Consider the following 126,976-nt stretch of genomic DNA (forward strand, 5'->3'; position numbering starts at 1 on the left):
CGCCTGAGACGGGCAAGGGCACCTAAGCAGGCACAAGGCTCTTGCTGCCGGCGGTGCTGCGAGTCACAATGCCCTTGGTCTCCGGTCCGGGGATCGCGTGTCTTCCATGTCCTCGAGGCAGTAAGCGGCTGACTTAGCAGCAGCTGATGGTGGGCGGGTGGCTCCCAGCCCTGACCCCCACCCCTGCCCTTCACAGCACAACGTGGGCTGTACACGCGCTGCTCCACACCTTGCTTCTGTCACATAACGATATCCCTTAGAAATCTTTCTATTCCTCCAGAGAACTTGTCTACAGGGGCCCAGTATACAGATGAACGTACTCCGCTCTAAGCAGTCCCCTACCGGTGGGTCAGTATTGGGTCACTCATATTATTTCACTTGCAAACATTGCGGTAGTAAATCACTTCTACATACATCACTTTCACACAACGTGCAGAGATACGACAGCCACACCAAACAGAAGGCCAGTTGCTTCGTTCTCACCACGAACCCGTGAGCTTTGCTAGGAAGCAGCTGTGCGCGGCCCTCGAAGGGACCAGAGGGGGACGCGGGGCCATGGCCCCTCCTATGCCCCCCATGGGGTCATAAGGATCTCAGGACGGAACTTGCTGGATGGAAGGGAGGCTGTATTGCCGCTACCTACCTCCCATCTGCCCTGCTGTTCTTTAGGGAAAATGGAGAGCCTGGGCCGTCAAATCAGAAAGCTCAGCACCCCCTCCCCGCTGCTGCCGCTGTTCTCAGGTGTGAGCTTGTTTCGGGAGCTCCTGAAATGCGGCCCCAGAAGCGAGGCCGGGGTCCCAGGCGGCTCCTGCTCTGCGTGGGGCCCAGGGAGGGGCCGCCCCACCAGGACGCCCGCACCTCCTGTGAGAGGCGGTTCCAGAGAGGGACGCGCTGGCCCGGGCATCCTGCTGTCTCTTCTGGCCTCTTGTGGGCGTCGAGAGTGGCCCTCGGCCCAGGCTGCACTTTCACAGGAGCCTCAGGGCCCAGATTGCCTGGTGCCCAGACCTCCTGCTGCTCCAGGGCTGGGCCTTGAGTCCAGACGCAGAGACATGCCCCAGCTTCAGGGCAAAGCCGCCGAGATGAGCGGAGCAGAGAAGCAAGTGTCCCTTCGTGCAGGAATCCGGGGTTCTGAGGGGCGCTGACTCCACGCAGGGAAGGTGGCCAATGGTCCTGAGTTTGCCTCAGAGGCATAGGCGGGCGGGCGGGGACTGGCCTGCGGTCTGTCTTCACAGACATCCTTCCGTCCTGAGCATAAGGCCCTCCCGTCAGAGAATCTTCCAATTAAGGGACGAATCTTCCTCAACCACAGGCCTGCGTCCCGCCCTGTCTGGGTCACACACGTGGGGAGACACGGCCCTCAGGTCCTTCAGGCCAGGAATCGGGGTTCACACACTCGGATCCCCACTGGGCTGGGATTGGGGAGTGAACGGAGTTCTGGGCGTGACTCCGGCCTCACAACTGAGCCAGGTGTGCACACGCCGCCCCCCGCCCCAGTACCTTTTGTCCCACTGGCTGGCTATTTACAGGTGAACTTGAGGCTTGGATGCAAGGGGGCGGGGGCGGCGGTGCCAGGTGAGGTGGAGAGCAGACCCACTGCCCCACGGGGAGGGCAGTGGCCGCAGGGCTCTGACGCCTCCTCTGTCCACCAGGCCTGGACGTCAGGCAAGCCCAGGTCATCGTCCTGTCCTCGGGGACCAAGTGCATCAGCGGCGAGTACATCAATGACCAGGGGCTGGTGGTCAACGACTGCCATGCGGAGATCGTGGCCAGGAGGGCGCTGATCCACTTCCTGTATGCACAGCTGGAGCTGCACCTGAGGTGAGCGGGGATCCCGGGCGGCCATGCAGCCCCCGTGCCTGGTGTCCCTCTATCCCAGCCGACCCTCAACGTGCCAACGGCTATGCCCCGAAAGCACACCAGCCCTTCCCAGACTCCAGGTCGAGTCTGTTTCCCTCCCCAGGCCTCGTCCTGGGGCCCCCAGGCTCAACTGCCCGGACGAGCCCAGCCAGCAGCTCTGAGCCCTGTCCTGCTGTGTGGGGCGGGCTCTCCCTACACCCTGCCCCGCAGCGGAAACCCTTCCTGCACCTGGTCCCCAGGCACCACGACGGAGGCGGCCAGTGATGGGCTCTGTCGCCCTGTTTCTGGCCTCCTCCTCCTCCCTGCATGTTTGCATCTTAAAGGGAGGGGTTCTGTAATGAAGACCCTGAGCAACGTGCCCAGATGTGGGATGCCTAGTGCTGTTGGGCAGCCATCAGGAAGCAGCAGGCTGTCCCCTGGGGGGCATCTCCCTCTACGACCCCCTGAGCAGTAGCAGAATCACGGGTGGCTGTAGGCACAGCGTGTGTCTCTGCCAGAACCGCTGTCCTTCCACACCCTCCAGAGCAGCGTTCCTCAAACCCGCTAGCAACAGGGGCCTGGGGGCTTCAGGCGGTGACTCCCGCCTGCCCATGGCCTGTGCAGGGGCCACACAAAGGGAAGGCGGGTGCAGAGGTGCTGAGTAGACTCAGGAAAGCAATGCCTTCATACACTCAGTTAATTTCTGTCCGAGACCCTGATTTGCAGCTTCCCCCTGGTTCCAGGCTGGCGGATGGGGCGGCCAGGGTTGAATGTGGGGAAGGGAGTTGGAAATCTCTCCAAATGTGGGAAGGGTTTCTCTCCTGAATATCCAACTGCCAGGTCAGAAATGTTTCCAAACACCCCTAACTCTGGATGTGTCAACGTGGCCCCAGGCTGACGTTTAGGGCTGGCTGTGTGCTGGCACCAAGCTGCCAGGCCAGGGGCACCCAGGCCCCTGCCCTCAGGGGATCGGGGTTAGGGGACGGAGACCAGCAACGGCTGCAGAAAACCAGGGCCAGGCGTTTGCTCTGAGGTTTTGGGGAGGGCCTGGGGGGGCTGGCAGCAGAAGGAGCACAGTCAGGGAAGCAGAAAGGCTGGTGGGATGCCTCAAGGGTTCCCGGGGAGAAAATGTCTGTTCTGCTGCCTACGTGCTCTCAGAATCCATCACCAATGGGGCAGAACGTGTAAAAACAGCAAGACCGGCGGGAAGGAGCCGCCCGTGACTGGTGAGAACGTGTCTGGGAGGGGCCACAGCTAGGCCCGCTCTGTGCAGAGGGTGCTCCTCACCGCCACTGAGGAGGGGGGCAAAGGGGGTGTCGTGTGGGGAGGACGGCCCTGGGGCACGGCCGAGGCAGAAGAAGAGGGGTCCCCGCGCAGGATTCCTCACTGGGCTGCGGCCGAGCCCTGCCTCTCTATCCCTGTTCTCCGTCTAACAGAACCATCTGCCCACGGCGGCCGTGTAGAGCGCAGCGTCCTGCGGGCACACAGGGAGCACCGTGACCCACAGGATGGCTGTGTCACAGACACTCACATTCGGGGTCATGTGTACCGAGGACGCTGGGCTTGTGAAGGGTGGGCTTGACCGTGGGCGGCGGGGAGGCCGAGGATGCAGCCTCTGTGGGCCGGTTGCTTTCACCCAGCTGCTCCGCAGCTGGTCCAGAAGGTTTCATGCAGGAAATGGACCGGGCGCCCCGGCCGGCCTCCCGTAGCTGACGGGGCCCCTCTCTGTCCCCAGCAAGCGGCGCGAGGACAGCGAGCGCTCCATCTTCGTGCGGCTGCAGGAGGGCGGCTACCGGCTGAGGGAGGATGTCCTGTTCCACCTCTATGTGAGCACATCCCCCTGCGGAGACGCGCGGCTCCACTCGCCCTACGAGCTCACCACGGACCGTAAGCGCCCAGCTTTCTGCCTTTGTGTTCGAACAGCCTGATACTCTCCTCCCTGGTTGGGGGGTCCCGCTGTCCACTCAGACACCGCCTGCTTGCCTGGGTGGCGCGGCCCTGAGGGGCAGGCGAGCACATCTGCAGCATCGGAATGGCATCCTCTAAAACCTCGGTCCAAGGGCCCTCATCTCTGGGGACAGCGTAGCTGGAGACGTGACAGAGGCTCTCTAATTGCTGGGGCCCGTCGCTGCAGCAGGTCAGGCAGCCTGTGGCCAGGACACAGAACACAGGCTGAAGCAGCACAGAGGCGGGCCACGTGGAGGTGGAGTTGACCCCAGGGCTGCGTCTGCCTCCATCTGCACAGAGGGGAGGATAAAGACGTCTCCCCGGGCACCTGGCCTCTCCCACAAAGGGTGTGAAAACCCTGGGCGGGACCTGCCCTCTCGGGTATTTTAGGAGAGCTGGTGACCACAGACACAGTCGCGTCCACCCAAGAGGTGACACCATGGTCCTGGGGGGAGGATACCGCAGTCTCCTCTGTGCGGGTCTCATGGGGTCAGTGTCTCCCCAGGTGCCATTAGGAAAGTCTGTTACTGACGCTACGTGTGTGTGTTACACATGCTCGTATACACACCACACACACACCCGCACACACACGCAGACACACGTGAACCCCTCCAGAAGCAGAATGAGGAGGGCGGGGAAGTGGAGTATGTGTGTGTGATGAGGGGTCAGCCCCTGCTTAAGATGGTGAGGTACCCACGGCCCGTTGTGCTCGGAGGGAACCTACAGCAGAAACAGACAACACAGTTACTGAAGGCGTGTTTGGGCCCTGACCCCCCACGGAAGGTCCACTCGTGTTCTAATTACCAAGGGAAGGAGCGATGAGCGCTTTCTGAATGCCGGCTGCATCCCGGCTTGCGGTGAGTGCCTCCACCTAAGATAAGGACGTGCAGGGAAATCGCTCTCTTTAAAACCCTGCATGAATTTAACCTATTTCTCTAATACTCAGATTGTATGTGGGTCCAAAAAAATGCCTTCTGCTTTTACCAGTGTTCCTCCAAGTCCATCGCTTTCCGCTCTGGGGAATGGTTGGACAGAGTCCCCTGTAATAGGGTACCGGTAACATTTTCATTGCTGTCTCAGCACGGGCTGCCCTCCTGAATAGCACAGGCTGGGTGGCTTATAAACTGCAGACATGGATTCCTCACGGTTCTGGGGGCTGGAAGTCCAAGATCAAGGTGCTGGTAGACTCGGTGTCTGGTGAGAACCCCTTTCCTTGTTCACAGACGGCGTCTTCTTGCTGTGTCATCACCTGGAGGGAGGAGCAGGGAGCTGTGTGGGGTCTCTTTATACGGACACTGATCCCATCATGGGGGCTCCACCCTCATGACCTCATCACTTCCTAGAGGACCCACCTCCTGACACCATCACCTTGGGGGTTAGGTGTCAACATACAGAATCTGGGGACACACACATTCAGACCATAACACCCACCTATGGAAAGTCAGTGGGAGAATCAAGTCAAACTGAGAGTCACGAAAGGGAACCTATTCAATGTCAGGGAACTTCCAGGGAGCTGCCCCAGGAGGAGAGCAGGCTGGGGGACCGGCAACGCGGGCAGTGGGCTTGGCCCCTCCAAAGGCCCCTGGGGTTATGCAGAGTGTTCCTTCTGACCGCGCAGCCTGAGAGAGAGACAGAGAAAAAAACATGAGAATTCATTTTCTCGGAGGCGCTCGTCAGGCTGGATCTACATGGTACCAATTCCCCACATGAAATTGTGAAATATGGTCCATTAGCTACTTGGAATTATCCTTCCATTTTCTCTCAGAAGACCTCGCATCGTGGAGACCCAGCCAGGAGCCCTCCGGTTCCAGGAGGAAAAGTCCCACAGAACTCTGGGGAGGCCCTGACGCACCAGCTTCCTGCCGGCCAGAGTCGGGGTGGCTGAGTGAGGAAGGGGAGCCCGTCCCGCCCCGCCCCCCCGAGACTGCGCTCTCTGCCAGAGACGGTTCCAGGTCATCAGCCTCCCCGGCCTTAATTCCAACTTGCAAAGCCGGTGGTTTAGAAGAACAAGCAGATTCGTTCTCAGTGCGCCCTGGGGTTCTCCTCCAGGCACAGATGTCTCTTACTTCGTGGTGTTTTAAGAAGTGGCAGGTGCAGGTAGAAGAGACAAAAAAAAGCATTTTCCTCACATTTTTGCTGCAGATGTGCCTACAGAAATTAGAAGCTGCTCCTAGGTTATTTCAGCTGGTGTTTCTCCCCAGGGTTCCCACAGGGGCCCCAAGCGGGCACCTGGTGGGTATGTCCCTCAGACGGCCAGCAAGTGTCCTGCATCACCTTCCTTACTCGTCGGCCAGGGCAAGAAACCCCGAATGTGTGCCGTCCCCCACGTGGAGGACCTTTACAGGTGGCTCAGCCTTCTCCATTTGCCGAGGCACAAACACCCCGGAATTGTTTTGTTTTAGAGAGAACTGGCTAATGTGGGGACGGGGTGACTGCTGGTGGCTCACTCTCAGGGTGCCTCCTTCGCTGGACCTCGGAGGAGGGGGTGTGGGTGATGGGGAACCTTAGGGGTCCCCTCCAGGGCAGAGGTGACAGTGACAGGCCCCCTGGAGGCAGGGCCTGCCCGAGGGGCGTTTAGCAGGGATGGGTGCTCCCGCCTCCTGCAAGCCACCCCTGCAGAAGCCCAGCCTCACTGCCCCACGGCCTCAGGGTCCACGCTCCTGAACAGGCCCAGGGCACCCGACCCTGAAGGTCACGGCAATGTCCTCGCGTCCACAGATGCAGAGCATGACATGCTCCATCCTCTCCCCAGAGGGGTCACAGCCGGGAGAAGCTCTGGCCCTGGACAATGAGGCCTCCAGCTTCTCACCCGCAGCTGCTCCAGGAGCCTCCCCTCCACCGACCAGCATGTCCCCTGCCGGTCCTGGTCACTTTGGCTGGTTTGATTGTCACCCCTTGCTTGGTCTGCAGGAGCCGCTGTACATCTTTCTGCACACCCCACAGCCATGGTGCCGGGGCTCACCCCTCCCTCTCTCACACACAAGTACACGGCACACACGCACAACAGATGCCTGATGTGGGGACCGCGGACACACCTGTTCAGTGACTAGGCCTAAGGGAAGTTCTCAGCAGACTTGCCCAGATGGCCCCCTGTCCTTCAAGAGGGAAGGAAGGCAGAGTGAACCCCAGCAGAGAACCAAGTCTGACCCACCTGTGGCAGAGCCCCCCGCTGTCCACCAGGGACTCTGGCCTAAGCTGTCGCCACAGCCCTAAAGGTTCCATGAGTTGCAGTAGCCCCAGACCCCTGAGGCCCAGTTCAGGGGCTCTGCAGCTAAGGGACAATACACAACCCCAGCCCCGGGGACGCCTGTGGCTCCAGAAATTGTAAAGTCCCTGGGGTATTTTCCCCTCAAAAACATTCACCTGGACAGATCGTAGGGTCTCCCTTCCTAGAGTCCTTAGAAATGGACTCAGTGTCCATTGGCCAAGATGTCTGGGGTGGCGTGCTGCCTGTGAGCAGGTGTGCACAGATTGGGTTGTTTCCAAACCCGACTTACCTACAACACTGCCAGGAAGTTTCTACAAATGCAGGTTCCTGTGCCCACTCTCCCAAGATTCTGGTGCCTTGGGATGCAGTGGGTTTGAGGGTCCGTACTTTTAAAACTTCCCCAGTGATTCTGAGGATCAGCCATGTTCTGAGACCCCGGGTTCAAAACCCCCTAACCTGTCTCCTGCCCAATTGGTTTCCTATCCTCTCCCACCGGAGGGCGGGCCTGCGTGCAGACAGGGGACTGGTGGAGCATCTGCAAGGCCTGCAGACGTGGGGGCAGTTCTGATCATAACCCAAATGAAGAGATTAATGAAAAGACCCGGCTGGTCACAGTGGCTGGGTGACCATTCTCCTTCCAACCCACCAACACTCTAATGCAAATTCCTCTTGCTTGGCAGGTTCTTTAAATAACCTAGAAAATTCAGTCCTTACTGCCATTTTAGAAGTGTTTAACAACTTAGTTCAAATCTCCGATCTATCTCCCACAAGAAGCCATGAGAAATAGCATGATTACATCACACAGCTATCTTACAAGTGTGAACTGAACGCCTGTACGTCTGAGCCAGTTCTATTCTTTGTACATGACGGCAGCTCAAGAGATTGCTCCAAAATCCCATAGGAAGTCAGGGGATCTAAAGTACACTTCCTGACGCCCCATCTTCTGATGTGACTACTGAGCTACAGAGCATGCAACACATGATAATATCCGTGCATTGTAGGGTTGATGGATTTAAATGGCTTCCTCACTCACATCGTCACTGTCACCATCCTCACCAGGTAGGACAAGAACACCCACGTGACCACATGACAAATATTGTAGATGTCATTATTACAATAAATAGTAGACCACATCATGGGTATACCTTCTGGGATATACCTTTTGAAGCTTATTTGGGGTTTAAAAATATTGTCTTCTTTCCTATACTTTTTTCCCATTTCTGGCTCTTTCTCTCCCCTGCACCATTGCAGCAACCATGCATCACATTTCAGATAGACCTTTGCTCCCTCGGTGGACTTCCTCCATCGCCATCCGATTCTCTCCTGAAAGTAGAATATTCACTTGAACAATTTTCTTAAACATATTACCAGCCGCACTTTATCTTGACATCAGGGTCCGAAAGTAAGGGTTTTAGATGAACAAACACTACACTGAAGAGTCTCATGAGATGGAGAATTCGCTGAGAACATCCTTATGGGTTTGGGAGCATTTATGTATCCATGCAGGCAGGGTCTTAATGCTCCACACTTCCACTGTCTAGGGCACACGACAAATCCACTGCAGATGATTTAAGGTCAGTTCCCTGCAGTTTCTGGTTGGATTGGCATTTCGTTCTGCTTGAAGTAGCATCTTCAACTCTCTCCTGCCTCTCGCAATTAGGCAAGAAAGAGCCAGGGTAAACGAGCTCTGCAAGATCGCGAGGCTCAGAGCCACTGGGACTGATCACACTGGTGGGGGAGCTGGAGGAGGCAGCCGAGACTCAACACCTCTGAAAATAAACACTTGTCAGGAGCATCTCATGCACCTGGCTCTTCAGGAAAAATTCATCTACCTGAAAACTTTAGGTTAACTCCTAGAAACCAGTTGTTACTCAAGCCAGGCCTCCGGGTTGTCATGGCCTTAACAGGCTACAAAGTCTGCTTCAGGGAAGGTTAGTTGCACAGAAGTACTGGGTAAGAATTCAGAAGAGCCTTACAATGTAATGGGTGACTTTCCAGGTCTGGAAAATGACACAATAGTTGAAACATTGAGAGAATGGTTGAATATAATTACCAGAAAGAGAGGGACAGCAAGTACCGTATTTCCTAAGAAAGTATTCCCACACAGAAGACTTTAGTTCCTAACATTGTGGTAAATTGTGGAAACTGTTAGCTACGCCGGCCCTCCTTTCCCTCAGTGCCACCTGCCACAGGAAGTTGATGTGATAAAGACCTCACCTGGACGGTGTAAAAAGTCAGGTCAAACCAAAGTTTTGCTCAAGTATTTTTGAGTCAGGTGAAATATTTTATGTTCAATTTATTATCACCACTATCGTCATCTTCGTCCTCATCATCATTGTCTCATCGTCATCACCATCATCACTGTCTCACCATCACCACCATTATCATCACCGTCACCATCACCATCACCATCGTCACCATCATCACCATCGTCACCATCATCACCATCGTCCCCATCGTCACCATCGTCACCATCGTCACCAGCAGCAGCAGCAGCATTGTCACCCGATTCCTCGTGCCACTTAAATCTGCAAAGAAGAGATTCAGGCTCTACCTAGGGGGAGGGCTGGGCATCCCTTGGCTGTGCCCCTCCCTCCCCCAGGCTCAGTCTCTCAGCTTGGTTCTTCCTTCCATAGGCAACTCATAGGCCAGTCCAAATTGGATCTCAACAAGGACCTGGTTAGTAGTATGGTCAATAAGCAATCTAAAACCTCTCAAAAGTTTACTTTCTCCACAGAGTACAGCAATTTTCTTCCCAAGAGATGGCCTCTAGGCAGTATGAATACATAGTAAAGGAACTTCAGTTCTTAGAAAGCATGAGAAAAGATACTGGAAATGACTTCAAGATCTGTAAGAGAAGGTGCCCATATAAACCCAAATGTTATTAATTATTTGGGTAATAATTTATATTAATAATTTACCCTCACTCCAGTGCAGATAAATGAAGGAGAAACACATTTTCACAAATTCTAAAACTTACATAGAAACCTTTTAAAGAAGGCATTTAGTGTTCATCCCACCATCGTGTGTGTCAACGTTGGTATCACTGTGGTAGTTCGTATATAATTTGTACACAAAGCAGTTAAGCATTTCTATAATACATTATAATCCTGACTAAATGTACAGAACCTTTTTTTAAAAAAGAAAAAAATAATAAATTTAATCTTCCTCTCGTTCAAGCTAGTTCTTCAAATAACTGGTGTATATGGGTGTGGAGGTGACTCTGGAAAGCAAACGCAGGAGAGCAGTAACAGGGCATCGAGGCGCCCCTACCATGGGCCGGTCTTTGGGTGTAGCAGACGCCCCCTCACCGGGACTCTCGGCAGCAGCTCTGGGATCCCAGGTCCCATCTCATTTAGTCCCTAAGCCTAGGAGGGAGGCACCACCACTACCCCATTTTCAGACGAGCTAACTGTATCACAGTAGTTTTAAGTAGCTTTTCCAAGGCTACGCAGCTAGGAAACCATAGAGCCAGGACTAAAATCTAGACGAGGTTTGCAGCCCAGCAATTGGGCTGGATCCCACCAGCCGCCTGAGAACTAAGCATGGTTTTTACATGTTTTAATGGCTGGAAAGGGTGAGAAGAGCATCTCCTGACACATGAAGGTGACGTGGAACCCAAAAGTCGGTGTCTGTAAATGCAGCTCCTTCCCTGGCCCATCTGTGCTGAGAGCTGGGCCGCAGGTCCAGTGGTCGGACCGAGACCAAACGGCTGCAGAGCCACCGATGGTCACTGTCCAGCCTTTTGCTGTGACGCCGGCTGAGCCTGGACCAGAGGGGTTGCTGTGCCCCAGCTCCTCCCGTGTCTGTACAAGTCCGTCTGCCCAGCACTTACCTCCAAAGCTGCTTCCTCATCCTGAACGCGGGCGGTGGCACCGGGGTCACTGGAGTTGCTTCCCAATGAGCTCCCCTCTTCATCCCCTCCCCTCGGAGCCCCCCCCGTGACCACCCTGTATCGCCCCCACCATGTCCCCAGCCCCCGTGTCTCACGCGGCTCTCGTCCCCTAGTGAGCCGCAGCAAGCACCTGGCTAGGAAGTTCCGGGGGCACCTGCGCACGAAGATCGAGTCCGGGGAGGGGACAGTGCCCGTACGTGGCCCAGGCACGGTGCAGACGTGGGACGGCGTCCTGCTGGGCGAGCAGCTGGTCACCATGTCCTGCACGGACAAGATCGCCAGGTAACGGCCCCTCTGTCCTCTGCACGAGTGCCGCCCGGGTGTGTGTTTGGCGGGGGGGAGGGACAGGGACTGTGGTCCCAGAGGGGGGCCTGGCCGGGTGCTGAGGTGCACTCCAAGGTCCCGGACTCTGCCCTGTCGGTCCTGAACTCCACACCCGCCACGGGACATGGCTGCCCGCTGCCCCACACACAGTTGTGCACCGGCCAGGCGCTTTCTGTACCATCACAGCCTCCCTGGAAAGCCAGACAGAGCCGTCAGAGAGGCAGGCGGGGCCGAGGAGAGGCAGACACCCAGGGACTCGGGAGCCAGGGCAGCGGGGACCCCAGCCCCGACCCCAACCCTGACCCGAGCCTGCATGTGGAGGGGCCGTGGCCCAGGTGCACTCGGTGCCTCTGTGAGGCTCCCTAGGCGACGGGGCAGGTAAAACCTCAGCCCTGGCGAACAGGGATCCGAAATCTCGAGGGAAATCACCAAACAGCTACAGGAGAAATAAGGCCTTTTACTCCCCTGGAGTGACTGCCCCCCGCCTGACTGCAATACAGCAAAGCACTGATTTCTGCATCTAAGAGAGCTGCCTGTAGTCGTCAACTAGCTCATCTCTCAGAAGGAAACGCAGCCTCCTTTGTACTGTTTTCATCTATTCATGAAGTGGGGAGAAGCAGCAGTTTCCACCTTAACGGAAATTCTCTTGCTCTCCCAGGATCGCGCTGGGTCTCTAAATTAATTCTGACTCCTTAGCAAATGAAGTGAATGAATGATACAGAAGTTAAGTTTCACTGTCTCTGGGATCTTAAATGTCAATTGACAGAGAATTAAACTCGCTACAAAGCCCGGGTGATGTGGGACGTCAACAGTCCTGATGCTGAAAGCGCGGCACCTCTGCACCGGTGCCGAATCGAATCTTGGAGACAGACTTTTAGGTGAAGTAGAAAAGGACAGCCTTATTGCTTTGCCAGGCAAAGACGGACACAGCAGGCTCCTGCCTCGAAAAACTATGTGTCCCCATAGTTTTGGGGGAGGATTTGATGAGGGGTTTATAACAAGCCTTCAAGGGGGTGTTGCTGATGAGATCAGGCCATGTGCAGGGTCTTAGGGGGTCGGGTTTCCTAACCTTGATGGGCTTCTCTGGCTCCTTTATCTCACCTCAGGTGGTTTCTTGGCTACTCCTCTCTTGATTAGCAACTGTTCGAATTGCCCTTTGGCACCCAGGGAAGGTCACGAGGCTGCAGTCTGTTCCCTAGAAACAAGAAATGGGGGACAGAAAGGCTTTCGTGCCCAGGAGCCCATAGGCCCCCTGGTTTCATTCCCACCAGTGATGCTCTGTTTAACAAAGTCTACTTAGAAAGCACAGTCCACATCACGTCCCTGGGCTGAGGAGGGTTCTAACTGCTTTTGAGGGGGGACATGCTGGGGACATTGTGATGCCTGTGGCTCTGGGCAGGCAGGGGGCCGCCCCACATTCATCCAGGGGTTGATGCATCTCATGGGTAGCCCTGCCAGTCACCTGTCTAGTCCCCAAATCTGGTGGCCAGGTGAGTGGTGCCCAGACGGTGGGGAACGCAATGGAGCAGGAGGGGCCTGGGGGGCATGGCACCAGGTCCCCTCCCCCCACTCAGTCCCCTGGGAGCCCAGCCCACCTTCCCAGGACTTTCCTCAGGTGTTCCCTGAACATTCTCCTCACTCTCCTCTGTCTCTGTCTCTCTCTCTGTCTCTGTCTCTCTGTCTCCCCTGCCCCACCTTCCTCCCTGAACAAGCCCACCATCTCTGCCTCTCTCCCTGCAACCCCCGGGATGCCCTCCCCCTCCTCGGCCTCCCCTCCCCCTGCACCCCTTGTCCTGCACTGGAATCCTGTCCACCCCCACCATCTGCTTCTGCGTCTAAGGTCTGACCCTCAGGGGATCGCTGGTGCTACCGTGAGGGGTGCGTGCGCAGGTTAGGGTCCCGTCTCTGCGGGTGGGCACCCATCCATCGCCCAACGGGAGGCGGGAGCAGAGACGTCCAGCTCTGCAGGGGGCCGAGCGAGGCTGGACTGGAGCGGAGATGGGGGCAGGGGTGGGGTTTCCTTCGTGATGACGGCCGTGCTCAGAAACACAGAGTCGGGGCGAGGCTTTCGTGGACGGGGCAGTGGAGGGGTGGCCCCCGACCATGCTGGACAGTGGGCAGGACTCACACAGGCTGAGCGGCTGGGTCAGACCTGGCCCAGGACCCAAGCATGTGGAAGGGGTCGACCCTATGGACGGAAGCTCTGTGCAACGTTCCCACGAGTCCAGTGGTCAGGGTGGCCTCCCAGGGAAAAGGGCTGCGTTATGTGAATGTCATTATCATCAAACTCACTCCAAAGATCGTGGGAACCAGGCCCAGGCTGCCCCCCTCCCTAAACCGGGCGCACAGCCGACAGAGTCTGCAAGCGCATGCAGGGCCCCAAGCTCCTGAGGGTACGCCATGCTCAGCATCGTGTGGAAGCACACCTGGGACGTCACCGGGAGGTTGGAGAGTCTGACGGACCAGCACCAAAGCCAGGATGCCCAGCACCACATACTGGATGCGGGCAGGACACCCCGGCAGCAGAGAGAGCTTTCTCCCCGTTCCATGGGAAAAAACACCCGAGGCTGGAAGTGGGGGTACACCAGCTACGTTTTTTCCCTTTAAAAATAATTTTGATGCTGACATAGCAGAAAACGAAATCTAATTTCTTCTCTTTGGAACAGAGTCATTGGAATTCCCAGGAAAATTCTTGGGCCTAGAAAGTCTTTTGAAAGTCAGATTTTTGGCCGAAAAGGAATTTTAGTTAAAGCCCTGGAGCAAAATACTATCTTGCAGATAAAAGCTGGTTCCAATGCTCGAGGGAGAGTGGATACCTCTCCCTTGGGTGAATGGCTTCCATCCAAAACAGAACCAAACCTAAGACTCTGTGGCCACAAGATCCTAAATGCACCTAAGGCCACACGTTCTCATGCCTCCAGATAAAGGGAAAGTGTGATGGGACCATCTAGTCACACCAACTGGTGGAAACAGCCCACAGTGAGCGGCATCACACATCTGAAGTTCCCCTCACCCCCCATTAAAACATAAGAGACAGTAAGAAACATTAGGAGACTTGAAAAGTAAAAAAGACGACCAGCCAGTATCCCAGCCGTCACCGAAAACAGCAGGCACCTTGGCTATAAACGCCTTAACCTTTTTCCTAAACACAGGCTTTTTCCTGTCATCAGGATTTTGCTGCTTCGGGCAGTTTGCTTACAGTCCATCACTGAACACTATGATCCTGGCTCCTTTCAAAGTCACGGGCATTGAATCTACGTGCAAGGCTGGGGGCACCTCCCTGCTGCTGGATCCCTGGGTGCTCACAAGTGGTTGCTCCATGCACCATGTTTCCAGAAATATCTCTGTGCCGAAGCGTTTTTCCAAATCTCCAAGTACAGACTTAGGACATACTCCCCAGAGTGGGGTTACGCAGCCCAGGGTATGGGGTAAACAGAAGCAATGGGATCTCCTAATGCCCCATAGCAGGTGGCATGGGCCCAACGGTGGCCCCAAAAGATATCCTTGTCCCCAGACCCTAAACCCGTGAGTGTGGCCTTTCCAGGCAGGATTAGGCCAAGGACGGTGAGAGAAGGTAGCCTCTAAATGCAGCTAGTGTATCCTCGTGAGTGAGGCGTTGGGGACCTGGGGACAGAGCAGGTGCACAGGGGAGGCCACAGAGACAGAGGCGGGGCCCAGAGGGACGCATCCACAAGCCTCTGAGCGCCAGGTGAGCGAGGCCTGGGGGTGGGGTCTCCCCGGTGCCCCCGGGCTGCCACACCCTCACCTAAGACCTCTGCCTCCAGGAGTAAATTTCCGATGTTTTAAGCCCTTCCCCACCCACCTCACCCCCTGCCCTGGGAAACCAATATAACCAGGTAGGAGACACCACTTCCACTCACTTGGCTCAACTCATGTGGTCTTTGCAAAATTACAGAACCAAAGTCATAGTGAAATCTATTCCTAAAATGCCACTGCCTATGCCAGGCTGGGGCAGACCCAGGGAAACTGCAGAATGTGGGTTGTTTCACCAGGTCCAGGAAACTCGACCTTCAACCCACGAGTTAAGGTTGGAGGCGCATCAAAGAGTTGGATTTTCCTGCAGCTCAGAGATAAAACAGACCAAGCCCTGCGCCTCTGTGAGCCCAGGACAGATGACAAGTGTCACCGTGAGGCCCATGTTCCCATGGACGTGGCCTGGCTTTCTGGACGTAAGAAGCCGATCTGAACGGTCACTAACAGGAAACACCGGCCACCTGAAAGGACAGGCGAACCAGGGAGGGGTTTTTGCTCTAAGCATGGAGAGGCAAGTAGCATATAGAAATCTAAATCTTCTGGAACTGATGTTCTTTTAGATATGGTTTCTCATTTTTAACACCAGAGCTTGATTATCGATTGCCATGTGTCTTTAAATGAACAGATTAAAACTTTCTCCGTAAAAATGAACTGTAAAGAATTACGGATGCTCTCTGGGAACCGAGGCCCCATCTGACTCCCCGCACTGAGATCTCAGGCTGCAAGACTCCCCGCTCTGAGAGTGGGGACCTGGCTCTGCGCCCAGCCCACCTGGCAGCCGGATGGTGTTACCTACAGCTCTGCTGAAATCAGGAGGGAATGTGTTCATGCTTCCCATCTCCAAATATGGGTCATTTTAAAACCACTGCTCTTACTAAACGCCCAGCCCCAAATGTTCCCAGCTTGGTGTAATAACCACGACTCTTCCTTTACAGAAGACCGTGGTCACCTTACCGCAGCCTTTAGGGGAGACTTCAGCCCATCTCCAGTGGTGAAGGTACAACCGTGTATCTCAGATTGGGACTCGAACCTCACCAAAACCCATAGTCTTTTAACCGAGATCACACACCTGGTTTCAGGATTTAACGAAGCTCAGGTTCTTGAAGTCTCATCACAGAAAGCATTCAGTGATAGACAAAGTGATAGGTAACAAGTGGATTTATTTAGAGAGAAACACACTCCACAGAGTGTGGGCCATCTCAGAAGGTGAGAAAGGCACCAGGGTATGGGGTTGTCAGTTTTTACAGGGGTGGGTAATTTCATAGGCTAATGAGTGGGAGGAGTATTCCAGCTATTTTGGAGAAGGGGTGGGGATTTCCCAAAATTGGGCCACCACCCACTTTTTGACCTTTATGGTCTGGCCTTGGAACTGTCCTGGCGCCTGTGGGTGTGTCATTTAGCTTGCTGATGTGTTACAGTGAGCATATACTGAGGCTCAAGGCCTAGAGGCAGTCGACTTGTCTGCCATCTTGGACCCATTTGGTTCTAATCAGTTTATGTCATGTCCTTGGGCTATGTCATTCTTTTAAAAGTTGTACCCTGCCCCTCTCCCTCCTGTTTCAAAGGTAGTGAGTGATATACTCAGGAATATTTGTCCAACATAAGCGCGGTAACAGTGATGACACTCCCGCATCTGCTGCCTCTGCTACTCCTGCAACAATGCTGAGACAGGGACACAGATCTGAGGCAGCAGCCATCCCTCGTCCAGCCCCCAGGACACTGCAAAGGGCTGAGAAGCTGCAAAACAAACTAGAAATTAGGTGACCAGGAGACACCATGAACATTGAGGGAAAGCAGAAGAGGGGCTAAGTGACAACAAAAGACACGGAGGTCACCTGGACCCGGTAGACTGACTCCCAAGTCCATGCTGCCTGCTTTGTGCATCACCCGGCTCCCAATGGAACTGCCTGGCACGCTGGGAATGCTGATGCCCGCTGCACCCAGACCAGTTCCATCCCGGCCTTGGGAGTCCTAGCAGCAGGACGCTCCAGACGAGCCCAGGGTGCATGGCGCTGTACTCACAGCTGCGCCTCAGCCTGAGTCACCCAGCTGCACCGTGACCTTTCTCAGTGGGTGTGACTGTGCCTCCAGGGCACAAGCAAACCTGCCCACGGACAAGGAGGGAAGTGAAGTAAGGATGGATTTGGTGATGTTCAGACCTCACTGTCATGGTGGACCCGCACCTCCTCCCAGTGGCCGTGCCTCGGGGGTGAAAACGGCAGACAGGGACCCCGACCACCCACAGTCCCTGCACCCATGCCCGCGGTTATCGGTCTCACGCCCTGGGCGCACAGGCCCGGCAGGTCTTGGGTGGGGCCCATCCTGGGACAGTCCCTGTCAGTCCTCGAGGTACAGAGATTGTCTCTCAGTTAAAGAAAACAGCCTTTTTCCAAGATCTCTCCCTCACTTATCTTTGGTATTTCAGAGATTGACAAACAGACAAAAATATATTTATTTAGGGATTATCTATATTGAAAACTAGACCTGGGACTTTTTTCTCTGTCAACACTGCAGTCATGTCAGCTGTTTGTATAAAAGGAGAGGCACTTTCCGTTCAATCCGGAATGCTGAAAACTCTCCAGTTTGTATTCAGGGCGACATTTGGTTTTATTGATGGTGTTGGCTGAATAAGTTAAACTCGTACAGCCAGGGAAGGAGAAGGCTGATTGTCTCTTTATTGTAAAGGTTATTAGGAGAAGACCAGATATAGAATTTGTTTGTCTTTAGACTTTCCTGCAGAGTCAGAGCCATTCAGATACATTCCAGAAGTTTTGTTCAAAGCCAGTCCATGGACAGCCTGAAGCACAGGAATGTCCCCTCTGTAATACTCATCTCATCATTAGAGAAAGGGCTTTGTTATCGATGGGGAATGTCCATTCCCCTGCTTCTCATGCCTCCAGAAATGTGCTCCCCTTCAACACTTTTGGACACTTACTCTTTGGGAAAATGACACATCAGATCCCAAGGGCAATTCTCCACTCCTTTCTGAGAGACAGGTTGTGACTTACAGAAATGACCACAATTATTTTTTTAAGTGAAGTTATGCAAATCTGATAGACTAAAGTAAACGTTTCATAAAACCAATGACTGTTTAAATTGTAGGACTAAACTGTTTGTATATAAATATTACCTTTTATATTCCACTTGAGTTTTATGTGGGTGAGCACATTACTTTAATGACCCACACTTAACGGAGGGGGAGCCGTTCCTCAATCCTCGCCAGCCAGATGGCTGCCTCTTCTTGCATGAGATTAGAAGATGTTTCTCACTCACCTCAATGCTTCTGAGGCAAATTAATATCGCCAGCTAAATTGCTTGTGTTTACGGAATAAAATTTAAAGGGAATTTTTTAAGACAATTGGTGTCACAGGTTCTCAGAGCAGACTGCTCTCTAGGTAGGCCTGCTGGTTTGAGCACTCGGTAATTAATGGAAAGAATTCTGTGTTAATTGACTGCTTCGGGAAAGGGAAATAGAATGACTCCTTATTAATCATGAAAGGAAATGTACGGCATGGAAGCACCACATTAATTGCTCTAACCGTGGAGAAATGTTAATTAATGAAAAGAATAATGATGTAAGAAATTAACTGCATAATGCTTGTGCTGGTGGAGGCTGGATTTGAAGCATGTGGAAACCACAAAATGTCGCCTTAAATAACAGATACACGGAAAGTTGTTCCACTCAAATTTACGGGGAAATGTCTGACAAGGCTCCTGTCACCTTTGCTGGCAGAAGCAAACACTCACCCAGAGCCTCATTTATGTCAAGGACCACGGCCTTGTCCTCTGATCGGGGCTCCTGAAGTCAAATCACCCCCAGAGCCAAACAAGGTCGTTCATGTCACCACAGTAGGTCCCGCCCGCTGCTGAGTTTGACAAAGGGGTGGGGAGGGAGAGTATTTTCCCCTAAACTGCAGTCAATTCAATTTCTGATATTTCCCAGGGAACATAAAGAAAAATTGCGATTCACTTTGGAGACAGAGGGTCTTTTTTATTTTTATTTTTTTTGCGGTACGTGGGCCTCTCACTGCCGTGGGCTCTCCCGTCGCGGAGCACAGGCTCCGGACGCGCAGGCCCAGCAGCCATGGCTCACGGGCCCAGCCGCTCCGCGGCACGCGGGATCCCCCCGGACCGGGGCACGAACCCTCATCCCCGGCATCGTCAGGCGGTCTCCCAACCACTGCGCCACCAGGGAAGCCCAGAGGGTCATTTTTTAAATCTGACTTTAAGACCCTGAGAGAATATGTAGCTTCCCCTTCACCCAACAACTCATTTTCCAGGAAAAGGATCCACGTTTATTCACACGCAGACCCACCGACACCAGTCCCCCCGACGGCAGAGAGGGGCTCGGGGTCACCAGGGGTCACGAGGCCAAAGCCATGCCCGGTCCAGGGTGCTGCGAGCCCCAGGCCAGCTCCCCCCACCCCCCACCGCTAGCTGCACGATGGGGACAGTGACGCCTCGGGGACAACGGGGCAGAAAGGCCCCCCGTCCTCCCCCAGGTGAGGCCAGTGAGCCAGGGCGCTGACGCCCCTCTCCCCCCCAGGTGGAACGTGCTGGGGCTGCAGGGTGCGCTGCTCTGCCACTTCATCGAGCCCGTGTACCTGCACAGCATCGTGGTGGGGAGCCTGCACCACACCGGCCACCTCTCCCGGGTCATGAGCCACAGAACCGAGGACATCGGCCAGCTGCCCGCCTCGTACCGGCACAACCGGCCCCTCCTCAGCGGTAAGAACAGGTCCTCAAACGCACACACCCCTCCGTCCACAGGCCCTGAGGCCCCCAGGGCAGGCTCTCCCAGTCTGGCCCGTGGCCATTTAAGACTCAGCGAGCAGAACGGCAGAGATCGGATACTTGAAAGGTCAGCCGGGTGCGGAGCATCTCCGGACGACATTCCAGAGTTAAGGTGTAACAGGATGAGCCCCTCAGACATCACAGTGTCACTTTCAGGGCAGTGTCTGCGGTGCCCAGAGAAATCCAGGCAATAAACACACGTGTCCAACAGGGCAGGGGGGATCCAGGGCCATAGGTCGCCCCCACCTGATCCAGCAGCAAATTCCTGAATGTTCCCCCAGCACCAAACCTGGGAGGGGGATGCTGCCCCCAGGCCGCCAGGGCCGGCCTGGGGTCGCGAGGACCAGAAGTCACACAGCCGTGAGCCCCTCTGGCGGCAGCTGACCTCTCAGCTCAGCGGGATGGGGCATTGGGGAGGTAGCCCCACCCGCTGTGACCCCCGTAATTAACCCGGTAATCCACCGCGGCTCCCTCCTGGGCGGTGCCTTGTCTCTGAAGGGGCTGCGAGCCGTGATCTGCGGTGGGGGGCCCTGGGTGGTGGGCATGTGTAGACCCATAGCAATTGGCCAGCCCGGGGCTTAGACCAGATCCCCCGGAAGAGGAGAGAGAAGGTCAAAGAGCCAGTCAACGGTTGTGGTAAGAGCCAAGCCTAAGGGTTACTCCCAGGACCCTAAGGTTGTTCTCAGAAAACCAGGGGCAACAGTGGTGCCCACGGGGTGGCGGGAACTCGCGGGGACAGCTCTCAGCCAGGCCAGCCCCCAAGAGAGCACACCTCCCCACTCCCTCAACCCTCCCACGAGAGTCACCAGCCAAGGGCAGCATCACGGACCCCAAAGCTCAGACAGGGCGGAAGAGGATGCTCCCAGTGGGGCTGGGACCACCCAGGGCTCAGTGGCTATGCCCCAGGTTTCTTTACACACCAGAACCTGTTCCTAAAATCTAAGGCCCTCTGCCAAATCCGGGGACCATGTCAGATTCCAGGGGCTCCCAGCGTCCAGGGAGGGGACTCAGCAAACTACAGCGAGGCCATGGGAGCAGGGGTCGTGTGCCCATCCAGGACCACTGCCCCACCTTCCCTTCCCGTGACTCGGGCCGACTTGTCGCGGAGGGGGCTGCCTCACCCCCGTCCTCGCCATGAACGGTGCCTTCGGATCTGACCCAAAGCTGTGCCCATGGCTGTGGCGCCCTACGGCCTGAGCCCGGCAGGTGATGGCCACATACAGCCTGTGGGTGGTTCTCCTGGGGGGTGGGTGCCCAGAGAGGCCTGATCTGCACAGTGCAGCTACTCACCCTCCATGAGTCCCCCCCAGAGAATGGCTCCACCATTCAGGGAAGGGACCTAAATAAACCCAGCAGCCACTCCCGTCAACGTCAAGATGAGGCATACACCCTGTCACACCAACCACGACAGCGGCTGTTACCTCCATTTATAAATGTGGAAATAGACTCACGGGAATTTAAGTGTGAAGATGCTCTATTTATCAACATGGAGCAAGGATTTGAACCCCGTTTAACCAGAAGGCCAAGTTCTCCCGACACACCCACTGTGACCCGTGGCAATGGCACAATTTCTTAACCACACAAGAATTAACAACACAAACAAGACCAGCTGAAGAGGTGGCGACATCCACCTCGTAGGAGCTGGGGGTGGGAGCCTGAGACCCACGCCCGTCTCCAAGGGGGTCAGTCCTGACTCACCATCGTCAGGTGAGGGATGGGAAGGCTTGCCTCAAATTCAACGTCTATGAAACCAGAGTCATTTTCTAAACGGTCAATAATTTCAGTAATTCTGATAAAATATCACTTTGGGCCCGGTTTCAATGTCTTTCTTTCACTTTCCCTTTTCGTCTTTCTCCTGTTCTTTCTTAAAATGTTGAAGATTAATGACTTCCTGTGGTTGGGCAGCAGAAACAGCTCTGCAGTGGCCCCCAAAGACCTAGAATTCCTGGTGTGGAGCTAAAAGCAAATGTTCAGGTCTTGGGTGTCTAAGTTAAATTTAATTTCCATCTATGTTGATGAGTCAGGTGACAACTTTTCCATGTGTCCAGCTCCTTGGGTTGCCACTTGCCTCCCAGCACCAGGCTCTGCTTCCCCGTGAGATGCTGCTGGGGCCCCTGGGCCCACCCACCCAGGGCCCTGAGAGGCCCCATGCAGCCGTCCAGTCTGTCCACTGGGGAACAGGAGGCTGGGAAGGGGCAGAGTGTGGATACGGGAGCAGCTGCTCAGGGGGCTGGATCCAGGGAAGGGATCAGGAGGGGCGGGGAGAGGGGGGTCCAGGCTGAACATCCTGCAGCACTGTGGCCGTGAACACACATGAGACCAAGGTCCTTCTCTGCGTGACCCCAGTGGGAGCCGGGGTTGGGGGTGGAGCCAGTCCGTCAGCTGCGCGGGGAGTCGGGGGGCATGGAGGGCATGTGGCCGAGGCCCCGGGGTCAGTGCCCCTCCTCCCAGGCCACCATCCTGCATGGTTTAGCATCCTCGGCGGCCCCAGGACTCAGAAAGACCCACTCCCGGTTTAACGCTCTGCGGTCCTGAAATTCAAACCAGGGCCCAGTTTCCAGTCCCCGCTGGGCTCCAGTCACCTTGCCGGGCCGGCGCCTTGCACTCTCAGAGCTCATTTGTTTTCACTCCATTTCATATCTCGTCAGCCGGACTGTGACCCTGGCGTCTGCTCTGTGGGGAGCGGGCAGGCAGCAGATGCCCCGTAAACGCATGCTCTCAGCTGGCCTTTATGCTGCCCCATCTGTTCACCAGTCCACGCGACGAACATCCAGAGAAAGGGGGAAACGTGGGCAGTGTTATTACAGGACAGCCTTGCATTTAAAACCCTTCGAATCCAAGCCCCAGCGATGGCACTCGGGCCGGCCGTCCACCCCGTCCCACCAGCGTGGGAGCCATTTCCCGCCCGCCCGGCCAGCAGCGCTCATGCCCGGTGCCCCGTCTCTCCCGGCAGGAGTGAGTCAGGCCGAGGCACGGCAGCCTGGGAAGTCGCCCCACTTCAGCGTGAACTGGGTGGTGGGCACGGCGGACGTGGAGGTCATCGACGCCACCACCGGGAAGCGGAGCTGCGGCCGCTCGTCCAGGCTCTGCAAGCACAGGCTCTCGGCCCGGTGGGCGCGGCTCTACGGCAAGGTCAGTGGGGCTGGACATGGGTGGGGCCCAGGGAGCGGCCGCTTGGGCAGAGCCAGGGTGACACGGGACACGCAAACCAGGCCCCGTGTCCCTGCCCGCCCCCCGCCAACTCCAGGTGTGGCCCCTCCTAGTGGAGCCCCTGACCCGCAGCAGGGTCTCATGCTATGGCCCCAGAAATAGGTGGAAAGGGGCTCACTGGTGAACAGCTGTGGCCAGTGCAGCCCATGAGAAAGTCCATAGAAACTTCGGAGTCCATGTCATTCCAGTCCAGAGAGAAGGAAATGGATGCCCAGAAAAGTTAGGTGTTCCCCCAATTACACGGTTGTGAGTGTCAGGGACGGACTGGCCGGCCAGTAGCCGGTGCCGCCCCCCACCGACCACTTGCCCCGCTCCCCACACCCCGACCCTGGTGCACGGGTGGTGAAGCCAGGCCGGGTCCTGCCCCACTGGACACGGGGGCCAGTCCCGGTCCTCCCGGCGGGCTAGCAGGTGACTCCGCCTGGGACGCTGCCTTCATTCCCACGGCCCCCTCGGCCTCACCACCCACGCCGATTTGAGCCCCTATTCCTCCTCGAAAAAGAAAAAAATTATGCACAGCTTGTGCTGTTAATAGCAGACAAGTTCCGTGTTTATTTGTTTCATTAATCACTCACACTTCTTGTGAAGCAAAGTCTCCCTAATTTCTACTGTTACTCTCTTTCTTTTCTTGGAATTTTAGATGAAATTTTATTTATCAATAGATCAAATTAGAGAGAATAGATATCTTTGTTACTGAGGCATAATTGACATACGAACAGTGTATATATTTAAGGGGCACCACTGGATATTTTGATACGTTGTGAAGTGACCCCAGAATTGGACTGATTGACTCACGCAGCCCCTCTCATCATCCGTGTGGTGAGAGGACTTAACCTGAGATCCACCCTCTTGGCAAACTCCAAGCCCACGTGATGATCTCGCCGCTTTTCTGTTTAAAGGAAGAGAGAAGGAAAAGTGACCGGCAGGCCAGTGCCTGCTTGCCTGGCTTGAGCGGTCCTGCTGGTCGGGGTCCGTTCCCGGCGAAGGCTCACCCGTCCTCTCTCGTTCTGCCCCACAGCTGAGCACACGGATCCCAAGCCACGGAGACACGCCGTCCATGTACTGTGAGGCCAAGCTGGGGGCACGCACCTACCAGGCTGTCAAACAGCAGCTGTTCAGAGCATTCCAGAAGGCCGGCCTGGGCACCTGGGTGAGGAAGCCACCGGAGCAAGACCAGTTCCTACTAATGCTATGAGGCCCTGGGCCGGCCCTGCGCAGCGGGCGAAGCCGTGTGTGGGTGTGGCGTGCCCTGACGGTGCTGATCTGTGCTGTGCATTCGTTTTCCTTTGGTGTTCAGAAACACACGTGTGTCTGAAGCTCAGACGAGCAACTAGCCTTGCGTTAGGGACATGCTGCTTCTCCGACGGCTGCTCCCAAGATGCCAGGACCGAGATCGCCCACCACACCTGCCTACGCACAAACAGTTCTCCCTCCTCCTTGTGTCCAAGGGAATTTCCATTTGGGCCAGAGGGTCTGAGTGGATGCCTTGAAAAGCAGTGCCGAGGCTTGGCCGGTGAGAACCAACCAGGCCCATCCCCGACGCTTCCCTCCCCGCCACGCACCTCCTGAGCGAGGGGTTCCCACGAGCACAGCGTGTGTGAGACTTCAGGATAAGCCACAAGTGAAGAGAAAAGCCATGGGCTCCTCCCCAAAGAAGCCAGTAAGGATGAGCTATCATGTTCATTACTATTTTTTTTCACTCCACCTCCTTTCAAAACGATTTCAGACACAGGATATTAAAGAACCCCTAAAAGAGCACCAGAGAGTGAGACCATTCTTGCAGAGAGCAAAGGAACAGTTTCCAAAGCACCCGGGGGCCAAGATTTAGGGCGTGAAGAAACCATCGCTACACGTCCTGGTGACGAGGGTCCCAGATGCGCAGCCCCGGGCCCCACGCCCATGGCTTGACGCAGCTGCTTCCCTGGCAGATGACGACCCGACCACATGGACAAGGTCTGAGCTGATAGGGTCCCCCCCAGGGAATCAATCAGGAAACCAAGTCCCAGACCAAGTCCTGCCTTTTTAACTGAGTTTTATCAGAAAGCAAGCACAGAAACTCACAGAACTGTCCCCTTAGGCCTGAGGGGCCTCCAGCTCTCTCATCTCGGTTCTCTGTTCTCCATCCTGAACAATAAAAAAATTCACTTAAAGCAGCTGCAAAAGTGCAAGAGGCAGAATTCTGCCCCCTTTAGGCTCCCCCGAGCACACGGGGCGTCCGGGGTTGAGTGAGGGGCGGGATCCTGACCCCCTGTCCACGCAGGAGGGTGGCACCCCTGTGACATCTCGAGTCCATCATATGCCTTGAATTGTTTCACCGCCGAGGACTCATTTCTGGCTCCATCATGCCGGTTAACCAGCCTCTCGTTCCTCCATCTAAAAGATCCGCATCTGAGATTCATCGTGCAGAACATAAATAGCAGAGCTCTGTAGCAGCCTGGGCACCTCACTTAACCCAAGAAAGGCAAATGCAGCATCACAAGCTCTCATAACAACGGGGCAAAAGCAAAACAAAGTGAGTTGTAGGTATTGTCACAAGAGAACAAGAAGTAGAGATACTAGTACGGAGAGAGAAACTTTTCCTGGGACTTAATATAAAGTCAAACTTACTCAAGTTCTTTTATAAGAGAAAATGGACCAGGTATTTGACAACTTCTCCAGCATAAAGTTCCAAGAGAGATGAAAATGGTTTTGCAAATAGATGACTCGTATTAATCTTTCATACAAATTGAGGAAATAAAATCTTAATTCAGTACGAAAGCTAGGATCAAAAGGCCAGTTTATGTTAGTGTCTGATCATTTGACGTGCCATCAGGACAAAGCTCAGAGAACCAGAGGCCTCAGGGCTGGTTGTGATCAGACACTCTGAGCCCCGTCTCTGGAGCCCTGCTCTGAAAGCGGGAGGCACAGTCCAGTCCTGGCTGGAATCTGTGACCAGAAGCTCAGCTCACAGCACTCTGAGCTGTTGCTTGGAGACGTGGTCCACGCTTTGTATGAACGAGCTCCTACTACAGGGAGCAGATGGCAGGGAAGATGTGGGGGAGCCGACCCACAAAGGGGCACAGAGGGCACTGCCCATGGGACCTGGTTCTAGGGGCTTGGAAGGCGCCCACCCACCCATGATGAGCACCCCACAGGGTCCGAGGCACTGACTCTCCAGAACCACACAAACTTCCTCATGTATAAACATCTGCTCCTGGAGAAAGCCACCCCTAGGGCCCTGTTAGCACCGGCGTGGGGACTTGTCTGTCGGGTCAGGAGGGCACTTCTCGGAGGGAGAGATGGATGAGAGAAGAGTCCCTAGGGCAGCAAGAAGTCCACTTCAGGGCCTGGAGCTTTGCCACGAGTGAGTGGGAAACAGAGAGGGAGCTAGGGACGAGGGACCCCGGGCTCCGGGCACAGGCGGGTGCGGATGGGACAGGAGGGCTGGGACGGCCAGAGGCCAGAGGAGAGGACCCCGGGCTCGAACCCAGCACCAGGGTAGCTGGAGGGCTTGGCTCAGGTCAGCCCGAAGCCCAGAGGTGCATCTCCCTTTGCTTCAGGCCCCCGGGAGCACCAGCACCACTTATGCAGGTCCACCTGCATCTTTCGATTAGAAAAATTAGGGGAATTCGAGTCCAGAGGAGCCCGCACACCTCCCCACCTGGGTCTCTGTGAGGAGAACAAACACTTAAGTCACCCTGAAATCAGGACGGAGCCAACAAAAGGGCCCCCCACCTGCCGAACCTGCCTCGACCACCATCCTGTGTCTCCGTGATTCACACTTGCCCTGTTCCGTGTTCGCATCCACCCTCCCACAATCTGCCCTCCCACTAACATCCAACTAAAGTCGGCAGCACCTCCATCTGCCTCCCAAGCCCACACCACTCCCCATCAGGGAGAAAAACATAAGCAACGTACAGTTCCCAGCCTGGTCCTCCTGGCAGGACCCAGCCCTAGAGGGTCAGGAGGTCGGTAGCTCCGCTTGTCCCCTCCCAGCACATGATCCCACAACGTGTGATAGCAAGTTACTGGATTTAGGATTATCTTTGGGTTTTGTTTTTGCTGAGCAAATGATTTGCGGGTCTATTTTGCAGATCTATAACTGTTGTTTCCTTTTTGTTCCTTTCTAAGTCTGTATGTACCCATCTGGCCACTACAGTGTCTGATGTCCGCTGTTCCTCAGAAATGTTGACTTGAGTTGCTTTTCAAGGAAACACAGCTCATATTTTTCCCACATAATTTTTTTCACAGAATTCTGTTCTTACCAATAAAGTTAAATGTTTTCTTTCTTTCTTTCTTTTTTTCTTTGGTATAGTGTTTATCACGTCTGGAGAGCCATAAATAGTAAATACACGGTGTACCAATGCCCAGAATATTTTGATGAAATCCTATTTTTAGATTAAAAATTTCAAGATGTGTCTATAGTATCTTGTTTAAAAAAATTTAAAAAGACATTTGAAACTTAAAGTAGACATTTTTAATTTACAGAAACTTCTATACCCATTTTTTAAGAAGCCATTCTAATGAAATCATCGAATTGGTCCAAAATACAATAAATAGCACTTTCTAATAAGACCAAAGGAAAGTTAGGAAAAATCTCTGTTTATGTACCACGATTCGATGGCTGTGACGTCTTTTGGCAGAAGCCTCGTTAACACCCAGCAAAGCCCGGTGAACTCTGTCTGGTTTCCCTACCGCCCTCCCCATCCAGGAGCAGGGACCCACCGCCCCGCGCATGTCAAAAGGCTGTCCCAGCTGAGTCCTTGCGGGCGTCAGGGGTGGAGTGAAATGCCGAAAGCTCTGTGATTCAGGAGGGACAGACCCGCGCTCCGAGGCCCCTCCGGGCACAGTGACGGGCACTCGCGGGGAGGGCGGTGGGGACGTCACGGCTGCCAGGTATCCACCGCTGTCCGCGGTGCTGACTCACCCCCAGCTGCAGCACGGCTGCTTCTGGGAACGCGGGGACACTGCCGGCTCCTGACAAGACTCCCCCCACAAATTCTGAATCAGATCAAGTAAAGGATGGGTGGGGGGTGAGGGGATGAGGAAGCGGAAACAAGAGACAGAGGAAGCAGCCATCGAGGGACGGCTCTGGAAAACCACAGCGATGGGGCCACCGCGACCACGGCCCCATCCTACCTCTTCTCCCTCTTCTTTCTCGCATTTCCTCTCCCTGCCCTTCCTCCTCCTTTTTTCTTGGCTGACTCCCCATCCTAAACCCCTGGCTCCTGGTACAACCGAGCGTTAAGTCTCAGGCCCGTGTCCACCCCTGAGCCCCACTTCACTGACCTGAGGTCAGGCCTTTGCTCAGGACGAAGAGGTCCTGGCGTGTTCCGGTGACTTCTTGTCCAGAGGGACCTACCAGTCCCTTCAGCCCCCTGGAGCCTGTCCACCAAAGGGGACACTGATGCCACAGCTCTAGAAATTTAGACCAAACAATATCACTCCTGCAGTGACATGCAGGCAGCATCAATCCCTGGGGAAGGAAATACCTAGTTCTCAACTCATTTCAGAATCAAAGCTGGAGAGATGAAACATCCTCTAAAGATAAAGACAAAGGATCTAGATTCTAGGGCCTCTTTTTACACAGGCACTAGATTTCTATCACTCTGCCATGTAAGTATCAGTAAAAAAGGGAGAAAAAAAACTTTCCCAGCAGTACCCAGTTAATTTTCAGCATTTTTTAAGCAAAATGAACTTAATAAATAGTACTTCTTAAGTGAAGGTATGTACATGAAAAGCATGATTGAATGGCAATATTGTACCAATCGATGTACATTTGTAATATTTGTAAAACAAAAATCCAAAACCTTAAAATATGAATTTACACATGTTAATTTACCTCTAAGTTCTGTAAACTGCACTTCAGTGAAATCTGAGAAGTGAATGTTTCTGTTAAGCGAATAAAAATATCAAGTACAATTGTGCTTTCCTGGGGTGCTGGGCCTTTTTCATCAAGCAGAGTTCTAGGGGTTCAGGGTCCACGGAGGGTCTGCCCGCCATAAGGAAATGACACAGTCCACTCCAAAACCTTTGTCTCCTTACAATGACTGTGCCTGTGCGCGGATGGCCCAGGTGCTGCCCTTATGGATTTACTGTCAGTGAACTACGGAGAGCATCCCAGGGCCCGGAGTGGAGGATGCCCCCATACCCCGACTCAGCGTCTCAGTCCCTGGGACCTTCCCTCCATTTTCTCACTGCCGCGTCCTCTTCCCACTGGTGCCCAGGGCCACCCCTGAGGGGAACCAGGGAAGTTGTAATATTTCAGTGCTTCCAAAAACACTGCACATACTTAAGGTGTTCTGAGCTCTCCCCCGAGATCTGCACATGAAGTGTAGGTATGGCCATCATTTTCCCGCAGAATACTAAGTCAGGTGGCTATCGGGGCATGGGAAACACCTAGAGCATCACCCAGCAGTGTTCACAGTCCCAGTTCTACAGGACTCAGCACAGGCTGGACATCCCAGAGTTCAACTGAGTGTCTCCCAACAACATTCTCTGCCCGTTCACGGGCTTGCGGAAGGGACTTCACTATTTTGCTTGTCACCCTAGGGCTGGAGCCAAACACGGGGCTGGTGAGTTGCAGTGTGATGGTCGCAGGTGAGCTTTTGTATCCAAAACAGTCTCATCCATCCAAGTCTGAAATCCTAACACACGTTCCTCCCGGGCAGGATGGGGATTTCTTAAAATGTTTTTCTGTCTATATTTATTTCCCATTAAGCACAGCAAGGGTGTGAGATCTCAGGGTGGAGGCGGAGGTGGGGGCAGAGGTAGGGGAGGACGGGGTGTTCTGAAGATTCCTTCATCCTCAGGTTGGGTGGGAGAAGGGCTGGGCAGCTCCTCACTTTTCAAGTCTTATGGTCAGTTGCCCAAATAGAGAGGACACTTAGGGCCACACCTACCAGCCAGGGGTCTCCAAAAAACAGACCCAATGGGACGTGAACATAGAAAGAGATTAACTTTAAGGAAGTGGCTCGTGAGATTGTGAGGGGAGACTCCCCCTATAATCAGGTCTCAAGCAGAGGTCTGGAGGCCCACTCAGTCTGGAGGAAAAACGAGCCAAAGGTGAGGAAGGACACGTACAGACTAAAGGGGATGACAAATGGCCCCCTGGTTGCCCAGGACTGGGAAGGAGAAAGGCTGGAGGATCGGGGAGGAAGGTGGGTGGGGCTCAGGCTGGAAGCAGAAGGTGACCATCATGGTATCTCAGGTGAGGCCACGAGAGCATCCACGGCAGGCAGGTGACAGCCTGTCCCTCTGTCCTCTGACACTCTGGGGCCTCACAGAAAAGTTGCCACAGGGGTGCAGATGGAGGCATTGCATGGACCACAGCGTGTGGGTCCTTCCCCCAAGGCTGCTGCAGCCGAAGCTGAGCTGGGTGATCACACCTGCCAGCACGAGACCAGGCGGCACCCAGAAGCAAGTGGATCAGGTCAGGGTCCTTCTTCCCGGAAAGGCGGCCTGATGAGAGCGTTTAGTCTGGACACTGGTGCCACCCAGGCACTGAGTGTCACGTCTCAGACCGAGGGACCCCCCTGATGTCACAGGAGGTAGGAGGGTGACTACGTGAACCACCACGGACCAGACCACGGAGTGGTGAGGTGGCCTGGAAGGGGCAGCAGCGGGAGGCACGCCCAGGTGGGATGCTATCATTCACGACGTAGTACCAACTGTAAACCAACGGAGCCGTGTCCCCATGGCGGGAAAATAGATTCTGGAAACCAAGGGGGAGGAAGTGGACCCACTTCCATGATTCCCTTGGGCACTCGGAGAATTCGCGTTTCTCAAACAGCCACTTGGGAGGATGCTTCAGCCAGGGCTCCCCATGCGGTGGACACACAGGAAGCGGGAAACCAACCCTTACTGTTGTGACTATGTGATGGGGCGGGAAGGAGGGCTGTCTGCCTCTTAGGTGTCTGCTGGGCGTGTCCTGGAGAACCGCCCCCGCCCTAGGGGCAGCCACAATGACAGGCGACAATGCAGAAGTCGGACCAAGGCTGACCCTCTGGCCTTGAGTCCCCGCAGGCTGGGGCTGAGCTGGACTCGCCCTTGTAGAGCGCACACACACACACACACACACACACACTCGGCCCGGCTTCCTCCGTGACCCAGGCACACAGCTCCTGGCCGCAAGCTCTGCTTCGGCACAGGACAGGGGGTGGGCTGTGCAGAGAAGTGGGTTCAGAAACTCGGTAGCCAAAATGAATAAAAATGTCCACTGCACTTGCTATTTACCTGTGGATAAATCTGAGGACTCGTTTGTTGACATTTGAAAAAGGAAACACTCTGCGTTTGGAATTCGTTCTGCATTTGGATTCTCAGCATAGCAGGAGTCACAGACTCACAGACGGATGAATGATCCATTTTGCTGGGACTCAGACACTCGTGTCTGGAAGAGGCCAAGCAGGGACCCTGGGGACTCTCCTTACCAAGCTTTGCCCCAAACTCTGCTTCGGGCTGAGGAACCGAGTGTCAGCTCCGTCCAGCATGACTTCTGACCTTTGCCCCCATCCCTGGGAGCTCCCAAGGGACAGAGGGGGAGGCAGAAGGGAACTGTAATTGCTATCTTCACTAAAAAGCCTTTGATTTACTCCCTGGGCTGAAGCAGTGAAGCTTTGACACCCGGACAACCAAGCCCGGGATGAAGGGGACACTCTTGAGGCCTCCTGGACATGGCCTGGACGTGGCGGAAGGACCACCTGAGGCAGCCAGCGATGAGCCTTCGCACCTTCACGGTGGAAGCAGCTGGGGGCTCTTGTGAATGTTTGCCTGGTGCACCGAGCAGCCTCCCCCCACCCCCAAGATGACTGTGAAGGGGCTGCATCTCCAGAATTAGCGGGGTGGAGCCGGAGCTGAGGACGAAAGCGCATGGTTGGGAATGAGGCTACGTTCCAGCTCCGGGATGTAGTGACCTCTGTCCACCTTGGCTGTAATGCCTGGTTTTCATCTCCTTTCCCACAACCATCCAAACTGCACGCTCTCTCTTTGAAGGAATGCGTCGGGCACCTCGTGCAGGGATTTAGTGCTGCCCTCGCCTGCCAGCCACTAAGCTTCTCCACATAAATCCAAAGACTCAAGTCTCAGAACTGCTGGCTCCTTAGCGAGGACTACTTTGCATTTCAAAGAGAAAAGTACTCTGGACACTGAAAGCTCACTGAAAACAAGGGCTGCTTTGCGGACAGCCTGCCCCTGAGGTCCTGCCGCTGACCCACCCAGCAGGGGACCCGGCTGCCCGCCCCGCTCCGGGCGCCGAGGACCCGAGAAGCTCTTTGCACTGATCTCAGCCCATCTGGGCACTTGGCTGAGTTGCTTTTCTTAGTGGGTGGAGGCTGTTTTCACAGAGATTTTGGCATCAGAAAGACCCACATTCACCCCACAGCTCTGAGCAAGGCAGCTTCTGCATTTGAACCCCAATCCCTCATCTTTCAACAGAATCATACCTGCAGTGAAGGACTGTGATGAGAATTCAATAAGTATGTAAAGGGGAAAGTGCTTACTTTTGGTAATAACTGGTCATAATGACGACAGTTATTCAAGTCAGGAAGGCTTTTCCATGCTTCCCACCATTACTGGGATTTCAGCCGCTCACTGAGAGGGAGTGTCAAAGTGATCACTCTCTCCAGGTTCTTCAATAAATAATATTTATTGAGACTTGTTATGAGCAAGTCATTGTGCTCTATCCACATACGTGCCACGATCTCTGGTCCCAAGGAGCTGACGTGCTAGTTGGTGGAACCGAACACAAAGCAATTTAAAAAGAAATTAAACGGTGTCAACAACAGTAAGAGTGGTCACCAGGTTGAACATAATTAGCAGCTGGACAGCAGTGCTTTCAATTGAAGCAAGGGGGCCGCAGAGTAGGGTGACCTGGCAAAGCCAGTGCCCGGGGGACTGAATAACCAGGGGGAGGTAAGGGCACCTGGCAGGGACGTGAGGATGGTGTAAAGTCAGAGGCCAAGATCATCCTGGGCAAGGGTCCATCAACAGGAAGGGTCAGGAGGTGAGACCACAGCATTTCTGCAGACAGAAAAGGGAAATGCAAGCCATCCTGCCTAAAGGAGAGATGTCAGAAACCCTGATTTATAAATGCTTGTAGTTTCAGAACAGGAGAACTATTTCAAGAGGCAACCACTGGGAGAAGTGCACAGAGGTTTGGAGAAAATGTCACGGACACTGTAAAGGAACTAGACCTGACACATTCACTGCCCTTCTCTCCTGTGTTGTGTACCTGCTGCGGGACCCTGGGACAGGGGTGTGCTGCACTGCTCCTGGACACCCCGGAGCTCAGGGGAGACGCCCACAGAACGGCTGTGCCCAGGCTGCAGGTTGGACCCAGAAATGACTGTAGGGAACAGCCCATGATGCTCAGGTGTGGTCCCCAGAGCTGGGGGAGGGACACTTCCCCAGTGAAATGTGAAAGTCCTTGGAAGCAAGAGAGAACTTCGAGGCGGGGAGGGCTTCTGTGTCTGGCAGCTTCGCGGGGGTACTGCGGGCAGCACAGAGCAGACAGGCTGAGGCAGGGGCAGGAGACATCCCATCTGAGGCAGACGCCACCCACCCTGTCCCCTGGGAGTGATACATGTGGACGTAGTCAGGGAGGAGCTCCGCAGAGCGGGGGCAGGGCTCCGAGCTCGTGCCCATCAGGACGGGTGCGGAGACCAGGGGCGGCCAGAGGCGCGGCTGCAGCCGGGGAGCCCCAGGGGCCAGGTGGGCAGAAACCCAACCCCAGTGTTGGGCTATTAGCGCCGTCAGCACCGACCCCAGAGCTGAACTGTTGCAGCCAGAACCTCATTCTTCCTCTTCCCATCTGCGGTGAGGCACTGGGAAAGGACCAACCCACCTATAAAACGTGTATGATAATCGCACTACTTCCCTGGTGGTCATGAGGCTCAATGAGCAGCTAATACACAAAGCACTCAGGACAGTGCCCGGGACAGGCTGTGCAGCCAATTCCTGCTTCTGCCTCGCAGACTGGGACGTTAATTGTTGACACCTCGAGCCACAATTTAAGAGGTTTGATTTCCCTGAGGCCATCGTGCTGTAAGACCAGTCCACGCAGGTATGCAGCTTCTGAGCTGAGCCAAACTTTTCTGTCAACCCAGCTCAGGTGCCAGACACACAAGAAGACACCTGCAGATAATTCCAGAGCTCAGTCTTCCAGATATTGCAGAGGAGAAAAAAGTCATCTTTGATACGCCCTTTCTGAACTCCAGACCACAGAATCTATGAGCATAATAAATGATTGTTTTGTACACACAATAACACACTAAATATTCATCTCCACTCTTTTCTTTCTTGGTTTCTGATGGAAAATCTGATGTTATTCTTATCACTGTTCTCTGTAGGTATGCTGTATTTTCTCTGCACCTTTCAAGATTTTGTCTTTGGTGTTCCACAGTTTGAATATGATGTGCTCGAGTGTTGATTTTCTGGCATTTGTGCACTTGGTATCCCCTCAGCTTCTTTGATTTGTGGTTTGCTTTCTGTCATTAACTTTGGAAAATTCTCAACTATTATTAAATCTTTTCCTTGCTCCTTTCTCTCTTCTCCTGGTGTTCCCATATGTAGATATCACACCTTTTGTAACTGTCCCACAACCCCTGGATATTGTTCTTTTTTTTCATTTTTTTTCTCTTTGCATTCCTGTTTGGGACATTTCTATTGACCCATACTGAAGCTTTCTCGAGGTCCAGTCTACTGAAAGACTCCTCAAAGGCATTTTTCATGTCTGTCCTGGCGGTTTTGATCCTTGGCGTTTCCGCATCTCTGCTTACACTCCCATCGCTTCTTGCACACTGTTCACCCTTAGCATGTTAATCACCCTTGTTTTAAAATCCTGGCAGGACAACTCCAGCACCTCTGCCATGTCCAAGTCCACTGCTATTTTACAGGAGCCGCTTATGTGGTGGTCAGGCCGGGAGATGCGAAGTGTTCTGAAGACCTGGGATTAGGCCCATCTTTCAGTGCGCCTGGGGCCTTGGGCTGTGACCTTCACAAGGGACAGGAGGGCTAGAGGGGGCTGGGGCCGAGTCATTCTTCCCCACGTCAGACACGGCTCTGGGGAAGCATCTCCCTTGGCGAGGAGGCGTCTGTGGTGGAGCTAGCTCTGGGCTTATGACCAAAGGTGAGGGAACTTTCCTCTGATATTCACGATGGGAACTTGGAGCTCCTGGAAACCTAACCGGTGAAGTGCGGTGGCCCCTGGGGTCTTTATCTCAAGCCAGCCCACGCTCAGCAGTTCATCAGGTTACCACTTAAGGGCCCAACTCATCCAGCTCCAGAAGCTTCTGCTTCTCGCAAGCTGTGAGTCTCTGAATCGCCCATCTGTCTTTCCAGTTTTTGGAGCAGTGGTTTTGCCCTCTGACCCTCAGTCCTCTACGAGACCTAAGAAATATCAATGATTTGTTTGTTCACCTTTCATCTTGCTATGTGGGAAGGAGAGACAATCGCCAAGCTCTTTACACGTCAGAGCAGAAACCAGAGTCTCCAGTACAACCACCTTGGAAAACTGCATGGGAGTTTTTTAAAAAGCTAAAAATATTCTAACCATATGGTCCAGCCATTACACTCCTAGGTATTTATTTACCCAAGAAAACTGAAAGTATATGTGAATACAAAGACTCTACCATAAATGTTCATACCAGCTTTATTTGTAACAGCCAGAAACTGAATGGATAAACAATGTGACACATTCATACGTGAAATACTACTCAGCAATAAAAAGGAATAAATTATTGATACAGGCAATAACACAAAATAATCTCAAAACAATTTTTCTGAATGAAAGGCAAAAACAAGTAAATAAGTACAGACCATATAACTGCATTTATATAAAATTCTGGGAAATGCAAACCAATCTTCCTTCCCTTCCCTTTCCTTTCCTTTCCTCCCTTCCTATTTATTTATGGCTGCATTAGGCCTTCACTGCTGCACACGGGCTTTCTCTCTAGCTGCGGTGAGCGGGGTCTACTCTTCTTTGCGGTGCACGGGCTTCTCATTGCGGTGACTTTTCTTTGCTGCAGAGCATGGGCTCTAGGTGTGCGGGCTTCAGTGGTCGTGGCACATGGGCTCAGTAGTTGTGGCGCATGGGCTTAGTTGCTCCGTGGCATGTGGGATCTTTTCCTGGACCAGGGCTCAAACCAGTGTTCCCTGCATTGGCAGGCGGATTCTTAACCACTGTGCCACCAGGGAAGTCCCGCAAACCAATATTTAGTGACAGGAAGAAGACCAGTGCCTACAGGGATGGGGGTATGGAGGCACAGGAGGCAGGGAATGCACAGGTATGAGTAAACCTTTTTGGGTTCTAACTGCACTACGTTGATTGTGGTGGTGATTTCGTGGGAGAATATGTCAAAATATGTTCAGTGTATTTTACACAGTTAGACCACAATAAAATCTTTTCTAAAAAAAGGAAAATCAGGTTCATATAATACCAGAGATGGATTAGTTATAGAATATATACAATTAATTTTATCACTGAAAAAGAAAATTAAAAGTTCACGAGTAGGGGGCTTCCCTGGTGGCGCAGTGGTTGAGAGTCCACCTGCCGATGCAGGGGACACGGGTTCGTGCCCCGGTCCGGGAGGATCCCACATGCCGCGGAGCGGCTGGGCCCGTGAGCCACGGCCGCTGAGCCTCCGCGTCCGAAGCCTGTGCTCCGCAGCAGGAGAGGCCGCAACAGTGAGGGGCCCGCGTACCGCAAAAAAAAAAAAGTTAACCAGTAGGACATTTTTATTTATTGAGAATCAATTCAGAGCTAGAAGATATTAGTAATGCATATACATTATATTTATAAACTGATTATATTTCAGCAAATATATCAGAACTTATCCACCTAGCCAAATAAATGCTTCTTTCCCCAAAACACAGACTGTGAGAATAAAAATTCTTATTCTGACACGTGGCACCTGCTCAACACAATTTTTGGACTGTCTCCTAGATTTGAAATTACCTTCAGTCCCCATTTTATGAGCAACATAAGAAAACTTTTATTGTTTTACGATCACACCTGGTAAATGAAATCCTTATTACATTTCCCACTTTAAAGCCAGGATTTCCAAAATGTATTTGACAACAACCCAATTTTGACAGCATAACACTCTGCCTTTTGACAATTTCCTTGGTGACGGTTGTTTTTCAAGAACATTATCTTGGAATAAAATTGGCTTTGCGTTTCCTCCCATGGAAGGTACACACTGACTTAAAATCAGACATTTTAGAATAAAACTACGTGTTTGTAAGCGAAAAAGAAAATAGGGTTATGCAATAAGCTTGAGACTGACATAGTCAAAAATATTACTCCAAATTTCCCCATTTTACCAGCATTCACTTGATCCATCTCTGGAATAGCACACACTTTCTCTTTAGAATTGTTTACATTACTCTTTTGATAATATGATATTAGATACACTAAAGGAATATTTGTAGAGATACTTGTTATAAAGTGTGAAAACTGGAACACACACTTGTGTGTCCACTGTCCAAATCAGGAACTGGACATTGCCAACTCTGGGCCCTTCCTGATCCCACCCTTTCCTCCTACCCCACCCCCTCTCCTGGCCCCGAGACGACCATTTGGAACACTGGGTTTTCATCACATGAAATACTTAGCCATCATCACACGCGTGTGGCTGGGCTGACTCGTGCCTCACAAGGTTTCATACATATCAACAGTTGCACGTAGCTGCATGTGGGTCACTCATCTTGCTGTGTAGACGTACCATGATTTGCTTGCCAGTCCCTGTTGATGTGTGTTGGGTTGTCCCGTGTTTGCTGCTACGACCTTGCATATGTCCCCTGGTGCACAAGTGCAAAAGGTTCTCCAGGACGGCAGCTCTCAAACTGCACAGGAGCTTAAACAAACGAAAGCCTGTGTAAAATGCAGCTTCTTAAATCCTAACCCAAGAGATTCTGAGTCAGTGGCTCTGGGGTTGGACCCAGGAATCTTCATTTCAATAGACAGGCAAGGACTCCCGACATGACACTTTAATAAACTGTGTCCCTACTACACACCGAGTGACTGCACAAGTCCAGACATACAAGAGAGTGCTTCTGATTTGCCATATCCTTTCATATCCAAACCAACAATATTTATGTTTTCTCTCTTGTGACGTACCTATTCACGTCTGCCACCCAGTTCCCCCATTCTCTCGGATTCTGTTGTGCGCTGTCTGGGATGCTAACCCTTTGTGAATTATATGTTGCAACCACTCTGTGGCCTACTGTTTCAGCCTTATAAGGAGTCCTTTAATACACAGATCTTTTCATTTTTCATGTAGTTGAATGTATCAATCTTTTCTGGTATTAATGCATTTTTAGGTAGTTGTTTAATAAACACAAAGTCATAAAAATATTCTTTTTTTTTTAATGTTAGTGTTTTGCCTTTAACATATAATGCTGGAATTGATTTTCTTTTGGTGTGAGGTAGGGATCCAAATTCCTTACCTTCTTCCACATGAATAACCAGTAGTACTAAAACCATTAATTAAATAGCCACTTTCTCCTCACTGATCTGTGATTATATGAGCTGAAATATTTCAGGTTTTCATATACGCATGAATCGATTTTGATTTCTTTCTGCTCTACTGGTCAATCCCCCATCCTTGTATGAACCCCTCCATGTATTTACTGTAGCCCTGCCAGGCTTGAGGTAATCTTTTTTTTTTTCCTTCTCCTTTCTCACCTCCTCTTTTCTCTTCTTGAGCATCTTAACTCTGGCCTTTGTTCTAATACATTTAGGAACCAGATTGTCCAATTCCTCAAAAAACCCTGGGGTGATTTGGATTGGAATTGCATTGAATCTACTTGCCAGTATGAGGAGAACTGACATTTTTACAATACTGACTCTTCCTATCAATGAACATGATGGTCTGTCACTGTATTTGTCTTTTTAAATGTCTATGTTAAAGCTTTAAAATATTCCCATGGATGATTTCAAGCCTCTTTTTATTTTTGTCACATTTTTCCCAATAGGTACCTTATGTTTTTGTTGCTAGCATAAAATGGGAACTTTTCAGATACTGGGTGATATATTTCAATGGTTCTGAAATTTTTAAAACTACAAAAAGAAATACGCTAAAAAGTCACTTTTGCCTAGTTCTTATTTACATTTCCCAGCCCCTTACAGTAACTTTTAATCATTTCTTTTTTACCTTTCTAAAGTGTTTTTTTTTTCTTTGTGGTTACCCTTGAAATGTCTCTATAAATATTTAATAACTTAAAGACTTAATCTTTCAAATCCCCAGCCAAACAAAAATGGACATTTAAACCACAAGCTCCAGTCAGGCGTAATTTGGCCCAGATGTCCGCCGGCGCACTGGCCCATTTTGAACCATTCCTTCATGACTTTTTCTTCTTACGGTTCCTCCTTGAGAAGTTCCCTTAGGGAAGGAGTACTGGTGAAATCTGCTTTTGTTTATTCCCCAAGCCATCATTGCACACACATTCCTCAAGGAAGTCTTGCCGAGCACAGAATTATAGTTATATTCCCTTCACACTCTGAAGCACTTGGCATTATTTTCACGAAGACGAACTACTGGAGAGAGACGGACTTTCTCAGTTCTAGTTCCAAAATTTCCCAGGAGGGATCCTGACGGCCCCGTTTGGGTTAGTGGAGCATAAAACGATGGCTCGCTTGGCACCCAGGTGGGAGGACACAGTTGTGGGGCGGTGGTGACAAGAGGCCCAGCAGTAGGGAGTAAAATACCTGAGTCTCTAAACTGTGGCTGAAATTTCCCAACACATTCCCATACCATTGTGGGGGGGGAGGATTCTTGTCACACACTTGAGCGTCCTTTAGGTACCGCGGGATGCCTGTGTGCTCGCAATGACGGGAGCCTGTGAATTGTCCTGACTGTGGGATAAAGAGCCCTGCCCTCCCCACCCTGCTGCCCCAGCTCACCCCTCAGCACAAATCCCATGGAACCAGACCCCCGCCCCATCATGCCAAAGTGCCTGGCGCATGTGGAGTAAACCCACTCTTCCCAAGGCCTGTTCAAGCACCTCCATCAGGGGCGCCCTCCCCCACTTATTCTCACCCCCCCTTTCATTTGCTGACACTTTCGTCAAACTTCAGGCTCCAGTTTGAATGTCATCTCTCTGGAAACGCCTCCTGGACCAAACTGACTGCAGCAGCCCCTTGTGACTCTGCCCCAGCCCACACGGCACACAGCCCTCAGGGTGCCAAAGGGCTGCTCAATCTACTTGCATTTTGACCAAAAGCTGCTTAAAGATCGTTTTAATAAATTTGATTTTAAACTCACAGCATTTTTATGATTTCCTTTTCAGCCTCTTCCCATGATATGGACTACATATCGTATGCTGCATATAAAACAGAGGTGCTCCCGATTTTTGGAATAACTTCCTTGACTTCTAACTTATTAAGGGAAAACAGAAAACCTATAGATGAGGGAGACACGTCTTAATGGCACTGTGATGAAATCAAAGCAAGTCTTGCCTTCTTAATTCTTTACACTAATATGCAAACTTTTAAATGTAACTGAAGATATAATTATGAAATCTAGACAATACTCACATGTTTTTGAAGAGTAAGGTGAGGGAGTAATCGTGGAGAATCTCTGCCCTCTGGGAACTGAACGTGCCCCTGAGGCCCATGCAAGGTGGGTGGCGAGGCCTCCTGGTTCGAGGCAGGGCTGGGGCAGGCAAGAAACGCCAGGCAGAGCCCTGCCACCTGCCGGGGCTCCCAGGACAGGTACAGCTCCATCCACATGGGTGAGAACAGAACGGTGAACAGGCGGCTGCAGCCAATCCTAATTTGCATTCTCCCATGGAAAACAGGCCTATGTTCTCTTACTGCAATTTTTTTTCAACTTTCCAACAAGCTTAACTGTAGTAAGAACAGGACAAGCATCTTATGAAACTCTGAGGAACTTTGGCAAATGCCTGTATTTTGTCAAATTGTTAACTCCCCTCAGAAATTTTGGGGTGGTGATGCAGGAATGGAGAAGTGTAATGTGGATCATTAAATTATAGCATAACAGATAGAAAATATAACACAATTGAGTTTTTAAGTCTAAAATTAAAATTTTTTAAGTGGGCAATACTATAATTTGTTTACCTTCTATATCATTGTGATGTTCAATAGTCATTAACAATGCTTTACCAAAGCAAAAACATGAAAAAAAGGCAAAATAATAAAAAAAAGAGACTCCTAATAACAACACTTTTACAACAGTAGTTACAGAACATGGATTTTTAATGAATTTCATACCGCATCGAAGACACTGAACACTTAAAAACAATTACATCAACACAATGAAAACAACTGCTTCTACACAACACTGATAAATGCACACCTTCTCCCCAAAAGAAACTTTTCACAGATTTAAGCAACAGATGACTTACATAGGATTCTTCAGATTCCAAAATAGGTACAGATTTTGGCTCTGCATAAGCTGATGTGCAGTGGTTGAGAAAGGGCGCCCCTTCATCCAACAACATACCTCTCATGAAATTCTCCATCAACACAGTTTTCAGTAACCACCCATCTCTTTGTTATTAAATGAAATTCTGGACATGTCGGCACATGGACAAAACCAATTCCACTTCCAAACACTATTTCAGATATGATCAAGGCAGCTGGTCACACAACTTCATTTCAGGCACACACATGCACAAACCTGCGGACATTCACACGTGCACACACACACACTCACTACCCCCATCTCCTTCACGATGCCTGAAGACATCCCTCTCAGCCATGGCAGCGGGTCCTGCTCCTGAGAAGGGCCGAGCCCTGGGCAGGAACGGGGAGGGGGCAAGGGAGACACGGCTGCAAGCGGAGCCTCGTCTGCACAGGCCACGTGGCCGCATACACATGTGTTTACACGCTCCCAATTTTTTAATCCAGCAGAGATCTGGTTCTTTCATCTGGCTTAGCGACCTGCAGACATTTCCCAACGTTTCCAAAAGTAATTCTAAGACACTCAGACGTGAGACTGAAGCAGAAGAGGAGCTGGCATGTGTGGACAGCCCTGCTGTGGAGACCCCAGAAGGGCAGGCGGCAGCCTGCACCGTCCTGACCCTGGCGTTGGGGAATGTCAGACTCTAATAACCAGCTCTTGAGCTGCTATTGTTATAAAGCTGCCCTAAAACTCTTGCTGTCTGTCCCTCGCTCTGGTTCTCCCCGGCCCCACCCTCCTGCCCAGCCAGGAGTCATCTCAGAACGAGACCCGACGACCCAGGGCAAGAGGCTTGAGATGGTCTACCGCAGGCCCTGAGGCAAAGGGAGCCATGGGCGAGTCACCATCTCTAGGGACGCTCTGCCCGCGACATCACAAAACGGAAGCGGTGACCAGGACTGGGCCATCATGATCATTTCCAATGTCACCCTCCAGTGCCTGTCCCAGCGCTGGCCTCCAAGGGTTACATATGTGACGGGGGGGGGGGGGCACTGAGATGTCTCGTTATCAGACTGTAACTCAACAAGAAACATGGCTCACGAACACCAGGTAGAAAGTCCCAAGAAGGAGAGACTGACAGACTCCCTGGCAGAGGGGGCACCGAGAGCCACCCGTCCCTGGGAGCTGGCAGCTAGTGAGGAAGGAGCCTTTCCTCTTCAGGTACGTGGGCTGCGCTGGCCTCTCCTGCCTTCTGAACGAACTCATGTTCCAGCTCTAGATCAAAAAGTGCATGAACCAGGTAACAGTGACACCCCAAGTTTTCCAAATACTTTGCTTTTGAGGTAGTACTCATTTATTTGCATTATTGGCTCTCAAATACCACCCAGAAAGTGAACCCACTTGGAAACATGCAAACCCAAGGTGTAGAAAATAAATAAGGTTTGTTTTCAGGCAGCAGGGCCTTCTAGAAAGGTCAAGTCACATTCAATGGATAAGTCATTTGAAACTTCTAAAAACTGTTTATAACCATAGCTATAAACTAAAGTGCTTTAAATTTTGCTTAATACCTGGAATCAGTGATTAGAATCATTAAATTTTAGAATTTGCTAGCATGAGACTTCAGGAGATTGAAATGATTTTCTATAAAAAGAGCAGAAACTCTTTCTTTTCAAAATAAACTATCCAAATGTTGCAAATTCAACATTCTATGCTTTTTTTAACTTCTAAAATCCAAGTTGATTTTACAGAACTGTAACAGAACACAGACGTGAAGCTGAGTTAACACACGCTGGAACCCCACACAGACCTGAGCATGAGGTCCCTGCTCGCTCCTGCCAGGATAAGGCAGAAGCAGATCATCGTTCCAGAAACGTGGAGACCACTGACACCTCCCAGTGAGAACAGGGTTCATGTTTCACTTGCGCAGACACCACGACCTCCTGTCACCCCAACACACCCAGGGACTCAACACCAACAGCCGCGGGAGGGGCTTCACCTCTACGGCCCGTGATGCCAACACACACAACACAGAAATAAACAACAGGGGCACACTCTGGACGCTTCATGCAGGCTGGGTACAGCTTGGAGAGAGCACACATCTCCTGCTCAGCATCCAGCACCCACAGCAACGGCTCCCCAGCGCCAGGCGAGCCGGCAGTCGCAGTCCCTGGCTGCCGAGGAGCCTCAGAACGGTGCCCTCACTTCTCCTGCAGCAGTGCAGGGATGTTGATGTTCCAGCCAATGGCCTGCCGGTCAAAGCCACAGGTGAACAGGTTGCACACGGGATGGTCCTCACTCCAGGCCGAGCCGCACACCATCCTCCTGTGGCCCTGCGACCAAGCACACAGCACAGTCAGAGCAGGGCTCCCCAAGCAGGACCAGATGAACCACACACGCCCAAACGACCCAACGGAAATGAGAGCCATGAACACAATTAGTCCAAGTGACACCTCCTGTGTTGGTGGTGGAGAAGCCTCCACGAAATGAGGGGTCAGAACACGGATGAACTCATTGAGGCTCACCAGCGCCTCAGGATTCTTTCTTCAAGAAAAGGAGTCAGGGCTCCCCTGGTGGCGCAGTGGTTAAGAATCTGCCTGCCAATGCAGGGGACACGGGTTCAAGCCCTGGTCCAGGAAGACCCCACATGCCGCGGAGCAACTAAGCCCATGCGCCACAACCACTGAGCCTGCACTCTGGAGCCCACGATCCACAACTCCTGAGCCCACATGCCACAACTACTGCGCACCTAGAGCCTGAGCTCCGCGACAAGAGAAGCCACTGCAATGAGAAGCCCGTGCACCGCAACGAAGAGTGGCCCCCGCTCGCCGCAACTAGAGAAGGCCACGTGCAGCAACAAATACCCAATGCAGCCAAAAATAAATAGATAAATAAATAAATTTATTTTTTAAAAAAAGCAGTCAGATCACAGTCAAAACAGGAAGAATACATAAATGGTCACTTTGGAAATTTTTAATGAATAAATGAGGCTGGGTGACGTGGGAAACAGTAAATAAAATTCACTCAAAGACCCCAAATACCACTTTAACAAATAATCGGCTCAGGTAATAAAGGAGCTAGAAATATACCTTTGGTGCCAAATAAAACAAGGATAAAATAGATGGCCTTTCAAGTAGATTCCCACCACCTTCAGGGATTCAGTTAAATATCAGAATGTTGGAAAAAATATTGCAGATTACTTGGAAAATTTATAGCAGATACATACACTAACATGTTACTATAATATTATACAACAGGTACAAGAGGTAGGATTCAGAAAAACTGACAGAAATTCTGTAAGTAAAAGAAACTCTCAGGACTTCCCTGGTGGCACAGTGGTTAAGAATCTGCCTGCTAATCCAGGGGACACAGGTTCGAGCCCTGGTCCGGGAAGATCCTACATGCCATGGAGCAACTAAGCCTGTAAGCCACAACTACTGAGCCCCCGTGCTGCAACTACTGAATCCCGGGCTCCACAACAAGAGAAACCACTGCAACGAGAAGCCCGTGCACCGCAACGAAGAGTAGCCCTCGCCTGCCACAACTAGAGAAAGCCCATGCGCAACAACAAAGACCCAATGCAGCCAAGAAAAAAAAGAAAGCAAAATAAATAAATCTATTTCACCTACCACTTTAGGAGGAAATTAATTCAAGCACAACAGAATTCTACAATTCCTACAAGGCTGAATGTTTACAGACAATTAAAAACAAAACTGTCTCCATGGAATTAGTACCACGAAGAACTGCTTGGAACTCCCTCTTTCTTGAGGGAGAAGATTCTCAAAGCCATGAAGGGACCTGGGCTCCTGGGTCAGAACGCAGACCTCACACGCTGTACAGCTGTTCTATTTAACACTCAGTCCCACCTAAGAGAGAGAATCCTATTCAGTTAAGGTGCAGCTTAGGTGCTGCGTCGGTGATACCCAGCAGTTCGCAAATGTGAAGTTGCCTGGACAAGCAATTCATGGCTTTGTTGGGGTGGTGAAGCTTTCCTGAGTTATTCTAATTTCGTGAGTAGTTTGTCTATGAAGTGCACTCAAAGAAAACAAAGCTCCACAACTAACTTGGGACGGTACACGTAAGAGCTGCAAAAGGGAAGACACGGCTTTGTCTGAAGGACAGAGGACCTCTGGGAAGCTGGTGCCACTTACAGCAGAGATGTCTTCCCTGTCTACCAATCTACCTGCCAGCCTGCCTCCAAAACCGCCCTGGGCCCACGGCTCAGCAACTGCTGCGAGGTTTTGCCCAGGACAAGGCGGAGGAGCAGCGGAGGAGACTGGGGGTGCAGACACACTCACTGACTGCAGAGTCAGGCACAGACCCTGTTGGAAACAACAAGGGACTGGCTGACCCACCACACAGCTTCCACTGTGAATGTAGAAAAGGCCGAAGGAAGCCAGGGAGAGAGTGGTGTGTGTGGGCTCCATGGAGCAGAGCCTGTGGGTGCTGCCCAAAAGCAGGGGCTTCGTCCACTATAGCTCCACCTGCTGCCCCCTGGCGCTGAGACTGGGCCCTGAACTTGGACTTGCCCAGGTTCCCAGATGCCCCCCCCACCCATATGCTGACTCAGCAGGTCTGAGCTGGTGCTGCGGAGCCCCAGGCTCCCCAGCGAGTCCGGCTCCTGCACTGCACCGTCCGAGATGAACCAGGAGCAACCCCTGCCTCACGAGAAAGTGCATCTAAATGGAGACATGACCGCCACGGAAAGGTGCCCCCAGGACCCACAACCACCGCCCCCACAGGACAACGACACACGCCTGCCCGGCGGTGAGTTCAGCTGCTGTGCCCAGGGAGTTCTGAAATGCAGCGGGGAGACCAGGAACTGAAAGCCTGATTATCTCAGTTTAAACTTAAAAGCTGCCGCTCAGCTCAGGTATCAGGCAACGTTTCCAGCTTTCAATTTTATGCACTCCAAATACAGACTAAGTACTTCCAATGGAAACCCAGCAACCAAAGACTTAGTAAGAAAATGGGTGTAAAAATCGTGAATATTTTTCTATTGACTATCTGTTGAAATTATGTTATTTCAGATGCATTTGGTTAAATAAAATACACTGTTAGAATTAATTTCTTTCTTTTTGTGAAGGGCTATTGGAGCACTGGACACGCCCAGACTGGCTGGGAGTTCCCATCCATCAGTGATGCTGGGCCCAGGACCCCAGGCTCCCTGTGAACAGGCTCGGCCCCAGCACGTACCTGCCGACTGCTGCGTGGGAGCCTCGCCAGCCGCACACCCGACATGTCAAACAGCCTCACCTGGCGGTTGTCGTGGGGGAGGGCAATGATTTTTTGGCCAACGCACACATTGATCCTTCAAAGAGATAAAATCAGGTTACATACAAAACAATGACAGCACAAGTTTCTGAGTTTATAGATTATGATGCAATAAGGGATTTCATACTATTCACACTTCAAGGCAAATCACACCAGCAAACCACAGGAATTATCTGCCTAGGGCATCAGGAAACAGGCCAAGTTACTTACATGTAACTTACACGTATGTACTACTCAGTAACCTTTGGCCATAAATGGCTCATTCTTATTCTTACAAAGCTCAATACACCAACATGATTTTACACCTAAGTTTCAGTATTTATAGAATACTGGATATGCATTAGAGAATCAATAAAAATACTTTCCCGGGAGTCTAAACCACTTTTCCCAGGGCTCTACCAAGTAAACACAAATTTACATGAAGCAGACACAAGCCACAAGGCCCCCTTCAAGCCACACTAAGGGTTCACATGAGGAGGACCACTGTCACCTGTTGATGGCAGAGTCCGTGCGGATGGTCGCGATGGGGGACCTCATGTTCTTCAAGTCCCAGACCTTCACGGTGCGGTCGTCGCTGCCGGAAACCACGTTATCTCCTACGGTGAACACGGCAGAGGTCACGGTGCTGCAAGTAAAGGACACAGGGTCAGAACCTCGTCAGGAAGTTCCCATCCACACTGCGTAACAGACACATGCTCTTGCTGCCAGAGGCCCGCTGGCAGGTGGGTGGAGATGCGGACGCTGTGAGTCGTGTACCCCGCTCACTGGCCCTCCCGCCTAAACCTCCACTGGGCATGCAACTGAGCGCAGCTGACCTCTCCTACTCAACCTCAACTTCTCCAGGCAACGGAGCAAGAAAAGGCTCCCAGAGGAGATGGACTAGATTAGACAGAACCTGCCAAAATCTCTATACAGCAGACGATTAAAAAAAAAAATCCATCCCAACTCCAACTTTCAATCAATTTAATCAGAACGCGGGAAAAAATATCATTCCAACAAGAACAAAAACCAGTTTAAAAAAAGATATGAACAAACTCTTCTCCAAGAAAGGTTTACAAATGGCCAATAGGCCCATGAAAATTTGCTCAACATCACTAATCATCAGGGAAATGCAAATCAAACCACAATAAGCTATCACCTCACACCTGTTACAATGGCTGTCATCAAAAAGACAAGAGAGAGGGAGAGGATGTGGAGAAAAGGGAACCCTTGCAGGAATGTAATTGGTAAAGCCACTATGGAAAACAGTGCGGAAGTTCCTCAAACAATTAAAGACAGAACTACCATGTGATCCAGCAATTTCACTCCTGGGTATTTATCTGAAAAAAAACAGAAACACTAATTCAAAAAGACACATGCATCCCAATGTTCATAGCAGCATAATTTACAATAGCCAGGACATGGAAGCAACCTAAGTGTCCATCAACAGATGAATGGATAAAGAGGACGTGGTATATATATATATATATATATATATATATATATATATATATACACACATACATACAATGGAATGTTACTCAGCCATGAAAAGGAATGAAATCCTGCCACTTCTGACAACGTGGATGGATGGAGGGCACTATGTTAAAATCAAAGACCACGTGTGCCACAGAGAGAAAGGCAGAAGTGAAGGTAAAAACGAACAGCAACCTGATGACCCACCCGAACTCCCTATCTGAAGAACAAGGACACCATAAGGGCTTGAGCCGAAACGAGGTGTTGCTGCCCCTTAGGGCCAAGGCACAGCACTGTCTGAGCAGCTCGGCCATTGGCCAGGCTCTGGGGGCAGATGCCTCTGCTGCCTGTGATTTCTCTGTGGACTCGAGGCCTCAGGAGGTTTGGCCAAGTTAAATTTCAGTTAACATTCTACTAAATTAGTGGGAAAAAGTCCCCACAAAAGCTCGTCTAACTCTATGTTAACGAAATGCTGAAAGACATCAGGTTTTCAATAAATCACGACCCTGACAGGTATTGTAGGGCATCAAACGGAGAAGCTGGTGAGGCCATCCTTCTAAAGGCCCCTCCGACGCAGGTCCCTCAGGGGCGGGTGGGAAGGCTCGGCTCCGCCAAGCTCCCACTGCCTCATTTATCTTGCTGCCGAGAGCAGCTGTGTGTGTGCCTCCAGCTGACGGTGCGGCACCTACTCACCACACACACTGCACAGCCTGGAACGTTCCGCTCCCTCCATGGGCCTCAATCAACAGAGCGTCCAGAGAGCTCGCGCTCCTCTTTAGGACTGACAGCTGTCCCCCCACCACACAGAGACATGGCTGCTTTGTGTAACACTCTGCTGAAATTTTCCGGCAAAGTAAGGAAATACATGATGTGGAAAATGCCAGCCTGGGAGACACGGAGGCAGCGAGCGACTCCTCTGGCTCCACGCTGGGCAACGTCTGCAGGGCTCCTATCTCTATTTCTTAGGACGTAGCTTCCGACGGAGCAAAGTGACACTTTCCCACCTGAAGTACAAGCCAGAGGAGCAAATGCTCCAGAAACAGGGACCCAGGCTGAACCTTTGTGGCTCTTCCACCTTTGGGGAGACCCCAGGAGGCATCGGGTGGCTCTCGCCTGCTTAGGATCGCGGCAGGGCACGTGAAGGGCAGTCCCACAGATGTGACATGACACATGGACCAGAAGGCCTTTCCGCACCCGCACACAGGAGACCTGTTGTGACTGGTGCTGCTTGCAGGGGCTCGGGCCACCGCCTTCCTTCCTGACCACTGGCTTCCAAGCTGTGTCTTCCAAGCTAAACGTCCCACAGAGTAACAAGTCTTCGGCAACACCCAGAATCTCAGAGAGCACTGCCCTTCCGATCAGGAGTGCTCTTCAGAAGTTAAGAGACTCATGTCTCCTGTTTCAAGATCTCTGATGCCTGAATGAGAAACAGAAAACTCATCTCCAAATGAAACACACTTCTGGAGAATCCTTGAGGGCCGGCTCCCAAAAGAGCAGACCCTGAGATAAAAAACATTCAAAGGAAAAGTCAGTTTTGCATCACACATAATTTTTCAGGACTTAAAGTCCAACTGCTCCTGGAAGAAAGCAGGTAGCGTACATAGCGTGCAGGGCCTCGGTCTCACTTGTTATTTTCTCTCCAGCCGCCCTCTCCAGGGTCAGTCGAGTTTCCCAACTCACCTCGCGACAGGCCTGAACCACAGAACTGCTTCCTCAACAGACTGCACACCTCTCGCGTGCCTGGTCCTGCTTCCCACAAGAGAACACGCAACAGAGGGGGCACGTGACAACGTCCCCACAGCCCGCGCTGGCGGAGGACACAGGTGCGCTGCAGGGCCGGGCTCTGTCCTAACACCAACACTCCCACCAACAGCACCCATGCCAGAGCTCTGGGGACGTGCCCGCCATGGCCACAGAGAGGGGCTCCAAGGGGTGAGTCAAAACAGCACTGCTCTTACTAGGCTAAATTCTCCTCAGCATTTTATTAACCAAATTAATAAGAACCTTCTCCACAGATTATTCAAAGATGACAGGTCCACACAACCTGATTTAAAATGATTACAGAGAAGTTAAAATCAGTAAGGTTGATATAATAACTTCACACTTGCAGTATCAAGGGTCACGACTCTGATTTCCTTTCTGTGAAACCTAGTCGTGATTTCATTCTTACCAAACAATGTAACAGTCAACCGTAAGTCAGATTTGAGTGCTGCAATTATATCAATAATTTAAAGAAATCTGAGAGGAACGTATTCCACTTAAATGAGGGGGGGGTGAGTGATCTCCCTCAAGTTTTTTAACGCTCCATCCCCTGATTTTCTGAGCCCAAGAGTTTATCTGCTTACATGCTCATCAATTAATAGCCAATGTCCCAGTATCAATGTGACATGATTCTGTGCATAAAAATTGGGAAGTAAAGAATTTCAAAGGTTTATTTTTTAAATCTTCCAAAAGGAAAACATCTGTTCATAAGTTTTGAAAGTAGTATGATATAAACAAGCCCTATTCATAAGATAAAAGTCAGAAATATATTAGGAACTACAAGATTTTTACTCTCAAATACGTTAGTAGATTGGCCCTAAATTGCAAAGTTGGAGCCAGAGGGCCCAGCCTGCGTCTGTGGGGATGGTCCGGGGCTGGGAAGGCACCTCTCCTTCGCTGGTAAAACGAGGAGTCCACCCGAAGCGACTCTCCCACCAGAGTGTGGGGTGACTCCCCTAACGCTGGACAACAGGTGCCAGAGGGTCCTGACAGCCCGAGGTCGTGTGCAAATGTGCCTCAGAACCGTGTGGAGTTCCCAACAGAAGTGACACAGGCTGCACGGAATATGACGTGTGTGCAGAAACATATACATGCACGTGTAAACGTGTCTGTCCAGAAGTGTTACAGGCTGCACAGACCGTGATATGTGTGTGTGTGTGTGTGTGTGTGTGTCTGTGTAACGTAAGCCAAGACTAACCTCCCGCCGTCACTACCACCTCCCAAAGCCAGGCTCTGCCCGGCAGCTGCCCCCTCCCCACTCTGCTCACTGCTCGCCGTCGCTCAGGGGGTCCTGCCAACACTTGTGTCAGGTCCAGACGTGCCTCGGGTAGGTCTCAGTGAGGCTGTAACAACGCAGTCGGGAAGGTGTCCATCTGTGTGAATAACCTGACGATGCTGCTCTGGGTCACCTCAACGAAAAGTGAAGCAATCAGCTCATAACAAAGAGGCATTTAAATGCACTAATTTCCTTAAGTCCTTATTTTTATTAGTTACTAATCAGCCCTTCTTCAATGAGGAATTTAAAAAGGATAAATGGAGAAATATGAAATCTCCTCTTACTTTTCAAAACTATCTCTTGAATTTCAAACAACTTTTAAATGTATCACCAGGGATCAGTAACTAAATTACTGTATATCCACTACCTACCTCTAAAGCCAAGGTGAGCGGGCAAGAAGGAGATGGCTCCTCAGCCGCTGACAGAGACACTCCCAAGATCTTTCCACACAGTGCCCACGTGTGCAAGGTGCACACGCCCACCCGGCAGCTGCCGCGCACCACCACTCATGCCCTCTGCCCACTTCTATGACAAGACAAACATCCACTGATTCATAACCACTGCAGTCAGATCACATTTCTGAGACCATGGCTGCCACTCCAGTCTCTAAGAATTTGAGCAGAGTCTTTAGGCAAACAGAGCTGAGAAAATTGGAAACGGGGCAATTTATGGGGAGTTCACGCTGTCAGCCTTGGCTTGATGGTAACCTCAGATATCAACCATCTATTGCCAGAAATTACATAAGTCTCTACACTTCCCCAAATGAAACTGTTTTCAATCTACCCAAGCGAACAGAAGACAGAAGCAGACTCCCAGGCATGTGGAGAAGGGGCTGTAAACTGGGGGGAGTTCAGGTTCGAGTTCTGAGGCCCCTGTGGTGCCCCAGGCCTCTCCTTCCTCCAGCAGTCATTGCTACCCCTGTTCCTCCTCCTCATCACAGACGAGGGCTGAAGACCAAGACCAGGAATGACAGACTCTCAGCCCAGCGCAGAGGTCTGCCAACCACCCCTACCTGCCGCCCGCCTCCAGCACAGGCCTGCACACACGCTGTGTCGCTGACCAAGCACAGAATTCAACAGTTAAATCGAACCACCACCCAGTTAAAAGTATCACACTGTCAAAACACTTTTCCTCTTTAAAACTTAGCATAGGGCTTCCCTGGTGGCACAGTGGTTGAGAATCTGCCTGCCAATGCAGGGGACATGGGTTCGAGCCCTGGTCTGGGAAGATCCCACATGCCGCGGAGCAACTAGGCCCATGAGCCACAACTACTGAGCCTGTGCGTCTGGAGCTTGTGCTCCGCAATGAGAGGCCGCGACAGTGAGAGGCCAGCGCACCGCGATGAAGAGTGGCCCCCGCTCGCCGCAACTGGGGAAAGCCGTCGCACAGAAACGAAGACCCAACACAGCCAAAAATAAATGAATTAATTAATTTAAAAAAAAAAACTAGCATAAAGAAAACTGTCAACAGCACGACACAAAATTCAAAGCTACTTTCACCTTCGTAAGCATAAGATCTAGAATTTAGATCTCTGGGTATCTGGCAAGAGAAGCATATGAAAATGTCATAAGTTTAAAGCAATCATTATAATCGCTAAACTTTTTTAAACCAAGTTTTTGTTAGATGCCATGTCTTACTTTCTTTAGACAAGAAAGTACCTAAGTTCACATTTGGGGGATGAAGTTAAAATCATATGAAAAGAATTAAGGCAAAAAAGAAAGAGACAAAAAACTTTGCAGTCTCAGATATTTTACCCGCGTTGAGCTGATTTCAGATATTTTCAATGCCAGAGCTTATTCGCACGTGTAAATACTGTCAGCTGGGTACAGACTGGAGTCATCGGCCACCCACAGGGGAAGCTTAATGACCAGTGACTGCCTCAACTGTCAGTCCCTTTTTATAGCAATTGAAACAAAACAAAATGAAGCTAAAAAACGGGGGGCGGGGGGTGGTGACGACTCTACCAAGCTCCACAGGAGGCAGCGGTGCTGGGAGGAGAGGGATCAGGAGCCTCCCTTTAGAGCAGCAGTCCCCAGCCTTTTTGGCACCAGGGACCAGTTACATGGAAGACAATTTTTCCACGGGGCGGGGAGGGGGGCGGTTTGTTCAGGCGGTAATGGGAGCGACGGGGAGCAGCAGATGAAGCTTTGCTTGCCCGCCGCTTGCCTCCTGCTGTGCGGGCCGGTTCCTAACAGGCCGCGGACCCATACCAGTCTGCGGCCCAGGGGTTGGAGACCCCTGCTTTAGAGGACAGTCTACACGGGCATCTCTCAAGAGCAGCAGTGGTTTTAACCTAAGTATAGGTTTTGTTATAGTAGAGCCACTTTCAGGAACGTCTCTGTATCCACAGCCCACAAGGTCAAAGTCCAGCCCCACCGACTGAGCGCAAGGTATGCAGAGGAGCCGAGGCACTGTCCCCACCAGGCTGTCTTGAAGTGGCTCACTCCCTGAGTTACACTGTCAGGTGGAAAACACATGAATACATAAGGATTTAGCTCATTTCAGATAAAAAGCACTGGATTTCAATTCCAGCTGATGACAGAAATACATAAGACAGAAACTGCCAATAGTTGAAATTCCTGTGACATTCCAAATTTTTCCAATTAAACATTTCTATTATTTCCAAGAATAGTACACATTACAATTCCCACTATTAGGAAAAGTTTGTTATATAAGATTTCTAAAATTACTTTTCATGCAAATTGGTACACCTTGGGCCACTAAAAGCTAGTCTAATAATACAGCCCCCCAATTCCACTAAGTATATCCTGTTATGTTAAAATTCCTAATATAATGAAGAAATTTCATAATACAGAGTGAAAATAAACATAACATACCAAAAAAGAAAAGGGTTCATTTTTTGTCTTTTCTAAAAATTTATGAGGAAAACCTTAAAACAGACCTTCCATCTGGGAGCCCTCTCTACCCACCAAAAATAATGCAGCACAAATCTCAAGGGGATCCATTTGACTAAAGATTTTTATCTTACAGTGAAGTGTAACATCTGAAACCCTACTTTCTCAAAAAGGCATAGGGGACTTCCCTGGTGGTCCAGTGGTTAAGACTCTGTGCTCCCAAAGCAGGGGACCGGGTTCGAACCCTGGTCAGGGAATTAGATCCCACATGCCACAACTAAAGATCCCACACCCAGTAACGAAGACCTGGTAAAAGAAAATGAAAAGGGAAAAATAAACTCTCCCCCAGCTCCCAGAGAAACTGGACTGCAGAACTAAGCCAGTCATGTTGAAGCCTATACCACTACATCTTGCCTTAAGAAAACGCAACACAGAAAATTCAAATTACCCATATAGGTAAGTGAATTATTCACATTATGAAAGATGTGAGAGTCTAACATACTTTACTAAAGAATTTGTGCTTAGTTCCTATAAATGAAAATACGCACTAAGATAGGCTTTTCCGAAGTGTGTTCCACATCACAGTAATGTGAAACATGTGGTCACGTAATTTTAAGAAATACAGCCTCTGTTTAAGTGACGATCCACTGAAAACATTCCACGTGGACTTTTTAGGGTGACACAAGGAAAGAACAGCAACGCTCCTGAGAACAGCACTTCTGAGTGTTGCTTTTAATGTTCAGAAAAGAATCGGGTTAAAAGGATCAAGAAAACCATCCCAGAAAACTCAGTCACCTCCCAGCCCAGGAGCAAGCTCTGCAGGCACTGAAGTGAGCTCCCGAGAGGACATCTCAACTGTCTCTGGCTGGAAGTGCAGGCAGGACAGCCAACGCTGGGGCTGGTGGACAGATGGGGACAAGCACGGGGGGTCATGGGCATCCCTACAGATGTGAAGGGAGGCGGGACACCCGGAGCTGCTTGGAGATGTGACTGATCAAAGTGAAGAGCGCTCCCTCTACTCTGGTTTTGATAACGGATGCCTTTTCGTGGGTCCACACTTACATCCCCGTGCAAAGGGAGTACATTCCATGGATACCACGTGTCATATGGCTCGACCCCAGAAGACCCGTGCCAGACACAAAAAGGCAGCAGTCAAGTCAGGGACTAGGAAGAGTCCTTAACTGAAAGCCTGTAAAATGTCTCACTTCCTGCTTTTCCAAACTGCAGTCATTCCCAGAGGCTTACAGATGATGTAACATGGGATGGTGGTTCCAAAAGGGAGAGAACAGCCTGCAGCCCCATCTGCTGACCACGCGGCCTGCAGCCTCTGCAAGGCCTGTGGGCCCCAGTGCAGCCGCAACCGTAAAGTCGACAGGAAACACAAAAGCCAGCCCCTCAGCCAGCCCACCAATTCACGAAGGCTTGAAAAAAGGTGAAGATTCCCCTTCTCTGACACTTACTGCAGGAAATTAGTGCCAAAGAGAGAACTTTTTAAAACTGATGTTTGTATCTACACATCAACGAAATATGCTAGCTCATCCTAACAGAGCAAGAAAAGAGAAAACGTAAATACCCTAAGAGCGGTACTTTACGTATATTCTATTACCATCCAAAAGCTCCTGTGTCCTCGTAGTAAAAGTGAACTCAAGTGTGAACCGACGTCTCAGGTCGGGGTTGGGAGAGGCCCCCAGGGGTGGACCCAGCACCCTGTCAACTCTAAGCCACTCCTGATCCCATTAGAAAAAACAAACCTAAGAAACTGTGTCACATACTGGAAATAAGTCCTTCATCCCCAGTTACGCTCCTCATGTCTCTCTCCAAAACAGCCATCGTTTTACACACCTACCAGCTGCAAAAACAGACCAACAATTAAACAGGTATTTTAAACATGACACAGTACTTGCTACCCTCCACAATCAGAGAAGACAGGTGGGAACAGGCCACTGCTACCATGCTCTCAAAGCTACACCAGGCTCTTCCATCGACTCCCAGTAAGACAAGTAAGTTCTTGGCTTTTTGTGCAAAACAAAAATAAAAACTTTCAGAAGTTAAATAGAGCAACTGAAAATAGAATGGGACCAAAAGACCCTTCAAATAACATGGAGACAGAGCTCCCTGGAACCAAATTCAGAGTCCGGCAATCTTGAGGACCCTGCTTCGGTTTACCCACAGACGGGCAGGAGGCCATCAGGACTCACCGAGTCCTCACCGTGTTCCACACTCACCAGGGGAGCCTCCTGGATTCTGCCCCCGCAGGTCTACCCTACCCCGTGCGGCAGAGGAGGCTCAAGCGAGCAGGGCAGAGGCCCGTGCGCCACAAGACAGACTGCCTGCCCTCCATGCGAGACTCCTCCACCCGCCCTGGATCTCCGGCCAGATTCTGCTCGGTCCAGGACCACCAGCAGGGCCAGCTCAGTGAGGAGACTGGGGCGGACGGCACAGGGTGAGTCTGGACAGACGCCTGCCAGGCCAGGGCGGCAAGTTGGCCGAGTGAGGGTCTTGTGGAAGAGGAGCCATGGGGCGCTCGGCGGTGAATCTGGCACAGCCTGAGCATCGCTCATACTCACGGCCACAAAGGCCCATCACCCTAGAGTAGGAGGGTCCGCGAGGCTGCACTAACTCTCAACCATGCCAATGAATAAAGCGCCAGCTTACGCAGGAAGAAGAAAGGACAGAATCAGCAAAACCATCCTTTCCCAACTCTCGAAGGAATAACTGATTCAGGCAAGGACCCTTGATGACATCAGACCTTTCACTGGGTGGAAGGTTGCTGAGAAACAAGATGCACCTCAACATGTCAACCCTCACGGTCGCGGGGACACCTGGCAGACACCACCTGTGGTCCAGGCCAGCGTCCCCAGTCGTGCAGTGATGGGTGGGACGCGGCACACACAGCAGTGGCTATGAGACTTCCGGCAGAAAGGAAGCCGCAGAAGAAATGCAGAGGGTGCACGTTCCACATGAGACTGGCTTGCATTCCACACACAAACTCGACGTCACAAAAAATAATGATAACAAAATGGGTGGAACTGCCCCAGATTAAAAGAGACCAAGGAACATAGTATCTAAATGTAATGAATGAATCTCAATTGAACCTTAAAAAAACATAAAAGATTCTCTGAGGACAACAGGGATAAATGTGAACATAGGCTGGATGTCAGAAGCTGTCACAGGCTGTTTTTTATTTTTCTCAGGTGGAAACAATACCATGATATTTAGAGAATGTCCTTATTCTCAAAGACACAGGCTCAGCCAAAGAAAGTACGAGTGCGTGCTGTACATCCAGCCCTTTGCACATGTGTCTGCAGAGACAGAGGCAAAAGTGGAGAAATTAAAATGGGTGATCCTAGGAGAAGGGTAATTGGGGATGTGCTGACTATTCTTTCAACTTTTATGTTATGCTTAAACTTTTAAAATGAGGAACGTGGAAAAAAGACGTGCGGACTAAGGAGTAGGGCTGTGTGGGCAGAGAGTCCTGGCTCGTTCAGCGCACTGTGACCAAACGGTCCCTTCTGCTCCCTGGGCCCTGAGTGACTTGCCTGAAAAGCAGGGAAGAGCAGCTGCTCCTAGGCCCCTGGCACCCCAGCAGGATCCCCCCTCCTCAAACAGGACCGGCCACAGGAGGTAGGGACTTGGGGGAGCCCGGGGTCCCCCTAGCAGGAGCGCGCCCCTCCGACAGATGAGGGCCTTCCCACTGAAGCCCACACTCAGCTGGGCAGGCACTGGGGCTGCACACACCAACCTCTTGACCTCGAGCTTCTGGAAGAACACTGTCCTGGCTTCCTTTTGAACATTTATTAATTTTGAATATTAAATCTAAAATTTAGTACCTAACATTAAACACAGAAAATGGATTCGTTTACAGGACTGTGTGACAAAGACAGGAAATCAGACTGGAGCAGCCGACAAGCAGGTTCATCTGCCAAGAAGCGTTCGCTGATATGGCTGCGATCTGGCCTTTACGGACATGCTGCTGTACAGGAGGAACCCTGCAGGACAGCGGGGGCAGGTGACAGGACATGGTCGGGAGCTGCGGGTGACAGGAGTGCCAGCGGGGGCTGCACAGGGCCGCCGGGAGAGGGCCAGACTGCAGGCCGAGAAGCTGGGAGGCTGGGCATCACTCAGTGGGAAGGTCACATGGGGTGAGAAAAAGCGTGTGGGGGGCGAGCTGTCGGGATGCAGCTCTGCCCACCAGGCAGAGGGTGGGACGTGGGCACTCTCCCGGAACAGCCCTGCAAACATGCGTGATGTCAAGACTAGACAAGAACGAGCCCAGCGCGAGGACGAGAAGGGGCAGGGAACTGCTCTGATGTTCACGCCACGACCCGAGCGTTTCCTGGCCCTTCCCTGCCTCCTGCCCACCTCCAGTTTCAGGAGGGGACATCAGTGAAATCTTCCAAAATGGAGCTAAGTGTTTTGGGAAAGAGTAGCCATTCTGAAAAATGGTGGAGTTGGAAATTAACACTGAAAATTAAAATAAGAACTGAGTCTTAACGTCTACCTGCAAAACTTCTTTCTCGAATAGTTAAAAAGAGACATCTAAGCAACTGAGACTCACTCCGTATGGCCCTGGAAAACATTCACGGAGTGGATGGAAGGGTCCCTGAAGTCCCACAGACGGAAAGTCGTGTCGCGAGAGGAGGTCACCACCAGCCGCTGGGTCGGGTGTGTGCAGCAGTGCGTCAGCTCCTGATCGTGCCCTGCGACAGAGATGAAGGGCAGATGGTCACAGGGAGGCAGGCCCCTGCTATGCTGCCAGTAAGAGGAGTCGCGGGAATGGTGTGTGGGGTTGAGGTGGGACCCGTGTCCCTTCCCCTTGTGCATTTGGAAGAGCAGGACAAGTATGGGTGGGACACTCCTGACACCGATGGCTGGAAGGTCAGGCAGATCTCCAACAGGCCGAGTGTGTAAATAAGTACAGTTCCAAATTCCGCACTTGCAGAATAACCTCTAATAATACACAGGTGGAGCACTCGGTAGAACACAACCTTTATCACTCAATGAGGAAAGGCACTCACCGATAAACACGCACAAAGGCCTGTGATGGGCAGAGCTCTGAGACAGCCCAGAGATGCCCAGCCCTGGTACACACCCTGCAGGATTCCTGTCCTGTGTTTGGGAAGAACCTGCAAATGCTCTGGTAATCTTGGTACATTTTTAAAGCAAAAGAGATTCTGAAGATATAACTGAGGCCCCCAAATCACATGGCTTTGAGTTAATCAAAAGAAAGATTGTCCTGGATGGGCCTGACCTAGTCAGGTGGACCCTTTCAAAGGGTCCCGGCAGAGATGCTCTCCTGCTGGCCTAGAAGAAAGCCAACAGCACATGGTGAGATGCCTCTGGAGTGGCCACGGGGGACTGAGGGCAGCCTCTGGATGCTGAGAACTGCCCCCAGCTGACAACAGGCAGGAAAACGGGATCTCAGTCACGGGCCACAAGAAAAGGAATCCTCCCAAAGGCAGTAAGAGGACCCCAGGTCTCAGGTGAGAGCATAGCCCCCACCAACACCTTCACTCCACCCATGACACCCTGAGAACCAGAGGGTCAGCAAGCATGTGCCCAGAACTCCTGACCCAGGGGCACAATGTGATATATTCATGCTATTTTAAGACATTAAGCATGTGGAAGTTTGTTATGAAGCAAAAGAAAACTAATACAACAACCACATTCAAATGTCTGGATACTGCATGTATCTAGATGCAATTAACCCCCCCGAAGATAAGATAAATTTAACTACCAACAGCTCTATTAATCATAAAGGAGCTCTGAAAATCACAGCTGCACCAGGAGAACCAAGAGTCCTTCTAGACGAGACGTCGTCTGCACACAACCGGGAATGCAGTGCCTGCACACCTGTCAGGGAGTGAACAAGTTCCGACGTCTCCACGTCATACAGGTTCGCCGTTCTGTCCCACGAGGCCGTCACCGCCTGCTTGCCCCCAACCAGCCAGTCAGCGGCTATGACGACTCCCTGGTGGCTCTTAAGTGATGTCAGTGGCGCCCGGATGGTGGGACAGTCGCTGGATGCGTCCACGTCTGCATCGGGCTCGTCCTTGTCGGAGCACTCCACCTCGTCCTCGCCACAGAGCTGCTGCTGGGGGAGAGCAGAGAGGCGGTTCCCTGGGAATCCTGAGGCTGCCAAACACAGCTGCACAACTGCACTGTTACTGTCTGTCCTTCTAGGACTTAACCAACGTTACGACCAACACCAGTGGGTGTCTGGTACTAAGTGGTGCTCAGTGACTGTGTATCAACTTCACCATCTCTTACTTGGCTAAAACCCTGGGCCAAACATAAGAAGAAAAAATGAGGTAGCTACAACATCAAATGAGCTACAGTTCATTTCCACTAACCAATAAAAGGGGAAAATAAAATGATTTTCAACATTTTAAGTTTTCACCACAGATTAAGAGAAATGTAATAAAACTAAACACAACTGAAAATCAATAATTTGTCACAATAAAAAAAAAGGAACATTCAGTTCTCAGAAGCCTATTTAAAACACGTTTAGAATTCTATTGCTATGTTAATAGACATGAGAGTTCACTTTATTTTCCTACATTATCAATAATCTTTTGTCAAAAGCTAAGGATAAAAGAAAAAACCTAATAGTCACCCTAGGCTTCAGGTCTTTAAGAAAATACTGTGTATTCATTCAACAAATATTTATCAGGTGCTTACACGGTGCCAGACCACATGCTGGTCACACAGAATAGAAGGGGAGATGGCCGCTGCCTGGCATGTCCACGTGGAACTCGTGTAGGAGGTGATGCGGGCCTGGGGCCCCGCCTCACAGAGCATATGGGCCAGCGGGAGGCAGACACACATTGGGCACAAGTGCACACACATGGGTATGGGAGCAGATGTCATAGGTATGGAAATACATGTCGTGCATACACACACATAGACACACACAGCGCACGGATGTATGTCATGTATACACACACAATAGAGGGATGTAACCTGAGCCGAGACTGGCCAGCAAAGCTTAAGAAAACCAGTGCTGCCCATCCAAGCACAAGGCTCGGGCTGGGCAGTAATGAGGGAGCACCACCTGCTCTTCCTTTCATGGCAGATTGCAGAGTGGTCCCAGCACCGACCACACCTCAGGTACATCTCAAATTCAAGCTGGGGCCCCCAGGGAACCTCCAAGCCCTGAGGCAGCAACTTTCAAGCAAGAAAAGTCCCTGCATCCAACACAAACAAAATCCTAAAGAAAATAAAGTCAATCTTACATTCTAAATAAACTATTAAGTTTTTTAATCTAAGTATTATATGTAATATTCCCTCTGACAAAATTGGTGCCTTTTAAATTTTATCTGGAAAAGGAAATCCATACAACGTAAACTCATTTTCTGAGCATCAGTCTTCATGCACACCTCTGCCCTGTCCTCCTCCAATGCTCAGTGTTTCTTGAGTGAACGCGTGCATTAAGCACAGCACATGACAGTTTGGAAATTCCACGAGGGAAAAATCTGTATTAAAATTAAATACATAATACACTGAATTAAAAATGAATTGTTAAGACCACTTATCTAAAGAAAACTCATTCCTACTCATTACTGGAATTCATTAATTACTTACCCCATCTCTAAATAAAACAACATTTAAAAGGATTAAAAAGAGAAAAACTAAAGGAATATTCACAGGCAGAGATATGAAAACTGGAAGATTACTATCATCCTCTAACAATTACAGCCAAAACGTAAATGGAAACCTAACGTTTGCTCAACTATATGAAATCACTCAGCGTCCTCTGGCTGGCGAAACTTCCCCCCACAGGAGCAGCACAGGGAAGGGCTGAGTGTGTGTAGACTCTACAGCAAAAAGCCACCCTCAACAGAAACTAGGAAGATCAAGTCACCAAAAAGGATAACTAAGACCCTGCGTGATTATCCAAAGAAGGTGCATCTGTATCCTACAGGAAAAGCAAGCATGTAACTGAGGGGTTTGTGGTTTAAACCTGTGGATTCATTCTTCTCAACATGCAACCTCTTTTGTTACCAACATTAAAACTTTACACACATGAGACATTCACAGAAAGATAGACAAGATGTAAAGGCAGAGGGCTATGTACCAGATGAAGGAACAAGATAAAACCCCAGAAAAACAACTAAATGAAGTGGAGAGGGGCAACATTCCAGAAAAAGAATTCAGAATAATGATAGTGAAGATGATCCAGGACCTCGGAAAAAGAATGGAGGGGGCTTCCCTGGTGGTGCAGTGGTTGAGAGTCTGCCTGCAGACACTGCTGTGGAACAGAATAAAGAAAAAAGAATGAAAAGAAATGAAGACAGCCTAAGAGACCTCTGAGACAACATTAAACGCAACAACATTCGCATGATATGGGCCCCAGAAGGAGAAGAGAGAGAGAAAGGAGCAGAGAAAATATTTGAAGAGATTATAGTTGAAAACTTCCCTAACATACCATTGAAGAAATCGAAGAGGAAATCAGAAAATACCTAGAGACAAATGACAATGAAAACATGACAATCCAAAACCTATGGGATGCAGCAAACGCAGTTTTAAGAGGAAAGTTTATACCTATACAAGGCTACCTCATGAAACAAGAAAAATCTAAAATAAACAATATAAGCTTACACCTAAAGGAACTAGAGAAAGAAGAACAAACAAAAGCCAAAGTTAGCAGAAGGATAGAAATCATAAAGATCAGATCAAAAATAAATGAAAAAGAAATGAAGGAAATGATAGCAAAGATCAATAAAACTAAAAGCTGATAGTTTGAGAAGATAATCAAAATTGATAAACCATTAGCCAGACTCATCAAGGAAAAAAGGGAGAAGACTCAAATCAATAGAATTACAAATGAGAAAGGAGAAGGAACTGACATTGCAGAAATACAAAGGATCATGAGAGATTACTACAAGCAACTATATGCCAATAAAATGGACAACCTGGAAGAAATGGACAAATTCTTAGAAATGCACAACCTTCCGAGACTGAACCAGGAAAAAACAGAAAATATGAACAGACTAATCACAAGCAATGAAATTGAAACTGTGATTAAAAATCTTCCAACAAACAAAAGCCCAGAACCAGATGGCTTCACAGGCAAGTTCTATCAAACATTTAGAGAAGATAAAAGCTTTTGCACAGCAAAGGAAACCATAAACAAGACGAAAAAATAACCCTCAGAATGGGAGAAAACATTTGCAAATTTAGCAACTGACAAAGGATTAATCTCCAAACTTTATAATAAAAGCAGCTCATGTAGCTCAATATCAAAAAAACAAACAACCCAATCCAAAAATGAAACTCCCGTTTACCACAGCAACAAAAAGAATACATAGGAATAATCCTACCTAAGGAGACAAAAGACCTATGTGCAGAAAATTATAACACACTGATGAAAGAAATTAAAGATGATAAATAGATGGAGAGATATACCAAGTTCTTGGATTGGAAGAATCAACACTGGGAAAATGACTATACTACTCAAAGCAATAAGAAAAAAAAAAAGAAGGTCATGAAGAGCCTAGGGGCAAGACAGGAATAAAGATGCAGACCTACTAGAGAATGGACTTGAGGACATGGTGGGGGGGATGGGTAAGCTGGGACAAAGTGAGAGAGTGGTAGTGTATATATGGACATATATACACTACCAAATGTAAAACAGATAGGTAATGGGAAGCAGTCGCATAGCACAAGGGAGATCAGCTCAGTGCTTTGTGACCAGCTAGATGGGTGGGATAGGGAGGGTGGGAGGGAGGGAGATGCAAGAGGGAGGAGATATGGGGGTATATGTAAACATTCTTTGACAAAAATCACAGCAAGATCTTTTTTGATCCACCTCCTAGAGTAATGGAAATAAAAACAAAAATAAACAAATGGGACCTAATGAAACTTAAAAGCTTTTGCAAAGCAAAGGAAACTACAAACAAGACGAAAAGACAACCGTGAGAATGGGAAAAAATATTTGCAAATGAATCAACAGACAAAAAATTAATCTCTAATATATATAAGCAGCTCATGTAGCTCAATATTTAAAAAACAAACAACCCAACCAAAAAATGGGCAGAAGACCTAAATAGACATTTCTCCAAAGAGGACATACAGATGGCCAAGAAGCACATGAAAAGCTGTTCAACATCACTCATTATTAGAGAAATGCAAATCAAAACTACAATGAGGTATCACCTCACACCTGTTAGAATGGGCATCATCAGAAAATCTACAAACAACAAATGCTGGAGAAGGTGTGGAGAAAAGGGAACCTTCTTGTACTGTTGGTGGGAATGTAAATTGATACAGGCACTATGGAGAACAGTATGGAGGTTCCTCAAAAAACTAAAAACAGAATTACCATATAACCCAGAAATCCCACTACTGGGCATATACCCAGAGAAAACCATAATTCAAAAAGACACATGCACCCCAATGTTCATGGTTGCGTTATTTACAATAGCCAGGTCATGGAAGCAACCCTAAATGCCCAATGACAGACAAATGGATAAAGATGTGGTACGTATATACGATGGAATATTATTCAGCCATAAAAAGGAACGAAATTGGGTCATTTGTAGAGATGTGGATGAATCTAGAGACTGTCATACAGAGTGAAGTAAGTCAGAAAGAGAAAAACAAATATATATTAACACATATATGTGGAACCTAGAAAAATGGTACAGATGAACTGGTTTGCAGGGCAGAAATAGAGACACAGATGTAGAGAACAAACGTATGGACACCAAGGGGGAAAAGTGGCAGGGCGGTGGTGGTGTGATGAATTGGCTATTGGGATTGACATGTATATACTGATGTGTATAAAATGGATGACTAATAAGAACCTGCTGTATAAAAAAATTAATTAATTAAATTTTTTAAAAAAGGAAGCAGGCACAAAAAAAAAAACTTTACCCACATGCAAATGATATCACATGCACCAGTGACGTACAGGATTTATCTCACATGAAAGACACACAAGTTGTCTAAAATCAAATACATAAAATATTAAGAAGTATAACTTAACCATAAAATTTTTAAGAAGTAATGTAAACATTTAACATTTGTGGAAAGGAAAGTGAAAGCAAACACACCCGGATACAGACAAAGACTTGGCCCTGGTCGGCTAAGCAGCCAGGCTAGGGCCAGCACTCTGGCTGTGGTGAGTGCTCGCGTCCTGGCTGGCAGATGTCCTCACATGGCCTCTCCTCGGTGCGTGCAACGAGAAGGTACAGGGAGCCCTCAGGTGCCTCTTCTCCTACAGACACTGATCCTACTGGATCAGGGCCCCACCCTTGTGACCTTATTTGACCTTAATGACTTCCTTAGAGGCCCATCTCCAAATACAGCCCCATGGGGGGTTAGGACTCTACTCTAACCTATGAGTTTTGGGGACACACACATTCGGCCCACAACACAAATTGTAAGTTTGTCCTAAAACTCACAAGCATCCAGAACCTACCAACATACCCCATATCGTGCTTTCAGGGTAAGTAAATGTGCTGCTTACACTAGTGTCGGCTGCAGGCTGAGGAGTGGGCAGCTGAACCGCATACCTCCAGACATGGGCCGTCTGATCTCCAGAAGCTGAGGAGAGAAAGAGGGGAAATTACCCGAGGTGTAAACATGCGCTGGCTAGGCTCCTGCTAAATTCTGTACCTGAGGGATTGCAAGTGACTGACTATACTTAAACAGCTACTTCTGAGACTATGTAATGCTACTGAGAATAGCAAAAGTACACAAAGATAATGATTATCTATAAAAATAACCCCCCTTCATCTTAGGGAGGAAGATGTGAAGGTTCAGAGAAAATTTACAAGTTGCAGATTTTATTTTCCATCTGGCCAACCTAAGAAAACAGAAACCCAAAATAACTCAAGGGCACGTTCCCATTCACTGAACCTGGATGCGCCCCACAGCTGGCTATGCAGCCCCTGGTACTGAGACCTTGCTATCACCAGCCAGGCCGCAAGGCGATACTTGGACTTGGGAAAAACAGAGGACAGGTGAGGGGCACAGGCAGGCCCGCAGACGTGCGAAAGGGCCACCTCCACTGCCCCCACGACAGCACTGTCTGAACCCCACCTTCTCTGCGTGGCTGCACAGCTTCCCCAAGGCAGCAAATGGCGGCACATGTCTTGTGGCATCGAATGGATTTAGTGCCTGACCTGCCCATCTCCCTCCGAGTCAGCATCCTGTCCAAACCCCCATCTGGCGCTCCACTCTCCAGGCCACTACTTTATGTTTCCATTTCCCACTGCAGCTTCCTGACGTGTCTCGATTTCATCCCCTTCATTCCAGCCTGGTTGTCACTGGTCTCCGTCTCTTCCCAACCACAAAACAAACGGCCCACATAACTAGGTTAAACTCCTGGCCTCCTTTACTCCCCAGATGTTGATTCAGGCATCCACTAGCTCTGTGGGGGAGGCCTGTTAAAACTGGACCCTCAAAGGACCCTGCCACCTGATTGACTTGAGTGTAAGAGCACTGATTAGTCCCACTTCTGTCCTCAGTCCTGGGGTAAGCAGAACTGGCCCATGGGCCAAATCCAGGCAGCCACCACCCTGTAAACACAAACAAGGGTCACTGCCCACTGCCATATCCCCTCATCCGTGCACCATCTCTGCTGCTTCCGTGGCAACGGAGCTGAGCAGCTGGGACTCAGACCATGTGGCCTCAAGATGAAAACAGTTACTTCTGGTCCTTTACAGAAAAGCTTGCTGACCTCTTATCTAGACAAACACTCGTCCTTCAGGTTACCATCCGTGTCCCCAAAACACCATGGGGGTCCACAGGTGTTAGACAGTTTTATGGAAAAACTCAATATGATAAGGTGTCATTTTATTTTTTCTTTTTATTTTAATTTATTTACTTATTTATTTTTGGCTGCATTGGGTCTTCGTTGCTGCACACGGGCTTTCTCTAGTTGCAGTGAGCAGGGGCTATTCTTCGTTGCGGTGCATGGGCTTCTCATTGCAATGGCTTCTCTTGTTGCAGAGCATGGACTCTAGGTGCATGGGCTTCAGTAGTTGCAGCACACAGGCTCAGCAGTTGTGGCACATGGGCTTAGCTGCTCCCCAGCATATGGAACCTTCCCAGACCAGGGCTCAAACCCGTGTCCTCTGCATTGCCAGGCAGATTCTTAACCACTGTGCCACCAGGCTAGTCCCTATAATCAAGGTGTTTTTAAACTATGTGAAATGAAGACAAACCCAAGGTACCACAGCTCTTTCCAGGAGAAATGCCTGGGAAGGAGTAAAGATGCGGGCCTGCAGAGAGCCCGACTCGGGGCTGCTAAATTCCTCATCTCTGTGCCGACGGCATCAGAGAAGCGAGCACATTCCCGCAAGCAGGAAGAGCGGGTGGCAGGGACGGGCTTTGTAAAAAGACCTCCAGGAGAACACGGCCGAGTTCAAGCTGACATTAAGTCAAGTTCACCTAATTCGCAATCCACTACTCATTTAAAAAAAAAGTACCCCTCAGTATAGTTTTCTTTATTCATTTCTCATGCAATTTGTAAAATGTCTACTAACGACTAACTTCTGTGAAAGGTGTGGCTAAGCCTGATACTACTGATGAGAAAGGAATGAAGACAGCTGTTTTCAGATCAGCAATAACTGTTCAATAAATAAAAAACCAAAATCAACATACCGGTGAGAGCCAACTGTTCTGATGGATGAAATTTAATGGAATTTACTGCAAAATAAAAACATTATAGAAACAGGTTTAAAACAAGAACATATCATCAATATTTATTATAATTACAGCATGTATTGCAAAGTTAAATTTAAAAGCTAAAGAAACTATGATAGTTCAATATTAAATATCCTAATTCAGTTAAACTATGAATAAACATGTAAGTTAAAGAGAACAGAGGTAGTGCGACATGGCGTGGCCAAAAAAAAAGAAGAGAGGTACAATACAAAGCAACTAAATATGAATAGGATTAAATATTCTGCTCAAGAATAGGCTACACAGAAAAAGGATATTAATAATCTATTTTTTATACATAGGGAAGTCACCTAGAGTTAAAAATAAACCAGGATGAAAAAAGAAAACATAATTATAACAAGCAGAGGCAGATTATGGTGGGGCACACTGTTTATTGCCTACCCAGCTGCCCACAAGCCCACCCTTCCAAAAACCCAGTCTGTTCTGTTCCATAAGACTCAGGAAATCAGAGAAGGCAAGCCCCTGATGGCCTAGGGACGGTTCGGATCGGAATGGATCGGGACCAGATGAGGACAGTTATGATACCCTCCCAGTCTCCTCTCCAGATGCAGGAATCTGCCCCAGGTGTCCTGGGGAGGCTCCGGCCCCATGACAACACTGCCCGGAGACTGACCGGTCCTGAGCCTGCCTGCCTGCCAAGGAGCTCTCCTCAGGCAGACAACGAGAGGCTGGAAGGGTGGAGGTCACTGTTCCCAGTCGGCAGCTCCCTGTCACCCCAACACAGGCCGACCCAAGGCACTGGAGAGCCAGTCCACACCCCCCACAGCCCACACACAGGACGTACAGGGAGCTTCCCAAACCTCAGCAAGTTCTCTCTTCCACTAAGACTCTGTCAGGTACACCATTAGATTGATACTTTTCTAAGAATGTGAAAAATGCTAGAAGATGCTCTTTCACCATTAACACTAGACCAGAGAGAACTGTGGGAAGAGCTGGTGAAAACTGTGACTGCCTTAAAAATGTTAAATAGAAAATGCCCCAAACAAACACTACTAACGAACAGTATTGATGCTCCCAATTTCAACCTTCAATTGTTACTTTCTGGTGTCTATGTGAACTCCAGCAAATCAGTGTTGCAAGCAGGAACATTGGTAATACTCACGGATGACCACAAGGTTTAAGTGAAGAACGCAGGCAACGTGCTTAGCCTAGAATCCGGCAAACAGTGGGCGCCAATGACCACCAGCTGCAGGGCCAGTTTATTCTCAGTACTGTTTACACAGACGTTAACAGCACAACATCACTACGTGGGGCGGGGGGACCCCAGCATGTGTGGGTGCAACGAGGCCTTAAAGCCCAAAGTCAGCGGGTCGGGCCAACCCACAGCCCCACCAGCAGCTTATTCACAGCACAACTAATGTCACTCACAGCAGCCACATGAGGAATAGAAGAGAGGGGGCCAGAGACCACAGTTCCTTATAACAAGCTCTAAGATCGTGTGTGTCTAACAAGACACATGCCCCCACCCGGCCGGCTCCACTCGGCTCCCTAACGCCAGGGGTTAGGGGGTGCGTGGGGGGAAAGGGCACAAACCTCAGGCACCTCCTCTCTGCAGGCAGCTCCGCCAGTCCACAGGTGGGCACATTCTGCTCAGAGGACCCAAGAGGAGGGAGGCAGGCGCTAGGCACGTCAACCCACCTTCAGGGAGCTGTGCTGATTAAAAACCCCGGGGCTCCACACTCCCCTGTTACAGTAACTCAGTCACACAATCAGCACCACCAGGTGGAAAAGGCAAAAGCAGGGCATAAACAGGACAAAGACAGTGCCCAAAGCAGCCTGTGCTCTGCTCTCTCCTCAGACTCCTCTAAGTGCACGACAAGTCTAGAAAGAAACAGGCACAAACTCATAGCAACAGAGACGGAAGACAGTGAGAAGAGGCACCCGGGAAACGCCAGGGTGCAAACACACGGGGCCAACAGGACACAGGGGTGATGGCACCTGAGTGGACACGGGGGTGATTGCAAGTGACTGAGTGGACGTGGGGGTGCATTTCTAGACTGCCAAGTCCCACCAAATGTCCAACACAATGCTTTTTTTAAGAAGACCTAAAAGACAAATCCTAAAGTCTTCCAGAGACAAATATCCAACTACCTATGAAGGACCAAGATTCAAAAGAGCATTATTAGACTTTTAATATCAATCCTGAAAGCTATGAAAAAACAAGTCAGGGACTTCCCTGGTGGCACAGTGGTTAAGAATCTGCCTGCCAATGCAGGGGACACAGGTTCAATCCCTGGTCTGGGAAAATCCCACATGCTATGGAGCAACTAGGCCCGCATGCCACAACTACTGAGCCCACACGCCACAACTACTGAAGCCCACATACCTAGAGCCCGAGCTCCGCAACAAGAGAAGCCCCTGCTCACCGCAACTAGAGAAAGCCTTTGCACATCAACAAAGACCCAACACAGCCAAAAATAAATAAATAAATTTATAAGAAATAAAAAATCTAAAAATTTTTAAAAAGAAAGAAAAAACAGGTCAGCAGAGCACTACCTTCATTTTCAAAGAAAAGTACTTCCTACATAGAAGACTATACTCAGCCAAACTACCCATCAAGTGTAAAGGTAAAATACATTCTTCAAGCATTTTACAGTCTCAAAATTTTTCCTGTAAGACCCTTTAAGAAGGAAGCTACTGAAAGACAGGCTTCCCTGGAGAAAGAGAAAGAACAGGGTCCAGAAGACAGGAGGTAACAGAGGACAGAGGTGGAGAGAAAGTCCAGGAGGACACAGGAGGTAGACTGCAGGCATCTGTGCTACAGTCCTGGGTACCAACTGTCAGAGGGAGGGGAGGCTTCAGGGAGGGGCCAGAGTGACAGCAAAGGAACACAGACATGCAGGGAATGCCACATTTCAGGCAGATCTGCACGGAACAAGACCAAAATAAAAGGCCACTTTTCCCTTCAGAGGAAGCAAAACTGGGGATTGCAAGTAAGGTACGTGCTTGGGAGCTGTGAACTATATGGATGCAGCCACAAGTAGGTAAAACCTGAACATCCATTTAAATGGAAGTTGAGCCGTAACCATTTCACGATGACAAGGAGCACAGAGGGATGGAGGGAGGAAGCGAGCCAATCTCCTTCTCCTTAATAAGAGTCACTTCCTTGTAGAAAACTCCAAAATTAAGAAATAATAAGATAGACTAGTTTTTTAAATGGAAGAAAAAAGCAAACTATTTAAAACTGTTAAAAGTGGTCACCTTTTGAAAAGTGAAAATGAGGAGTGAGGAGGGATGAGGAGACTGCTGCGAATTTTTTATACAGGCTGGCTAACACTTTAATTTTTAGGTTGTCTATTTAGCCTGTCACATCCACTGCCGGCAGCAGCAGCCACCCAGACACAGACCTGGGGGAAGACAGTGGGTCCCAGCTGGAGGGGACGGCAGATGAGGCAGGAGTGTATGTGGGGCGGGGACATTCCATGTGGGAAGGTAGGAGCTGGTTCTCGCGCTGAGGCGACAGGGACAGACGAGAGCAGGTACCCTAAGAGAAGGAGGAGCCTGGCCACGGCCCTGACAGGACAGCAGGTACTCCCTCCCCCAACAGGACGGAAGACACGCAGAGGAAGGGGTTTCACCCAAGTCCGTGGGGGACACACCTAACCCTGGAGGCAGAGGGCGGACACCACTGCTAAGCCTGTCAGCAGGGGTGAGGGGTGAGTAGGCCGGGGGGCAGCGTGGCACATGGCCTGGAGACGGGGCACTGGGAGGAACAGAGACATCTGCCCACCAGTGCCCACAGGAAAAAGCTCCACATCCACACCCACCAGGATCCCAGGGGCTGACACACAAAGCACCTCTGCACCCGAGGTCCCTCCCAATGGAACACAGTTCATGATGCTAGTGCACATGTTCCAGCTCCAAAGTGTGCACAGGTGGCCAGTTTTCTACGCCACCCTTGGGACAACGCTGTTCAGGGAGCTGAGCTGCCCTTCGTGAAGCTCACACAGTCAGAGGCAGAGACCCGGCCCTCCCTGGGAGAGGACGGCCCGTGGTCCCACTGCTCACCTGACCCCACGTGGCCCGTGTACTTGGCGAGGCTCCGCCCCGTCTCAATGCTCCAGAGCAGAGCCGTGTGATCTGCAAGATTGAAACGAACATGAGTGAGCTGCCGATTTTATGGTCTTTTTAATAAAAGAGGAAGATAAAAATTCTAAAACTGAGAAGTTACATCACCACCAGTGCCTCGTGCAACTGTGCTCAAACTCCTCTGTGATCCAACTGATCCGAGAGGATAGGAGGCCGGTGACCCATCCGAGGCCACAGAACCAGCAGGAGGAACCTAGAGACCTGAATGCCTAGGCACTGTGCACTGCCGGCACCAGGATGGGGACTTGGGACACAGGGGTCACTTGAGTCAAGGGCTCATTATTTTGTTGAAATATTAAGACTTTTCAGAATATCAAAAGCTATATTCAAATGCAAGTAGCATCCAAATCCAGTTACAAATTATTTGAGATAATACATGCTCTTTGGACCTCTCCTCTCTGGGCAGAGTAATAAAGAGATAAAAAGGAGACTTAATAAGGGAAACCTGAAACAAAATGCCGATTATCCAAGTGAGATTTCAGAAATATCAGAAAAGGGTCTCTGTATTCTTTTCTTAAACTGTAATTTCCAAAAAAATCTGGGGTGCTCACGTATGAACACAGTCTTAAACAAAAGAAAGAACTTTCTTCATCATTCTAATGACGTTAGCATTTCCTATTTCCACTATAAAAGGTAGGAGCTAGTGAGTAACTTTTCACAGGCTGGCAGTCATTTTCCACAAGTGAGCACATTTTTAATTTTAGGAATTTTTTTCTGAAGGATTATTAGGTTACGCACCTTAACTAGCTCTCAAAAGCATCTCCTCTCCAATGAGGAGAAAGGGGGGGGGGGTCTCTCTAACACCACCCTGGGGCTCCTGACGGCGGACTCCTCTACATGCTTAGGTTTCAACGCCACTCGGCCACTTCTGCTTCCAGGGCAGGCCACGGCTGCCAGCAGTGAGGCTGGTGTGGACTCACCGGCAGATGCGGTCCCCAGCACCACAGGCTGCGTCCTCGCCACACTGACGTCCCAGATGCCATCCCTGTGGCCGATGTACTCCTTCACGAGCTGGCACACTGCCCTGGACGTGGTGGTCTTGAAGCTGGAGACGATCTGAAATTGTGATGGTAATTTACTGAGCGAATGTGTTTAAGTTAAAAAAAAATAAGACAGCATGTCTTGAAGATGCATAAATCACTGAATAGAAAATTTTAAATGTTACAGCAACACAACATAGGTGCAGCTGGATCTCACATAGCAGGAAGAAAGTCCTTACGAAGGCCTCGGAAGAACCCCACAATCCCCCCACTTCCAATGCTTGCCTACCTGTGTACCTTACACGTCCTCTCCCACAAATCCAAACCATCAGACAAAATATCCAAATTTTCAAAAAAAAAAAAAAACTTAGGAAGGTATACCCCAAACCCTTAACGCTAATTATTCTTATTACTTGGGAACTTGTGCTTTTTTATTTTTGGTAATGCATACCAACCACATATTATCAGGAGGAAAAGACTCCAAGACAGGGGAGGAAACAAAAGACAACACTTGTAATAGATGAGGTTACTGAGCATGGGCTCGGCACCGGCCCTGCACTAGGAAAGGGCTGTCGCTCTGCTCCTGTATGACACAAACAGCAAATAATTCTCACTTTCTTTTATAAGTGCATGAGGAAGATGCTAATTAAACACAAAGAGTTTGGTTTCTAAGATAAAAGATGGCTTTTCAGCTTTTAATTAAATTAGAATTAATCAGAATACTGAAACCGTAAAATCAAGTGAAAAAGAAAAATGGGTGGTATTACAGAGCTGTTTTAAACACTGATTTATTAGCAAAGCCCTAAAAATGTATCTAAATTTATTTTTAGTATAAAGGCTTAAAACACAATCCACTGTTCCACTACCTCAGGATGAGCCTTCAAATGATTCCTGATACAGTGAAAGACTAAAACAGACACACAACGGAGAGACCCACTCTTCCACAAGTTAAATAAACAGGCTCCACTGACTGGGTTTAAACTTAAAAGAAGGGCAGGATACAATATGAGCTTCCAAAAGAAAGAAGGCCTTGCTCAACCTCACACCTCACCTTCCTCTTCCTTCTAAAAGCTCATATCCCACCTAACCCGGCAACGCGGTCCCTCCACAAGGAAAAGTGCTTTTGTGCCTCTGGTGCCCTTCAGACGCCTTTAGGAGGGGCGGGGGCAAAGCGCACGGTGAGCGGTGGGAAGCTTCCCAGACAGCACTGTTACGAGACACAAACCGCCCTGACTCGACCAGCAGAAACTGGGGTCACGGTCAACACTCGGTCACGGCCAAGACTCGTGCCGACTGCATTTCCAGAGGAGTATGGGGAGAGGGCGTGCAGTTGATGATACTGAGCAAACGGTCTCAGGTGCTGCTTCCAGGTGTCCGTCATACTCTGACCACCTATGAACTACTTTAAAAATGTGGACTCAGACACAACTGCAAAGAGGCCCACAAGACAGACTGAATTACTCCCAGGGAACATTTGTGATGGAAAAGCAGAAGGATGCTTCTGAATTATTCTGCACTGAGATACAACTTAAAGTGCTCTAAAAAACCAAAACAGGCTTTTTCACAGCAAAAGATACTTATCTTTATAAAAACCTGTGTGAACAATTTCACAAGTTCCTGTAAAGTGGTTTGCCAGTTAGAATGTGGCGCTGCCCCAACAGGCCTTAGAGCTGAGTCCCAGGCCCCCAGGAAGGGTGGGTCTGCGGGGGAGTGAGAAGCCTTCCCGGCTCCACTATGAGAACTCACGCTGTGGCCAGGGCAGAACACGCCAGATCTCCATGTTCACCTTCACTCTTTAAGATGGGTGCAGAGTGCTATGAAGATGGTTTTTTCTAATCCAGATGAATTTTTAGTTTCTAAAATGACTGGGGCTTTAAATATGTCTAACACATTCTTTTAAAGCAATTATTGTACATAGTTTTACCTTTGCCCAATTCTTAAGTTTTACTACTCATGGTAAGGGGTAACTCTATATAATCCTTTCTTCCTCTACTTCAGAAATGATCACAGGGAATTCCCTGGTGGCAGAGTGGTTAAGAATCCACCTGCCAATGCAGGGGACACGGGTTCGATCCCTGGTCCGGGAAGATCCCACCTGCCACAGAGCAACTAAGCCTGTGTGCCACAACTACTGAGCCTGTGCTCTAAAGCCTGTGAGCCACAACTACTGAGCCCGCATGCTGCAACTACTGAAGCCTGCACACCTAGAGCCCGTGCTCCTCAACAAGAGAAGCCTCCACAATAAGAAGCCCGAGCACCACAACGAAGACCCAACACAGCCAAAAATAAATAAAATTGAAAAAAAAAAGGAATGATCACAAAGTTTTGGAATTCTAAGACCATACACTGTATACATAAACTGGAATAAACAATATAATTCCAAACAATATAACAAGAAGTTAGATAAGGAAGAACATAACCCCACCTGACATTTTAAAGAAGTAGTTTAATGTTAATTTATTAAAAACTGCAAAACTACTAAGTGTAAGCTAGATAATACAGAATAAAAAAATTTTAATTAGCCACTTACACTCTAGAGTAATCAAAGGAAACACAAAAAGTCAGCAATATTCAGATTTTTAAACAACAAAAAATTACCAAAGACTTTCAAACAAGCAGAAATAGCATAAGACTGAAGCTGCTCCTTGAATTGCAGTTCATCTCACTGTGGATATCATAAGAAGTAACTTTAAGCTGAAGAGAGCAAATTGGAAAAGTAAAAAGCTAACATTAACTATAGCCTTTACAGCAGACTCACCACAAATTTCAACTTTTTTCTAAGGTTTAGCAAAAGTAATGTACACTCATTAAGGTTAGGTAATTAATTTATCTTTTGTTTATTCCAAATACTCCAAAGTGGTGATGCACACAAAATTATCTCAAAATATTACCTCATAACAGTACTCCCCCACAGACAAATTAATTCCCAAATAATTAAATCTTTGCCACTTTAAGAAGGTCAGAAGAAGAAAATTTTTAAAAAAGCAAAATATGACAAATATCTCTATTTGCCTTGGACACAGACCTTCACTTCTTGATCATACTTAGAAAATTAAAGAAGCGGTGAACTAAAATGTAACTATAGCTCAGAACGTAAGTTCCACTGCTTTATACCCATTTATTAGCTTCTCCAAATTCAGAATCTCCATATCAAGCCAAATAACAATACAAAATGTACTTTCCCACCAAAAAAACCACACTAACACATAATGTATCAGCCGCAGTAACAAAGGTAACGACCAGGTGTCTATGCACTGTGGCCACTTAACATCAACAATACTCCTTTTAAAAATGAGGTTTCTCTCTATCGCACACATGTGCACACCCTACATACACGTGACAGGCTGAGAGCCACACGTACCTTGCTGGTGGAGGCCTTGTAGGTGGTCTTCAGTTTCTGAGAGAGCTGGCTGGTACTGTGACTGGCTGCAGAGACATAGAACCAACCATCAAGACAATCACACAACCAAAGCACCATGAACGTCAGAGCTGGGACAGGGAGACAGCTCGCCCCACCTTCTATTCCACACAGGAGGACAATGCAAGCCAGGGGCATGGGACACGGGGCTTCCCGAAACCTCCTCTTCCTTCTACAGCCACACCCAAATTACATTATTCCAAGTCCTGATGACTGCAGAAAGGAAGTGAGTCCTGTCCTCCACTAAATTCCAAACTCCCTCCGAGCGTAATGTGTAGGGCAAGCCCTGTGGGAAGGCAGCCTTACCTTTGGTTTTGAGCTGGCCCTTACTCAGCTCTGCCCCATCGATTGCTTGTCCTTCGGCAGCTAAACGGTCATTAAGAGTCTCGATTTCTCTGCGCACTGAAAAGTAAAACATGTAATTTTGATGTATGTTCACCAAATCCAAAAGTGAACACATAAAAATGTTACACATTAGTACTGTCTAAACAAACACAGGAATGATACCCCAGTAAACAAGGTCACATTTACAGAGTTCCAAAAAACTCAAGACATCATTCCAAAATTAAAAAGCCTACCACACTTCCCACACCAGAAAGACCTTGTGCTATCGGGTCCTCAAGCAGGGCTCTTGGATTTCAACATAGTTCGTCTCCTTTGTACTTTATTCAATGCACTTAAAAATGTTATTCTGACACTGTCCAAAACTCAATGAAACACTTACAGTCTAGCTGAGAACACTGAAATTGGGGGAAAAAACATACAATAACAAAACCTAACTATTGTTGCCTGGCACCACAGAGCACAGTGAGGATTATATACCTCAAAGATTAAAAATTCAAGGGGGAAAAAAAAAAAAATTAACATTTGGGAGTTCCCTGGCGGTCCAGTGGTTAGGACTCGGCGCTCTCACTCTCAGGGTCCAGTTCAATCCCTGGTCAGGGAACTGAGATCCCATGAGCCGCGCATGCAGCCAGCACTTGGGCTCTGCACCTGCCGCCACCCAGGCTCCCCACGGTGTGCTGAGGCTACAGGGAGGGCGGGGAGGGTGGTGTGGAAGGAAGGCCGAGGGCAAAAGGCTCAGAACAGATCCAGCCTGAGCATTTGGACATGTTCACAGGCAGCAGGAAGCCACCAAAACCATTAAGCAACTGACAGTGTAAACTCCAAGTACCTCCAGCATTAGTCGTTTGTAACCCTATAGTTTTTCTTGAACAAACTGCATCAACTCATAAAACATAAGACCTTAGATCACAATGGAAATTCAGTAATACCTGGGTTGCTACAACTCTGATAACAAACCCTTAAAATCAGATGCAGTACACGGTACCTAATTTTTATTTGATAAAAAGTTGGAATAATTACTCACTCTGTAAATTTTCAAGGTGGACTTATAAGAGAATCCAATATTAAAACATTAAACTTTCCAACAGCAAAGTTTAAATGACACAGGATTACACTGTCTTCACCACTGATCCACACCAATTACTTCCAGAGTGAAAAATATTTTAACAATGCAAATGCTATTTATTAGTATTCAATTTTTGGAAACAACTTAAAAAACATGAAAATCCTGATTATGGTTACATTTGCATAATATAAATTTTATAAACACAAGCTCTATAAAAATAACAAAAACTGGACTTTCCTGGTGGCACAGTGGTTAAGAATCCGCCTGTCAATGCACAGCACACGGGTACGAGCCCTGGTCCGGGAAGATCTCACATGTCACGGAGCAACTAAGCCCGTACACCACAACTACTGAGCCTGCACTCTAGAGCCCGTGAGCCACAACTACTGAGCCCGCGTGCCACAACTACTGAAGCCCGCACGCCTAGAGCCTGTGCTCCGCAGCAAGAGAAGCCACTGCAATGAGAAGCCCGCACACAACGAAGAGTAGCAACTAGAAAAAGCCTACACACAGCAACAAAGACCCAACGCAGCCAAAAATAAATAAATAAATTTTAAAAAATTATTTTAAAAAAAAATAACAAAAACTGAAGACAATGGAACAGGGAGAGGGTAAAGAAGGACAGGTTCATTTCCCAACGCTTGACAGTGAAGCATGAATGCATGTGGCCTAAGGCTGACATGGCTAAAATAGAAGATTATTTCAATTTACAAAAATTATCATGACCAAGAAGCCAAGGCAGCCCACAGACGGACCCTGCCTTTTTGACCTCTGCTTTCTTAATTGTGGCTGTGGATGCCTGGCTACCAGCTCCAGAGACACATGGAGAAAATTCCCCGTCCCTCCTCTTAGGATTTGATGATCTGGCTGCCAGGACAGGACGACATGCAGGAGAAAGGAAGGACAGCTGTGTGGGGAAAATCATTCCCAGGGAAAAGCAATTAGAAAAACCTTTCATCAAAAACTGCTATGGGGCTTCCCTGGTGGCACAGTGGTTGAGAGTCCGCCTGCCGATGCAGGGGACACGGGTTCGTGCCCCGGTCCGGGAAGATCCCACATGCCGCAGAGTGGCTGGGCCCATGAGCCATGGCCGCTGAGCCTGCGCGTCCGGAGCCTGTGCTCCGCAATGGGAGAGGCCACAACAGTGAGAGGCCCGCGTACCGCAAAACAAACAAACAAACAAAAAAAACTGCTATGGTGAATGACACAGGTAATGGATCAGTCGTGCCAGGGACTTCCCAACCTGCCCAACTCTAAACTAGCATCCGGGCAGCATCCCTGGATTCATAGAAAGTGTAAGTCTCTGTATCAAAATCACTGCTTAAGTGTTAAGGCTGGAAAGTTGGAAAGTATGTCCTTAAAACTTAACAGACATTTAAAAAAAGAGGATAAAGTCCAAAACAAAACAAAAATTATCGTGAGAAGAACTAAAAGCAAAATATGCAGAAAATGTTTTCCTTTACAGTGTGGGATGGGCCTACAGGCAGGGGGTAAAGGTAGATCTTTCCTTCTTACACTGCTTGACTCTTTAAGCAAATGAATGCACTGTTTCTAAAATTTAAAAAAAAAATCTAAAGCCAAGCTAATTAAAAATTCTTTGATTTACCTTTAATAAGTCAAACACATAATACATTTTAGGAAATTCTCTAAACACAGTATATTTTAAAGAAATGAATCAATGTTTTCTTAATTTATAGTATACTTTGTGTAGGGAAAGTTGTAAGATGCATTTGTTCTTCATAAAATCATAATTCAGATTGCCAGGTGTGGTCAGCAGAATACTGCCTGCCCCAAAGATAACCTGTGAACACATGACCTGGTGGCAAAGGAGCCCTGCAGGTGTGACTGAGGTGAAGGACCTCTGATGGGAGATGATGCTGTGTGGCCCAGGCAGCCCATCCTTCCCACGTGTCCCTAGGAGTAAGTCAGAGATGGACAAGGAGGACTCTGCCTGCCACTGATGGCTTTGAAGATAAAGAGGAAGGAAGGCCATCGAGCCAAGGACAGGGGGAATGCCAGCAAGATGGGGGCCTCTGTCTTCACACCACAGGGAACTGAGATCGCAACCCAAACCAGCAGGAGACACACTCCTCCTCATGCTCCAGAAGGAGCACAGCTCTGCCAACACCCTGACTTGAGTGTGCAGAGCAGGCAGATAATAAACGTGTGCCATCCTGAGCCCCTAAAGTCTGTCAAAGCGGAACAGAAAAGGAATACAAAGGTGAATGTCTACCCACAAATTAAACTCTCAAATATTTGTATGGAGAAGTGAAAAGTTATAAAAGTATTAAAATAAGAGAGATACTCACATTCTAAGTTTTCAATATAAAGGTTTTCAAATTCTCTTTCTATTTGACCAAACAGTTCCAAAAGAGTACTGCGAACCGAGGAAGGCAGTTTAGAATCCTGCAGAAAAAGAAGATTCTGCTTAAAAGGAACGAATGAGTGAATGAGAAACTCTGACACCAAGCACCAATGTAATTTTTCCAAAGTGAATTATTTAAACTCTTATTTTACATCTTTACATATTTTATTTCTTATACATAAACACTCAAAGAACTTAAAGTTTCTAATTTCTACAGATGAAACTAAAATCAAATTGTATAAATGGTTACCCAGGATGGCATGAGATTTAAGACCAAGCATGTCTTCAAACATGTAACTTCCTTACACAAGGAAAGAAACAAGCATACCTTATTCAAAAACTCCCAAATTTGTAGAAAATGAAGTTATAAAAAGCCTTTAAGCTCTAGCATATGGTATTATAAATTAATTTTAATAAGCTGTTTACTAATAGAAGATGTACCTTACAGTCCTCATGTTCACTGTGCTTCAAGCAAAATAAACTGGATCATTTCCTGTAACTCTACTCAATACCTAGAAGATTGTTATAAGGAGGGAAAAGAACCCTCAGCTGTAAGAGCAAAACGTGTATCGGCTAAATGAAAACACCCACGTGGAAGCTCCCAGGCCTTCGCAGGTGCTCTGCCCACCGCCAGCACCCTGCCCCCACCGGGCGGGAAGTCAAAGGAAGCAGCAGCAGCAGCTTCCTGGGCCCGGTGTCCTAAGCACCAACTGTGTTCTCAGGCACTCACTTTCCAGGCACTGCTGGTACTGACAGAGGCTATGTTCCACTCCAACCTCCTGAGGGTGTGGCCTAGACAATATTTTGTATGTGCCCCACCCTACCACTTAAGAGTTATTTTCAAACAAAATTCTTAAAAGGTATTTCTAAAATGTTTCAATGGTTAACTGATGCCAATGTAATTTTCCAAGTGAGTTTTCAAATTTATATGCAGCATAAACTTTTTGATGTTTAATGAGTTGCAAATACAAAAATAAGACATAATGTTTATTAAATCCTTTCTCAGATTAACTTCTTAGGAAGACAGGAATTTTAGGCAAAATGATCTGTAATGATACCAACGTTTAGCAACATGTTTTGAAATAATCACAGAACATGAACGTCAACTTTACAAGCTACTTAAAGATATGTGACGCCACTTGTTTAAAAATTCAATCTGGGAGAATTGGTGATAAGCCTCTCTCAACAACCCTCTAAAATACCAATGAAAATCATGGGAAAAAAGCCTCTCTCAACCCCCCCCTCTAAAATACCAATGAAAATCATGAAAAAAAAAAAAAAAAAAAATGACATCTTAAAATAACAATGAACGCAAAATAAACCATCACAATTAACGTCTGACACCCTGTCCACCTGCCTGTGGCCTCCCCCTGCCCGTTCTCCCGCACCCCTCATCCACTTAGCCCTCCTCGAGGGGGCGGGAGCGGCACCGGTTGAGAGCCTTGCTGGCCCCTCCCAGGGCCAATCTCCTCTTCCGTGTATCAATTCCTACTCACCTACCCTCACAGTATTTAATGTTAAGGTCATTATTCAGCAACTGAAACGTTACCTTTACTTCGAATGGTAAATGCAGCTTCATGTAAGATGTAATTGTAAAGGGAGACAATGTCAGCATTAACTTCACTTGATAAAATAAAGACAATCAAGAAGGAGACGTGCAGTGAAAGAGGAACTTCTCGACCAGAGGCAAGCGGAGCACAGCCCAGCTCTGCGGTTGCCCCCAAGTGAGAGGTGCTGAACTTCTAGTATCATTTGAGAAAACTCATGACACAAAAGTTACGATTCAGTAAAGTTCTAAAAGAATCTGTGTTTTGTCACAGCCGACGTGAAATAGGAGGCAGGAGGCCCCTTTCCCAGCCTCAGGTGATGCTTCCCGGTGTAGACACCGGCCTCCCACCTCTGAGCCAAGCACCAGTGCCTCAAATGCTTCCGACTCGTCAATCCAAGACACAAAATTCCCATAAAGACTCCCCAAGAACTGACAGCTTGACTGCAACCCTGTCTAGGGTAATGACCTACGGCTCCACTCAGATGCCCTGATCATTGGCCTCTCGCACCCGAGGTCTGCCCCTCGCCTACCATGCCAAGTGCCCATGCCCAACGCCGTCACCGCCATCCTGCTGCCACGGAACTGGGCAGAGCACCCCCACCAGCCCACAAGGGAGCTCCTCGTCCACCAGCAGGCACCGACCCGCCCGCAGAGTTCTGAATGACCCTCATAAAGGGTTACCCCGAGATGCAACTACCTGCTGGCTCTACATCACAACGGGGACAGCACAGAAGGCCCTGAGAACATGGTGTTACCAACAGAAGATGCCAGCAGAGACGGCTGTGGAATTGTCACTGCTTGAAATTTAAGTAAATCTAACAACTTAAAAGTATCTTAGACTACCTGCACTATCCAAGGGGGTAGCCAACAGACACATTTGACTAAATTTAAAAGTAAGTTAATTACAATTTTTTAAATTCCTCAGTCCCACTAGCCACATGTGGCTCTTGGTTCCCATATGTGATAGCACAGATCTACAACATTCCATCACAGAAGTTCCACTGCACAGCTCTGATTCAAACATTCCTTATGAGAAGAGATCAGAACACAGACACCCACAGAGGGGCGACCTTGTGAGGACACAGGGAGAAGATGGCATCCACACCCAGGAGAGAGGCCTCAGGAGGACCAACTTGCCCACACCTGGACCTCCAGCTTTCTGCCTCCAGGACAGGGAGTAAGCAGTGTCTACATTTTAAGCTCCCAGTCTGCGATGCTTTGCTACGGCCATCCGAGCTCACGAAAAACATCAAAGCCATTTTGGAGGCTCCTTAAATCTATGATTTTATTTCCAAATTTAAGTTAAAATGCAACCATTTCATTTATTCATCCAGTCAACACATAAGAGGACATTAAGTGAACATTTACCACATGCCAGAAAAGGCGGCGCTAGGTTCCAAGCACACACAGCTGCCTCCTAGAAACACATCCTCCACATCCCGGCTTGCTTCTAACAAAGTCAATATGCAAATGAGCCAGTTTCTCAGATTTAAGCCGTATTTTCCTTTAACATTATGGCTGATGAATTAGTTCTAATTGCAAAAGAATGATTATAAATTTATATGTATTTATTTTTTTTATGTATATACTTACGCCTATGTAAAGATACAGCAGATGTAGCTATAATTTATTTTATCATAACATGTATTTTATTTAGGCTTCACAACAATGTTCTTTTAAAAATCTAACATTTTCTTCATCATAAAGGAACTAGGAAAAGTAAAAGCAAACTTATCAATAAAATATTAGATCATTTAATCAAAGGTGGTACCAAATTATCAGAAAGACATAATGTAATAAACAGCAGATAACACACTCAACTACAGCAAACACAGGATAAAGCCAAGAAAAGTTACTGAAACATCAGATTCCAAAAACTCTGCAGAGAACAGAAAGAGATCATTATACCTGATTCTCTTCTCTTCTGGAGACTCTGAGACAGAAAACCTAACTACACTGTCAATTCACCTGTACAAAGAATAAAAACTAGTCCAAACTGTCACACCCACATTTTTTATTGAGTACTGTAAACACATTAACCTGGAAACCGAATTCTGTCTCTGTGTAAGCTGTTGACAGCAGTTTTAACTGGTTTATGAAGGAGGCTGTGTGTCTTGGTAACCCACACTTTTTCTCTACTTTGGAGACCTGCATATATTTGGCTATGTTTGAAACACTGCAAACATGATCCACATCTTCACCAGACACTCACTTGTCCCTCTAACATGTCTCTCGGCAGGCCAGTCCTCTCCTGCTCTGAGCTGTTAGTTCTTCGTATGGAAAGGCTGTGAGATTTGCGTTTCTGTTTTGCTTGGCGAGCAGTTGAACAACTCCCGCTTTCTGTGGGCATTACTTCTGAAAGGTGATATCCTGGTCACTCCTGCAAGAAGCTAAACAGGAGCAGGAAAAACAAGTACTTTATTTCGGACACAGCAAACTGAAATGAAGGAAAAATAGATGATTAATTTTCATTGCAAATTTCCTTACTATGTTAACATTTATTATGTAAATTAGAATGTGATAAATTATCATGTTTTAAGATAGAGACCACAGCCTTTATTAAAGAGGTAACTTTTTATCAAACTTCATTAACATCCTTTAAAAAAAAAATCAAACAGCAAAGAAGGGCTTAAAATAACAACTCTCCCTTAGCCCACTCTCAGCAGACTCAGCCTACTCCCCAGAGGGAACCAATCCTAATTGAATTTCCAGGCTACAGATTCTAGAGCAATGCCCTCCAAGAGAAATCCAATGCAAGCCACACATGTAATCATAAATTTTCTAGTAGCCACATTGAAAAAAGAACAAGTGAAATTCTAATGATCTAACCCAGTATGTTTAAAATAATATCATTTTAGTCAACGTAAAAAACGCAAACGGGGTATTTCAGTTCGTAAGCTCCCCGTTTTCCCTCGTACTCACAATGCCTCTTGCTTGGAACCAGCCATGTTCCCAGTACACCTGTGGTCAGGGCCACCATTACACAGCATACCTGCATGGCATTCCAATATCCACATAATGCAAACATTTTCCTTTACCCATTTTGGACATTATCTACTCAGTTCCTGCTATTATCAATTCCTCCTCCCAATATAATCACATCACTGTTAGCTAATTATTTTTTTTTTTCCGCTGAGCCATGCCTTAGTTGTAGCACGCGGGATCTGTCTTGCCACGTGCAGGATCTTTAGTTGCAGCATGTGGGATCTAGTTCCCTGACCAAGGAACGAACCCAGGCCCCCTGCACTGGGAGTGCAGAGTCTTAGCCACTGGACCAAAAGGGAAGTCCCAGCTAATATGATTCTAAGAAATATATTTACACATGAGATTTTCCTTCTTCAACTGCAGATTTACGTCTTGGACATTACCTACTCATTTTTTGCTCTTACTGGTCCCTCCTTCTCCCAATCTATTTTAGTGCATGTAATTTAAGTATGTACTTATGTTTCTTCCTTCTTCAACTACTGACAGTATCTTTGGGTCCTCACTCTGTAAGGTGTAGAGTATCCCACCTTTTCTGAAGCCCACCCCACAGCCATACATCCCCCAACTTTGCTGTCGTAGAACGTTATACAAATGCCAAGCACAGAGTATGTGCCCTCTGGAGATTCTGAGCTTAGCACTCACAGGACCCGTCCCCTTGCCATGTGAGCCAACAGCCACCTCCTTTTGATTGCTGGTGCTGTTCCAGTGTGGATGGAGTACAGCTGTCTTAACCGTGCAGCTACTGCAAAAAATTCTGGTGCTTTCCAGTTTCTTACTATTGTAAATAAAGCTACTATGACAATAATATGCAGGCTTTTGTGTGAACTTAAGTTTCTACTTTTGGATGAAGGCCCAAGAGTGAGACTGCTGTATATTTAAAGAAAAAAAACTAAACATTTTTTAAAATCTTTATTGAGATATAATTCACACAAACTCCACTCTCCCAAAACTTTTAAATTTTGATGAAGTCCAATTGATCAATTATTTTTCTTCTAAGAATCATAATTTTAGAGTCATGCCTAAGAACTTTTGACCAGTCCTAAATCCCAAAGTTTTTCTATGTTTTCTTCTTAAAATTTTAGTTTTATAGGTTACATCTAAATTTATGAGCTATTTTTGGGCTGATATTTTTATAAGATGTGAAGTTTAGATCAAGGTTTTTTGGGTTTTGTTTTTGTTTTTTTCTGGTGATATCCAATTATTCTAGCACCATATGCTGAAGACTATCCATCCTACACTAAATTGAGAAAGTTTGGCATCTTGATCGAAAATCAATTGGCTTTATTCCTATGGGATTATTTCTTGGTTCCCTATTCTGTTCCATTGTTCTGTGCTGTCTTGAAATTAGTGATTCCTATCACTTACATCTTTTTCAAAATGTCTTAGCTATTCCAGTTCCTTTGCCCTTCCATATAAATTTAGAATAATCTTGTCCATATCTACAAAAATCCTGATAGGATTTTGATAGGAATTGTGTTTAATCCATTTACCAATTTGGAGAGAATTGGCATCTTTATTATGTTGAGACTTCCAATCTATGAACACGGTATATAGGTTTTAGATCGTCTTTGATGTCTTTCCTCAGTTTTGTAGTTTTCCCATAAAATTTCTACACATACATTCTAAAATTACCCTGAAGATTATACTTTTATTTTTGAGCAATTTTAAATGACACTGTATTTTTATTTCCATCTCCACATGTTAATTGCTGGTATACAAAAATACAATTGATTTTTGTGTACTGAGCTTGTAACCTAAGTTCTTGTTGAGCTCATTTATTAGTTCAAGATTTTTTTGTAGATTATTTGGCATTTCCTCTGTAGACTATTATGTCATGTAAAAAAAGAACAGCTTACTTCTTCCTTTCTGATCTGTATGCCTTTATTTCCTTTTCTTATCTTATTGATCTGGCTAGAAATTCCAGTACTCTGTTGAATTAGAAAGTGATAGCAAACGCCCTTGCATTATTCTGATCTCAAGGTAAAAATATTCAGTTTTCACCATTAAGTATGATGCTAGCTGTAGGTTTTGGGTAAATATTGTTTTATCAAATTGAGAAAGTCCCCCTCTATTATTCATGCTTTGAGAGTTTCATAAGTGTTAAATTTTGTCATGTTTTTTTCTGCATCATTTAATATGATCACATGGCTTTTTATAAGGTCAATTACACTGATGATTTTCAAATATTGATCTAACCTTGCATCCATGGAATAAATCCCACTTGGGCATAGTGCGTAATTCATTGTTTGTTCTCTCATTTTGTTTCTTTCTTCTGCCTTCTTGTAGGTTATTTGAACATTTTTTAGAATTTCATTTTGACTTATCTAGTTTTTGAGTTTCTCTCTTTCATATAATTTTTCTTAGTGGCTGCTCTAGATTTTCATTAACTCTTTACAACTTATCACAGTCTGCTGATCATCAACTTCTACCAGTTCATGGTAAAGTGTAGGAGCCTTACTTCCTCTGTGTCCCTTTGCCCTCCCCATTTATAACACAATCATCTTTAGTATTTCCTCTATACACACTAAGAACCACATCAGACGGCTATGGTTCAACCTTCAAACCTAATTTCAGATAAGGAAGTCTACTGAATTTACCAATTTATTTTTTCTTTCCATTGTTTGTTCTTCCTTCCTGGTGTTCCCACATGATTTCCTTTCTGTTTAGAGAATTTCCTCTACCTATTATTTTAGGGTAGGTCTGCTGGTGACAAATCATTTGAAGGATGTTTTCACTTGATAGAGAATTCTAAGTTGATAGTTCTTTTCCTTCAGCACTTGAAAAATGTGCTACTTCCTTCTGGCCTCTGTAGTTTGTGATGAGAAATCCACTATAGGTAAAGAAACATTTCTCTCTCTCTCTGCTTTTTCATCTTTGGTTTCAGAAGCTTGACTATGATGTGTCTCAGCATAGATTTCTTTGAGTTTATCTTGCCTGGATTTCACTAAACTTTTTCAATCTGTAAGTTTATGGCTTGCCAAATTTGGGAGATACTCAACCAGTATTTCTTCAAACATATTTTCAGTCTCACTGTCTTTCTCCTCTCTTTCTGGGACTCTGATGATAAGAAAGACAGGTCTCTTGTTAAAGTCTCACAGGTCCCTGGGGTTCTGTTTACTTTTTTCCAGTCTATTTTCTCTCTATTGTTCAGATTGGGTAATTTCTATTGTTTTATCTTAAAGTTCACTGATTCTTCTCCTCTGTCCTCTCCATTCTGCTGTTGGAAGAATGGAAAGGACAGGAAAAAAATCAGTGAACTGATTCCACAAGCTCATTTACTGTACTTCTCAGTTCTAAAATTTCCATTTGTTTCTTCTTTATATCCTATATTTTCTTCCTGAGATTTTCTATTTTTCATTTGCCTCAAGTGTTAGTATTTCCTCACTGAAAAACTTTTATGATGGCTGCTTTAAAATACTTGTCACTTAAGCCTCAATATTGTGGGCACTGCTATCAGGCGTGGGATCTGGTTTCAGTCTTCTATTACAGCAGGCCTCTTCTGACATTGCCCCAGCAGGCAAACAAGGGTGCGGTCTTGTTTCTGCCAGGTGGATGTAGAAGGTGGAGATGGAAGTGAGGGCTTCCCACTCAGCTTCCACTCATCTGGGTGGAAGTACTCCTCGTTAATGCCAGGCGGGATTAGAGTTCAGCCCCTTCCTTGGCCTCTACTCGTATCACAGGCACTGAACCAGGGGTGCTTTGTTACTATGCCCTACACGGCCTCATTACCACAGGTGATGGTAGAACTCCTGAATCTCTACTAAGTTTCTTCTGAGGCCACCCCAACAGGAAGAAGGAGGGTGTTCTTTGTTACCACCCAACAGAGATGAAAATCCCAGCTCAGTACTGATACCACGAAGCACAGAGTGTTGTCTCAATACAGACTGTCAGGGGTAAAAGTCTAGATTCCCCACCCTGCCTTTGATAGTAAGGGTGAGACAGGGGCTACAATGTTTTCTAAACATGTCCTGTCTGGCAGGCTGTCTCTTTCCTGGTCTTTTGGCTTTTCTTGGGGCTTGTCTGAGCCCTTTGGTGTTGCTGGGTTGCTGGTTTCTCCAGGCCCAAGGCCGGAATGTATGGGGCAAAAAGAAAACCCAGGAAACTCAGCCCTACATCATTTCTCAGGTCCCCATACATCTAGCCAGTCTACTTTCTTCTCTCCACTTTTCAGTCTCATATTTCTTCTGTATTTAATGCCCAGTGTTTTTAGCTGTACTTGGAGGAATAGGAAAAGTACATCTACTACAAAGGCAGAGATCTTTTGAGTCTCAAATTAGACATGTATAGGCCTTGGTTTAAAATGGCAACAGAAAAGTAAGTCTTGTTTCACGACCCACTAAAAACATTCAAATTGGTCAATTCTGTGTGTTTAGGTTTAAAAATCTGAAATCCATTAATCTATTAAAATTATCACTTACTTTTTGTAGCATTATATACACAAAATTTAACTCTCAAATCTTTTCTTTAAAAGGACACTTAAAAAAGGAATAAGGTTGTTTTATCTCTAAAATTCTCATTAAAAAAAAAAAAATCTTCCATTCCCCTCACTTTTTTGGATATTCAATTTGTCAAAGCAGGTCACAAGGCCAACCCAAACTCAAGTAGAGGGCTGAGACCACCTCTTGATGGGAGAATGAGGAAGAATTTGTGTAATCCATCACACCTTATTTCACTCACTAGTTTTGGTTATACACTGAATAACATTCTGCTTCCCTAAAAAATAACAGTGACTGGAACTAAATAGTTTTGCACTTCAGATATTTAGTAGAATAACATGGATATAAATGACCCAATTAAGTTAAACACCCACTCAGAATAAAATCCATAGAAAAGGGGCTTCCCTGGTGGCGCAGTGGTTGAGAGTCTGCCTGCCGATGCAGGGGACGCGGGTTCATTTCCCGGTCCGGGAAGATCCCACATGCCGCGGAGCGGCTGGGCCCATGAGCCATGGCCGCTGAGCCTGCGCGTCCGAAGCCTATGCTCCGCAACAGGAGAGACCACGGCAGTAAGAGGCCCGCGTACTGCAAAAAAACCCAAAAAAACAAACAAACAAAAAAATCCATAGAAGAGCCCAATGGTTAAGAACATGAGTTTGAGAGTCATACACACCTAAGTCCCCCCCACCCCACACCCCAACCCCTCAAAGGGTTGGCTCTTTTCCATCATGAAGCCTCAGCTTGACCGTTACTTCCTCAAAATGGCCTCCCTTGACAAGCACTAGTCACAGCACTTCATGATCCTCACCACGTTTGTACTTAGATCTTATTTATAGTTTGCTCACTTAATGAATGTCTCCCCCGCTACAGTGTACATTAACACAATGAGGACGGGGACACAGTTAACTGGGGCCACTACTGTATTTGTTAGGCTTGACATAAACACATCCTCAAATATTTGTTGAATGTATGCATGAATACAAATGGATGAATGCTACATCTACCACTGACGGGCTGTGTAACCTTGGTCTAGTTACTTAACCACCTTCCTAAGGCTTAACTGTGTCATTTTTAAAGCAGGGACAATAACAGCATTATTTCATTAAGTCACTCATCAATAGTCCTCTCATCTGTAGATGAGCTAGGTACTGGGAATGTTGTGGTGAAAGAACAGGCTTGGTCCCTACCCTCAGGTTGCTTAGAGTTGAGGTGGAAGACAGACATTAAACACACAATCTCATAACTTATTACAGAAGCTATAAATTGTGATGAGTGCTTCGAAAGACATATGCAAATATTATGAGGCCAGCTATTAGCTAAAGAGTTACAAAGGTCATTTTGACAAACTGGCATCTAAATCAAGACTGAAAAATTCCTAAGAGTTAACCATGTGGAAAACAGAAAAGGGAGTAAATATTTTAAGGGCAGGAACAGCATGTGCAAATGTCCTGAGCCAGGAACGAGACTAGTTTATCAGAGATATTAAAAAATAAATACTATAGCTACAACACAGCAAACAATGGAGAGAATGGTACAAGATAAGTGGAGAGACAGGCTTAGAGTCTGTTCTTTCGTGTTTACAGTTTATCGTAAAATAAAAAGGAAGCTACTTACAACTTTTTAAGCAAATAAGCAACACTAGATTGGCTGCTATGTGAAAAATACATGGAAAGATAAGATGACCATGAATGAAGCCAGTTAGGAAGTTACTGAAACAGTCTAGGCAATAAATGAGGATAGTTAAGATTAGAGGTAGATGAATGGACTGGATGGGGGGTGCTGGGGGTGGGAAGAGAGAGGTATCAAGGATAGCCCTTGTTTCTGAGGCAAGAGGTAGGTGAAACGGAGATCAGATTACTGAGATGAGGCAGCAGATATGGAGAAGAAACCAAGACCTAATACTGAATATATTATGTTTTGGCAATGTCTTTGAATATCTAACATACAAGGAAGCAGGAGGTGTACGGGTCTAGAGATGAAAAGAGAACTAGGCAGCATGTATAAATCTGGGAGAGGTCTACACAGACAGTAAAGATGGTCAGTTTGACTCCATCATGCCTCCAGGTCCAATGCCTTACCATTATTACGCTTTTTTGCAAGAAGGGAAAAAAAGGTTATATTACTGGTAGATACAGACAACAAAAAATAAAACTATCAGTCCCTTACATGATATATGGAAAAATTAATTTCGATTAATTTTTGACAGAACAAAATGACAACGAATCTTTTTCATGAAATTTATCTGAAAAATCTGAGCTATAGAAATTAGAGATAGTTGAAACAAAGGTATAAAGAAAAACTCACAATGGCAGAATCTGTGGTTGGTAGAATTTTATATACACAAAAAAAGATACTGATATTTAATTTGAAATATTTGAATATAACAAATTTATGTTATTAAGCAACTCCTATGATCCCAGTGAAGAATATTCCAGTAATTTTTTAAGGGAAACATTTAGAGACTATTTAAGTGCGCCATATACAAAAGTTGACCAAGAAATCAACTGATTTAAAGGAATCTTATCCAGAAATTATATTCTTCATAAAAAAAAAGATCGATATAATTCTCTTTTTCAGTGATTATACATATTAAATTACTAACTTCATAAAGCATCTCAGTTGTCAAGATTTTCAACAAAGAGATTTATCATAGTCACCTCGCAGTTTATAAGTTATGTTTTTTATAGGAACAAACATATTAACACCCTGTGAAAGCTCAAGAAAAAAGGAGACTATCTTTAGACATTTCAATCAAGGAACAAACATATTAACACCCTGTGAAAGCTCAAGAAAAAAGGAGACTACCTTTAGACATTTCAATCAAGCAAATAAAGGAGCAAAGAGCTTCTCTTTCCTCCCTTAAGAACTTCATCAGTAGAAAGTTTATGCATCTGGTAAGCATAAACTGGGAAGTTAATGCATTCCCAAGATTCTACAAATTGGTGATAGGAACCGTGAAAATTGCAGTATCAACCCTCCTTTCACCTCAACAATTGTTTCCCTTAAGTATCACATCACCGGCATTTCCAGCCTCTGTATCTTCAGTAGGAAATAAGCAGTCTTCTTCACAACTAACTTAAAATCCTCACCTTCTGCCTGTCCCTAAGCCTTTAACTCCTCTCTCAACCCCATGAACCACATGGTGTTGTTCTGGGCTTTGCCTGCTTTTGTTGGTCACTTCACAAAATAGTTAATACACTGGTCATCTTTTCCCATTGATCAATTTCCAACCAAACACATACATTTCAAACAATTACAAATCTGGAAGAGGTTTTGGTTCCCCAAAACCTGGCCTCAAATGATTTTTTTCATACTGATTTTCTCTCTTAGTAACTTTCTAAACTGTGAAGTCATATGTCAATATGGATTCATAATGCCTATGCCACACACTGTGTTATTAACATTCAAAGATTATCTGGCTAATTCAATTTCTGTCTCTTCCTGTAATTTCTTCAGCTAAACTTTACCTAATTTCTAATTCTTCCAAAATTAGATCTGTAGGTTTCTCTAGTTCTTCTAACATCTTTTAAATTTCTTTTTTTTTTTCTGTTAATCTATCACAATCTATCACAATCTATCTTTTTCCTGAAACTTTTTAAAAATTTTACTCTTGCCTCTTCATTCACATCCTCCATCTTGTTCCCCACAGTCTTCACTGGTCCCACCGCCACTTCCTTCCTTCCTTCCACAGCTCACCCTGATGGAAAACAAGCCCTTAGCCCAGGAAGGGACGTATCTATCGTGTTCACCTCAGTCCACGGGTCAGTGTTAGCATAAGTCTTATTTAAATGTCTGATAACACGTTGAGGGGTTTTGCAGGATGACATCGTGGAAAATGGAGCAGGTTGCAGGTGTTTGTAAAAAGAATACTGAAGTGATGTAGCGTGGAACCTAAGCTAGACAAGAAGGGAAATACAGACAAAAGAAATGATGGAGAGATACTGATGGGTTGGGAAGTCTGTGGTGAGGTTCAAATGGATCAGTAACTACAGAGTCACTAATACTCACAACACCTCTGTGAGGTACAGTTCCCAAGTACTTAACAGACTAAACACTTAGTCAATTGGCCATGGAGCTGTAAAAAGAAAACTTCACACAGGTGAGTAAGCTGCTTTAACCACTATGCACTGTTTCACCTCAATACAAACTAAAACAGAAGCCCGAAATTCCAAGATAACCATCTTTCTTCAAAACAGTCATACTAACCCTGTATCACAGGGCATATGACCACTTTAAACAGAAGGTTTATGTGACTAAAAGGTCCTACTGGTTTTTCAAACACATTCAAAAAAGTATAAATAGTCCCCTCCAAAAATCCCACCTCCCTATCCTATCGGTCAAACAAATGAATTTAATATAAACTCTCCTTCTGTCCAACTCATTTGTCCTTGCTACATACTGCCACATGCCTATTACCCCCACCTACAAAACATTACTCACAATTCCATATCCAGTAGAATTTTTAAACACTTTTCTTTTAGCAAGAGAAAAACACCTGCCTGAATAGTAAATGTCATGAACGTTAATCATGTGTACAAAATGGTTAAAGAATATAATTTGCATGTGGCACTTAAAAATACAAAACGTGACTGGACTTCCACAAAAAGGTCGGTAGAGTTTTTCATAGCATTTCATTGTGTAAGCACCGTTACTGAATTCCTGGAGGCAAACACCAAACTCAACTGCTGAGCGACATCAACCAGAGGCAGCCCCGCAGTCCACCCTCGGTCAACCCGGGTAAGGTGTCCTATCGTTGACCCAGTCGAAGGCACGAAACACACGCTCACCAGCTCTGGACATGAGACGGGACTGGGGGCATGTATAACCGGAAAACAACCAAGACTGTTTAAAGACCTTAATTGTTAAGGTCCTCGAATCGCGGACGAAATACGTAACTGTGAAATCTTCTTAGTAAAACCAGGAATAGGGAATTCAGAGGGCTGTCGGTACCCCTGAGAGAAGGGACTGGGGTGTCAGCTCAAGGCCAGGGCACAACAGGTGCGCGCGGCTGTCCAGAGCTCTGAGGAGAAAGGACACTCGCTGATGCCTCCGTGCGAGCACTCCGCAGGACGCGAGGCTGGACACGGACCCGCGGCAACTCCAGCCCAAGGTCGCGGCGCCCCTCCCGCGGCCCCACACCCGCTAAGGGGCCCACGGCCCCCGGGCTCCTGCGCGCTTGCGGGCGGGAGACTCCCGGGCACCTCGAAGGACCCGCCTCACAGGCCGCTCTGGGCGAGGGGCGCGCGTTCCAACCACGTCAAGACCCGGCCGGGCTCGGGGTCGGAGGAAGACGCGGTCCAGGTCGGGGCGCGGGGTCGAGGGAGACGCGGTCCAGGTTCGGGGGCGCGCGGTCGGGGTCAGAAGGCGCGGGGTCCGAGGGCACTAGGCCGCCGGCCCCCACAGGCATGCCCCGCCCGGCGCGAGGCCGCTGCCACACACAGAAGCGGCCCGTCCCGGGCTGAAGATGGCAGGCCGGCACTCACCTGTCACGCCGCCACCGAGCCCGCCACCGCGCGGTGTCAGCCGGGCCGTGCGCTGCCGCCCGTGGGTTCCCAGCCACGCGGCGCCGGGGACGGACGCAGACGCACAGCTCTAAGACCCGGCAGCCCGACACCCCACACTTCCGGCGCCGGAAGTCGCTGCTGCCCCTCAGCCCCGCGCCGGAAATCCACTATACGCAGGCGCCGCAGGAAGTCCCGCCTCCGCCCCAAGCTAGTACCGCCGGAAATCCAGCCCCGCGAAGGAAGTCCCGCGCGCCGCCAGTGCCGTCAGGGGGCCCTAAGGGGGTCGCGGAGGTGGTGGAGGCGTGGTGTTGTTTTTCGACCCCGAGACCGCCGGGGCCTCGACCCGCGAGGTCGGCGACCATCTGGAGACGCCGCGAAGGGCCGGGAGGTGGGGCGGGGGCGCTGAGGGCCCGCGGGTACTCACGGCGGCAGGTTACTGCGGGCGCCCGGGTCTGGCGCAGGTCGGCGTCCATCGGGACCCACGTCGGGCATGTGGGAACGGCTGCTCCCAGTCAGAACCGCCGGGTGTGCCGGGAGCCGTTTCCCGGGGCGTCGGGAGCGAGGTGGCTGCGCGCGGAGCCTGGCGGATCTGCGGAGGGTGACTCATCCACTGCAGCCTTCTGTCTGAAATGTGTGTTAGCCATTGGCTGCAGAGAGGAAACAAAGGCAGCCTCTCGCCGCGGAAGGTGGGACCTGATGGCCTTCTTGTCCTTGTCCAGGTTGGAAAAATTACAGGGTGCGCAGAAGGCCTCGGCTCTACGAACAACCAGCTGGGCGTTTAAAGCCTTAAGTAAAGACGAAATCAGACGTGGGAGCATTTTTCTTTTAAACAGTAAAGGTCATCATTCGGAGTCAAGAAGCACTAGTATGATTGCTGCACAAGGAACAAACTTGACGTTTTTTGGGATCCAAATAACCAAGAAGTTTGTAGAATAAAACCTGAAGTTACTTCAGCATTGAATATAATAAAGCTTATTACTAAAATCAATTATATAAGGTGTGGGACTTCCCTGGTGCTGCAGTGGTTAAGAATCTACCTGCCAATGCAGGGGACAAACGCATGTTCCACAGCTACGGAGCCCTCGGGCCTAGAGCCTGTGCTCTGCAGTAAGAGAAGCCCAAGCACCACAACTAGAGAAAGCCTTTGTACAGCAATGAAGACCCAATGCGGTCATAAATAAATAAATAAAATTTTAAAAAAATTGTATAAGGGGAACTGAGGATGTCACACTTGAAGGTTGTGGCTATCATTCAACAAGAAATTCTATTAAAAGGCCTAATATGCACAAGGCATTCTGCTGGGTGAGGGAGCACATAGAATGCCTGATTAACCACAATATTGGCTGCAACTGATTCACATGCTAATATGTGGTTTTGTTTTACAGCACAGCATCCACAGTCTGGATGAAACTTAGGGTATTGTTAATTGGGGTAACATTTTCTCTGATAGGAGTCCATAAAAGTCACTGTAAATAAAATGATTGCATAAAGTGTCACAAAACTAAGACAGGAAAGGAGTCAACACTCTGAGAGCCTGTTGCATGCCAGGCAGTTCACAGCTTTGGTAACTTTGATCCTCAAAACAACCCAATAAATTTAAAATTATTCTATTAGAGAAATATAAATCAAAAGTGCAATGAGGTATCACCTCACACTGGTCAGAATGGCTGTCATCAAAAAATCTACAAATAACAAATGCTGGAAAGGGTGTGGAGAAAAGGGAACCCTCTTGTACTGTTGATGGGAATGTAAATTGGTACAACCACTATGGAGAATAGTATGGAGGTTCCTTTAAAAACGAAAAATCGAGTTACTGTATGATCCTACAATCGCACTCTTGGGCATATATCCGGACAAAACTCTAATTTGAAAAGATATATGCACCCTGTGTTCATAACAGCACTATTCACAAGAGTCAAAACATGGAATGAAAAAAAAAATGGAATGAACCTAAATGTCCATTGACAAGATGAATGGATAATGAAAATGTACATGAATACAGTGGAATACTACTCAGCCATAAAAGAGAATGAAATAATGCCATTTGCAACATGGATGCACCTAGAGATTATCATTCTGAGTGAAAAAAGAAAAATATGTATCATGTGGGATCTAAAGTATGATACAAATGAACATATTTATAGACCAGAATAGACTCTGATACAGAAAACAAACGATTATCAAAGGGGAAAGGTGGGGGGTAGAGATAAATTAGGAGGTTGGGATTAACATATACACACTAATATATATAAATAGATAACAAGGATTTACTGTAAAGCACAGGGAAGTATATTCAATATCTTGTAAACCTATACTGTAAAAGAATTGGAAAACTACATGTATAACTGAATCACTTTGCTCTACACCAGAAATTAACACAACTATACTTCAATTAAAAAAAAGAAATTATTCTAAATTGAATTCTAATTAAGGGTAAGAATGTTAAAATTACTTGTCAGGGCTTCCCTGGTGGCGCAGTGGTTGAGAGTCCGCCTGCCGATGCAGGGGACACGGGTTCGTGCCCCGGTCCGAGGAGCAAAGATTGGATTAAAATCCAGGTCCACATCAAAATCCACATTTTCCACAGCGCATTCCTTTGATAGGGCTGTTGTAACAGAATAACACAAACTAGGCTTCAACAACAGAAATTTATTGTCTCAGGTCTGGAGGCTTGAGGTCCAGGAGCAAGGTGTCAGTGTTACATTTTGTTTGTGTCAGTGTTGGTTCCTTCCGAGACCTATGATCTATGCCATGCGTCTCTCTCTCTCTCCTCTCTCTCTCTCTCTCTCTCTCTCCCTCTCTCTCCCTTAGTTTCTGGTGGTTTGCCAGCAACTCCGAATGGTAGAGGTCAAGTTTTCTAATTCCTTTTATTCACAATTTTAAGTCGCTACACTTCCGGGTGCAACGGCTCCCGCTTACCGACCGATATCAATTTAGTGCACAGAACGGCCGCGAGCAGGCGCCTCCCCACGCCTCAGAGCCCCAGCGTGCAGAGACGCCTGACAGCACGTCACCAGCGCAGGGCCTCGGGCGCCTCGATTGGCTGGCTCGGCCAGGGCGTGACTGGTGGGCGGCCGCTCTCCCAGGCGCCTTCTCTCCTAGCTCACTCTGTCAGGCAGCTCCGCAGTCGAGGAGCACCCCCCTCCCCACTCAGCCGCACAGGGAGGACGCCGAAAGCACCTGCGCTTCGGCCTGGGGGCGGCTCTGCAGCTCACGGCCCTGGGAGGAGACGCCTCACGCTCCGGGAGTGGCGCCACCGCGCGACCGTGACGTAAGGCGCGGCCGGCGCGCCATTGGCCAGCGGCAATGTGGCGCTCTCTGGCGCGGGCGCGGGCGATTGGGCGCGCGGCGTTGGGAGGCCGGGCTCGGGCCGGGGGCGGGCCCTGTGCTCGGGAGCTTGGCCTGCAGGAGACGAGCGCTGCGGAGTGTCGTCCCGCTGCCGGTCTGCTTGTGAGGTAAGGAGGCTGGGTCTCTGAGGGGAGGCGGGCTGGAGTCCCGGGCTCGGCGTCGGGCTCGGCGCTGAGGGGCGGGCCTACTGCCTGTTAGTCGCGTCCTGTGAGCTCAGGGTGCTTTTTCCTCTTAACTGTTTTGGGGAGAAGCCAGAGGGCGGAGGTCTCTGCGGCGCGGGAAGCGCGTGGGGTCGCCGCCGGGCTGGGTGGGCGCAGGCCGGGAGGACGGCGCGGGGTAGGTGGCGGGGCGGGCGGGGGGGGGGGCGCGGGGCGGCGGGCTCAGCCTCCAACCCCCGGGTCCCGACCTCCCCCGCCAGGTCCCCGGGTAGGCGCGCAGGCTGGGCCGCGATGCCCGAGGTGAGCACTGACGAGCTGGACGAGCGGCAGGTGCAGCTCTTGGCGGAGATGTGCATACTCATCGACGAGAACGACCGGAGGATCGGGGCGGAGACCAAGAAGAACTGCCATCTGAACGAGAACATCGAGAGAGGTGTCCGCGGGGGCGGCGGGTGGTTCGGGTCCCCGGGCGGCAGCCCCGCTTCCTTCGGACCACAAAGCAACAGGCAAGTAACTGGCCTCTTAAAACTCAATTCATCGTATTTCTTTTGCTTTTAGGATTATTGCATCGAGCTTTTAGTGTTTTCTTATTCAACACTGAAAATAAGCTCCTGCTGCAGCAGAGATCAGACGCTAAAATTACCTTTCCAGGTTAGTGTGCTTTGTGTAGTGTTTTGTTGGCGACTGTATTTAGTTTGATTTTGTCACGTGGAACTTCTGGTAGCCAAGGTCAAAAAAGAAATCTTGTGAATGACTTAGTTTTATATTCTTCATACAAAAAAACTTATACGGCGGTTGCAACCTAATAAGATGTAAGGTTTATCCTAATAAAGGATAAAAACTGCTAGGTATGTGTAGATTCATATATAACTTTCTAAATTGTATCTAATACACGTTATCATCGCTTTGGTTAAGAAGGCGTTCATAAAAACTTATCTACCCAAGTGTCACAAAATGGTTGCTGATAGCTTATTATAACAGATTTAGAAATCCTCAACAATCATTTTTTGTTACTTTTAAAATTTAAAGTTTTCTTAACCTTTGAGACCTGCTTTGAAGAAAAGTTAATGTACATCTGTATCAACATGTTCCAGGTTGTTTTACTAATACTTGCTGTAGTCATCCCTTAAATAATCCACGAGAGCTTGAAGAAAACAATGCAATTGGAGTAAGGCGAGCAGCACAGAGGCGTTTAAAGGCTGAATTGGGAATTCCCATGGAAGAGGTAAGCAGCCATACTAGCTGAAATCTAGAATACTTTGAATTTAGGTGTAGCTTTCTGCTTTCTTAATCTCTTGCTTTTTTAGGCCAAGAAAGCCCATTGGATAAAGGTTAAATTTTGATTTCATAATACTTGTCGATATTTAACTCAGTACCAAAATGGATTGATCTGTTAACCAGTTTATAAAGTTGACTGTTTTATAATTGATCAGATCAAAGATGAATATTTTCTTGTGAACCTCAGATCTGATTGGGTGAATTTAAATAATCTTTTTTTTCACTGGAATTGTCTCCTTTTAATAATACACGAATAAATAATCTCTCATTTAGTTAAAATGGTAAATTTTTTTCTCCCATTTATATGTGAGGCAGAATGGCACACTTCTAGTTAGAGTGACTGCTTTTCTTTTTTTAATAGTTTTCAATAAATCTACTTCTATTTTTGGTCCTATGGGAAAAGTGTCAGACACTTGAAGCTATTTAATATTATTTAATACTATTTCCATATATTAATAGGAGACTGATGTTTCAAAAGTTGTCATTCTAACACTAGTTCTGTTGTTCAAGGTATTACTGAAATGTAGTGGGTTGATTCAGATTACTTTATTGATATTTTGGAGGTTTTTGGGGTTTTGTCCTAGGTTTCTCCAGAAGAAATTAATTATCTAACACGAATTCATTACAAGGCTCAATCTGATGGTATCTGGGGAGAACATGAAATTGATTACATTTTGTTTGTGAAGAAGAATGTGACCTTGAATCCAGATCCCAATGAGATTAAAAGCTATTGTTACGTATCAAAGGAAGAACTAGAAGAACTTCTGGAAAAGGCAGCCCGTGGTGAAATTAAGATAACTCCGTGGTTTCAAATTATTGCAGAGACTTTTCTCTTTAGGTGGTGGGATAACTTAAATCATTTGAATCAGTTTGTTGACCATGAGAAAATACACAGAATGTAGATGTGGTGATGATTACTAAAGTACTAAAGAATTTCTCTACTTAGTAAACTTAAGATGAATTTTTTAAAAACCTGGTTCCCCGTTCGAACTCTCATTGGAAATACTGATACTTTACAACCAGAATTCGTGTGGAAAAGAATTCTTGATTTGTGTCATACAACCCATATATGTTAACTGCAATTTGTAAAAAATATTTATGAGATTATTATAAAAAAGAGCAAATAAACTTAACCTATCTAAACAGATGGTTATGACAAATTTGAACAAATAAGTTCATTTTTTTAACATATTGTGATAAACCTTTTCAGAAGACTTGTAGAGCACTTTGCTGTTTGCCAGGTGCTTGATGTATCTTTCAATTTTTATCATAGTCCAGAAAAATGTGCAATGGAAACTATTTGCTTATCTACTTCAAAACAGTTCAAATTAACTTTTCAGATTGAGATTAATATAGAACAGGTTCAAGGGAATTCAATGGTATATATCCTGATTTCTGTCATTGTTAATTTTGTGTTTTGATCATTCTGAAGTATTTTGATACTTAAAGTCAAACACTGTTTTTGGTAATGACATTGGCTAGGTTAATTCATTTAAATAATCGTTGCTGATTAGCAAAGTCTGTGGTTTTCAGAGTTACTGGGAACAGACAGGCTATTTGTAAAATGGAACTTGGGTCAGTTGGGTCATACTCTACAACAGGGTATTCTAACCTTGGCACTGCTGATGTTTGGGTTGGATAATTCTTTTGGGGGCTCATCCTTTGTGCTGTAGGATTTAGCAGCATCCCCAGGTTCTACATAAAAAAATGCTGTTGGCACCCCTCCCCCCACGACAGCCCCGGTGACACCAGATGCCAAATGTCTCCTCAAGGACAGCATCACCCACAGTTGAGAACCACTGTTCTGCTGAGTCAGGCTGTGTTGTAGGGGGAAAATTATCAAAAAGAAAGGCTAACGTTCATATTAAATAGATTTGGGTTATGGAATACGTGTGTATTAATATTTAAAGTACACTTTGACTAATGTACTTCTTTAAACTCTTGCCACAGACTTCTCAGATTTGAAATCTTAAGACAGCTTTATTATCTTTGAATGCTGTGTATTAGTAAGTAATGAAGAAAAAGATAAAAATTTCTTACAAAGCTAAATGTTTTATAAATTCAATAGAAAAATCCATTTGTTAACCCTGAACAATTAATTTCAGGCAAGACTGTGTAGCTAATAGTAACTTTATTGAAAAATAAAAACAAAACTAAATTACCACATTTTGATACTGTTGTCTACTTTGTTAAAACTTCAATACAGTAATAGGTCAACCTGCCTATGGTAGCTTAAGTGATAAATGACATAGAGTTTCAAAATGCATTTTTATATTGTTTCTAGTTCTTTAGTAGGAACTTTTAGGCTAAAAGACACATGTAACCAGTTACTCGGTAGCTACAGTGGCTAGTGGTTGCCATATGGGCCATGGCGTCTTAGACTGTTAGATGCCGGACAAACCATTGACAACAGGTACAGAGCAGAGGGAGCCGTCTATAAAACTTTATTCTCTTTATTGGTATTCCTGGTTTGTTCATTGTTTTTTCTGACTTTGTCCACGTCTTCCTTTAGCTCCTTGGGCATCTTTAAGGCAGTGTCTAGTAAGTCTGTCATGTCTTCCTGAGGGACAGTTTCTCAGTTTTTTCCTTTAACGGACCACACTTTCCTATTTCTTTGTATGTGAATTTTTAGTTGTTGGCTATCTGTACCACCCGAGGTCTTCATGTCTCTCACTTCCCTTCTGACTGTGTGTCTTTCCCTGGACACAGACATGCTGACTTTCTAAATTCCCCTGAGCCAGCAGTGCTTTCTTAAGTCCTAAGCCTCACATCTGTAGCTCTCCAAAGGGGTAAAAATTGAAAAATGCAAGGGAAAAAGAAACAGGCACTGACCCTTCAAATTCAGCTGATGGGGATCCATCTCTGTCTACACCTCTGCCATCAGAAGCAGCAACTGTCAATCAAAACAAAATCATAATATTTGGAGAACAAGGCCCTTAGGGCCCAATCTGAATCCCACAAGCACCTCCAGAAACGCAGGTACAGTGACTGCCACAGGGTTTGGGTGAGAGGTCAGGCAGTTGCTAAGCCACAGGGGCTAAAACTGACAAACTGGTTTACCGTGGAGCCTTTCCCTGGAAGAGGTGAGCCTTTAAAGACTCTGGAGTCCCAAATATTCAATAGTTACAGCAGAGATTCTGCCAGAGCCACTGTAACCTGGGAGGAGAGGGACTCTGGTGCTTCCTACTCCCTCTCACCTGACAGTCAATGGGTTTCTCTTTACATAATCTTTCTCAGTGTAAACAAATGAAAATTTTTCTTTGGATCCCCAAAATGTAATGCAACTTTCAAACACACCTTGAATCACACTGCATGACACTGGAAAACTCCCACACAGGTGCACTTAGAATGCCACGAGCCAGCAGAGGGGGGGATGCTTGAAACCGCACATAAAGCGGTGGCCACAGCAGTTTTGTGGTCGAGAAGTGACGTTTTAATCACTTAATATTCTAAAATGTTAATTTCCTATACTTTACTGGGCCTGTACCTCACAATTTAATTTTCAGCAGTGGACACAAGCAGCAGGTGCCCACATTTAACTGCTGTAGTAACTTAGGCAACATTCTGTTCCACTAAAAACTATTTTGCGCTTTGAAAACAAAAGAGAATTGCCATTTACTTTCTCTTCCCTTTTCATCTGCCCAAACTGACGGTGATTTGTAACTAAAAAAAAAACAAAAACAAAACCAACTAAATAAAACTGCTTTCTTTTGGAAGTTTATTTTGGATAAAATAGTTGAAGACAGTACATCGTACAAAAGGACTAGAAGATAACTTAGTCCTGGCATCCTGACATCTGTAAGCTTTCACCAGCTAAGGACTCTTCACATACAGTGAAACCAAAGTTCCCTGTTGCACAAGAGAGTAAGATTTTTCTCCATCAAAAACAATGTAGTCACATAAATATATCCTTCCAGCCCTGCAAGTCTGAAGCAACCAAAACTCCATAAATGAGAAACCACTGCCTGCTCAAAATATCTGTAATATTATGCAGCGATAAAAATCCCCCACACCTGGACAGTTACGGGTAACCACAGCTTTCAGCCAAGCAACAAGTGCTTGAGTTATTCCATTGTCACGTTCAGTTTACAGATCACGACTCCAATTCTGTGAAACCAAACCAGGAAGAAGTCGAGCCAAAGCGCTTCAGCTGCGATAGACACTATCTCCTGTCCTTTTTACCAGCTTTCCTCTTTCCCGAGAGCAGGTGCTTGGGTTTCATGTCAAACACATGTCTGTCTGCCTCCCCTTTCCTCCCTAAGCGATTCATCTTCTTCTGAGCATTCTTCATCATGGTCTTGGCTTTCTTCACCATCTATAAAGGAGAAGAAAAACACGTCAGCTGTGGAAAATCTAATTTCCAAGCCAATTTCCATTACCTGTTAACACACTGTCTGAACCGTCCGGGTCTGTGCTGTGAAGAGAAACCCTGGTGAGTCTCACTCACACCATGTTCCCGTGGATCCACCACAGTACCTGCAGGAGCTCAACCAGTATCTCCAAGACGGAAACTACCCAGACAAGTCTCGTACCTACAGGGACCAGATACACTCAGACCTGGACTTCCTCTCAGACACACGGGGACACTGAGATTCCAGCCCATGAAACTACTCCCATCTGACTGACAAGTGTCAATGCTGGTATTGACTTGTAAATCCAGACTACCAGATGGAGGCGGTGTGGTGGAATGGGAAACTCGGGCTCCCAAAATGGAGACTGCTTGTAAGTTTATACACAAACTTTCTCATCTGAATTTTCAAAATGCTACAACTAATCATTTTTGTGTTTATTTAAAAAAAAAAGTTTCAGCAAAAGAGACGGTATACATCCAAAGTGTCTTTCCCAAAAGACTCCCAAACAGCTCTCTATGGGCTGGCTCCCCACATGGGCCTGTGGTGGGTGAAGGCCCCATGTCCAGGTTCTGAGCAGGACCACTTCCTAGCACAGCCCTGAGCGGCGAGGACAGAGGCTCAGGCTGTGGTGCTATTACCACACCCTGCTCTGTCCACCCCAACAAGGAACACATGCACTGAGGGCAAAGGTCCAGGGACACCCGGCTGTGCCAGGCCCAAGCCCACCTCTCGGGGTACAGCACACAGCCAACGCCCACTCCCCCATCCCCACCCCACAGTTCTTGCAGATTCAAGTGTGTGCCCTGAACCCTCATGTGATCAACAACAGAAGCTACCGTTTTATTAATTTCACCTTACAAGGACTAACCTTGACATCCCGGAGACCAGAGACATCACGTGGGGTCCGAGAGCAACTGCGAATCCGGGCCACAGACGTGGGTGGGACAGAGTCTTCCCGCTTCCTTTTCCTTGTGACGCTCCGAGCCCTTCTGGCCTGGACCACATAATGGGCCTGAAACACACAGAAAGCAAACTTCAGTGCCTCAGGGTCCCAGCCTTAGGGACAAACATGAAATGATTACAACGAGGGGAGAAGGCACATGGAGGGGTTTTTAGAACCATCGTCAAATAAGTTAAATACGTTTAAAATACACATAGTTAACTTCACATTAATTATTGGTCAAACTTTTTTTTTTTGGTTGCATTGGGTTTTTGTTGCTGCGCATGGGCTTCCTCTAGTTGCCGTGAGCGGGGGCTACTCTTCATTGTGGTGCACGGGCTTTTCATTACGGTGGCTTCTCTTGTTGCGGAGCACGGGCTCTGGGCGTGTGGGCTTCAGTACTTGTGGCACGCAGGGTCAGTAGTTGTGACACGCAGGGTCAGTAGTTATGGCACGCGGGCTCTAGAGCACAGGCTCAGTAGTTGCGGCGCACGGGCTTAGTTGCTCCGCGGCATGTGGGATCTTCCTGGACCAGGGCTCGAACCTGTGTCCCCTGCATTGGCAGGTGGATTCTTCACCACTGTGCCACCAGGGAAGTCCCAAATATTCTTTTTCACTTCCACAGCTGCTTTAAGTTACAGAGCTGATTTTAACTCCATTTAAAAAACTTTACTTAGAGCTGCCTGTTCAGCCACATCAGCAGCGCAGTTTATGTAAAGAGCTGTCTCTCCCTCATGCCCCGCTTCCAGGATCATCCGCCTGAACACAGTGACGGCCGCCCTGTGGGTGCTGAGATCCAGCTCTGCAAGCCAGCAGCTTGGCACCCGGCCCGTGGCGCCCCCTCATGTTACTGTTTTGAAGTAAGATGACACAATGATGTGAGAGGCAGGCACCCTAGAGCCCAGCACCTGATAAACAATCCAAAGTCAGAAGCCATATGTGAACATGAAAATAACACCCCACGTGAGCAGGATACGCTCACGCACTGCTGATCAAAATCCGAATTAGTCTAACACAATGTCATCCTTTGTTTCGGAAATTCCAATTCTTGGAATCTGTTTTGAGAAAACAATCCAGAACATGAAGACGTTCTTTCACACAAAGATGTGCATTCTCCAGAGTAATTCATCAAGTAAGAAAAACTGGGATCCTGAAAAAGGTATCTGAAATGCCTTCTAACCTCTGGGCTCCGAGGAACAGCTTTGAGCTATTTACAGCCTACGTAACTCTCACGCCAAGAAACTCCAGACCACCTCATGTTTACCTGGTGTCTAAACTGAAGCTCTATGTGAAGACATCAGTCACCAAAATCAAAGTTGCAGCTCAAGTACTAAAAACTGCACAAAACAACATAATTCTCAGCACAAACCCCGGAAGTGCTAACTCCTCTGTAACCCGCTCCTGCCCTGGTTCCCAGGACGGCGCTGCCCCACCCATGGCTCTGAGGCCGTCTGCACTCACGTTGTCTTTGTTGTCCATGTCGACACCAAGACTGCGCATCTCATCCTCCAAAACCTTCCGCTGAACCTGAAGGCGGAAATGGACGTTGTTTTAAGCAAAATTAGCTTGATAAAATGTTTAAAAAAAAATTTCAAGGGAAACCGTACCTTTTACAATGATCCACGATACACTTATTTTAGAAATTCTTTTACTTGGGCTCATGTGTATGTTTTTGTACAACTCATTAAATAACATGAAAATTAACATATCCTGGGCAATTTTTCTGAGCGGGACAATGTACGTGTTGCCCCTGGATTCCGCTCAGCTCCCCGGGGATTCCCACATGCAGACCCCAGAGGCCAGCATCTCCTCCCAAGCACACGGAGCCCCACGATGGGGGGGATACAGCGATGGCCACGTCTGTCAAGAGACAGTCATTCGCCACCACACAGAAACAGTATTTCGAACACATGAATATCCTCCATGGAGAGGTGCCCAGCATCCGACATTTTCCCTCCTGTCCCATCTCACTCTAACTGCCCTGCACACCATCCTCTTTCCCTGGGGAGCTGTGCCTCCGGACAAGAGCATGGAGCAGGAGGAAGAGGCTAAGAAGACGGACCCGAGAACTGGAAGGACCCTGACACCATCTGATCCACCTGTGCCTCAGTGCAACTTCCCCGTCCTAACCAGTCACAGGGCCCAGTTAAATCACCTTTGGCCCTAAGTTAGATTGGGTTAGTTTTTCTGTAAATTGTAAAAGATGACTCCTAATAAAGAATTAAAGAATAAGAATGTGTTAATTGACGACTTTACCTCTACAAATTTATGCGTAACTCACAATCTTCATTTGTACAGCTACAAAGGGGTTGAATCCAACAGTGAAAGTCACCAAGAAGGGGTGTAATACTCAGAATATGAAAGATCAACACTCACTCAACCTCAAAAGCCAACTTATACCAACAAAACAAAGTGAAGCATGTTTAGCATGGACCATACAAGACTCCAATACACAAAGAAATAGGTGACGCTCTTGGACGTGACACGACACTTGCCTTCTTGGCTGTCCGAGGCATCCTGGGTCCCTGTGTGTCCTTCTCTCTGGACTGCAGAATCTTCAACTTCTTTTTTTCCCTAATCTGTTTTGCCAGCTGTTGGATTTCCACCATTTCTTCATCTTCAGTTTCAGATTCACTGTCATACACTCCAGCAGCTGTTCTTAGCTCTTCTTCTTTTTCCAACTCTTCCAATTTCTTTTTAAAAAGTCAAATTAAACAAAGCCAACAATGAAAAACTCATAAACAAGTGTAACAATCTTTATAGAAACCAGGTTTCCCCTAAGCCTTTCGGGGTATGATGAACACCCGGGTCCAGACTCATGTGGGCCTCGCCCTCTGTGCCAGGGCTCACCTCCCCACAAACAGGCTCCGTGCGGAGATGAGCACAAAGACTAAGCCGACAGCCACAGGCTATTCTGTGCCACTTCTTTTCCTTCTTTAGAAACAACCACTCCCAACTCTGAGGTTAAAACGTGTAAAATGTTCCCCTCGCTCCCAGCAGGTACATGAAAGACCCTCCATTCTTAAAGAACTGAGAACATCAATCTGAACTGGCCTTGGACCACGACAGCCCGTGTATCCATCCCAAAGCCATCCCAAACACAAGCTCGTTGGCCATATAGTTAATAAAAATTTTAAATACATATAATGAATAAACCTTGATAGGAACCCGAGTCAGAGGTATCCCCATCAGTACTAGCGTGAAAAGGCATAGGGAGGGAGGTTGGACGGGAAGGCCAAGTCAGGCCATCTGAGCCCAGACTACAGAAACGGGATGCCACAGAGTAAGAGACAAAGCAAGAGGCACAACTGAAGAGATTAAGACATGAAATATAAATTAAGGATGCCATTTGAGAACTGAGGAGTGAATAACAAGGGAAACAAGGAACATATGTTGCAAATATTTGTAAAATATTTTTTTAAAAACTTGGCTGGCAGTTCCTCAAAAAGTGAAACATAAAATTACCTTATGACCCAGCAACTCTACTCCTAGGAATCTGCCCAAAAGTGTTGAAAACAGGCACTCAATACTTATCCATCAATGTTCATAGTAGCACTAATCACAATACCCAAACAGTGGAAACAACCCTATGTCCATCAACGGATGAATGGATAAACAAAATGTGCTACACATATACAACAGAACATCACTAAGCAATAAAAAGGAATGAAAGCTCTGACACATGCTACAACATGGGCGAACCTTGAAAATATTATGCCAAGTGGAATAAGATCAACATATTGTAAGACTCCATTTATATAAAATATATAAAACAGGCAAATCTAGAGAGATGGAAAAGAGATTTGTGGTTGCCTAAGGCTAGGGGGAGGGGAGACTAGGAAGTGATTACTTATCGAGTACTGGGAGTTACTCTGGGGCTGATGAAAAGGTTCTGCAACTACACAGGGGTGGTGCTTGCACAACACCATAAAGGTACTAGATGCTACTTAACTACACTTTAACACATTAAAAAAAAAAAAAACGACTCAGGAGAGAAAGGATAGCAACTAAAGGAGAACACAGGGTCTAAGAAGTTTTTGTTTTCTGTGGACACTCATATGTTAAGATACAGCAAACAAGGAGAGGACTGAAACAGGAGGCAGCTGTGTGTGCCGGGGCAGAACTTGGGGAAGACGAGGGGTCAGGCGGGGAGCGAGCAGCACCTGCAGCCAGAGGGGCCCACATGGGGTGGCGACGAGGGCGTCCACGCCCCGGGGACTCCCTATGAAGTGAGGCCGCCCCTGAGACCAGCACAAGAGCTCGGGCGGGAGGTCCAGGAGGAAGGGGAGAGTCTGCACCAGCACCCGACGCAGGGACACGGTGCTGCGTGTGCAGGGCCCCAGGAGGCAGGGCCCCCGGGGTCTTGGTGGGCGTAGAAGGAACGAGGGCCACGGACAGAGGTGAGCGGAAAGTTGTGTGCGTGTCTTTCGGTGGTCGTGTTAAAGAGGAATAAAAGTCACAGAATTTAACGAGTGACACAAACCTGCATGATGTCAGGATCAATATAGTCGGCTATGTTATGGCCTTCCCAGATCTCAGGTATCTTATCATGTTTCTCAGATGAATTCATTATATCCCAGTACTCTAAAGGTCAAAGAACAAAAAGTTTATAGTTGTTTTTAACATCAACTACTGTGTGCCCCAAACGAGCCACCACTTACACAAGTCCTACACCTGTGAAGACAACAGAGCACTTGTGTTCAACACCAGGTAAGCAAGGTAACGTGCTCGACCAAAGGATTGCTCCAAGCACATCCTAAGACCCATCAGTACCTCAGGATCAAGTGTCCAAAGGCATGAACAACAGATTATCAACAATATCAGCCTGGTCCAACACTTACATGATAGGTAAGCTACAGAAATGATCACTCACAGAAAACTACCTGGAAGGAAGAAATCTCAGAGTCCTGGCAGTATGCAACCTCTCGCCTTCAAGAAATTAAATTAACAAAATGCTGGAAGACTTGCACCCATTAATGCACTTTCACATTTTTCACACAACTGGCATCTGAAAACAACTATCACATTTGAGCCCTTACTTTGAAGATCCAGAATATAATCATCTCCCATTTCCAGCTCAATGTCCCGTTCCTGCAATGAAAACACAGTTTTCATCAGCGCTATTTGACCTTCAGATCCAGAACTGCTGGGCCCCCTCCCTTCCCTGTGGAATCACCCCTTCTCCAACCGAAGAGCCAATCCTTTCAGCACCTGAGGCTCAGCACCCATTTCTGGTGGGAAAACTGTTTCTGCCACTGGCGGACCCGGCACCTCCACCCAGGAGGGTGTCCAGGCCCCAGGGGGTTTATGCTCCAAAGCCCTGCCCCACACACGCTCTCCAGCGCAGGCCCATGGGCGCTCCCGTCACTTACCCGCCTCCTCTTCGGCTCCCCAAGCTCCATTCTCTTTCTGCGTGCCACGACTCCTTCAGGAATGAATGGGGGCCGCTCCTGAGAAGACATGAGTGGAAATACCTACATGAAATGCCTTGCTAAATCAAAACACAAAGATGAAAAACCAGAAGCAAATTCTCCATCTGCAAGGGAAACACAAAACCACACCCAGACCAACTAAAAACCAAGATGATCTGGGGGAGAGGGGAAGGTGCAAGGCCCGTCTGGGCAAGGAAGCTGGGAAGGCTCCGAAAGCCGATTCTAAAGTTTATTTAGAAAAAACAAACGGTAAGAGAATCAAGAAAAATTATGGATGAAGAAAGCAGTACAGGAGAAATAAAGCAGATCAATGAACAGGAGAAATTCAGACATAAGCCCAAGCACAGAAGGGAATACGATGGGAAGACACATCATCCGGCCATCAGTCCTGAGATAAACGATGAGCTGGGTGAAGACCACCACCTGCTTCCCATGAACAAGATAAAATCACAACTAAATGAAGACTTCTATTAAAAAAAAAAAAGGTAAAATTTTAAAAATTGAACCATCAGAATACAGAAGAAAAAATACTTTTGACAAAAAGAAAACAAATCTACAGAACATACAAGAGTCTGATTTCCTTAATATAAAAATTACAAATCAGTAAGGGATAACCTAAGGAAGTGAAAAAGCAAGTATGTCAATACCAAGATACATATCCTGTTCCACATGACGTTCACTAACTGAAAACAATCATGTTGAATAATCACTGACTGTGACTGCCTGAAACTACAGTGTAGAAATATCACTTCTTATAATGTAATTTCCACTTTATTTTGGGGAAAAAAAGTGTGGTAATGAAAAAAACTGAAAACTGGTCTAACTTTTTGAGAACAAATATGATAAAAATCATTAACAACGTCACTGACAGTGATCTTTACCTGTATTGTTAATGCCTAGACTAGCTGCCAAAAATTAGTGCTGAATGAATAAATACATAAGAAACATTAAAATAAATAAAAAGTGGGAATTCCCAAGTGGCCTAGTGGTTAGGATTCTGGGCTTTCACTGACATGGTCCTGGGTTCAATCGCCAGTCGGGGAACTGAGATCCCACAAGCTGTGCCAGCATAGCAAAAAAAAAAAAGAGAAAAAAGAAACACATCACAACAATGGAAGCATCTTTAGTCCGTCACACTGACACTACAGGAAGCATGCATTCTCAAACCTTCAGAAGTATAAACCTGCAAGGCATTGTTGGAGGACAATGACATTTTCGATGCCATGCCTTAAAATTCAATCTACAGATATATTTGCAATTAAAAACAGAGACCTATGTATGAAAACGTACCCTTGAGCACTAGTTTTTAACAGCAAGAAAATGAAAAACTTGAAAGAAAATATATTCCTGTGTTTAAAGTGTTTTAAAAGAAGCTTATATGCCAAAATGTTTCTGGACAAATAGACAAGCCGAGAGTTACAGTAATAGCCTCTGGTGAGGGAGCAGGTTTAACCCAGCTCTTCATACTCTTCCTCTCACCGCTTCGATTCTTCCTGACATACATGGCATAACTTTCATTCTGAGAAAGATGCGAGAACACCTGGGAAATCCACTACCGGGGAGGCAGGCGCGTGGGTCCCCACCAGCCACTGCAACCCCCTGCCTCAAGGGCCTCCACAGGCGGCTTTACCTTGTCATCTCTTCTGCTGGGAACAGCCAAATGCAGTCTGTTCAGCACCTCGTTCACTTTATTTCCTTTCATTTTGGTTTCAACTCGATGAGCCAAAAGCCTGTCACAAGCCTAAGGTGAGAAAACGTGGCACCAGGTCACAGGGCACCCGGCACAGCCTCATGTTGCCTTCTGGAAGGAACCAGGAACCAGAGCCCCCATAACCAGAGGACGGTCCCCAGGTTTGGAACCTGCTACGCTTTTCCCTCAGAGGTAGCATCTGATAGCTGAGTGCTGGGACCCCCAAGGTCCAAGTAACTGCCCTGGGGCAGACCTCACGCTCCGGGACGGGGGAGGGTGGGCCGGGTGCGGAGGGGACCTCTCTCTTCCTTCCCGGGTCAGGGTCAGGCCCAGCCCAAGGAAGAACCCTGAGGCAGCAGGACTAAGTGAAAATGACCTGTGCTGGGAGTGTGAGCATCTCTTCACATGTTCACTGGGCGGGTGGGGGCCCCGGGATTCATCTCTCAGGCGGAGCTACTAGCGCTCAGGGTTGTTAACACTCAGAGAGAAACATTCCTGTCAAGGAAAGGGATCAACCCTGCTTGTGAGGAAGCACTGACCTCTGTCTTCACTTTAATAACCCCTTCCTCCGTCAGGGTGCTGGTCTCCACCACAGAAAACCCTTCAGCCTGCAGATCTAGAAATATTTTCTGGGAATACAAAGGACAAATGAGAGCTGCGTTTATCCCCAGTTCCCCATGAACAAATCTTACTTCTCCTCAAATGGGTGCTATAAATGCTAATTATAATTAACACATCTGTGGCTTTTTAATTCTTTTGAAGGACATCTCCCCAAAACAGTTATTTATTTTTCCCTAAATTCAGCTGTGATTAAGAAAATACAAGGGCTTCCCTGGTGGCACAATGGTTAAGAATCCACCTGCCAATGCAGGGGACACGGGTTTGAGCCCTGGTCCGGGAAGATCCCACATGCCGCAGAGCAACTAAGCCCGTGGGTCACAACTACTGAGCCTGTGCTCTAGAGCCCGCGAGCCACAACTACTGATCCCGTGTGCCACAACTACTGAAGCCTGTGCACCTAGAGCCCATGCTCCGCAACAAGAGAAGGCACTGCAACGGGGAAGCCCGTGCACCTTAATGAAGAGTAGCCCCGACTCACCGCAACTAGAGAGAGCCCGCGCGCAGCAATGAAGACCCAACGCAGCCAAAAATAAATTTTTTTAAAAAAAGAAAAGAAAATATACATTATGGGGAGGATCAAATCAAACTACAGCAAGCAAACCAGAGGCTCTCTGGAACATTCTGTGAGACCTACCCTTCTGAAGAGAACCTTGAGAAAATTAAGATACAGATTTTCATAGAGAATATTCTCAATGCTGTTTTTTATAAAATACCTGGCCTCCACAGCCTAAGATAATTCCTTAGAAAACGATACAGCAACGTGTACGAATCCAGCTATGAACGAACCACCAAGACCCCAGGACAAGGGACTTCATTTGCGCCTCCAGCAACGCCACCCGACACCTTGCTGCCGGCCTGACCATGTGACAACGCTCAGACACAGGTGGCCAATTCACAACAGTCAAGCTTCTCAGGAATGAGTTCTGCTCCCCTCACTCCCTGGAAAGACCAGTCATACCACCTACCAACATGACCCGCATAAGACACCGCACCTGCCGCCATGTGCCTTGTGCGAGACGGGGCAAAACCTGCACTGCAGCTCCAGAGACATCAGTCACCGACCAACTCAGGGCAGCCCCCACGCGGCACTGACCAGCGTTCACAGCACCCGCAACCCTGCTTCCCAACCCAGTGATGCAACTGTTCCCACCACTGAAACTCCATCACAGCTGGCAGTGGGGGCAGGACTTGGGCGTGTCTAACCCCAAGGGCTGAGCTTCCGGCACAAGGATCACTCCTGACCTGCCCTCCCCTCCACACTCCAGTGCTCTTAGCCTGAAAAACTGAGATCACCGAGTAAGTATCTGATCCTTTCAAAGAAAAGAGAATTCTCTGACATCAGTGTTTACATCATCAGTAACGTAGAGTACACGGCAGTGCCCAGGGACACCAGAATGGCTGTTTAAACACACCACGTTCTCACCAAGGATTAAGTGTTCAAACAGCACCAGAGAGAGCCAGAGACAAGAGCACAGCCCCCCTAGAGACCCTCTGCTCAGGCCAGACAAGCGCAGCGCCTCTCACACCAAACGGGGCCTTGCAAAGCGGGCTGCTGGGCCTCCCAGAGTCTGACTGCGGAGGCCCGGGGTGTGCCCTGACTTACGACACATTACCACCGAAAAGCAACGCCAACACTGCTGGCGGGGCCATGAGAAAGAACCACTGGACCAGCGCAGAGCTTCTCGAAGCATTTGTCCTGAGAGATGCCACCTGGGGACGGATACAGGGTCAAACAGCTTGAAAACCTAAGGCTAACGGCGTTACCTGCCACCTGGAAAATTACAGCAGACACGACAGGGTCACGGTTCTGGAAGGTCTGCAGACACTCCTTTTCCCTCACTCACTCAGTCCCCAACATCTCCCCACAGAATCTGTGAAGCAGGTACTCCAGTAACACCCGAGAAACGCCTCCCACTAGACACTTCGCGGCAGGTGCTGCTCCAGAGCAGCCAGCAGCCCAGGCCCAAGGAGCTGAGGCGAACCTTGGGGTGCTTTGCTCGTTTTAAGGCCCCAACAAGAGAGGCAGCCCCTTCCAAACGAGCAGTCTCTTGAAGGCTGCTGTACTGACCACATGCACAGCCCGCCCCACAGCCTCTGAGAGAGTAGGAACCAGGAAACCTCATGGTACGTTTGCCATGAATGGGCTTTCATAAGGTCACGTCGACTCAATCAGTGAGGATATTATCTCAGCTGCAAAACAAAAACCAGACTAGCATCGCTAACATTCCTTTTCAACTCTGATTGTGTAAGACGAGATTCAGAATTAGTAGGAAATATTGAAAACATCAAGGTGATTTACCTGATCGTCCTCAGAAAGTTCAGCTATTCTCTTCACGTCACATTTGTTTGCTACAATAATAAGAGGCTAGAATGAGAAAGAAAAATAATGAAATTATTACCTTCACGCTGCAGGTTACGAACTAAAACATCGGTCCCCACACTCACCTTGTTGACAAAGAGCGGCCTGATGTTCTGGAAGAGCTCCAGCTGCTCGCCGAGTCCGTGCCCACACTGCTCAGACAAATCCATCACGTAGAGAACCGCGGCTCGCAGGTGAGCCAGTGCAGTGATGGCTTGCATCTCAATGGTGTTGCGATCCTCCAGAGGGTGGTCCAGGATCCCCGGAGTATCCACCACCTAAGGTCAGACTCGTCACTCCAGAGCCCACGTCTGCACAAGCTGCTTGCCCAGCACAGGCCGAGGGCAGTGACAAACCCAGACCAGCTCTGACAAAGCTGGTAAAGAAAATGCAGGGCTCCCAACTGACCACGGTGAACAAACAAGGCAGCAGGGGAGAAGGACAAATTAAGTATGAAAAATGGGGGAGGGGGCTGCAGAGCTCATCGAAGAACGAACTTGCCAACGACCCTGAGAAGAACCCCTATTTCCATTAGTGACAACACAGAAACACTGGGATAACTGCTCCCACATGCTAGGAATGACATCACCTCTCATAACATTAAATTCAACTATGGAAACAGGCTGCGTCACGCTTGTAAATGGTTTCTGATGACCGGCCCATCAGAAGCACCACCATTAGCCAAGCGCAGAAGGCTTGCTGGGAGCTGCCGCGTCCCCTGAGCTTGACGGAGCTTGTCCACGGGGACGTTCCCGGTGACCCCCCAGCCTTCCCTGTGACCCTGCATGCACTGGGACATGGGCAGACACTAACTAGTCGGTGGGAATCCCCAGAATCAAACTCCAGGAACAAGGCCACGACTGTCCCAGCTTAGACAGCTCTCACCTGCCAGCGCAAATACTTGTAATCCATGTGCCCAACAAACAGAGACTTGGTGGTAAAGGCGTAGGGCTGGACGTCCACATCTGCTCTCGTCACCTGGAACAAACCACAAGTCCTGTACTGCGTATCCTCTGCAACAGAGTAAACGCGGCCCCTACGTGTTATAGAGACTAACTGCTGGGGTAGGAAAAAAACAAAAAAACCCCACGAGATTCAACCTCACAGGATTCGACTCTGACAGGAGCCAGCACCTCAGCAGGCGGACGGGCTCCTCTTCTTCAGGACCCGGGCTGCAGAGGCAGTGTATGAATCAGGCATCAGGGAGCAAGGAAGGCCCAGCGCCTGCAGGACACCACCAGCTCCTCCTCTCACCCATCCTGGCCCCAGCGACGCCCAACAGAACTTCCTGTGATGACGGGAACGTTCTACACCTGCACCCCACGACGGCCTGCAAGCCACGCGGGGTCCCTGAACTCCTGAAATGTGGTTATGAGACTGAGGGCTGAATTTTCTGTTGTCATTTAATGTTAGTTAATTAAGCGGCCCGTCTTACCCCCAAGGCCTGGCTCACAAGCCCTGGAGAGGTCGGCTGAGACACTGCAAAGCTCAGCTGTCACTGTGTCAGTGCCACTTGTAGACAAAACAAAAACCTACAAATCTGCAGGAGTGTTCTTAGTAGCAAAGAGCCACACATGTAACCATTGTTTTTTTGGCACCTGGGCTGTTGCTGGTTGTGAGCTGACACTTTAAACATTTTCTACTCCATTCAGGTCCCTGAGCTCAGCTAAGGTGCTGCGTTACTTAAACAGTTCCTTTAGCTGTGATAATAAACTAAGTAAAGGGCAACCACTTCCCACTACACAAACCAAATAGTTTACATGCAAGTTGACACAGCAACCCGGGTGACATCACCTGAAAAACACCTCTGGAGCCTGGGAAGGCCAGCTCAGCAGGCACAGTCTGCACGGTCAACAGTGACTCCCTGGCACTACTGTTCCCGGGACACGCATGTCCATGTGTTAACAGAAACGTATTTAAACGTCTCAAATCCCTTAGAAATTTGTAGGACACACACAAAACCCAAAAATAAAATGGTCCCCATAACTGCAATATCCATCCAGGTTCAGGGTCGATCCTCGAGGATGGGAGGAAGAATGTTTTGGGCCCAGGGCAGTGCCGACTAGAGGACTGACTGCAGCCAGCCTCACCCCAAGCAGTCAGGTCCTTGGTCACTGCGCCGTCAGGCAGACCAACCTTATTGATGAAGCTGGACTTGCCGACATTCGGGTACCCACACAGAAGCAGGGTCCTTGTATTCGGGTCAATGGTCGGCAGACGGGACAGATGCTGACGCACTGTGAGAAGTTTATAGTAAACGTGCTTAATTTCGTAAGAAAACTTAAGAAACTCAAAGCTGAAGATCTGCTCAACTTAGCTGTGCACTCCAGGACTGTGGTCACATCACCGTCACTCCAACATCTATCACGTACGTGACAGAGAGAATACGAATGAACGGAGAAGGGACCAGCTGCGGAGGCACCGGGCATCCAGGCTGTACCAGGAATCCTGCTCCCAGGCCCGACAGCATAGATTCCTATCCAACAGGTACAAGATGGGGCCCAAACCACACAACCCAGACAACTGAGTATGAGAGATGATATTTGAAAGAGCACTTTCGAGCGAGTGTATGTGCCATCACTTCCTGGCTGGGCAGCAGGCTACTTTCACGTAATGAGAAACCCTCAGGGGCCTCGTCTGCTCCAGCGACACCAGTGGGCCACCCTGATGACCTAACAGCTCACTGGAAGCACTGTTAAAGCAGCCCACTGTTACAATCTTGTCACAAATTAGTTGCAAGATGCTGGGAGGGGTGGGGGTGGGGGTCCAAAACCAAATCAGTTAAAAACACTTGAAATGTAAAAATATATGCATGCAAAATGGCAAAAAATTGTTTCAATAAAAGTCCTACTACAGGGCTTCCCTGGTGGCGCAGTGGTTAGGAGTCCGCCTGCCGATGCAGGGAACACGAGTTCGTGCCCCGGTCCGGGAAGATCCCACATGCCGCGGAGCGGCTGGGCCCGTGAGCCATGGCCGCTGAGCCTGCGCGTCCGGAGCCTGTGCTCCGCAACGGGAGAGGCCACAACAGTGAGAGGCCCGCGTACCGCCGAAAAAAAAAAAGTCCTACTACAGGGCTTCCCTGGTGGCGCAGTGGTTAGGAGTCCGCCTGCCGATGCAGGGAACACGAGTTCGTGCCCCGGTCCGGGAAGATCCCACATGCCGCGGAGCGGCTGGGCCCGTGAGCCATGGCCGCTGAGCCTGCGCGTCCGGAGCCTGTGCTCCGCAACGGGAGAGGCCACAACAGTGAGAGGCCCGCGTACCGCCAAAAAAAAAAAAGTCCTACTACATTAATTAAGAAATCATCCTACTGAGAAAACCTACCAGGTAACAAAACTGGAGTAGCAGTTTGATGCTAACACGTTTTACAAAGAAATGCACCATACTGTCAGTAACAGGTAAAACTATGGGTCACTTTATTTTTATATGTTTTATTACTTCCCCATGATTTATAACGTACATGCCGTACCTATTAAACTTAAAAAACATAAATTTTCTTAATAGTGCTACTAGTGTGTAAGCATGTTAAGTGCTAGCTGCTTTTTCAGTAATATCTAACCTGTTAGAATTTCTTACAGGCTAGGCTGGGAAAAATAATTTGATCCCCTTATCTCTAAAACAAAACAAAAATAAACATTTTAAAAATAACTTCTTGACAAGCATCAAGTACGTTAACAGAATGCACTAAAACCCATTTTTGCTGATGCATAACAAGTACCTTGTTCCAAATATTCCAAACTCTGCTTCTGTCTTTTGATAATAGTACACATGCGCCCAAGGGCCGCACGTTTCAGCTGCTTGCAGCGGTAGAGAGAATCACCATATTTCATAAGCCGCACGTAATCTTTAGCAACACTGAAAGACATAAAAAGAAATGTGTAAGAGTTTTCTCTCTTTTAACAGTAACTTAAAAGATACTACATTAAGAAAATATCTTACTTGTCCACTAAATTTTTGGCGATATTTATTTGTCCTAGAGCCAACTTGTAATGATCCTTGTCATACAGAATGTTCATCAAATCAGCATAAAATGGATGAATATCCTATAACAAGAAAAACAAAGTGGTCATTTTGCTCCAGCAGTTTCTCCTCCCAATATATGAATAACACTTGAAGAATAATTTCCTCGGGAAACACATCGCACCTCTTACTCTTCCTCACCCCGCCAGGATCTTCTCTCTCCTGTTCAGTGACTGTTTAGTTCACAGAGAAAAATGGAGTCAGCAGGGCAGCCAGGCCCATCTCCATCTGAGCACCAGAGCCCGCCCCTCACCACCCAAGAACTGAGCTGGAGAAATTCTTCCCTGTCCCATCAACCTTACGCTATTATTGCCCCAAAAGTTTTAAAAAGTTTTAAAACTCCCTTAAGCCCACGATCCGCCCATCTCTGCTCCTCTTCTTGGCAGACGCTTCTCAGCTCCTCAGCTCTGGAGCCACCAGTGCCCTGGCGGCCGTGCTCCCCACCTAGTGCTCTCATCCCCACAGACCAGTCCTGCTTCGAAAGTCAGTCACAGCAAGGCCAGGGAGACTGGTCCCAGGCTCCACTGCAAAGGCCGCTACACAAGTCGCCTCGCCCCACCCCACCCCCTCCAACCCGCCTCCTGGACCTTCCTGTTCCTTGAAGACACCAGACTCTGGAGCCCGGGGCCTTTGCACTTGCTATTTCTGTGCCTCAGTGCTCATTCCCCAGGTAGCGCACAGCTCTCGCTTCCTTCAGGGCTCAGCTAGCGGCCCTCCCTCTTCTCCATACCCATATGACACACATGTTTTCATGTTTATTATCACTTCCCCCCCACTAGACAAGATAGGGGCTTTAAAAGTGACTGCTGAACAGACACAGCAATCGTTTAATGAATGATAATCTACTCCAACCTTTTACTCGAAAATTGTTCTCAGATAACTTTAGTTTGAAAAATAAAAGCCAACAGGAATAGAATGTTCATAAATTTGAACCCCTAATATATATTTTTAAAAAAAAGATACCAAGGATAAAAAAGATAAATTTTTTTTTTACAAAGAACAAAATTCTGGTGTTGATTAGATCAAAGTATTTTCTGTTTGCTCACATCAGGTGTTTCCTGGTGTCTTCATCTCATTCTTACTGCCTTCTTTATCCCCAGGTACTTCCTGAAGTACACGCACTTTCCCAAGAAACTACACCCTCATCCAGCCAGTAGTCACTGTGCACCTATCAAGTCCCAGAATTTTGTAACAGCAATTTCTGTCACATAAACCAATCTCTTCTCACTGCCTTAACCCACCTTCAGGGACTGCTGTAGGGCAGTGGCACATTTAGGCTCTCAGGCTGTACTGCTGATCCCACATCCATCACCTCCTCAACAACCCTGCAGCAGCATCGCCCCACACAGGGACTCCACAGGCAGTGTCCTCTCTTGCATCCTACAGCTAAACACACAAGCAAACTGCTCTACGCAGCAGAACTCAACCTTGGGGGCTCAATGTAGAAGGCGGCTCCCCACGAGACTGTTTCTTGCCCGTGAAGAAAGTACACAGTCGTTAGCTGATGAAGCAACAACATCACAAACACTGCTGGGCCTCAAGCCACTGGCCCAACTTGAGGCCACAGGAAAGGGAGCCTTGGAAAGAGGGAGGAGAGGAAGCACACAAGCTGCCAGAAGCTCGGGCTCCTGAATTCTGTCCACAGCTTTCAGAGCTCGGGTTGGCCCCTACAAGTTTAGAGGTTACAGAAAAAGCCCGAGCGAGGCATGCTCTGGGCCCTCGTAGATGGAGTTTGACAGGAGGAAAAAAGATACTAAGGAATCAAAACACCTGTACTCTGTTCCCAGTTTTGCCACTAACTCTCAGAGTAAACTTCAACAAGTCAATTATTTCCTCTTTCCTTCATTATCTCTAGACAGACCTTGTTTAACCCTGTCTGAAGGCTCATATTTACATAATCACTTATGTTTCCCAGAATCACTTACATCCAATTTGGGGAAATCCGTCAGAATCTGTGAGAGTCTGTCATGGTAATTCTGCTGAGTAAATTTGACTTTCCTCATATAAAAGTGTCTAATGCGATGGATTTGATAATGTTTATGGATAACTGTCGGAGTCTTTCGTTGAGTCTTCGACAATGTTAAATCAATAAAGTCCTGCAATTAAATAAAGTAAGACACAGTTATACCAAAAACATCTACCTTCACCCACTTATTTGAAACCATCTTAAAAGACTAATATTTAACAATACGATATATTTTAAACTACAAACTCATTTTCTAATTAAATCTTCAATATAAAACATGCTCAACTTTATAGTTCCTGGCCTTTAAGAAACACTCAGCAAATGGCTGCAGAAATAAATTTTATCCTACGCTTTCTTCACGTTATCCTAATTTCCAAATACCTAAGAACCTCTGAAACGTAAGTAGCCAGACAACTCAAGCATAAATTAGAAAAAAAAAATTTTTAATGAGAAACAGTTCTACTGTTTCAGTTTGCGTATCTGTGGCTTTGAAAGTACATAAAATAACATATAAAACTAACACCCACTATATACAATTTCCTAAGGTAAGGTGACTAAGGCATGTAAGGTGACTACCAGAGGATATAAAAGACTTCTGCATGAATTCCCCAGTGCAAACTAGCCAAGAAGACAGGTGCCGGCAACACTGTTAGCTCCGGGAGGGACGCCGCGGTCCCGCCTCTGACCGCGACCCCGCTTCCATCTGGCAGAATCCACGAGTCCTTTGGAGACAGTTCAAAACCTACCTACTTCGTAAAGTTTGCCCTGACTCTCCCCCTCTTCTCTGGGGAGGACCGTAACATCTGAGGAGGGACCGTAACCCCGGACAGCCCTAATTTCTGAGGAAGGACCGCCACCCTCTCGGGAGACCCCTAACCCGGGGGCCCTAATCTGTAGAGGACATGGTCTAAGACGGGAGCCTGGTGGAGGAGGCGACCCCTCTCAGCCCAGCGTTACAAACCGGACCCTCGATTCCCATGACCCGGCAGAGAAAAGTGTGAGCGGAAGGGCCCTCGGGGCCGCCTACCTTGGCGGACGGCACCACCGTGATCTTCTTGAAGTTGTAGTGCGCCATGCCTGCGATCAGCCACGAGGGACGGCGGCCCGGACTTCCGCCGGGGTGGGTAGAGGGGAGGTCCAGCGGGTAGGAGGAACTTTCCGCCGAGGTGGACGGGACTTCCGCTAGCTTTGCGTCACTTCCGGGAGCTCCCTACGTCCCCCACGCACGGCCTCGGCGTCGCACAGCGCCCCCGCCCGGCCGGAGGAGGGGTCACGGGGCCGGGGGTGGCGCTGAGAGCGCGCGGAGGGCGGGAGGAAGACCGCGGAGGGGGAAGCGGTTTTGAGGTTCAGTCCCTGACCCTAAAGGAGAGGGTCCTGAGAGGCCTCCCTGGGGGTCTGTGCTCCCCTCGACGGTCACCGGCTCCAGGGCCCGGCCGCGATCCCCTCCCGGCCCGGGTCAGGGGTCTCGGGAGCCTCGGGCTGTCGGGGTGGTCAGAGGGGCTCGGAAGGCTCCGGGGGCCTCGGGGAGTCTGGGATCTCGAAGGGCCTAGGGGACTCAGGATCTGAGGAGGCCAGGGGCTCTGGGCTCTCAGGATCGGGCAGTCTCGGGGGCCGTGCGTCGCGGCCGCTGGCGGGGTGAACGGAAGGTAGGGGGGCGCGAGGGTCTGCGCTTTGCGCGCTCACGCCACCTCTCCATTTGTGAGCGCGATAAATCTTTAAACGCCGTTGAGGCCGAATCGTCTGCAGAGAAGAGGCCCGTCTCCCTGCGGGCCGGAGTCCGCGCTGGCGACCCCACCCCCGGCCCGGGCCGCGACCCGGGCCCTGGGCCCTGGGCCCCGCCCGATCTGCCAGCCTTCCCCTGACCTGGGCCCTCAGCCGCAGGCCCTTTGTCAGTCATCATTTTCTCTGCTTCCCGTCTTCTCAAGACCCTCTCTTCTATCCCGTGGCGTCTGTGACTCTGGCTCTTAGTCTCTCCGCGCCCCTGACCCTTGGCTGACTTACCTGCCCGCGCCTCGCCCTAACAAGATCCACCTGGAGCTTTTGCCCCTTCCCTTTGCTCTGCCTGCCGGGGTCTCACCGAATGCTTGTATGGACTAGACATTTCCAATCAGTTGTGTAATGTCCACCTACACGATTCCAGATATGGCAACGCAGCATTTCTGAAAATCAAACTCTAGGTTGGTCCATCCTCAGCGCCCTGTGCGGGAGGGCAGCCCCTCCCCCTCCCACTGAGATGCCAGGAGTGTGAAACAGGCCTCGGGTGAGATCATGCAGAAGGAGATGGCCCCCAAGGCCTGTGAAACCCCACGGAGGAGGGGCCGGGGGCTGCAGCTGGCTCCGCACGTGCCCTCTGGAGTGCACTGAGGAGAAGGTGAAGGGGCTGGGGCACTGGGACACTCCCCACCAGCCCAGGACCACATACCTGGTAAACTGTACCTGCGTGCGTGTGACCAGATGTGGAGCACTATTCACTAGCCCACATGTTAACTCATTTCATCCCTACAGCAACCCTGTGACTGGACGGGAAAACCGAGGCACAGCACAGGGGTAACTAGCCTGGTCACAGCTAACAGGCAGCAGTGGGGCTTGAACCTGGGTGGCCTGGCCCAGCATCTCTGCTGTCCACCAGCAGCTGCTCTGCTTCTCAAGCATCTCTACTTCTCAATCATCTTGACTTCTCAGATCTTTTTAACAAGTCTTCCCATTCTTAACGTGAAAATGCCTCATAAACCCCCCAAATTCCAACACCAAAAATAATTTTGAGTCACAATTCTCTCATCTGTTATTAACTGTACTACCCGTTTTTGTGTCATGGGTTAGAAAAGCATGCTGCCTGTGTCTCTGTGGCACTTCTGAAGGAAGCCTCTGGGGTAATTAGGATTTGCTAGAATCATTTGCTAAACCCCAGACAGCTCTGCGCACCATTCCTGAGATGCACGGAACCGTGCTCACACCCCTGTGTCTTCCTCAGGTACCTGCATGTCCCTCAACCTCTCCCCCTCCCCTCACTCTTATATGGCCGGTTCCTCCTTAAAAAATACAGTATTTAGATAAGTTCAACCAATCCTTTGTTTCGGGCAAGCAACTATCCTTTCTTTAGCTTTTAACTCTGGGCAATAATTGAACAATTTCTTACATTTGCGTAGGACTTTTACATTTACAAAGTGCTTTACTTTTTAGTATCAATAATATTCTCAGCAACTTTGTGGTGCAGCACTAAACCAAGACCAGAGGCTTGCTTCTCCCCAAGGATGCTCCAAGTGGCAAACAGGACCCCAGGCTCTGCTGAGGACCAGCATCTTTTCAGCTGTCCCGTAAACACAATCATGTATATAGGCAGTGTATGGAGTGGACAGAATTTTTTTAAATGATGGTAATAATATAAGATGTCAAATATGTGATTTTCGGGGCTTCCCTGGTGGCACAGTGGTTGAGAGTCCGCCTGCCAATGCAGGGGACACGGGTTCGTGCCCCGGTCTGGGAAGATCCCACATGCCGCGGAGCGGCTAGGCCCGTGAGCCATGGCCACTGAGCCTGCGCGTCCGGAGCCTGTGCTCTGCAACGGGAGAGGCCACAGCAGTGAGAGGCCCGCGTACCGCAAAAAAACAAACAAACAAAAAAAAAATATGTGATTTTCTTGGTTTTACAAAGAACAGTTGAAGTCTGCTTGTTCAATAGAACAGAAGAGAAACCATTCGTTAACCAAAAAGAGGACCCTTGACAAAGAGGAAGTGCATTAACATTCCTGTCAGAGAATAACGTCAGGACTTTATACGTCCTGTCAATGAAAAACGGACAGGTCTTTGGTATTTTTACTCTTCACCCATGAATTTGAAATCGTGTTTGCCTAAAAACACTTAATAAACACTTGCCCTGGTGAAAAGCTCTGCACCTTACAGATTTGTGCGCCATGGCGAGTGACAAGTCCTCGTAGCCCTGGTTCCTCTTTCACAAAATGGGGGAAATAAAGCCCCCCTCCAGAGGATTGTTTATGGAGGCTAGTTAAGATGTGTGCAAAAGCATAAGGTGTGTGCAAAAACATAAGGCGTAAAGTAAGAGGTACTAGTATAATGACCACCATAAATCAGTTTTATATGAAAACCTTATCGGGGCAGCACAAGGTCATGCTCTGAGCATTGCCATGAAATGTATCAAATGCCTAATTTCTCGCCAGGGATTCTCGGTTCCCACATGTGGCAATAAAATCACCCCTTAGAGAGCGTGGTCGTGCAGAAACTGAGCTATTTGCCAGCCTTCAAAGGAAAAGAACTAGCACATGAAAAGAAGAGACTAGAAACACCTCCCCTCACTGTGTGTCTGTGTGACAAGTCCACCGGCGGGAGCTCTGTGCTCGGCCACCAGGCCTGTCTGAACGAACACACAAGCGTCATGACTTGTGGTGCCTAGAGCTGCACGCCCAGGGCAAGGAACGGAGCACCGCACACCACCTCCTACTTTCTCTGCTCCTCTACCCTCACTCTGCCTGCCTGAGTGCAGCTTCCTGGGGGCAGGTGCGCGTCCCAGACCACACGTCCTTGGACACACTGCCGGGCTCCTCAGAAGAGCTGGGAAGGCATATGGCCAGTTCTGGAGCCAATGGTGACAGTGTGGTGGGATGTTCAGTTACCAGGACTCCTCAGACCGTGAGCCTGGTGACAGGGACAGGCAAGCCTTGGCTGTGGTGAAGGACACTCTCGAGGGCGCCCTGCAGTGCTTTCTGGCAACTTCTGTCAGGGCACTTCACAGCCAAAGGGCTTGTTGCTCAGACCTCTATATTTTGTGGAATTGGTCTCCTCTGCTTTACTTTCTTGTTACTATAATTCTGATTGGTGAAAAGTACATCTTGCAGCAGAATCCGTGCCAGGAACTGTGACCAAACTTCTTGTCTAAAAGGAGCCTTTGTGTGGGGATTAGTACTTGGCCGTAGGTCACTCAGGGCACGGAATTAGCAGTTGTCAGGACCTGTGCATCCAGCAGTCATTTCCCTGCATCCCCAGAAACTGTTCTGGGAACTCATTCAGCATGAATCGTGTGTCCCCCTGGGTCCAGCTTACTTCCTGAGGAGGTGGCCCCTCCGAGGGCAGGAGCGTCTTGTCCTCCTGACGTTTCCCTCGTCAGAACTCAGCTGACTGAAAGCCTGTGCAGCTGGGCGGTGACATTTGCTCTCTGGTTTCTGTGGTGCTCGGGGTCCCACCTCTTTCACAGCTCCATCTGTGGTACCGGGCCTCCAGCTAACAACAGCTGGGGAGGGGCCTCGGGGGGCGCCCAGACGCCTGTCCCCTGGAGCCGCAAGGGACACAGCGGGCCTCGGGCTCTGAGGCTGTGCCCCCTGATCCTGAGAGGCAAACTCTCCCCCGAGAAGCTGCAGCCAGCAAACCATGGGACTGCTGCTCCGGCCCGTCCCACGGTGGAGGGAGACCTGCTGCTGAGGACCCCACGGAGCAGGGTTGAGGAGGGACACCCTGAGCCCAGTCCCGCCCCTCGGCCTCCTGGCCTGAATCAATGGTGCCTCAATGCTGGACTGGGGGACCTAAGCCAGGTCCACACAGCAGAGGTCTGCAAATGTGTGTGTCTTTCAGTTGTTGAAGTGATTGGTTATGAAAAGAACTCACTGAAGAATAAAGAGATGAAAGGTTTACTCATTATGGTTTTCCTTTAATATGACACTGAAAACTCAAGAGAAGAGGAATTTTACTTTAATGACATTACTTGGTGACTTAGCTCAGGCTGCTATAACAAAATACCACAGACGGGTGGTTTAAACAACAGATGTTTATTTCCCATAGTTCTGGAGGCTGGCATCCCAAGATCAAGGTGCTGTCACGGTCACATTCTGCTGAGTTCGCAGACAGCACCTTCTTGCTGTGTCCTCACGTGGTGGTGCGAGGAAACTTTGGTGTCTTCCTCTTCTTAAAAGGACACTAATCCCATAATGGAGGCTCCACCCTCCTGACCTCAACTAATCCTAATCACCTCCCAAAGGCCCCACATCCTAACTCCATGAGATTGGGGATTGCGGCTTCAACATATGAATTCTGGGGGGACACAAACATTTGGTCCATAACACTTAGCAAGTGGATTTTGCTAATTTAACAGTGTCTGTCAACCCTACTCTGTCAGTCTTGTGGAATCTTAAATGTAGCTATGGGACAGATGTCATCTTAATCTCACAGAGATATGACTCCAACAAGGATATGCCCTCTTTCCATGGAGGGCAGTAGCAGCATTAGAGACATCCTCAAAAGTAGCAACTGGGAGCAACTGGCGCAGTGGTTGAGAGTCCGCCTGCCGATGCAGGGGACACAGGTTCGTGCCCCGGTCCGGGAAGATCCCACATGCCGCGGAGCGGCTAGGCCCGCGAGCCACGGCCGCTGAGCCTGCGCGTCTGGAGCCTGTGCTCCGCAACGGGAGAGGCCGCGACAGTGATAGGCCCGCGTAC

General features: G+C 48.3%; 4 protein-coding genes and 1 long non-coding RNA gene across 12 annotated transcripts in view; 3 read left to right on the forward strand and 2 right to left on the reverse strand.

The window, feature by feature from the left end:
* ADARB2 (adenosine deaminase RNA specific B2 (inactive)) overlaps nucleotides 1-24,183 on the forward strand; it is a 361,308-nt gene extending 337,125 nt beyond the window's left edge. The window contains exons 5-10 of the mRNA XM_024742790.1: nucleotides 1,650-1,818; nucleotides 3,572-3,723; nucleotides 11,000-11,168; nucleotides 19,531-19,712; nucleotides 22,732-22,910; nucleotides 24,007-24,183. Of these exons, the coding sequence (XP_024598558.1) occupies nucleotides 1,650-1,818; nucleotides 3,572-3,723; nucleotides 11,000-11,168; nucleotides 19,531-19,712; nucleotides 22,732-22,910; nucleotides 24,007-24,183 (1,028 nt within the window). The remainder of the gene's footprint in view (nucleotides 1-1,649; nucleotides 1,819-3,571; nucleotides 3,724-10,999; nucleotides 11,169-19,530; nucleotides 19,713-22,731; nucleotides 22,911-24,006) is intronic.
* Nucleotides 24,184-41,163: 16,980 nt separating this feature from the next.
* Nucleotides 41,164-95,100, reverse strand: WDR37 (WD repeat domain 37). Of its 3 annotated transcripts, none has more exons than XM_024742727.1 (14): nucleotides 94,801-95,100; nucleotides 83,664-83,841; nucleotides 79,847-79,943; nucleotides 76,433-76,528; nucleotides 76,070-76,134; nucleotides 72,649-72,784; nucleotides 71,648-71,719; nucleotides 67,559-67,603; nucleotides 65,418-65,494; nucleotides 59,798-60,038; nucleotides 58,503-58,644; nucleotides 47,088-47,222; nucleotides 46,520-46,634; nucleotides 41,164-43,656 (listed from the first exon to the last, which is right to left on the reverse strand). In XM_024742727.1, the coding sequence occupies exons 2-14, from the start codon at nucleotides 83,799-83,801 to the stop codon at nucleotides 43,525-43,527; spliced, it is 1,491 nt and encodes a 496-aa protein (XP_024598495.1). In that variant the 5' UTR covers nucleotides 83,802-83,841; nucleotides 94,801-95,100; the 3' UTR covers nucleotides 41,164-43,524. The 3 variants fall into 3 exon arrangements, with proteins under 3 accessions (XP_024598495.1, XP_024598496.1, XP_024598494.1); XM_024742728.1 differs by lacking the exon at nucleotides 94,801-95,100 and adding an exon at nucleotides 94,356-94,508 and having other exon boundaries at nucleotides 59,798-60,035; XM_024742726.1 differs by lacking the exon at nucleotides 94,801-95,100 and adding an exon at nucleotides 94,356-94,508.
* Nucleotides 94,616-95,364, forward strand: LOC112398275 (uncharacterized). The gene is made up of 2 exons (XR_003002967.1): nucleotides 94,616-94,726; nucleotides 95,096-95,364. It is a non-coding gene; the product is annotated as an uncharacterized LOC112398275 (long non-coding RNA).
* A 2,088-nt stretch (nucleotides 95,365-97,452) lies between these two features.
* Nucleotides 97,453-101,322, forward strand: IDI1 (isopentenyl-diphosphate delta isomerase 1). 6 transcript variants are annotated; one of them, XM_024742749.1, is made up of 5 exons: nucleotides 97,453-97,831; nucleotides 98,143-98,315; nucleotides 98,441-98,533; nucleotides 98,977-99,107; nucleotides 99,724-99,857. In XM_024742749.1, the coding sequence occupies exons 1-5, from the start codon at nucleotides 97,683-97,685 to the stop codon at nucleotides 99,742-99,744; spliced, it is 567 nt and encodes a 188-aa protein (XP_024598517.1). In that variant the 5' UTR covers nucleotides 97,453-97,682; the 3' UTR covers nucleotides 99,745-99,857. The 6 variants fall into 6 exon arrangements, with proteins under 6 accessions (XP_024598517.1, XP_024598512.1, XP_024598515.1 ...); XM_024742744.1 differs by having other exon boundaries at nucleotides 97,454-97,831; nucleotides 99,745-100,323; XM_024742747.1 differs by lacking the exon at nucleotides 97,453-97,831 and adding an exon at nucleotides 97,869-97,942 and having other exon boundaries at nucleotides 99,745-101,322.
* Nucleotides 101,323-101,597: 275 nt separating this feature from the next.
* GTPBP4 (GTP binding protein 4) lies at nucleotides 101,598-121,690 on the reverse strand. Its single transcript, XM_024742743.1, has 17 exons — nucleotides 121,565-121,690; nucleotides 120,497-120,667; nucleotides 118,491-118,594; nucleotides 118,270-118,406; nucleotides 116,691-116,791; nucleotides 115,440-115,532; nucleotides 114,641-114,832; nucleotides 114,495-114,560; nucleotides 112,114-112,203; nucleotides 111,515-111,625; nucleotides 109,825-109,902; nucleotides 109,492-109,543; nucleotides 108,936-109,036; nucleotides 106,948-107,145; nucleotides 105,914-105,979; nucleotides 104,381-104,524; nucleotides 101,598-103,475 (listed from the first exon to the last, which is right to left on the reverse strand). Exons 1-17 carry the CDS (start codon nucleotides 121,610-121,612, stop codon nucleotides 103,323-103,325), a joined length of 1,905 nt encoding a protein of 634 aa, XP_024598511.1. The 5' UTR covers nucleotides 121,613-121,690; the 3' UTR covers nucleotides 101,598-103,322.
* Nucleotides 121,691-126,976: the final 5,286 nt, after the last annotated feature.

Source organism: Neophocaena asiaeorientalis, unplaced genomic scaffold, assembly GCF_003031525.2.
Source record: "Neophocaena asiaeorientalis asiaeorientalis breed wild unplaced genomic scaffold, Neophocaena_asiaeorientalis_V1.1 scaffold155, whole genome shotgun sequence".
Lineage (NCBI taxonomy): Eukaryota > Metazoa > Chordata > Mammalia > Artiodactyla > Phocoenidae > Neophocaena > Neophocaena asiaeorientalis.

Coding starts and splice junctions, on each gene's coding strand:
- GTPBP4 (XM_024742743.1), bottom strand. CDS start 121,612: ATGGCGCACTACAACTTCAAGAAGATCACGGTGGTGCCGTCCGCCAAG. Junction 114,561..114,640: donor GGCCGCTCTTTGTCAACAAG/GTGAGTGTGGGG, acceptor TTCTCATTCTAG/CCTCTTATTATTGTAGCAAA. Junction 109,903..111,514: donor CCAGCAGAAGAGATGACAAG/GTAAAGCCGCCT, acceptor ATGTCTTCTCAG/GAGCGGCCCCCATTCATTCC.
- IDI1 (XM_024742744.1), top strand. CDS start 97,683: ATGTGGCGCTCTCTGGCGCGGGCGCGGGCGATTGGGCGCGCGGCGTTG. Junction 98,316..98,440: donor GAACGAGAACATCGAGAGAG/GTGTCCGCGGGG, acceptor TTTTGCTTTTAG/GATTATTGCATCGAGCTTTT. Junction 99,108..99,744: donor TGGGAATTCCCATGGAAGAG/GTAAGCAGCCAT, acceptor GTTTTGTCCTAG/GTTTCTCCAGAAGAAATTAA.
- WDR37 (XM_024742727.1), bottom strand. CDS start 83,801: ATGCCCACAGAAAGCGGGAGTTGTTCAACTGCTCGCCAAGCAAAACAG. Junction 71,720..72,648: donor GCTGGGGACCGCATCTGCCG/GTGAGTCCACAC, acceptor TCAATCTTGCAG/ATCACACGGCTCTGCTCTGG. Junction 46,635..47,087: donor ACGGACTCTGCCATCAACAG/GTGACAGTGGTC, acceptor ATCTCTTTGAAG/GATCAATGTGTGCGTTGGCC.